Source organism: Triturus cristatus, chromosome 4_1 (genome assembly GCF_964204655.1).
Source record: "Triturus cristatus chromosome 4_1, aTriCri1.1, whole genome shotgun sequence".
NCBI lineage: Eukaryota > Metazoa > Chordata > Amphibia > Caudata > Salamandridae > Triturus > Triturus cristatus.
This window is the reverse complement of record NC_140585.1, coordinates 154,430,910-154,575,088: the sequence shown is the minus strand read 5'-3', so window position 1 is coordinate 154,575,088 and position 144,179 is coordinate 154,430,910. Positions and strand designations below refer to the sequence as shown.

General features: G+C 43.8%; 1 protein-coding gene across 1 annotated transcript; it reads right to left on the bottom strand.

Moving 5' to 3' along the window:
- Positions 1 to 32,177: 32,177 nt before the first annotated feature.
- LOC146853745 (olfactory receptor 5J3-like) lies at positions 32,178 to 136,931 on the bottom strand. The gene is made up of 2 exons (XM_085650860.1): positions 136,656 to 136,931; positions 32,178 to 33,355 (listed from the first exon to the last, which is right to left on the bottom strand). Exon 2 carries the CDS (start codon positions 33,129 to 33,131, stop codon positions 32,178 to 32,180), a length of 954 nt encoding a protein of 317 aa, XP_085506986.1. The 5' UTR covers positions 33,132 to 33,355; positions 136,656 to 136,931.
- Between the last annotated feature and the right edge of the window lie 7,248 nt (positions 136,932 to 144,179).

Sequence of the window (144,179 nt, the reverse complement as noted above, 5' to 3'; positions counted from 1 at the left end):
CCTTACATACTGGCCAAAAAAGCCCAATTTATTTAGCACACACCCAAAAAATGCTATTCCACCCCAAACACACCTTTTGCAATAAAATCCAAAGCCATCCATGGAGTAAAGGAACATCACCAGACAACACCAACTGTACATTTAAATCACGCACCACAGATTGGAGGCTGACTACCTCTGGGCCTACTGGAAGACTACTAGTCCACAAGCTTGGAACCGGATGGCAAAAGCAAGCACACTACTTGGATGGCTCCACAAAATGGCCGCCACACACCCACAACAACCACAAGAAATGGGAGACAGTCAATGTACGCCTATGGCAAAGGCACAATGCATGCCTTCCGAAAATGGCCGCCACACACATGCTCAGCCCACCCACCACAGTAATAAACAAAAAGTGATTGCAAAGGACAGGAACAGGAAGTTGTAGTGTCTGTGGAACTTAATCCCTCTCATAAAAAAGTTTTCCAGACAAATAACAGCTTCTCCCTGCTCCAAACCTACAGCTCAATGACAGCCTGAGGAGTTTTTTGTGCAGAAATGCACAAAAAAGCGTTTTCGAGAAGGGTCTATGTTGCTCGCGAGATATTGTTTGCCAGTTTGCAAAAGCTGCGTGTTCGGGATCGCGAACTGTACAAAAAGGCTTTCTCACGTGCGCGAACACGCATATTGCGAGCGCAAAAATGACGAAAACTGTAAGTCCGCGTTATCGCGCTGTGAAGAGTTACCGAAAGTTCGCGAGCTGAATCCCTTGCCTTACATACTGGCCAAAAAAGCCCAATTTATTTAGCACACACCCAAAAAATGCTATTCCACCCCAAACACACCTTTTGCAATAAAATCCAAAGCCATCCGTGGAGTAAAGGAACATCACCAGACAACACCAACTGTACATTTAAATCACGCACCACAGATTGGAGGCTGACTACCTCTGGGCCTACTGGAAGACTACTAGGCCACAAGCTTGGAACTGGATGGCAAAAGCAAGCACACTGCTTGGATGGCTCCACAAAATGGCCGCCACACACCCACAACAACCACAAGAAATGGGAGACAGTCAATGTACGCCTATGGCAAAGGCACAATGCATGCCTTCCTAAAATGGCCGCCACACACATGCTCAGCACTCCCAACACAATAATAAACAAAAAGAGATTGCAAAGGACAGGAACAGGAAGTTGTAGTGTCTGTGGAACTTAATCCCTCTCATAAAAAAGTTTTCCAGACAAATACCAGCTTTTCCCTGCTCCAAACCTACAGCTCAATGACAGCCTGAGGAGTTTTTTGTGCAGAAATGCACAAAAAAGCGTTTTCGAGAAGGGTCTATGTTGCTCGCGAGATGTTGTTTGCCAGATTTCAAAAGCTGCGTGTTCGGGATCGCAAACTGTACAAAAAGGCTTTCTCGCGTGCGCGAACACGCATATTGCGAGCGCAAAAATGACGAAAACTGTAAGTCCGCGTTATCGCGCTGTGCAGAGTTACCGAAAGTTCGCGAGCTGAATCCCTTGCCTTACATACTGGCCAAAAAAGCCCAATTTATTTAGCACACACCCAAAAAAAGCTATTCCACCCCAAACACACCTTTTGCAATAAAATCCAAAGCCATCCATGGAGTAAAGGAATATCACCAGACTACACCAACTGCACATTTAAATCACACACCACAGATTGGAGGCTGACTACCTCTGGGCCTACTGGAAGACTACTAGGCCACAAGCTTGGAACCGGATGGCAAAAGCAAGCAAACTGCTTGGATGGCTCCACAAAATGGCCGCCACACACCCACAACAACCACAAGAAATGGGAGACAGTCAATGTACGCCTATGGCAAAGGCACAATGCATGCCTTCCTAAAATGGCCGCCACACACATGCTCTGCCCACCCACCACAATAATAAACAAAAAGTGATTGCAAAGGACAGGAACAGGAAGTTGTAGTGTCTGTGGAACTTAATCCCTCTCATAAAAAAGTTTTCCAGACAAATACCAGCTTCTCCCTGCTCCAAACCTACAGCTCAATGACAGCCTGAGGCGTTTTTTGTGCAGAAATGCACAAAAAAGCGTTTTCGAGAAGGGTCTATGTTGCTCGCGAGATATTGTTTGCCAGATTGCAAAAGCTGCGTGTTCGGGATCGCGAAGTGTACAAAAAGGCTTTCTCGCGTGCGTGAACACGCATATTGAGAGCGCAAAAATGACGAAAACTGTAAGTCCGCGTTATCGCGCTGTGCAGAGTTACCGAAAGTTCGCGAGCTGAATCCCTTGCCTTACATACTGGCCAAAAAAGCCCAATTTATTTAGCACACACCCAAAAAATGCTATTCCACCCCAAACACACCTTTTGCAATAAAATCCAAAGCCATCCATGGAGTAAAGGAACATCACCAGACAACACCAACTGTACATTTAAATCACGCACCACAGATTGGAGGCTGACTACCTCTGGGCCTACTGGAAGACTACTAGTCCACAAGCTTGGAACCGGATGGCAAAAGCAAGCACACTACTTGGATGGCTCCACAAAATGGCCGCCACACACCCACAACAACCACAAGAAATGGGAGACAGTCAATGTACGCCTATGGCAAAGGCACAATGCATGCCTTCCGAAAATGGCCGCCACACACATGCTCAGCCCACCCACCACAGTAATAAACAAAAAGTGATTGCAAAGGACAGGAACAGGAAGTTGTAGTGTCTGTGGAACTTAATCCCTCTCATAAAAAAGTTTTCCAGACAAATAACAGCTTCTCCCTGCTCCAAACCTACAGCTCAATGACAGCCTGAGGAGTTTTTTGTGCAGAAATGCACAAAAAAGCGTTTTCGAGAAGGGTCTATGTTGCTCGCGAGATATTGTTTGCCAGTTTGCAAAAGCTGCGTGTTCGGGATCGCGAACTGTACAAAAAGGCTTTCTCACGTGCGCGAACACGCATATTGCGAGCGCAAAAATGACGAAAACTGTAAGTCCGCGTTATCGCGCTGTGAAGAGTTACCGAAAGTTCGCGAGCTGAATCCCTTGCCTTACATACTGGCCAAAAAAGCCCAATTTATTTAGCACACACCCAAAAAATGCTATTCCACCCCAAACACACCTTTTGCAATAAAATCCAAAGCCATCCGTGGAGTAAAGGAACATCACCAGACAACACCAACTGTACATTTAAATCACGCACCACAGATTGGAGGCTGACTACCTCTGGGCCTACTGGAAGACTACTAGGCCACAAGCTTGGAACTGGATGGCAAAAGCAAGCACACTGCTTGGATGGCTCCACAAAATGGCCGCCACACACCCACAACAACCACAAGAAATGGGAGACAGTCAATGTACGCCTATGGCAAAGGCACAATGCATGCCTTCCTAAAATGGCCGCCACACACATGCTCAGCACTCCCAACACAATAATAAACAAAAAGAGATTGCAAAGGACAGGAACAGGAAGTTGTAGTGTCTGTGGAACTTAATCCCTCTCATAAAAAAGTTTTCCAGACAAATACCAGCTTTTCCCTGCTCCAAACCTACAGCTCAATGACAGCCTGAGGAGTTTTTTGTGCAGAAATGCACAAAAAAGCGTTTTCGAGAAGGGTCTATGTTGCTCGCGAGATGTTGTTTGCCAGATTTCAAAAGCTGCGTGTTCGGGATCGCAAACTGTACAAAAAGGCTTTCTCGCGTGCGCGAACACGCATATTGCGAGCGCAAAAATGACGAAAACTGTAAGTCCGCGTTATCGCACTGTGCAGAGTTACCGAAAGTTCGCGAGCTGAATCCCTTGCCTTACATACTGGCCAAAAAAGCCCAATTTATTTAGCACACACCCAAAAAAAGCTATTCCACCCCAAACACACCTTTTGCAATAAAATCCAAAGCCATCCATGGAGTAAAGGAATATCACCAGACTACACCAACTGCACATTTAAATCACACACCACAGATTGGAGGCTGACTACCTCTGGGCCTACTGGAAGACTACTAGGCCACAAGCTTGGAACCGGATGGCAAAAGCAAGCAAACTGCTTGGATGGCTCCACAAAATGGCCGCCACACACCCACAACAACCACAAGAAATGGGAGACAGTCAATGTACGCCTATGGCAAAGGCACAATGCATGCCTTCCTAAAATGGCCGCCACACACATGCTCTGCCCACCCACCACAATAATAAACAAAAAGTGATTGCAAAGGACAGGAACAGGAAGTTGTAGTGTCTGTGGAACTTAATCCCTCTCATAAAAAAGTTTTCCAGACAAATACCAGCTTCTCCCTGCTCCAAACCTACAGCTCAATGACAGCCTGAGGCGTTTTTTGTGCAGAAATGCACAAAAAAGCGTTTTCGAGAAGGGTCTATGTTGCTCGCGAGATATTGTTTGCCAGATTGCAAAAGCTGCGTGTTCGGGATCGCGAACTGTACAAAAAGGCTTTCTCGCGTGCGCGAACACGCATATTGCGAGCGCAAAAATGACGAAAACTGTAAGTCCGCGTTATCGCGCTGTGCAGAGTTACCGAAAGTTCGCGAGCTGAATCCCTTGCCTTACATACTGGCCAAAAAAGCCCAATTTATTTAGCACACACCCAAAAAATGCTATTCCACCCCAAACACACCTTTTGCAATAAAATCCAAAGCCATCCATGGAGTAAAGGAACATCACCAGACAACACCAACTGTACATTTAAATCACGCACCACAGATTGGAGGCTGACTACCTCTGGGCCTACTGGAAGACTACTAGTCCACAAGCTTGGAACCGGATGGCAAAAGCAAGCACACTACTTGGATGGCTCCACAAAATGGCCGCCACACACCCACAACAACCACAAGAAATGGGAGACAGTCAATGTACGCCTATGGCAAAGGCACAATGCATGCCTTCCGAAAATGGCCGCCACACACATGCTCAGCCCACCCACCACAGTAATAAACAAAAAGTGATTGCAAAGGACAGGAACAGGAAGTTGTAGTGTCTGTGGAACTTAATCCCTCTCATAAAAAAGTTTTCCAGACAAATAACAGCTTCTCCCTGCTCCAAACCTACAGCTCAATGACAGCCTGAGGAGTTTTTTGTGCAGAAATGCACAAAAAAGCGTTTTCGAGAAGGGTCTATGTTGCTCGCGAGATATTGTTTGCCAGTTTGCAAAAGCTACGTGTTCGGGATCGCGAACTGTACAAAAAGGCTTTCTCACGTGCGCGAACACGCATATTGCGAGCGCAAAAATGACGAAAACTGTAAGTCCGCGTTATCGCGCTGTGAAGAGTTACCGAAAGTTCGCGAGCTGAATCCCTTGCCTTTTATACTGGCCAAAAAAGCCCAATTTATTTAGCACACACCCAAAAAATGCTATTCCACCCCAAACACACCTTTTGCAATAAAATCCAAAGCCATCCGTGGAGTAAAGGAACATCACCAGACAACACCAACTGTACATTTAAATCACGCACCACAGATTGGAGGCTGACTACCTCTGGGCCTACTGGAAGACTACTAGGCCACAAGCTTGGAACTGGATGGCAAAAGCAAGCACACTGCTTGGATGGCTCCACAAAATGGCCGCCACACACCCACAACAACCACAAGAAATGGGAGACAGTCAATGTACGCCTATGGCAAAGGCACAATGCATGCCTTCCTAAAATGGCCGCCACACACATGCTCAGCACTCCCAACACAATAATAAACAAAAAGAGATTGCAAAGGACAGGAACAGGAAGTTGTAGTGTCTGTGGAACTTAATCCCTCTCATAAAAAAGTTTTCCAGACAAATACCAGCTTTTCCCTGCTCCAAACCTACAGCTCAATGACAGCCTGAGGAGTTTTTTGTGCAGAAATGCACAAAAAAGCGTTTTCGAGAAGGGTCTATGTTGCTCGCGAGATGTTGTTTGCCAGATTTCAAAAGCTGCGTGTTCGGGATCGCAAACTGTACAAAAAGGCTTTCTCGCGTGCGCGAACACGCATATTGCGAGCGCAAAAATGACGAAAACTGTAAGTCCGCGTTATCGCGCTGTGCAGAGTTACCGAAAGTTCGCGAGCTGAATCCCTTGCCTTACATACTGGCCAAAAATTCCCAATTTATTTAGCACACACCCAAAAAAAGCTATTCCACCCCAAACACACCTTTTGCAATAAAATCCAAAGCCATCCATGGAGTAAAGGAATATCACCAGACTACACCAACTGTACATTTAAATCACGCACCACAGATTGGAGGCTGACTACCTCTGGGCCTACTGGAAGACTACTAGGCCACAAGCTTGGAACCGGATGGCAAAAGCAAGCACACTGCTTGGATGGCTCCACAAAATGGCCGCCACACACCCACAACAACCACAAGAAATGGGAGACAGTCAATGTACGCCTATGGCAAAGGCACAATGCATGCCTTCCTAAAATGGCCGCCACACACATGCTCAGCCCACCCACCGCAATAATAAACAAAAAGTGATTGCAAAGGACAGGAACAGGAAGTTGTAGTGTCTGTGGAACTTAATCCCTCTCATAAAAAAGTTTTCCAGACAAATAACAGCTTCTCCCTGCTCCAAACCTACAGCTCAATGACAGCCTGAGGAGTTTTTTGTGCAGAAATGCACAAAAAAGCGTTTTCGAGAAGGGTCTATGTTGCTCGCGAGATATTGTTTGCCAGATTGCAAAAGCTGCGTGTTCGGGATCGCGAACTGTACAAAAAGGCTTTCTCGCGTGCGCGAACACGCATATTGCGAGCGCAAACATGACGAAAACTGTAAGGCCGCGTTGTCGCGCTGTGCAGAGTTACCGAAAGTTCACGAGCTGAATTCCTTGCCTTACATACTGGCCAAAAAAGCCCAATTTATTTAGCACACACCCAAAAAATGCTATTCCACCCCAAACACACCTTTAGCAATAAAATCCAAAGCCATCCATGGAGTAAAGGAACATCACCAGACAACACCAACTGTACATTTAAATCACGCACCACAGATTGGAGGCTGACTACCTCTGGGCCTACTGGAAGACTACTAGGCCACAAGCACACACATCCAACAAAGGTAAATCACACACACACACCAACAGTGAAATACACCACAGCCACGTTTAGCATTTCAATCCTATGCCATCCATGCCCTACATGATGTAGAAATTCTACAGACACCACAAAACATGGACCCATGGGTACCCTACTGGCTGAAATTGCAGAGAAAAACAACTAGGCCCCTATTGAAAGGAGTACAGGCCACCCACCACAACAATAATTTTTAAAAACAATAAAAATCCCAGAAAAATGTAGGTACAAACAAGCCCCAATGAAACAAACACACCAATTCTCCAACTTACTTGTAGTAAATTAAATCTCAAATCAAAAATTCCTCAAATAAATCCAATCCAATGGTATGATGCAGCAGACAGACACAAAAAGTGATCCTTCCAGCTCCAAATCCAAATGAAAGTGAACAACACATGCACAAAGCACGTGGGAGGAGCCTGCTGGACAGGAACAGGAAGTTGTAGACTCAGGGGCACTTCCTTCCTCTTGAAAAAAAAGAGTTAAAAAAATTAAAGGACTCTTTCTTACACAAAAGACTACAGCAAGATCACAATCTGAGGAGTTTTCTGAGCAAAATGATCATTTTAGAGAAGGTTTTATGAAGCTCGTGAGATATTCTTCGCCAGATTGCAGATTTCCATGTTCGGGATCGCGATCTTACCAAAACAGCCGCCGGAAGTCAGCTCGCGCGCACCAATGACGTGTTCGGGGTCGCACACTCTCGCGGGCTTGGGCAGCCATAGTACAAATCTCGTGGCGCTCGCGAACAGACAGAAAAGCAAGTTGGCGATCGCAGAATCAAGGTAAGACGTAGCAATCTGCAACTTCACGCTCTACGCGAATCGCAAAGTTACCTAAACTTCGCAAGCTCCGCGAACGGAGCGTAGTTCATCGCCCAGGCTTAGTTAAGTGCAACAGAACATGAACAGCAGCACTTAGATGCCGCTCGTGCTTTGTTCCTATGCTCTTGTGATAGGCATTATTCCCCAAATTTCTCAGAATTATGTGAGTTGACTATGTTTTGACATGAACTGGATCTTTTGCCTTGGTTGTATCACATCTCGTGGACTAAAGAGCATTTTGGGCTATACAAGAAAATATTCCATGAGCTCGTTTTAGAATCTTTCCGAATCCGACATATGTGGGAATACTTATAACATACGAGTTATCTGCGTTATTCTTGCTAAATGTGTTACGTATTATTTGTTTGGTGCACTGATTACTTGACTATATATGGCGCCGAGTGAATCCAAACATGTAGTGGCAGTTTGTTTTTTATTTTGGCATCGTTTGTATTCAGACAAGTGTGGATTCAGTAACTAGATCGCTATTGATCAATTGAATTAATGAGCCTTGTACTACATCTGTACGTAGCACCTACTTGGTTTAAACATTGTCAGAACATTATTGTGATCCCGTGTAGGGTTTTTTGAGCTCTATTACTGATTCAATCCAATGGACGCCGAGGGGCTGTTGTACCTTTCTTTGAGAAGACGGGCCATTGCAAGACGTAATGGGAGGGGGTAGTAGAGTTGGTCAGTAATGAGTTTCAGTTCTTCGGTTAGCGGTCTACTGTTGCGGAGATGTCTTGTACCTAGCCGCTTTAACTTCCAGTAGCCAGATTTGTCTCAATAAATGAGGAGGTGCGGGAGGAGCAGGTTGACTTGTGCGGCATAAAGAAACTTCAGAGGACACTTGTAAGTACAAATAAGAAGCCTGGATATTGCATTGTTTGGATTAATTGGTTCAAGGAATGGGATTTATATGCAAATTGCGTTGTGGCATTTTTTTCTGTGATTCACACATGGTCTGAAAGTTTTCCGTTGTGTGCGATGTCTATTTGAGGCTAGGTTTTATGTGGGAGTATATTGGGTGGTTGTGTCTACCAGCCACCGTTGCATGGGCTTATCAGGTAGTTGGGGTGGTTTGCAGGTAGTCTGTGAATGGAGGCTGCAGACTGTCTGTTTATTTAAAGCCGAGCACAGAGGGTATATTCGTGGGGTTGCTGCACGCACTACTAGGACTGACATTGGTTGTGTGGAACGTTTAGCCCTATTTGAATGAAAAGATGTGTGGGCTTAGGTTTCTATTTTTACTGCTTGGTACAGGATAATGAACTTCTGAACCATGGCTGCTCTCTCACCTATGTTGACCCGTTCCTTCTGAATACTTGATGTTGTCGTGCAAAACCAAAATACAACCATTTCACTTCTTCTTCTACAGGTACCATAAAATGTGTGTCACTCAAGTCATGCATGTAAACATGAGGTTTTTCAGTGAGGGGCGTGATGTTTGATCATGATAACATCTTGAACATATGGACACATACTCAGGGGCAAAGAAGTTGTTGTTTAATATTTCTACATGGCCTTGGTGTACCCTCATCACTTGGTGAATTGCATGCTCTCCCACATTGGGTTACAGGATAGATTTTTTCTGCATATGAGCACTTTGAAAACTGCCTGGTTTTCCTGCCTCATCACTATGGGCTTGCTTATGAAGCTTGCTCTTTCAAGCATCCAAAAATGTGTAGAATATTTGATTTATTATATATTGCATAGGTTCTTACAGCTCACATTCCTACTATTACTAGTTTTTGAAGGATGACCGATTTGAAAATATAAAGAGGAACTGAGGATTTGTGGGAGGAATCTGGGGTGTTTGAACATGATCAACATTTATTGATACTACTTTATAGTGGTAAGCCTACTTCTATACGGTTGTATGTCACTACTCGGGCTATACAGTGGATAAATGCACATTTAGGTGTTCTTAATCTGGACACCTCTCTAGTTGGTCATTAGCGGACACATCAGGAGTTAGGATTGTTTCTTTTAACTTCTATTCTGCACACCACTGTCAGTTATTTTTTTTTTCCCACCTTGGGCAATTTTTTTATACGTGTACTATTTTTAACAATTATATATGATTCTGGCACAAGATTCTATGAGATTATACTTTGAAATACATTTGTGAAGTACATTTTTTTTTTAAATGATTCTTTGGAGTTGACGATATGTCTGCATAATTTTGATTTTTGTTAGTTATTAGTGTTGTTCACTGTTGGGTATGTCATCACTTTGTTAGTTGAAATTAGTTTTATAAATCGTTTTGCGTTTTTGGAGTTCTGCTTGATTGTTTATATGTGTATATGTCTTTTTAATGTATTTGAGTCCAAATTGGTGTATACATGTGTATTTATATATGTGTTTGCAGCACTGAAGAAGCCCTTGTTGTTGGGCGAAATGTGTTGGCTGCACCTGTATGCCTGATAAAGAAGAAATTTGAATAAATAATTTTCCTGTTCACATTGGGAACTGTGGATTGAAACTGTTGGAACTTGAACACTTCAGTTCTTGTGATCATATTGCCTCTCATATTGTTGTTATATTTATATCTGATTTATGAGCATGTGGCAGCTGGTCATTTGAGGTGGGCAATATAAAATGTATGACTTAGGTGTGACTATACTGGGTGGTGCAGTAATTTGTGCCTCATTGCCATTCTTTGTTCCAAGGTTGGAACAGGGTGAAATAGTAGCAAACATCAATAAATGTGTGCTTGGAAAGTCCTCTATGGAATATTTGGGACATGTAATATCCCAAAAAGGTGTAGAACCACATCAAGATTAAGTAGATGCTATTAAGGATACTCCCACATGGGTCACAAAGAACAGGTTGCTTCGTTTTCAGGTGTGTGTGAATTTTATGGCCACTGTATAAACATTTCTGGTGCAAAACTGAAAATGTAAGAATTTTGTTTAAAAAAAAAAAAGTTTTTGTCTGGGATGAGAGGTGTATAAGACATTTTGATGCACTACAATCAGAAATAATTTTGGGAAAATTGCTGGCTAAATTTAACTCTAAGTTTCAATGTGTTATAATGGTGGATGCAAGCAACAGTGGTTTAGGTGTAATCCATCGCAATATGCTGGAAATGTCGAAAGGACAGTTGGGTTTGCTTTGAGGGCATTATGAGATAGTAAAACATGTTTTGGGTGGGGAAGTTCATAATATTGACAGACAACAAGCCATTGGTTAGTATTCTGAGTGGAAATGTCATAAAAGATCACATGCCTAGAATTGCCAGATTAGGTTCAAAATGGTTGCAGTACAATTTCGAAATTCAAAATATTCTTGGGGAAAGAAATGTTAGACCAGACTATCTTTCCAGGGCAGCACAAACATGGAATATATCTCACATGTTAGGCGAGGAAGAAGAGGGTGAGGATTGCCTTGTAGCAGCTATTGATGCATGCATTGAAAATGGCCTTGATGAGAAGGAGTGGTTCGATTGTGTGAGATTAGGTGAAGACCAAGGACTTGTAAAAAAGTATATCAGGGAGGGGTGACCTAAGGAAAGGGCAGTACATCCCAGGCTGTAACTGTCCATGAAAGTTGCAGATGAGTTGACGTTGAAGAGAGAAGGCATAGTCGTGAGGGCTGATGTTTACTTGGCATCTTTGGTGTGGTTTCCCCTGTCATTTTGACACCTCCTTTATTTTGATGCTGTGCTGGATTTAGTTTTTGCTGGCTTAGATGTGTTGGGCACTTGCCAGTGCTGATCCGTGTCAAAGTGCAAGTTCTCCATGTTTAAATTGTTATTGTAATTGGGTCTCCCTGATTGGCATATTTGATTTACTGGTAAGTCCCCAGTAAAGAGCACTGAGGGTGCCAGGGCTTGTAAATCAAATTCTACTAGTGGGTCTACAGCGCTAATTTTGCCATCCACATGAGTAGCCCTGAAAAGGTATATCAGACCTGCCTCTGCAGTGTCTGTGCACAGTTTGGACCTCCCATGTGGACACACAGTGTTGACCTGGCAAATGCACTCACTTGCCAGGCCATAACCTTCTCTTCTCTTACATGTAAGACACCCCAATGGTAGTCCCAGGGTACCCCCATGGGCAAGGTGCAGTGTATGTGAAAGGTAGGACATGTACTGGTATGTGTGACATGTACTGATAGTGAAATACTGCCAATTTAGTTTTTCACTATTGAAAGGATATCTGCCCCGTAAGATAGAATGGGAAATACTTTGTAACATCTTGCAAGTATAACTTTTCATTTGGACAAGATATAGATATAAAGTTTAGGCTCTCTGAACTCAGAATTTAAGAACACATCTTTTAGTAAAGATGGTTTTAAACTGTGTTTTTAAAAATGCACCTTTTAGAAAGTAGGCATTTTCTTGTTTAACCATTTTCTTGTGCCTATGCCTGTTTGTGGATTGACTGAATGGTTCTAGAGTGACAGGGGCTGAGGATGTGCATTTACTGTAGAAAGCCAATTGGGGGGGGGCTGAGGTGTGCCTGGGCCTTCCTGAATGACTCAGAGCTGAGCTAAATCGTTCTTGGCTGCATTTAGAATGGTGGAAGGAGATGTCCTTGCACCTGACTAGAGCCTGTCTCCCTTGCACATTGCTGTCTTCACCCTCTGTGGTCATACTGCACCAGGAAGGACATAACTGGTTTGGTCTGGGCTCAGAGACCCTTGCACAAAGACACAATGGAGTATAAGTAGTAGACCTTAAACCCCAGAACTTTAGATTATTTCTGGAAACCAAAAGGAACCTTTGCCAAGGAGAAGAGCTGGAGAAACTGGAGGAGTACTGCCCCTTCGCTGTGTGCTGTGTGGAATTGGCCTGCAGTTGCTGTTTCTGCCAAGCAGAGGGAAAAATGAACTTTGCTTTGAACCTGCTTGAATAAGATATCCAATAGGCTGTGTGTGCTGGCCTCCTGTTCTGAAGTTTCAGGGACACAAATACTTCACCCGCAGCTCCCCTGACCTCTGCTGCCGAGAGTTCTGACCAGCCAAGAGGTTGTTCCTGCTGTTAGGAACTGGAAGAAACCTAAAGAACTGAAGAAATCAATGCATTGCCCTTTTTGCAACCACTGTGCAAGAAGAATACCCATGCATCGCCGGACTGCTGCGGAGATGACTCAGCACCTATTGCGGCAGCAAGAACCTACCCATCGTGGGATTGTGGCGGAAAATACCAGAGCAGCTTCACTTGTCCCTGCCGCATCGATCGCCGACGCATCCCAGATTTCCATGTATCACTCCTGTGCTGCAAGTTTTCCAGACACATCTCCCATGGACGAGAACCATCTTAGAGTCGGCACATCACTTCTCCCTACAGTCCGGATTAGTCACATCACTTCTGTGTTTTGGTCTTGTTGAGTTTAGATAAAGATACTTTATTTTTCTAAACTGGTGTGTGGTCCATTTGTGGTGTTATCACTGTATTACTGTGTGTTTTGAGTACAAATAATTTACACATTGCCTTTGGGATAAGCTTGTTAGCTCGTGTTAGAGTGGATCTACGTGTGAGTATATGAATGTCTGCAATTGTGTAAGTGTATCCTTGGGTGTTTATCTGTGTATGTAAAAGGGTGTTTGCATGTAAGAGGGTACATATATGTGAATTCCTGTGCATGTGTTTTTGTGCATTTGTGCATATCTGTAAGAGGGTGTGAGAAATTGTATTTGTGTGTGATTATGTGCATGTTTGTATGCCAGATGTGTGTCTGTGTTTAAGTGGGCACGTTTAAGAAAATGTTTGAGTGTCAAGATGTGCATGTGTGTACATGTATGATAGTGTTTAATGATATGTGTTATTTGCATGTAGCTAAGTGTTAAAGTGTATGCTTATGTGTTTATATGTCTGAAAGTATAGTAGCATGTGAGACTTTTTACATGTAGTAGGGTTTTAAAAACCCCAATAAATGTATTGAAACAACATCTAATATCTGTATATTAGGGCGTACACATGGTCTGAACTCTATGGTCAGACCAATTATCAGTGTGTGTGCTGTAGGATGAAGAGATGGACTATTCTCTCCAGACAAATCACTTCCCAGGGCTTCAGGTATGCACTGTAGAATGTGTAATAAAGGACTGGCCTCTCCAGACAGGTCACTCCCGAGGGGGACAGGTATGCTTTGTAGGTTATTGGGAGGGACTGGCCTACTGGATCATCTCTTTGTGCACCCTTTCCCTCTCGATGGACTGGCCTTCTGGGTCATCTCTTTGTACCCCCTTTCTCGATCCATGCAGGGCATTGTATGCACAGCACAGAAAGTCTGTAAATAGAACAATAGGCAGACCACTGAAACATGCAGGTTATCCCTACCAAACACTCTCTGAAGTGCAGAGGTCTGTTTAAAAAAGTTGCATGACATTAACCATTTCACCAATGAGCCTGAATGTCTGCAAAGAGTAAACGTGGGCTTGCAAATATTGCTAGCATGCTACGAGATAACAGTTTTTCCCCTAACTCTAAATGAATTCATGACTAATATATTTTTCATTTTGCTATTGGGTATCAGTGGTCACCTGGTCTTTATAAAAAAAACATTCATTTGTATGATAAACCCAGTCCCGCCTTTCGCATTTAAAAAAAGTAAAAAGTGGAACTTATAGTAGCTCAAGTTGTTCCAGTAAGAAGTGAGAGGGGCAATCTGGGGTGTGTGAGACTTTTGACCTTGCCAAAGGTATAATAAGTAAATATGTGTTTATATATGAGATGGTTCAGCCTGAGCATCTCACCTGGTCTTTTCCAGAGCCTATGTGACTGAGTGGTCATGTATTAGATAGCACTTTAAAACCACAGCTACCAGTTGTTTTGCAAATCAATATGTTAGCTTCTCTTAACAGGGTCAGCAGGATTTCTGTCCACTGACTGGGTTGTGTATTATTGCATGCTTCCCTGGGTTAGAGCTAGTTGCTTGGATATTACTACTGTTAGAAATTGGGTTTCTGTTTGGCTAGGGGATACACCTAAGCCAGGTAGAACCCACCACTCCTAGTCAGGGTAAGGGAGTTGCACACCCAAGATAACCCCTTCTCACCCCCTTGGTAGCTTGGCAGAGCAGTCAGGTTATCCCAGAGGCAATGTGTAAAGCGTTTGTGAAAGAAACTCACTCACTAGTTACGCACCAGGCAAACCACAAAAGAGGCTGCATGCCATGTCATGTCAAAAATACATTTTCTGTATAGTACATCAAAATACATTAGGATTCATAAATCATATTAATTAATCACATAGATGACCCTGTAGATAAGAGGGGTGTAGTAATCAGTAAACATTTTTAGCAAGAATGCAGGTTTTTAATCAATAGCCTTTAGTAATCACTTAGCAGAAGAACTCAAGCACTGCGATTTGGCACAGAGACACAGGTGTAGTAGTGGTTACCATCAAAACGACTGCTGTTCTCACAAAGATATCAATAACGGCCTGAAATGAGACTACGACATTGGCTGTTGCCTGGTAGGCACATTCAGAGTCACGTAATTTTTAACTGGATTACTAATCGCTTGGCACAAAAATCAGGGTTTTGCAGGGTACACCTGGATTGAACGAGGGGCACCGGGGCGTTGGAAGTGCACCGTCGGTGGTTACTGAAGAATGCCCGAGTGGAGAACGATTTTACGGTAGCACGGACTGCCATACTATCACCCGCTCACAGACAGCTGGGGTGGTGGTGCTGTGCTTTAGGAAGTGAAGTAATTGCAGGTGATGGGGACATGGGCCGCGGCATGATTACCTGCTCACTGGCTGCTGGGGTGGTGGTGCTGTGTTAAAAAAAAAAAAGCAAAGTGTCCGGGGAGACAGTTGAGGCCAAGTGGTCCATTCACACAGTACCTGCTGGAGTTGTGTCCTGTCCCGGGTGCACTCAGACTGCAGGCTCACACTGCAGAATAGCGCTGAGGTGCCATCTCATTTTCCGGGGCACATGGGAGAAAAGCGTCACCGGTGCTGGGTCCTCAAAGTGCAGTGGGACAAGCAGGCTACTCTTACAATCAGAGCATTTCCTCGCTGGCTTATGGCTTCCCGTGGCATCCGTCTTGGCGGGTAAGTTGACCACTGAGGCCGATCTCTTCCTTGTAGGGTTGCTGGCTCCACGAGTTGGAGTAGTGGGGGGGCGGGGGAAGCCCTTGGGCACACCGACTCAGCGCGGCACCGGCAACAGCAGCGGGGAAATGTCGGCAGAGCCAACCGACACTCAGGGCTCTCTGTAGGTCGCAGCTGTGGCCCAAGAAGGCTCACAACACAGCAAAGAGTGGCATGGCAAAGTATGCAGAGTCCACGGGCACACAGGGGTCAGAGCAGTTAGCAGTCTTGGAAAGTTTGATGTCCCAGAGTTTCCTGAAGAGGAGGTCAGCACGCAAAGGTCCTTGGAGATTGGACTTCCCAGGCAGAATACCAAATTAGGGAAAAAAGAGTCAGTCCTTTTCCTCCACCACAGAAGCAGCAACTGCAGGTCAACCCACCCCTCTTTCTCAGACAAGGTGGTTCTCCTCACACAGTCCCTCTGGTCTGCTTCCTGGCAGGATCCTCTGGTTATCTTGAGGCAATCTAAAAGTCCTGGGATTGTAGGACTAATATTTATACCCCAAAATGTATTTGATCTCTTTGTGGCAAGAGTCTCTGGGCCCAGTCCAAACAAGTTCTGTATTAACTGGTGCAGCATTACCAGAGGGGGTGGAGACAGCATTCAGCAAAAGGGGACACAGTCTATTCAGGTGTAAGTAACACTCCTCCAACCATTCCAAAGGCTGACCAGGTCTATTCAGCCAGCCCTGAGTCATACAGGAAGGGACAGTATCACCTCTACCCACCTCGGGGCCTGTCTACAGTGAAGGCACATCCCCATTTCCTGCCCCTCCAGAACCAGACAGTAAATCCACAACCAGGCAGAGGCGCACAGGATGGTTGAACAAGAGAATGCCTACTTTTAAAAAGTTGAGAAAAACAAACGGACAAAACAACTATGGACCTTTATATACATTCAAAAACCAAAGCAATTGGTGGCTGCGTTTTTTGGTGTGTTTTTACTTTTTTACAAGATCATTCAATTTAATAAACATGACCTTAAAATCAATGAATACATATGACCACACCACTTTTAATAAATAAATTAGCATTAGTGATACCAGTGAAATACCAATGAAATACACAGACTTGTAAACATCACAATGCTGTCTCTACCCCTTGTGGTTATACTGCACCAGTGAGGACAGAACTGGTTTGGACTGTACTCAGAGACCCTTGCAAAAAGAGAACAAATACATTTTGGGGTATAGGTATTAGACCTAAAACCCCAGGACTTTAGATCATTTCTGGAATCTAAGAGGAACCTTTGCCAAGGAGAAGAACTGGAGATTCTGGAGGAGGAGTACTGTCCCTTTGCAGTGTGCTGTGTGGGGTTGGCCTGCAGTACCTGTTTCTGCCATGGAAAGGACAAGGACTTTGCTGTGTACTGTGTCCCCTGCTTGAGGAAGATATCCAAGGCCTTGAGTAGAGCTTGCCTCCTGATCGGAAGTCTCAGGACCACAAGCTTCCCGGAACTTCCTTGCTGGGAGATCTGGCATGCCTAGAGGTTCCTGTGACTGTGTAGGGCCTCTGGAGGTTGTTCTTGTTGTTTGGAGCTGGGAAAGCAACGCAACTACAATAAGATAAAAGTATCGCTCTTCTTGCGTCTGTTTTTCCGACGCTGCACCGCTGTGTGAGAAGAATCTCCATGTATCACTAGACCGCTGCCTAAACTGATGCAGTGCTGCTTGATGCCGCCACATTGATTGCCGATTTCCATGCATCGTACCTGTTCGGCAAGTTTTCCCAAACCTTAATCCGCGGATCAGAACCGTCTCGGAATCGACGTATCACTTTCACCTACAGACCGGATTTGACGCACCACTTCTCCTGCGTGCAGCAGAATTGTCGCATAGCCTCCCCATGGTCTCAGGAACTGAAGCATCTGTTTTTTTTCGATGCTTTCCATCGCTGCGGCTGTTTGACTTTGTGAATTTTGACGCATCTACAGGTACTTTGTGAGAAATCAGGCATCCATATTTTTCCCCGAACCAAGTTGTTTGAAACCCTTTTAAAGTCATATTCTCAGTACATGTATGCTGGATTTTTGTTGCTTTGGTCTCGTTGAGTTTAGATAAAGATCCTTGATTTTTCTAAACTGGTGTGGTTTTCATTTGTGGTGTTATCACTGTATTACTGTGTATTTCTTTTAATAACAAATACTTTACACATTACCTTTGGGATAAGTCTGTCTGTTCATACCAAGCTACCCAGGGGTTGAGCAGGGGTTATCTAAAGTGTGTATACCCTTACCCTGACTAGAAGCAAGGGGCCCTATGTGGGCAAAAGTACCTACCTCTGCCAAGTAGAGACCCCCATTTCTAAAAATAAACAATTGCAATATTGCACAATGGGGCTAAGTATCTACAATGAAAACATTTTTAATGGTCAGTTTGTCTCCCCCAGTTCTTATATAATACATATTTTATAAGGTCCCTTCTCATAGTTATGTCCCTCCATCCCTGGGAAACCAATGGGAGACATGGAGAGTGCCCAATATGTAAAAATAAAGTAGATTATCACTTTTAAAGTGTCCATGCCACCAAACTCGGGGTTGAACACAATTTGCTTTTAAAGACAGTCTGTTAAGCTGGGCTGCCTTTAAAATGATAAGTCACTCAGCAGTGCACTTCTGCAAGTGCAGGAAATCTGCTCGGCCTCTAAACTCCCATGCCCTGTTACATACTAGGGACTTATTGGTAGTTTGAACACCCTAGTCCTATTATATACCAAGGATTTATAGGGTCTATCAATATCAATGATGAGAATTAAATTTAAAGATAGGCTGCAAGGCAAGACGACCTTTAAGAAGACAGCAGCACACACATGCAAGAGCAGGGAATCTGCTGGGCCTGTAAACCTTCATGCCCCTTTATATACTAAAGACATATAAGTGGATTGCACCCCCTGGCTCTATTATCTACTTTGGAGTTATAGGGTCTGTCATTGCCAATTGTAGGTGTACCCTATTACATTACCTTTTTTCACATGGAACTTGTCCTGGGCCTGGTTAGGAGAGCCCAGGGTCCAGTCAGAGTCATATTACCATCAGTATCATTCAGAACAGAATGAGGGTGAACATAGCAAAAGGTTGTCTTTCTAACATCCACCCTATTATATCACCCAGGAACAGGCTGCAGCACCAAACTGGTTAGGAAAATGCCAGTTTTCTAAAAGTGGTATTTTCAAAATTAATCATCTTTTAATTACAAAGCACCCAGCCATATAAGCTAGGGCCTACTTGAAGGGTGACTTACATGCAATAGAAAGGAGTTTGAGGCTTGGCACAGGACTTATGTTGCCAAATCGAATTGGCAGGTTAAAACTGAATGCAGGCTGCAGTGGCCGGCCTGTGATGTTTTAAAGTTGTCCTTAAGTGGGTGGCACAAAAAGTGCTGCTGGGCCCGTACTAGCACTTAATTTACTGGTCCTGAGATTATGGTATACCAATTTGTTATGGACTTATAAATACATTTGATCAAGTTTTACAGAGTGAGCACAAGCACATTAGCACTGAGGCTAAGAAAAATGAATTCAGGAGGGGGTAAAAGCAAAGATTTTGGTGTGACCCTGCAGAGCTGTCAAGGCCATGCGCCTTGGTTGAAAGTTGATAGCAAAGTGTCTTCTTTCAATAACTGGAAGCTGCCATTGCTCGGAATTTAGTCTGTGTTTATCAGAACATGACAGGTCTGACTGAGTGAGAACATGGATCTAAGTGCCAATGCACTCCTTTCCAACAGTCTAAGTCTTGAGAGTGATCTCTTGCTCTACAGTCACACTTGGGTAGATAGAACTGTGCACTGTCCTATTTGTTCATGTGTGAGCTTGCATCGATAAGACTGGCCAATCACAATCAGTGCTGGGGAAAGGTGGTGAATCCGTATCTCAGCTGTGGGCTGTAGTTTACTTTGCATCAGGCTCTGTGAGCTGGCAGATATGGGAATAAATTCAAGGCATGGAAAAATATATTTTGAAAGGAACACACCTGGGGGGCTGTGGCTTGGCACCCACGGAACATTGTGGTGGCTCCGTGAGCTCCGGTGAGGCGGCATCAGCTAGCGGCTTTTCTTCGCGGGTCCCTTGACTCGTTCCTCACATGAGGTGCAGTTTTGAGACCATGAATAGCCCGACGTTCTATTGACAGTGCCAACGTTGCACCAACATAAAGGAATAACAGGTATTCAGGCGTTTTTGCTGCCTCCTCAGTTGCGTTTGCCATTTTGCCTGCTGTCACTTCAAGCCTCCATCTTCTTACTGCTCTCGTTTTATGTGACGCGCTGCATATCACATTCCTGTTCTAATGTGCGCGCTTACCAACTCAGCAAAGAATGCTTTATTGACTGCATTTTAAGGCTTCTCGCGGTCTATGCCATACTTTCAATCAATCAATCAATCAGGGAATTGTAAGAACGCTACTCACCCGTGAGAGTCTCAAGGTGCTGAGGGGGGGTCCGCAGATCTGTTTAGCTGCAGAGCCAGGTCTTGAGGGTCTTCCTGAAGGTGTTCAGGGAGGGGGCGCATCTGATGTCTCCTGGTAGCTCGTTCCAGGTCTTGGTTGCAATGTGAGAGAAGGATCTTCCACCTGCTCTGGCTCTGTGGATGCGCGTGGCTTCAGCCAGTGCGAGGATGGAAGATCGGAGGTTTCTTTTGGGTACGTGGAAGTTGATTCTGTTGTTGAGGTATTTGGGTCCGTTGTTGTGTAGGCATTTGTAGGCGTGAGTGAGGATTTTGAAAGTGACTCTTTTCAAAGGGGAGCCAGTGGAGACTTCGTAGGTGTTGACTGATGTGTTCGTGTCGGGGGATGCTGAGGACGAGTCTGGCGGCGGTGTTCTGTATTGTCTGGAGTTTGCGGATTAGGGGCTTGTTGATGCGACATAGAGTGCGTTTCCATAGTTCAGTCTGCTGGTGATGAGTGTGTGGGTGACTGTCTTCCTTGACTCAGGGGGGTTCCAATTGAAGGTCTTGCGGAGGATGCAGAGGGTGTTGAAGCAGCTGGAGGTGACGGTGTTGACCTATCAGTTCATGGTGAGTGATGAGTCGAGTACGATGACGAGGTTCTTGGCATGGTCTGAGGGGGTAGGTGGGCTTTCGAGGGCAGTCGGCCACCAGGTGCTGTCCCATGCATAAGGGGTGGTACCGAGGATGAGGACTTCTGTCTGTTCGGCGTTGAGCTTCAGGCAGCTGTTGGTCATCCAGACTGCGACATCTTGCATTCCTTTCTGAAAGTTGAGTTTGGCAGTGGTGGGATCTTTGGTGAGGGAGAGGATGAGCTGGGTGTCATTGGAGTAGGATACGATGTTGAGGCTGTGTTGTCGGACGATGGCTGCGAGGGAAGCCATGTAGATGTTGAAGAGGGTGGGGCTCAGGGATGAACCCTGTGGGGCTCCGCAGTTGATTTTCGTGGGGTTGGAGAGGAAGGGTGGGAGTCTGATCCTTTGGCTCCTTCCAGTGAGGAATGATCTGATCCAGTCCAGGGCTGTTCCTTGTATGCCTGCGTCATGTAGTCTGGCGACTAGTGTGTGGTGGGAGATGGTGTCGAAGTCCGCTGATAGGTATAGTAGGATGAGGGCTGCAGAGTGGCCTTGGTCAAGGAGGGTGTGGATGGCATCTATGGCGGCAAGTAGGGCGGTCTATGTGCTGTGGTTGCTTCGGAATCCAGATTGGGACGGGTCGAGGACAGCATTCTCTTCAATGAATCGTGTCAGTTTCCTGTTGACTGTTTCCTCAGCAACTTTGGCTGCGAAGGGGAGGAGCGAGATGGGTCGATAGTTCTTGAGGTCGGTGGGGTCAGCTGTGGGCTTCTTGAGCAGAGGTCTGACTTCTGCATGCTTCCAGTCGTCTGGGAAGGTGCCTGTTTTGAAGGTGGTGTTGATAGTGCATTGTAGTTCGGGTGCAATGGCAGCTGCAGCTCTGTGGTAGATGTGAGGGGAAGAGGGGTCGGTGGGGGCTCCTGAGTGGATGCTTTTCATGGTCGAGGTGGTGTCTTTGGATGTGATTGGTGTCCAGTTGGAGATGGTGGGCTGGCTGGTGTTTCTGGGGGTGGGGGACCGTCTGTGGCACCTTGTGTATGGTCGATAAAGTTGTCGTAGAGGTTTTGATCTTGAGGTGGAAATAGGTTCCAAGCTTGTCACAGAGGTCTTGGGATGGGGTGATGTCTGTGAGTTCGCTGCATGTGTTGGTGAATTTTTTCAATGACACTGAAAAGTTCCTTTGGAGTTGGTGGAGTTGGCCAGGATTTTGTTGTGGATAAAGTTCCTCTTGGTGACTCTGATCTGGTTGTGGTAGTCCGTCATGGCGTCCTTGTAGGTGGTGTGGTTTTTGGTTGTCTTGGTGTTTCTCCAGTTCTTCTCCCGGTGTCTGCATGTGTGTCTGGCTTCTTGGAGAGCGGTGGTGAAACAGGCGGCTTTCCTGGGGCATTGTCTGTTGGGGTTGCGTAGCGGGGCGAGCTCGTCTGCGCAGTCGGAGATCCAGGTATGGAGATTTCTGTCTGCGTCGGGTGCCCAAGTGTGGTTGTCTCGGGTGAGGGTGAAGTTAAGTTGCTCGTTGGTAACCTTGCTCCAGTTCCTATGTAGTGGGTGTGGGGGTCTGGTTTGGGTGCCTTGGGTTTGTTGATGGCGAAGTGCACATAGTGGTGGTTGGTCCATGGCGGCTGCGTTGTGTGGCTGAATTGGATGCTGTTTCCTGCCTTGAAGATGGGGTTGAGGGTGTGTCCTGCTCTGTGAGTCAGTGTGTTGACGAGTTGTTTAAGTCCGATGCTGGTGAGGTTGTCACAAAGGATAGTGGAGTTGGGGTCGCTGGGGTTGTCGAGGTGGAAGTTCCGCTCTCAAATGAGTATGTAGTTTGTTGAGGCGATGCCGTGGGGTGCGATGAAGTCGGTGATTGTGGTGACGAAGGGTGTTCGGGGATGGGGGGTCTGTAGATGAGGGTTCCTTGGAGTGTGACTTTGGGGGTGGTCTGAATCTGGAAGTGCAGGTGATCGGCGGAGGGGAAGGTTTCGCTGGAGGTGGTGAGGCGGAGAGTGCTCTTGTGGGCGAAGGTGAGGCCCCCTCCTGTGTAGTTGGGGCTGTCTTTCCCCTGGATCTTGTATCCGTCTGGGATGGCGGTGCTGATGTCTGGGGTGTAAAATAGCTTGGTCCAGGTCTCTGTGAAGAAGGTGATGTCGGGCAAGAGAGAGTTGAGTAGGTTCCAGATTTCCATGGCGTGTTTGTGTACGGAGCGTAAATTTAGGACGATGCATTTTAGGTTGTCGCGGGTGCAGGCGACGGCGGTGTTGGAGGACGGGGTGGCGGTGAGGGTCTGGTGGCTGTGGAGGCAGGAGAGCTGGCCATGGGTCGTGTTAGGCGAGGCCTGTTGGCATTCTCTAAATCTTCTAGGGTTGAGTGCGAGGAGGGTGGTGGTGTCGTAGCGATGGGTTGTGGTAGGTCTAGGGTTCCTGGTGCTGGCCGCAGTCGGGTCATGGACAGACGCAGGCGGGCTTGCCTTTGGTGTGCCTTCAGTGCACCAGCAGCACGAGCCCCTGCACTTGTCCGCTGCACGAACGCGCAGCAGCCGCCATTAAGTAGTGGAGGTGGGAGGGAGGAGAGGCTGGCTGGGAGGCGGGAGCGGGGAGGGGAATTCTGGGGGTAATTCCTGGGGGGAATTCCGAGAGGGAGGGGCAGCAGGGGCACCAGCGGCAAAAGGCGAAAGGAACAGGCAGGCACGAGAAAATAAAAGCAGTAGTGGAATTAGAGCAAGACACAGATGGGCACAATAACAGTGGCACAACAGTTCTGTATTGATATTGTATCTTAATTGTTTTTATTTTCCATTATAGGCATTTCTGCTATTTGTTTATCCTGTTGTCTCGTACCATGTTGTTTTCATTCGCCCCTTTGCCCCTTCTCGTGAGATCCAGATGCACCGCCTTTCCATGTGGTTTCACCCCCTCACCCTCTTCTTTGAATTTTATAGGTATTTGTTTTTCCTTTTGTGTTCTCCCTTCCTCTGTCACTCTTCTTTTGCGCAGTTCTTCCCTCTCCCTCCTTCTAGTTTATTTCTGGTGCCTTTTCTTTTCATATACCTTTTCATTTGATACCTTCTTCTTTTCCTTATGACTTTATTCATGTTACCTTTCTCTTCCTCTGCATGATGCTGTGTTTTTTTCTGAATATATCTCCTATTCTATTTGTGTCTCTTCCTAATATCTGGCTTTGTCTTTCTCTTTTACTTCAGTTGTTTATCTTCAACTTTTCATCCCAGTTATTCTTACTTTTCTCGTTTCCTTCTTCATATATTGTTACGCTTTTCTCTCACTTACTCAATGGTGTGGTTTGTCATTTTTCAACTTTTTCTAATATCTGGTCCAGTTCGAGCTGTTCTCTTAATGGTTATTAGATTTCTTTAAATATTTTTACTTGGAATGTCTGCGGTTTGCATTCACCAATCAAGAGACCATGTGTGCTATCACATCTTTCTAAATTGAAAGCTGATATAGCTATGATTCAAGAATCGCATCTCACAGAGGCCGAATCTTCCAAATTGAAAAGAGATTGGGTTGGTGATTATTTTTTCTCCAGGAGATGGAAAGGGTAATGGTGTTGTTACATTATGCTATAAATCTCTCCATGTGGGTCGCTGGTTACTTAGGAATATACTGATTGGGAAGGTTCCACTTTCTTTGTTTAATATTTATACACCAACTACAGGGGGTTGCCTTTTTTTGGTCCCATCTTGCAGAAAAATTATTGCATATCCCTCATGCCAATCTGATTTTGGCTGGAGACTGTAACCAAATTATAGATCCCTAGATAGACCGTAATTCCTCCTCTTCTTTTTCATCCTCCAAAGCACATAAATTATTCCTACACTCCTTTCAGCACAGACATTTAATGGATACCTGGAGATTTGTAATCCCACTCTGAGAGAATATACCTATTTTTCCTCCGTCCACCAAACACAATCACGCATTGACCATATTTTTATTTCTCATGATATTTCCCAATCCATAAAACCCGCTGATATTGGTTTTATCTTGATCTCAGATAATGCCCCGGTGTCCATCTCTTTAGATATCCTTCATAAACCTTTTGTGCCTAGGCGTTGGCGCTTTAACAATTCATTGTTGCTTGACCCTATTTTTACCTCCTCATTCACTTCTTTTTTGAAAGAATACTTTAATTTCAATGAATTAGACACCCTCACCTTTCATGTCATATGGGACGCTTTTAAAGCAGCTGCCCGTGACTTTAGTATTAACTATGTTTCCAACAAAAGTCATACAGCCCGTAAAATTGCCACTGACCTTTTTGCCAGGATAAAGAGATTGGAGCATTACTATTACACTTCTAAATAAAAGCATTTCTTAGCAGAACTAATAGCTACCAAGCTTCAATTCAATAACGAATCTACTGAACGTGCTTCCTTATATCTGCTCAAATCTAGTGCAAAATTTTATGGCGGTCAAAATAAAGTAGGCAAATTATTGGCAAATTATCTTAAAGTGAAAAAGAATAAATTTAACATTGAATCGATTCTTGATGATCAGCAAATACCCGAGTTCTAAGATCCAAAGATTTTACAATCTTCCTTTCTTTGGAATAAAAGAAAAGTATGTATGTCATTGGCAAAACTGATTCGCCCTAAATCAGAGAGTGGTGTTAATTTTCCTGACTTTCCTACATATCATAATGCCTTTAACTTACGTCAATCATCTCATTGGCTCACTGATCCCTTACCAGACTCACCTCTGTGGGTTATCCTAGAACACTCATATCTAATCCCCTTCTCCTTTCAAGAATATGTATCATTTACTTGAAAACCACAGAAGTTATCAACTTCCATTGTCAAACATACAAATAAATTGCTAGATGCCTACTTACTAGATAATTCCAATGACATGAATTCACTCTTACAATCCTCCATATGGCATAACAACCGGATAATGATTAATGGTAAACCTATTTATTGGAAGTCATGGAGACAGTAGGTGCTTCCCTGGCTCCATCAGCTAATTTAACACGATGTAATTGCACCTTTTTACCAAGCGAGAATTATTTTTGGTTTTCCCGTCTCTTTCTCAAATAAGTATCAGGTGTTGCATGATGCTTTGAATTTGGCTGTTAATCAATCTCTTCCATCTTCATACCCCTGATTACTACCTCTAGCAGTACTTATAACTTTCTGATTTCGGATCCCAAAGCGTCACAAATGTATACATATTTACGTAAATTGATCCCCTCCAGAGATAAAACTAAAGTAGAAGTGGATTGGGAATGAGATTTAAATGTTAATTTGTTCACTCAAATATGGAACAAAATTTGGCTTAAGATCGGGAAACTTCTAGAGAAACTAACACCACTCAGACACTTTCCTTTATTTACTATAGATTGCTTCTCTCCCCCACTTTTCTCCATAAGATAAACACTGAAGTGCCCGATATTTGCTGCTCATGCTCCTCTATGGGTGCAGACTTCATGCACTTACTTTTCACTTGCCCATTTATTCGCAGCTTCTGGGAAAAAATTAGGAACCAAATTACCCTAATCTTTCGTTATGTGGTGCCCTTCACTTTTCCTAATTTTTTTGGGTCTCCCTTTCTGAAGATTGGTCTCAGTGTACTTTAAACATGCATGTTTTAGATTTACTTTTGGGAGTAGCATTTCAGCAAATTACCAAACATTGGAAGAATTTGTCTGATCTCTCCTTTCAGGCCTGGTGGTATGCTGTATGTCACAATCATAGACTAGACACGGTTTATGTATATCCTTTGTCTCTAGCTTTGAAACGCTTAGGTATATGGTCTCCATTTACGACTTTCATCGATTGCCATGCTTAGCTTTCTCATGCACGTAATGTTTTACAACAAGAGGTTTCAAAGCCACCTTGACATTCCCTTTTCTCTCTTGCTTTATTACTTTTTGTATAGCTACAATATAATTTTATTGTTAAGTTTTGGATGAATGACCAGAATTGTTTTACTTTTTCATATATTTTTTCTCTATTGTAAAACAACCACCCATTCATATATTATTATAATAGTTGTTATTATATGTTGTAGTTCAGTGCATACGTATCTTTATTATATTTCCTTTCCACTCATCCCTCTCCTTTTATTTCAATAAACTTTACTCTTTTCAAACTAAAGGAACACAGCTGTCTACTATGGGTCTTCTGGGTTATGTGAGAATTCTATGCTCTTTTGGTCATGCAAATACATTCCCAGAATGTTTTAGTAAAACCTGTGATGCTTGACAGAGCAGCCACAACCCTCAGGAATAGCTTTCTTTTAAAATGTAGACTCTCTGGGCACGATTCACAGAACTAATTTAAGACAAAATCCTAAACTTACTACCATTTTGTCATTCACAAAAGGAACTTACTCACCAAAATGAGTAACTGCCTTCTGTGAATTCCAAAATGACTAAGTGCCTTCTGTGAATACCAAAACAGCAGTAAGTTTAGGATTTTGCCTTAAGATAGTTCTGTGAATCGGGCCCTCGGTTTTCCATGTTCACTGATTTTAACAGATAAATACAGAAACCAATGTGTTTCTTCTTTATATTTGTTTTTTTTAGTAGAAAAATAGAGAACATCGGGATTGTTATGATTGACTCACCATGCTCTCTTTCATGAATTTCAGGCCATCAAGTGACCAGCTAGATGGCATGGGGGGCTAATGAACAAAATGAGATTTCCATAAATACAGGAATATGTTAACATAAATGTGTAGTATAATGCTAATAGCTACTTGTGTGTGTGTAGTGTTTTGTTATATTTGGCTTCTAAATTTGCTGAAACAAGACAAGCATCAAAGTATGAATGCAAGTTTATAAGTTAAAGAAAATTAGAAATGTACCATATTATGACTTCATTTGTTCTAAAATTACATATTAAACATGGATAAACACCAATAGGATGTCCCAAAAATAAATATGGATAAATATAAAGGTACATGGTAAAAAAGTAAATACTATAAAACCAGGAACCCTATTTATACTGCAAAATAGATTTAAAAGCATAGAAGAAATCAACTATTTTAAAATAACAAAATCAAACAAATCTGTTTAAAGGAATAACAATATAGTATCTGGAATCACATTACTCAGCACTACCCAACAAATGCACATCATTCAATTCTCATCCGTGTTGTCCTTTGGGCACTTCAATTGTTAGTACAAATATCACTTACATATGAGACATTACCGCCATCACAATAAGTGAGGCCTAGGAAACATTCAATCTTAGTGGAACAATGTGCAACTGAACTCTAAAGAAAAGAAACATCTGTACATGGGGAAGTGACATTACATTTCATAACTTACAGAGATGCTGATGTATGAATCCTCTTTGTGCAGAGTGACATAGAAATGGAAAGAAGACTTTGTCCTGAAAGATGGCTGAAAGCACATTTTCCATTCTGAGTTTGAGGCCTACATTGACTAAGCTTAGCATAAGCAAAACGTTCGCCACTGGACATCATCATTTTAACTGCATGTCAATTTTATGTTATTGTGTTAATGCTATTATACATTTAATTTAAAAATAACGATTACATGAGATGCATGGCACTTGGCAGTGCTGCAGTCTGGCTTCTGTCCCAAACTTCAGGTTGGAGGGGTAAAATGAGCTCGATCCATTGTTGTGCAGATGAATGCATGAATGAGCATGGGGATAATCGATTCATTCCATTCATGCCAATGGACCCAATCCAGATGGGATAGTCTCGCTTTCTGAAGCAAAAAATGTCTTTGTTTTGTCTGTCTCCTAGTTTAAATTGGCTCTGTTTCTGTAGAAGTCACTGGGGGATATATTTTCTCATGATTATTATTATTTGTTTAATCTCCAACTTTCATCCTCTAAAATGTTGGCATGTTAGTCATTGTTCTTTTCAGTTTGATGGAGTATGTCAAGCAGTGTTCTGTTAACTCCTTCTACTCTCTGACTATAAAGATTCAGCTATAGTGCTACTAAAATGTCAAAGAAAAAAATACTGACTACCAAAACATTATGAAGATATGTGTATAGTAACATTACAATCCCGGTTATTCCAACCATGTACACAATGGCCACTCAAGGCTAGCGTCATTTAGAAAATATTTTCTGTGTTCTTTCGAACTACACAGTATAACTACACATTGTTATTCTTGGTTTGTTTCCATATATTTACATTTGCATCATATTTTGATTTGCATTGAATAAAAACTCTATGCTTCCAGTTTATTACTCACACGAATCACTGTGTTGCCTTAAATGCATAGAAGGAATGGTCTCTCGAATGATGCCATTTTTTGTACAATAGTTCCCCAACCCTGGTACGTGTTAGGGCCAATGGCATCATTTTTTCTTGCGTTTGTCAACTTTGTTAACCCCAAATCTCGGCTCTGATCATGCAGAGCATGCCATGCGTGCTTTCTGAATTTCCATGTTAACACTAGTGTGTTTTGACCTTTTTGGGCTACCTGTGTCTTCGCACACAATGTATCTTGGCTCAGGCTCTCTTTAGGATCTGTGGCTTTGTGTCTTCATATTTAATTTGGTCTGGGGGCCATGCCTGGTTCTAGGCATTCAGCACATCACCTCTTCTGAGGTAAGATATTCAGGATTGTCTCAGTTCGTCTTTTGTTACTTTCAGGAATCGGGTCATTTCTTTGTTCATTATGTGACGATGTGTGTGATTTCTGAAGATGTTTTCTTACCAGTATACAGCTCTTAGATGATTTTAAAGATGAGACAGATTACTGAGGAATTTGGTCATAGGTCTCACTGTTCTTAGACTATTTTGGTCTAAGTTTCTTTGGAGGGGAAAGGTTTGACTCTTCTTCACAAAACATCTGGATTCAAGTTTGTCCTAGCTCGATCTTTGTTTTAGAGTTTTATATAGCGCGAACTAGACCCGAGAAATCGGGTACCGGGGCACTTTACATGAGCGCCAGTTTCTTTACAGATGGACACATTAATTTTTATTTGGCACAGGTCATTCTTGCATTTTTGCTTTTTTCATCATGTAGGTCAATCTGTTTTAGTCAGTTTGTGCCTTAAATTTGGATCTACATTGGCAGCCTTGGAGCTTTTCTGTTATTGTCAGTTTCAGTGTCATACAACCAGGTTTGTGGGTTGGATAGCTCTTTTCAGGGACAGACAATCCTCACTTGTCATTAGCCCCTGATTGTGTTTCCTTTTCTTGGACTTCCCTTGACCTGGTTGACTGGCATCAACATATAATTGTGAAGGTAACTGCAGGTACTCCTTGGTAAGCACTTAGGCATTTGTGAGTTTGTTCTAGAGCAGGTCAAAGACTAAATGCTTTAACTTTCCATCTGATCTCAAGCAGGAAGCAGGTGATGTGTTGGACCATGTCTCTGGCTTCTTGTCAGATTTTAAATCTTTCCCTGTTGGCAGGTGCCCTTTAGCGAGTTCAGAATGTGGCTGTACAGATTGTGGGAAATCCATGAAGAAATCTGTGGCTATGGTCTCTTTTACAAAGGTTCGATAGCAGCGCCTTTTGCTAGTGTGATGTGCTCAACGTGTTTCTACCTGCTCCTGTGGAATGTCACTTTTCTGTTTGTCCAATGAAAGTTTGAGCCCCATGCCTTCAATATTTACAGAACTATCAGAATTCAGTTGTGTACCCTTGTCTGCCGAATACAGCGATGTCATCAATGCACATTAATTATTTTTAGTGTTTTTCATTACTCACTGTAAGATAACTGTGGCACGGAGTATTCTTTTGCAATATTGTTAAATAATTTGAATTGGTCATATGAAAACAGTTTTTCCTTTGTTTTGTTGGTTCATTGGATCTAATACTAACCACTATATCATCAGATGATGTTTAGACAATCTAAGGTATCAGCTGCTCTGGGTGATGTGTACTGGCTGCTCACATTTCTACTCTTTCGATGGTGATAATCTACGTTTTAATGGATAACTGAGAACAACAATCTGGCAGATGTGTACACTTCTTGCTTCTCTGATTATTCTAGCTGACAGTATACCAGATGTGTGCTCTTGTACATCATCAGTGAATGCCAACCTTTAGGATGGCTCTTGGAATGGCAGGCTGCAGGCAGATGCACAGGTGCCCGCATTGGCTTCCATCCCGCTCAGAGATGGATAACACATCAGCTACCTGCAGAAGCGTCTCTCTCAACTTCTCCTTCTCCCATCATAATAAGACGAACTCTCCAATGTGCAGATTATTGGGATCCAGCTTAGCAGAGCCCTGTTAAACACTGACACTTGGGAGTCGATGGAGAGCAAGAAGAATTCAGCAATGTTCTTTCCCTATTCAGAATGATGTCATAGTCGCTGATGATGGTCAATGGAACTTGAATGGTTCATCTTTGTCTTTCTTTGGTCGATAAATAGGTTCATTTTACCCAAGGCTCCTGCCGCCTTTGGGTCTCAATGGTGAACAGTTGTGATTGATCGCATTTGACCAAGAAACCCTCCCCACACCATCTTATAACTTATCACAGGGATCTTCTCAATTTTCAAAATGGAGAGTATGTCACCTTATAACAGTTTCATTTCATTTTACGAAACTAGATTATATGAAAAATGGATTGAACTCTCAGTAATTATGCATCAAACTTGAAATCCTGCTATTCTGCCTCAAGTTCCTTTTTGCTATGCAAGCATCCTGATATTCAGACTCTCACTTTTACCAATGCTCCTATCTCACTACAATATGACTGCATCTCACATCTGCTATCTTATTTTCCTTTTTCAACTAAAGGCCTTTATAATATCTGTCAGATTAATCTTTTTTCCAATTATTGAATTGCCCATACCGACAATAAAGATATTATTTATGAAATGTGAATGCATTGCCCTAATAGGTGCCAAATTAATTGACTGACTCCTATAACATGTTACATTTTATCAGCTGTTTGAAGCATTTTTTCGTACTTTTCTAGTTTGTATTTAATTTCTTTTGGGTGTAAAATAACAATATAAAGCAAGTTTATTTCCTATTCCGCCACCTTACTTTAATTAAAATATATTTTTAAATTTCTAAAAATGTAGCCTACCCATTGCAACCTAAATCTGCTGCAGTGTAAATCTTAGAGAGTTTAGAACACGCTGCTGATCGATCACTGGACTGCCACACAAAACCTGCATAACTTCTGTAGAAAGGCAATATTTATGTATATTTAGCAGTTGTTTGCCAGAAAGTAGCCTAGAAGTGTCTATAGCCAGGCATATCTATGAATGATAATGTGGGAATTACTTTTTGGCAAACAAACACTTCATATTTCTTTTCAAAATGTAATTATAATAAATACAATTAGAAGTATAATACATGGTGAACTCAGTTGTGGGCCATCTTCTTTGTCATGAAGCCTTTATCACTCCTTAGAACTCTTTTCAGAGCTGCCTTTATTTCTTGGTTCCTCAGTGTATAAATCATAGGGTTCACAAGAGGAGTGATGACAGTATAGATCACCGACAATAGGCGGCCTTCGGACATGGAGTAACTGGACGCAGGGTGGAGGTAGGTAAATAACATGGTTCCATAATAGAAAGTGACCACTGTGAGGTGGGATGTGCAGGTGGAAAAGGCCTTGGATCTACCTGTTCTGGAATTGATTCTCAATATTGCAGCAATTATATAGATATAAGAAATAATAGTTATTGTAAAACATCCTAGTCCCACACTTGCACCAGAGATAAAAACAAGCACAACATTTATTAAAGGGTCAGTACAAGACAGTTTGAAAACTTGAGGAACATCACAGAAAAAATGATGCATTATTCTGGGGCCACAAAAGGATAATCGACATGTGGCGATTGTGTGCATCAATGAACCGAGGAAACCTCCTGCCCAGGAACCAGTGACCAGCTGACCCCACCGCCTTCCAGTCATGATGGCTGCATACCTCAAAGGGTGGCAGATGGCAACATGGCGGTCATAAGCCATAACGCTTAGAAGAAGACATTCTGAGCCGGCAAAAAAAATGAAGCAGGAGAATTGAGCAATGCAACCAGAAAAGGATATGGTCTTCACGCTCAATGAGAGGTTCATGAGCATCTTGGGGACAGTGACTGATGAGGTACACATGTCCATCAAGGAGAGATGAATAAGGAAGGAATACATGGGAATATGCAGCTGTGCATCTATCCAGATAAGGGTAATAATGATGAGGTTTCCAAACATGGTGGCAGTGTAGATCAGTAGCAATGCCCAGAAAAGGGGAAACTGAAGTTCAGGCAGGTCTGTAATTCCCAAAAGGATGAACTCATTCCCAGCTGTATTATTCTTCATTAAAGCAAATCTAGTATGGTTCCTATGTATGGAAAACGATATAAAAGGTGCATTCAAAACACAAATTGATACTTTCAAAAGACATTAATTTTATATTGAACTTAGACTCCGATTGTAGTTTCTTGCTGCATCGATAATCCATTGAATTGTAACTGGAGGTAGCGAAGAACTTCCATATCTCAAAATGTTTTACTTCTTTTCCACATTATGTGAGCAATCTCCTCCTGCAAGAGAAAGAGCGAAGTAAAGAAACACAAAATGTATCAACCAGTACTGGTCTTATCTTCTTATGACTATTCACAAAGAAAGAGGTTCATTGTTGTAAAAATGTTGTCAAGTTAAATAGGTTTCAGGACTCACATCCTCCATTACCGTGGCAGATCATTATAGGGTTTGATTCAAATAGTGTAGTTTTTTTCTATCATTGGTTTTCCTGACTTAAAACACAAACATAAAAGCAGCTGAGCCTGCTAATCAACAGGCTATGAAGAGGGAACCATGTGCACATCACTCAAAAAAATATGTTGTAGGAAGTTGTGCACATATCCATATAAAAAACTAAATAGACACAACCACAATAGATACAAATAAAACTATTCACCTACTTTCCCCAGACCATGATATAACACATCTGTACTTTAGGTGAAGACCATAACCCAGCGCATTGGCCATGAACAAATCCAATCAAACAATGGATGGTTTTTCGATAACTAAAGGATAGTGGTCCGATATGACTCATGGAAACTTCTCAATTTGTGTCCCCTGGGCCAAAATGAGGGATTTAAAAACATAATCCAAACAAACATGCTTCCCATGGGTAGCTGAGAAATGTGTATTCTGGACCAGATGCCTTAACCACTTCGCTGCTAGGCCTCCCCCTCCACCCCCTACTGTTTAAGCCATTCTTTTTTCTCATTTGGGGTATTTCACGCTTAGGCCCCTGTAACTTTTTGCCACATAAGGTATCCATGCCAAATTTGCGTCCTTTTCTTCAAACATCTTGAGGATTCTAAAGGTATCCAGGGATTGTGGATTCCCCTGGGTGGAACCTAGAAATTGGCCCAAATACAGCAATTTTTCATTTCTTTAGGACAATATGGCAAAAAAATGCTGCAGAAGAAAGTGTCAGTTTTTTCCCTGCAAAAAGTATCAATAACGGGTTTGTGGTGCTAATATCACCATCTTCCCAGCTTTCAGGAACAGGCAGACTTTTGTCAGAAAACCAAACTTTTCTACACAGTTTTGGCATTTTACTGGGGCACAGCCTATTTTTCATATTTTTTGTGCTTTCAACCTCCTTCCAGTTAGTGGCAGAAATGGGTGTGAAACCAATAATGGATCCAGGAAGAACTATACATTTCAGAAAAGTAGACACAATTCTAAATTCATTTTGGAAAAAAAAGTAATTTCCTCACATTTATGTGATGGAAAGTTCTGGAATCTGATTGGATCCACAAACTTCCACCCAGCCAGCATTCACCAATGTCTGTCAATAAAAATGGTACCTCACTACTTTTGTGGGGGACCTAGTGACCACGACAAGAAACAGCCCAAAACGCAAAGTGGACACATTATATTTTCCAGTGAAAACAGGCCCTTTTTTAGGTCTCGCCTGACCCAGCGCATGCGCTGATCTGGCAAGACTTATTGAGAGGGCTCCAAAATGTGCCACCAGGCCAGCCTAGAGCTACAGTGCATATGCACGGGCACGCGCGTCGCGCTTTACCGCAATTACTTTCACTTTCGCGGCCGCTTTGATGTTCTCCGTGAGCCAATTTAGAGGCCGGGCGCCAAATGAAAATGTGCTTGGAAGGTTATTTTCAGGACCGCACAGAAAATAAACATTTACATTGTAACTATTGGGAGCACAGTTCGAAAACCAGAGCAAGTGGCGACCATATCCGCAAAGTGTATCCTAATTTATACACCGCTTAAACTACTAGTACTACACGAAACGATAGCAAACAGCAACGATCCTCCACTTTACAATTAAAACAACCAGTAAAAGCAAGACCTTATATATCAACTGGAACTAGTGCATAACCATGCCTATGCAGGTTAATGCAGTTCTTATTACCATGGTTGATGGCGCATTCAGAAACTTCAAGTCTCACTCTTTCAAAGTTAGATTCACGCATTTGCAGTTGGGCCGAGCTCTCATTCGCAGCAGGTTAAATATCAAACCTGGAGAGAAGGCCTTGAACCTGGACCTTAAATGCTGCTCAGTTCAGAGCTCTGCACGTATATCTGAGACTTTTCTTGCATTCAAGGGCTTTTGTGTTACAATGCAGCATGTTCACCATAATTACAAATATTGGGGGAGGGGTATTTGGTTTCTGCAATTGTTCATATGCGTGTATGACAAACCACTTTACACTACTTCCTTGCAAATGTCTTTGGATACCAATTAGAGAATAAAGTTGAAGACGCTCACCTAGACTCATAAGATACACTATTCCTTACGTAATCCTTACGAATCAAATACACATCTGAATTCAGGCAGAAATAAGCACTGGCAAAGCCAACAAGTCTGGCATAAGCTGCCAGCCTTTTGACAATGCTTATTTTGTTTTGTCATGGTTTTTGTGAAACTTTATTGTCGGCGGAATGGTCAGGTCCTCACCAATATAAGAAAATTAAAACATGGGCTAAAAGCAAAAATAGTTGTTGGTCTCGTGAAGCACACATTACCATATGTCTCCCTGGCACTGAAGGGAGCTACCTTGTGTGTGGGTGTGCTGGTGGTGAATGAGCAGAATACCGTCACTCAAAGTGAAGTTAGCCAATGGCTGAAGTGGGGGTATCCCGCTGCCCCTTGTTTTATGCTAGAGTGGGCAGAAGAAGAACGTGAAGGACACAACACCAGATCAATGAATGAAGAGGAATGGATCGAATGCCCTATAAGTAAGGATATTATGTGTGTCATTTTAGTAAAATCAAAAGGTCTCAGCTAACCCCAGATCTAAAAATATCTGCTGTTGGTTCCCAAACAGAAACAAAAACGCAGCAAGAGCGTTTACCACTGTTAGGCAACTGCGTGAAACCGACTAAAAACTTATATTAGTGAACTCAACTTTGGCATCCCCTTGAGAAGTCTGAACAATAACTAAGAGCACCCCTTGCTTGATGACCGCAATACTCGAGGGGATTTCCCATCAATTACTAATGAAAACAACACTGAGGAAATAGCATAGTGAAGTATTTCCTGAAAAAAATTACATTACTTTTTTGAAGCATGGTACCTTGTGTCTTCGCTTTCGGTTATGGGTTGTCCTCTTCCCGCATGTTTTTATTTTACATTCACTCTACGTTAGTAAAAGTAAAAATATTGGCCCTTAAATATCTAACCCACATTTAGCTTAATTCTGCCTTTGACCACCTTTTGTTTACCCTTTTACAAATACTATGACTTTGTACGCTCACAGCATCATGAATACGCTGTTATCTAAGGTGACAACGTTCCCAGTAATCTTCTGGAGGTAAAAATACGAGGAGACTTTGGAAGTGTGATACAAGTGTCTTTTGCAAAAAGCAGACTCTACTAGTTTGTGCAATACTCACTTCGCTGTGTCAACTTCAGAACGAGGTTACACTTATTAGAGTGGCTGGGTTAAAATGTGCAATGTACAACACAGGAAAGCAAAATAACAGTTCATTTAAAATATGTGTAAGTGCGCTTCAAGCAGGCATAAAAACAAAATCATAATTATTAATACAAACAGTGTGATAAGTGTGCATATGTTAATACAAACAGTGGGATATATGTAAATTCTACATTCTCAAGTCCCATTTTTGCACCAAGAGGCGAAGCCCTTGCAACAACTCAACAGCATAAAATCAGATTATTTGAGTCTTTGAACACTCCATTGTCACATCCTTCATCAACTTCTAAAATATCCAGTGAATATGCATGGGGGACACCTGTGTGGCTGCAACCACGTTAGATGATACACAAACACAAGTTCATCAGAATGTGTAGTGCTATTACAACAAGAAGGACTGCAAGCATTATTTGAAAATCTCTATTCCACGGTTCCGAATTATCCCCGATAACCAAGGCCGGATGCCACTCATGTTAAAGTTTGGACACTTTGAATCTTTTGTCATTTCTTCACACTGTCCGTAATGTCCTCTATCTGTTCATGAATACTACAGGTTGTATTGGAGAAAACGTTCGCCCAGACCACCCCACTTTGGCTACATAGATATAATGTAAGGCCATTCTATTCTGCAAGAGCAGGGTCTTCTCTGTATCTGACTGATATGATATGAAACTGAAGGAAAATGTAGGTGGCATTGGCTACTTCTTCCAGTATCTGAGCATTGTGTCTAGTCTCTTGGGTGGCCTGACTTACACCATAGTTGGTGAATGGATGGAACATAATCTGCTCTTTTCAGAGACCTCGCGTGTCCTTCGCTTTTGCTGGAAAGGGGTGAACATCAGAGTATGTGATCGTGTGGATAATGGAGCCAGGATCAATGACCCCAGCACATTCTTGAAAAAAGCCATGATGATGATTGCACAGTCTCTTGACATCAATGCTGGTGAAACACTATGCTAGTAGGAAGATGATGTTCAAAAGGGGCTCCTACATAATGAATGGGCTCTACAACAATGCACGCTCCCTTTGGCTCAGAGTCCCTCTTGTTAGATGTTTCTCGTTGTTCACAGAACTGCCTCCTTTCCCATAAACCAAATGAGCCACATCAGGCTCATTGCGACAAGTGGAATTATTGTAATCTTTGATGCTATACAAAGACTCTCAGGTGGTGCTGGCATATTCAAGCGGTTTGTGCCCGTGATAGAGCAGATGAAGACAAGGTTACTTTTTACTAGGCGGTGCTCCAGTCAAAGGCACACAAAAACAAGAAAGAAAGGCTGTGACGCATCAAACTGAGAAAACTAGAAAAGAACAGGACTAGTGAAGAGTATTCTCTAAAATCCCATCTCCTTCTCTGCAGTATAATCCAACCATACTTAACGACAGTGAATAAGAATAGTATTTGTCAATGAAAGAGTAAACCTCATTAACGGAAACAATGCACCTGTAACATTGCAACTGAGGATATACATGTATGTGCTCATGCATGGGTATGTGTACATACATACGTTTATGTGCTCATCTCTCCATTTGCTTCTCTTTCTGTCTGATGGGTTTTGCGCATTCTTCATTCAAATGAGTGAGATCTTACTTGTATGTGTCAGTACATTGGTTCACACGTTTGACTGCCTATCCTTCTTTGTGCATGTGTTTTACTGTGCGTGCATGCCTTTCGTGTTTGCTTACCTTTGTGGCTGAATGCGTTCATGTATGTGTGGCAGTATGTGCATGGCTAAACACTTTTGTGTGTTCACTTGAGGGCAAGTGTATGAGTTTCTTTTGCTGCATGCGTGTGACTGTCTGCGGTTATCTAGCATGTGAATGCAAGTGCCGTGTTCAGGATCTCCAAGGGAGTTTTGATAATTTTCATCTTTCTCTATTTCACTCGCTATGTCTGTGTGCTTTTCTGTGTGATATATGTATCTCTGCATGTTTTATGCACGGTTGTGTGTGTGTTCATGGGCAGCATTGTCCTTGCATGTGTGAGCTTATGTGCATGTGAGAGGGTGTTTTTGTGTGCCTGTCAATTTGCCTGTATTTCATTGAGTGTATTTTTGTCTGCGCTTGAATGCTTGTCTGCATGTGTGTGTGTGTCTTTGTGTGTGCTCCTTTGTGTTCATGTATATGTGTCCACTTTCCTGTGCATGAGTGTGTCTGGTCTATCTATATTTGCAGTGCTTTCAGTGAGTCAGTCAAGACTCTCTCTATACACCTCCCTCTACCCACCTGTCTCTACACACCTCTCTCTCTCTACCTCTAAGTGGCAGCCGGAGCCTGATAGCACTGCTTGTCCTTTAAAAAACATTGGCATAGCCAATAGGTCTCGCCTTTGGGGCCTTATAAGTGTTTAACCATGCAATAGTTAATGTTGTTGCACCAAGGATATTGTGCTGCATAACTAAATACTTATGCCTAGCTGTGGATTTTGGACCCTAGCCTTCCGGCACCTAAGAAAACATATATTTTTTAAAACTATTCATCCAGGGCAATCCACAAATGGGGTGATTTGTGTGGCTGTCACCGGGTATTGATACGAAGAATCCCATGCAAACATCAAACTTTGCAAAAAAAAAAAACATTTTCCTCACATTTCTGTGATGGAAAGTTATGGAATCTGCATAGATCCACAAGCTTGCACGCACCCAGAATTCCTCAAAGTCTCCTAATAAAGATGGCACCTCACTTGTGTGGATCGGCCACGTGCCGGTGACAGGAAACGGTCCAAAACGTACTTTGGAGACTTCAAAATTATCAACTACAAAAAGACCTTGTTTTACGAGGGTGTCATCTGTGATTTTGATCCCGGACTCAGCAGCCAACAAGGGAAACCTACAAATCCCAGACATTTCTGAAAACTAGACACCCAATGGAGTCCAGGAAGGTGTGAGTTGCATGGATCAACAACGTTTTCCTACCCAGAATCCCCTGCAAAACTCAAATTTAGCTAACAAATCTTGTTTTCCTTACATAGACTGGGTTTGGTAGGATTCCCTTGATGGCCGCCGAGCCCGGGACCAAAAATGCATGTGAAACCCTTGCCAAACCGGTTGTGTAGTGACGGATAATTTTGATGTCTCCTCAATACGTTTTAGGCCCTTGCCTGTCGCAGGTTCTTTGCTCACCCACACAAGTGAGAAACCATTTCTAACTGGGACACCTGGGGGAATGCTGGGTACCAGGAAATTTGTGTCAGCCCAGTGATCTCACCACTTTCCAACAAAGAAATGTTGGAAAAATATGAAATTCTTTTAGGACAATTTGAGGTTTGCAGAAGATTCTGGGTAGGAAAACTTTGAGGTATCCATGCAAGTCACACCTGGGACTCTCCCAGGTGTCTAGTTTTCAGAAATGTCTGGGATTCATAGATTTCCCTAGATGGCCGCCGAACTCAAGATCAAAAATGCAGGTGAGTCCCTTGCAAAACAAGGTCTTTTTATAATGGATAATTTTGAAGTTTCCACTGTACATATTAGGCCGTTTTCCTGTCGCGGGTACTAGGCCAACTCACACGTGTTAGCTACCATTTTAACGGGAGACTTGGGGGAATGTTGGGTTAGTGGAAATTTGTTGCTCCGCTTAGATTATAGAACTTTCCATCATAAAAATGTGAGGAAAATGTGTTGGTTTTTTTACAAAAATGCGGTATGCAAGGTATTCTGGGTAACACAACCTGGTGATAGCCACACTAGTAAATACATCATGGATTCACCAGGGTGTCTTTTTTTCAAAAATGTACAGGTTTGCTAGGTTTCCCTATTGCCCGCTAATCTAGAGCCCAAAATCCACTGCTATGCACATTGCAAGAAAAAGGTCAGTTTTCTGTGGAAACGTGTTGTGTCCATGTTGCGATTTTGGCCATTTCCTGTCACGGGCACATTGCAAAAAAAAGGCCAGTGCCTAGTGGGCTTTATGCCACCCTGGGGGGGGAAATGGGGGCTATTGCCCTGATATGCCCCCAAGGAGGGCAGAAAGACTGTGGCTAATATTTTTTGGGGGAAGGGGTATTGGCATGCCCATTCTGAGCAGCCCCCATCCCTACATATGATTTTACAAAAACCTTGGTGCCTAGTGGGCTTTCTGCCCCTCACAGGGGCAGATTAAAGGCTATTTCCCCATCTGCCTCTTGGGGGGTAGTAAGACAGTGGCATTTTTTTGGAGGGGTGCGGGCATTGGCATGCCTATTCTGGGAAGCCCCTAACCCTGAAATTTGGAAAAAAAATCCCTGTAGCCTAGTGGGATTTATGCCTCCCGGAGAGGCAGATAAGGCCATTGCCCCTATCTGACTCCTGGTAGGGCAGAAAGACTGTGGCTATTTTTTGTTGGTGTGGGGGCATTGACATGCCCATTCTGGGCAGTCCCCGCTGCTACTTATAAAAACAAAAACCTAATACTTGTTGCCTAGTGGGATTTCTGCTTCCTGGGGGGGGGGGGGGAGGTCAGGGGCTAGTGCCCCCATCTGCCTCCTGCAGTGTGGGGGCAATCGCATACCTATTTTTTGCAGCCACCCCACCGATTGATAAATAAATATTCGCTGGTGTCTAAGGATGCTTTCTGCCCCCAGGGGAGGGGGTCAGAAAGACTCAATGTGCCCATTTGGAATGGGAGAGCAAGGCCCTTACCCAAGGGGCCTCTCCCCCTCCCTGGTGTCTAGTGGGGGAATACCTGCTTGAGGATTGCATTACTGTGGTGATCCCCAAGCAGGGATCCACTAGAGAGGGGAATCATATCCAATGATACCTCTCCCATCTGTTTCAGGGCTCAGGGGTCTGAGATAGCCCCACAAGCACCAAAACAGTGACACTGAAACTAAGTTTCATTTTCAATGTAACGACCTCAGCACGCCATGCGTGCAATCGTCATTACCTAGAAAAAAATGCCTTGGGAGGTTGGGAAAGCTCTACCCCAACCTCCTGAGGCAAAAAAAGTTAAACTCTTTAATGTTTTCAGGAGAGGGATTTCGTGAGCAAACAAGCACTCATGCTCATGATGGAACCATCACGTCATGAGCACCAAAGGGGTTCTTGTTATGCAAAATATCAACTAGAATGTAGCTGCTCTTAAGGTGATAGAGTGCATGAAGGACTCTTGGCTTCAGCCCTGAATAACCTTTATCTGTAAGTTCTTCAGTCTTCCGGCTATATTTATATTGATATCCCCACACAATATGATTGACGTTGCCCATACAGCCAGCGCAGGGGTCCAATAATCAAATAGTGTAGTGTCAACTAAATTTGATCCATAATCAGAGCAGATTGTAATAGTGCCCCTTTCAAACTGACATTTAGTAATCACTCATCTACCATATTTACTGGAAGGATATTGTTTAAACCTAAAAGTATTTCTACGAACATAAATGGCCAACCCACACATATTTGTCCCTTGTGTCATACATACTCCCAATGTAAACCAGAAAGATTTTTATTTGAGCCCTCTATATGCTTTTCTTGCATAAAGACTGTATCTGCATGGAGTACTTTAAAATCTCCGGCGATAGTTAGTCTCTTAATTTTATTATTCAGACCACAAATATTGACAGAAGCGATACAGAACTTAGCCACGTAAACCATATGCCCTGCCAACAAAGGAAAAATAAATAGGCCCACTCATACAGTTTCATTTCATACTCCACCTATGCCTCACCTGGCAACATTCAATGATAAACTTGTCTTAGATCATTTACAGGAGCTGCTCGTGTCAGGCAAGAGAGGCGGATGGGGGAGGGGGCAGTAGGGTCAATGATGAAGGGCAGGGAGAAATAGAAAAGAACTTACCTTGCGCCATATAGGATTGTGCTCTTCTGCTCCTATCCTCTCCACTACAGGCAGGCAGGCACAGGCTCCCAGACTGCCCTGTGGCCATTCCTGAAGCTGCTCTCATGCATGAGAGCAGCTTCAAGATTGGCCTGAGCACTGATGATTTGCGTTCCAGGGCAGAATGGGAGACTGTGCTGCTCTCTGCAACCAGCAATGCAGCTGGGGTTGAATAGAGCTTCACTGCGCATGTGGGTTTGGCCAGGCTGGGTAGGGCTAGCCAAAACCACATGGGCAGTGAAGGCCGTGCCCAACACTCCCCTTCCAGCCTGTCACCACCCTGGCCCCGCACCCAGGACTTGGCAAAAGAAAATTAAAACCACAATAAGACAGGTTTTGAACGTTTTTTATTATTGTTTTATTTTTCAAGTTTTTTAGATACTGGCCAGGGGGGTGACGCTCCTCTGCCATAGAGGAGGAGCCACCGCTGATCATTTATATTTCTACTCTTGTGTAGTGCTCCCCCACCAACCCAACACCTCCCCTGAGCCCCCCTCTTTAAAACACCCCCCTAAGTAGAGTGTCCCACCCCACACTTTCACTGTCTTATCCTTTGAGACAGCCAGGACCTGAACTGGCCTGATTGATGGGCTCCGTGCTCGGCCCCTACCAGGTTGCAACAACTACAATCATTAGTACCAGTAAGGTGTGAAAATAACAATACAACTTGTTAGCATTGCATATCATCCTATTATATCAAAGGCTTTCAATTAGTTTTAGCAAATTCATCAATGTACTCCTTGGCTTTAACCTCTGAAGTAAAGACTCTTTTAATATTCTTAAAGATGATCTTGGGTCGAGTCTGGTACATCAAATATGCTTCAGCTCCATTTTCGTGACATGGCTTAAGGAACTGCCTCATTCTCCACCTTCTCTCTACAGTTGTGTGACAGAAATCTGACCTGTTGAACGAGGGTCCTTGAAACTATGTTTGGCATCTAGTTGTGCTTTCTCGCAGATGGCCTGCCTAGGTAAAACGTGACCAAAATAAATATTAAAAGTTCTGGATTTGGCCAAACAATTTGCCTGTTGTTTGTTCTGTTTTTTCAGCATGAGAGATAAACAATGGACTCTTTGTGTTTCCTGGTTCCAATTCCAGGATGATAGCTCAAGGAAGGCACCTTTATACAAAGTTAACACAAGTGCCTTTATATCAGTGCCCTCCACCCCTTCTTCTGAACCAAGAATACATAATTTACTTCGCATTTGTCTATTCTCATTATCGGCAAATTTGCATTTAATATCTGTAATTTGGGAGAATTGAACTTCAGCTTGACCTTTGAGTTCCCAAAGGTCTGTCCCCAGGGTCGCAGTACTACTTTGCACAGTCACGATCATCTCTCCAGTTTTAGTGCAGGCTTTGAACACCTTCCCTTATTAAAATGTATAATTTTATTGAAGTTTCTTATAACAAATGCCTTTATACAACAAGATACAGCGTCAATAATCAACAGGCGAGGTTAGTTCAGTTATGCCGGGCATAGGAGCCTGGTCAAAAGTCCAGATAGAAGAGAAAGGAACAAGAACATTCAATATCATGCGAAATTGACCCCTGCTATGCCTGAGGAAGCAAAATGGGGGGCAAGTTTAGCCAGGCAGTTAATGAACCCATATAAAAGAACCAAGCCCAACATAACCTCCTGCTCCACACCACCCTTCCTCCGTGCCCAACATGAATACATAGCGTATAACTGTTATCAGGGGACCACCCACCACCAAGGCATCTCATTCAGTCCTCTACATTTCACTCAGTCTTAGAGAGCAGACCCTTCAATCTAGATAGGTAGTCATCCCATTGTTCAAAGAGCTTACACCTCTGATGCCTGTTTCAGCCCAACTAAGAGCTCTGCCGAGGCCCAACGAACAACATCCGTCTGCCATACTGTAAGTGGAGGTGGGTCAGTCGCTGCCTTCCAAGACATGGCAATACAACATCTCGCAAGGGCAAGTGCCAGATCCCAGAAGCTCATCAAGCGGGGTGTCGAGGGATGGATAGAGTTTGTGATAGCAGAGATACAGGAGTTCACTGATTGCCAATAGTCCAACATTACTGTAAATAACCACACCATGTTGACATGGTCTAACTCAACTTGTTGGCATCAAGGACATTGCATTCCCGTGCCTGAGTACATTTTGCCTATGCTACCTGGAGACAGGTATGTGTGATGCAAGTAGTTGTATTGAGTAAAATGGAACTGGACGTTCAAATAAATTGACTTGCGGACCCCAAAAATCTCTGATAATTTGATTCCCACCACTCATCAAAGGTCAGGGAGCTGGGATCAGAAGGGTCCCGACTCAAAGCTCCATAGATGATGGAAATACCCTGTTTTAAGCTTGCTAAAGTCAGCATCAGTTCAAGCCGACCAGCTTCCCGCAACAGATCCCTCTTGGGGTCCCATATTCTACTGGCCACATCACGGAGGGCTGAGTACAATAGAAATTGTCCTGGACCTAGTTTGCCCACTTCCAACAGAACCTCAAATGTGCATAGCCTTCCTTCTACCACCAAGTACCCCCATTTTGTGTATTCTGCTACCATCCAAGCATCTGAATCGACATCAGAGTCCTATAGGTTGGGGGCACCCATATAATGGCAGACTAGGTACATATGGTAGTCTTCTCTGTCCGTGATGTATATATTTCTGCCATCACCATACTGCCATCTTCACTAAGACATTCAGCATCGTGTGGTAGGAGGGGCATGACGCAAACCACTTCAACAACCAGACATCTCCAAGATCAACGCTCAACAAATCTCTTTCAGGAATCAACGTGTCATGCAGCCAGCATAACAGCCACTGTAGTTGAGCTGCAGTGTATTAAAGCTCCTCATAATCTAGACAACTTCTCTATGTCTCTTAGCACTCCAAATCAGGGAGGCATGCAGGTGACGCAGCTCCAGAAACAATGTTTTCTTCAATGTCACTGGAAGTACTGCAAAGGGGTTAAGAAAGTATTAACATCTTCACTATGAACACCTTACTCATAGGCAACAGTGGCAGCTGCATATAAAAGGGCAGCAATTGGTTGACTGAGGTGAGTGCCTTACCGATGCTATTATCTATTGGGTCTTTCTCCAGGTGGTAAATATAGACCCCTAGGTATTTGATAGTGTCATATTCCCATGATAGGGGCAAGTCTACACCTGGATCATGCATCCGTGCCAGTGACTGCAGCAGAGGGAAAAGGCAAGATTTCCCCCAATCGATCAGGGATCCGGATACATTGCCCAAGTAGTCTAAAACTGACATAACTGCCGGTAGAATCATTCTGGTCTGCCCTCAGATAGATCAGAGTTCTCAGCATACATGGAAACTGTTTTTGAGTGCTCTGCGACCCGATATCTACATCTAATGCTCATTCCCACATCAGGCAGTCTATCAGATCCATGGCCAGGGTTAGCAATATGGGAGACAGGGGGCAGCCTTGTCTATTCTCGCGTTCAATGGGAAAAATGTCTGAAACTGTCTGAAATACTATCATTCATGTGTAGCCTGGCCATGGGAGAATCATAGAGGACCTATATCCACATGGGGAACCTTGATCCAAATCCAAGTTAGTTCCAACCCAAGGTGTCAAATTCCTTCTCGATCTCTAATGAGGGCAGCCGAAACTGGACGCTTTGATGATCAATGTAGGGTTCCACCATGAGGATTAGAAGTAAACTAAAGGATAGAGTATGAGATGCAGAAACAGAACTGGCGACTGCTCATCCCTCTGTGACAGACCAAGACCAACAGATCGAAACACTTCAGAGAGAGGTGGGGCTTATGCGAACCAGAGCTGATGACGTCAAAAGGCGCTCCTCTTGAAACAATATCAGAGTGGTGGGCCTCCCCAAATGTGCGGTAGGTCTAGGAATGAACTTGTTACTAGAGACACGTTTGGCAGACCACTTTCTTGGGGCTAAGATATTATTGTTCTTGTCCACAGAAAGAGCGCACAGGGTGCCAAGGATGCCCTCTGGCCCCCACGAGCCCCACCCGAACGGTGCTAGAAAGATTATTCAACTTCAGAAACAGGCACAATATCCTGCAGCTTGCTAGAACTAAGGCCCCTGGACTAAAGAAAACAACACTGAAACAATCTTTCCAGATCACACAGTTGAGGTACGAAAAACGCGATATACGTTCTGTAAGGTGAAGCACCGCCTGCGGACTCTGGAGATCATATGCACACTATTATTCCCACCAAAACTAAGGGTTGTCTCAGGCAGTGAGTTACTGTTCTTCCTGACACCCAAGGAGACATCGACCTGGCTTAAAACACGAGGTGACTGTGAAGTCCGAAATTCCCAAATAATCCAAGGAGGCAATAGTAGTCCAAAATTAAGGTTTATTCATCCATAGGAAACTACAACCACCCTTTAAGAAACAATTCTCAGCCAACTGTCACTCACCGAATCAATTCAAATATATATTCCACTTAAAATTATCTGCAGCAGCAGAAAAGACTGTGGAAAAAAACTACTCTATGTAAAAATTAATAAGTGCACCACAGAAAGACATATGATAACAAAAGATGCACATTACCACAGTGACCATTATCGCTCCTCTCAAAAGATCAGGAGGCTTTGATGGAAGATTCAGCGAAACAGGAGGCATTCGACTAGGAATATCCAAGGCAAACAGTCAAAAGTACAGGTGGTGTTGAGCAGAATAGAGTAGTTGGATGCAGCGGAATAGGCATTCTTACCCAGCACAGAGGGCAGACACTCTGATTAAGAGACCAGGGCACTGCAGGATGCTTCGCAGGTGATAGAACTACCAGAGGAACTGCGAGGTAGCCCCCTAGCCACTACAGACTTGTTGTAGAGTGCCTGGCTGCCGGATTTATATCCTTTTGCCGATGTTTCTTTTCATACCCAGGGTCCCTTGAAGGGATGGAAGGAGAATGAAAGGTCAGACGTAGAGTTGTAACGTGAGGGGAGAGAAAGGGATATCCTTCTCCTGGATTATCCATGGGGAACTAGGTTGTAATATTAAGTGAAGGCTGTCTTGGACCACCCCTATCATTGAGCAGACTTTGTACTAGTTGCCCAATCACTGATGGCAGTGTCTGGCTGTGACCGATTTAGGGTGGGCCTGGGTTCTGCGTTTGTTTGGACTGATATTTATGTTTCTTTCCCTTTTGTATTGTTTGTTTTTTTTTCGTGCTTTGCCTGACCTGCTTGCAGCTGCACCACCTCCTCACCAAACAGATCAGGGAAGAAACCTCTCACTGAACACTTAGCACATGACCACATGTGAATATAACATAATCACATTGGGCCCAATTCACAGAACTAACTTAAGACAATATCCTAAACTTACTACTTTTTGTATTAACAGAAGTTCGGATTTTGTCTTAAGACAGACTTAAGACAGACTTAAGACAAACTTAAGACAGACTTAAGACAAACTTAAGACAGACTTAAGACAAACTTAAGACAAACTTAAGACAGACTTAAGACTTAAGACAGAATTAAGACAGGCTTAAGTTAGGATTTTGTCTTAACTTTGTCTTAAGTCTGTCTTAAGTCTGTCTTAAGGCTGTCTTAAGTATGTCTTAAGTCTGTCTTAAGTCTGTCTTAAGTTAGTCTTAAGTTTGTCTTAAGTCTGTCTTAAGTCTGTCTTAAGTCTGTCTTAAGTTTGTCTGATGTTTTCTGGTGTTTCTGTCTCATTTTCTTCTAAGTAAGCATGTTGATCCCTCAGTGCGCAAAGGTGCCACAGTATTCTCTCATAGCCAGTCACAAGAGCGGATATTGGGATTTAGGTGGCATGCTTTTACGGGTGTGTGCTCTTTTCAGCCTTCAGAGCATTGAGGCTGATACTGCTTGCTGTGCCAGAGGTCGGACAATCCCCGAAAGACTGCCCACATGATTCCAGCTACACAAGCTGAACACGCTTCAGCTCCACAGCAGCTCCGAGCCATGTCTCCTGACGCCCAGCACAGCTGTAATCATTCCTGATCTTGAGGAGAATCTGTAAGTATATGCCTTAAGCTAACCTGAATTAGTCTGGTGAGGAGAGACACCGAGCATGTAAGCTTACACAGTCACCATCTTGCCTCAATATCTGCCATTCTGGTGTACTTACCAATGAGCCTCTAGCTTTTAGACAGAAACTACAGGGCCTTATTCTGAGTTTGATGGTGCAGGTGTGGGACAGCCTTTCACCACCAAACCTGTGTAGGAAGCGCACACAGATCAAGGGTTTTCTCCTGTCTAGCGGACTTTTCTTGCCTAGGAAATAGACACTGCAATGGGGACGTCAAAATCAGTACCTGCACGGCATGCAATGCTGCTGTCCATGCTGTGCAGGTACTGGGGTGTGCTCACGCTAAATTGCACCCTTTTCTTCTTCCTAGAATTTAGCAACAACGGTCTTTTATGTACCTACTAAAAGTGATGGAGGGGAAGAAACACTTCATAACGGTACGTCAATATATCATACCTGAAAGGAGCACGGACTCCGACTTTGGAGTTGTCAATTTATTATAAAGCCAAGAATAATAAGATGTATACACATCTCAAAATTAACATATATAGATATAGAAAAATCAATACAGAGCCGTTTCTACGATTATAAGTGATTCGGCATAAAAGGAAGATAATAGTAAATTCCAAAATCAGAATACAACTCAAAATGGATGCAGAGTCTGAATCTCTTTTCATTAAAACAAATCTGTACCTGCGCTGTACTCGAAAGAGGTGCTATCTCATACCCTTCCATCAATTCCCACAGGTGTCAGCCCGTGTTGACTTCCTAAGAAGTACTCACGTCAAATGGGTTAAAATGCTTAGGGAGCTAGTTCTAAGATGCTCCCTTCTCACCGAAAGCTAGCAGGCAGCGAAGTCTGGGGTCTCTGTCCCTGTGCATCATACAATATAGAATTCGATTGTTACTGAGTCATCCTAGTAAAACTTTCCATTGCAACTTTTTCTATCTGGCGAATGCATGATCTCTTAATTAATTTTCTTTGTTCACCAAGTCGACCTTGGCTCCCAGGCCAGCCAGACAGGAAAGGCATCCTCCCTTCTCGCTTCCAACCCTCTTCAAAGCATCTCTTGTATCTTTTCCAATCTGAAAATAACGAGTTGGCATTCCGACACCTGCAGTAGGATGAGAACACTGCTATTTCTCAAAAACAACATGCATTTAATTATTTATTTTTTGATAAGCCAAGGAGGTGCAAAAACAACTGCAGTCGTGGGCCTATGAATTCGGGCAACTTAAATCAAACACAGTTACATTATGTGGCTATAAGACTGTCCTGCGCTTTATATATGCAGGCATTACGATACATACATAATCATACTATAACATTTCACTATAATGAATGTTTAAATGGTTCTACTTAATACATGTTAATGATCATAAACACTGTAAACAATAAGAATATAAGTGAGTGCATTTTTACCATGAATATAGTGCACCCATTCAATATAGAGTCTGAAAGCGCTCTATCAGGTGAATGCACACAGGGAGGCACAAGTTGTGCCCCTCTGTGTGAATTCACATGGCATGAGGCACAAGGAGGCACTGTAGGACCCCTTCTGTTTCCTCCCCCCACACTTTTCATGGCGGTCCCAACCCCATGAAAACTGTGGCAGAGAAGAAACTCATAATATGATTGGTGGCAACGCAACAGTCCCTCCCAGCATATTGCAGCGTCAGGACAACAAACGCAACCACCAGGAAACGGCGATTCCCTGGTGGTTGAGGCAGTTGCGATGGTCTCAGGGTAGCCAGAATGCCCTTGTCGTAATAGGGTGGTCGGGAGTCTGCCACAGTGAGTCTGGTGGTCCGTAAACAACCAGACTCCGAATAAAGCCCTATATCAGTATCTATTGACCAAATCATATGTTCCATTCTTCACCATTTCATTAAATCATTACTACTAATATTTTCCCTCCATTTTTAATCTGTAAAGAGTGTTAAATAAATTTTACATTAGTGGATTTAGTTAAAAAAGCTAAGAGACACAAAGCTTATGCAAGTTGTCTTTTACAATCTTATTTAAAAATATAATTTGCATGTGAAACTTGATGCTCTGAACTAGGATCAATGCCTTTAATTTTCTGCTCACTTTCGTCATTCATATATCCTTTCCACTATGCATAATTTTGTTCTGAAAATTAATCAATAAACTATGAGAAGTGAATATGCCAGGGATTACTGAGCAACATATGTTCAGCTTATCTGGCTCTTGGAAATAATAATAAAATGTAAATTGATTAGATGTGTCATCCCTGTTTAAATGAGAAAACATTTTCTTGAAATGTTTGGACTGTTTATTGTTGGGGTCCTGCAATACTCTCACTGTATGGAGTGTATGGAGTTACATTTTTCACTTGACCTGTTGGATTAGTGAACATAATGGTGTCCATAATGATGAAAGCAAAAGATAAGATGGATATCTTCTTTCTTGAGCATATGAAGTCAAATTAGTCACAAATATTCAAACAGCGTTTATGTCCCACAAGCTTGCAAAAAGACCAGGGATGATGATGTCATACAAGGAAATTTAAAAAACTTCATGAATTTGAATAATTTCTGTCAGACCCATAATTTGATAAGGAACCTTTTCCCAAATGATACCTTCAAGCACAAGACAAGCAACATAATTAGTCCTTTTAGCTCTGAGTAAAGAAGACTATGGTTATGGGAATATAGTTTCTAAGTATCAGTAATAAAGTCATAATCAGCATTATGATCCATATGTGGCTGCATTTTATCAGTAGCGACCCAGATGAATGAACATGGTGGGAGTTGTAACTATTGCAAAACCAGCAACAAGGAAGCAGCTATTTGCTGGGGTGATTGTTTGGAGAGATGATTATTTCTCTGATTTCAAATTGTGGATCAGAATCATTTTTATAAAGTACAATTTCTTCAACATTTTCATATAGTACAGTTTCTTGCACAGGCATCATTTCAATTGATGTACATTCTGTTGTTGGGTCAGAGTAAACAACTGTTGCCAATGATGGAATTGTTGAAATGATAGGATGAGGTTCCAGGTGGAAAGGTGGAAATACGGAAGGCTACCCAGACTCAGGAATGAGGATAATGCTTTCAGTGTGGCCGTACTCTATATGGATACTTCCTCCAGAGTAGTAAGGGGATATACTGCTCCAGTCTGGAGGCACCTTGGTGTCAATAGAGGGCTGCTGAACAGAATCAGCCACATTGTGCTTCTTAATGTGAACAATCAAAACCCTCCTGTTTTTCTTTACACCTAGAAGTAGCAGCAAGATAACTGTGCATGTTATTCCAATGTCAAGATTGGGAACAGGTGATTTGTATGATGGCCCAAAGATCTGCTTATCTGGAATCCCTTTCCATGCTAGCTCTTCCACCTTTGGAAGCCAAACAACAGCAGCTTTATCTTCGATAGTGGCAGTGTTTTATATTGGAGAGTTTTTTTTACCACAATCTTGAATGTCATGTAATAAATCAGTCATGAGCAGGGTCATGTGAATTTGTTGTTGACTCTGTCTCTCTTCTAGAGAGACCAAGATCAGGCATGTGCATTTTGTAGTAAATCTGCCTTTTAAGCATCGTAACCCCCATTTATTTCCCTTTTTCTGGAGTTTATTTTTGCTGGACTTAAAACTCTATGCACTTTACCCCTGCTAAACAGGACTAAAGTTATTGTGCCCTACCTTCAAACATGTCAACGTTGGCTTAACCCTAATTGGCATTCTAAACTTCCCTATAGGGCCATAGTATGTGGTGCAGAAATCAATAGCATGGGGAGTTAAACATCACATTTGTGGACCACAGCACTGATTGCGCCATCCATTAGAGTGACAAAGAAAACATGGCTTCAGGCCTACCCTGTGTATCTTGACTGCAGAAGCCTAAAACCTTTACAGGCTTGTTAAAATAGCCCTTTTGACAGTTGTTAAAACCTACTTTTAAATTTCCCACTACCCGTCAGTACAGGAAGTGACATCACTGAATATCCCATCATCCATTTGGACAGGAAGAGATATTACTAGTTTTCCTGCCAAAAACATCTTTAAAAGACAAAGCTCAGCAAGATTTCATTTCCCATCCCCATCAGAACAGGAGCACTGGATCTTCCATCATCCGCCTGTACAGAAAGTGTCATCACTGAATTTGCCATCATCTATCTGGACAGGAAGTGACACTGCTGGTTTTGCTGCTAAACCTGTCTTTAAAAGAAGAAGCCAAGCATGAGTACTTTATTTACCATCACCCATCAGCACAGGCAATGACATCATGGCACCCTGGACTACTCCCCCTCCTAGGATCAACTTAATAATAGCTGCAACATGGATATGCAGCGGGCCTGCTAAAGCAAAGCCCATCTATGAACGTCCTCATATAGACCACACACAGCATCAGGAACCCTTGTCCGAAGGCGGACCAGCGATACTCTGCCTCACTCCTTAGGTTGCTATACCCCAGACAGTATTTTGCTAACTACTGCTGGGCCTCTCATTACACTAGGAGTTTTCACGTGGGCGATTCTCCATCAGCCACCTACCCACACCACACATGCAAATACTAACAGCATCCTCAAAACCCATTACCAACACCCCCACCACACAAGCACCAACAACACTTACACTCCTACCCTGCACTGCATGCCAAAGTAAACCTGCCAGCAACACCCACTAACATTCATGCTCCTCAACACACAATCACTCAGCAAACAGACAACCAAAATATGGGACTTTCTGAGCAGTGACGCATGCAACATTGTCTTCATCATAGAGAACTGGATCAACCCCTCATCAGCTCCCAACATTGCTATCGCTATCGCAATCCCAGCAGGTTACAACTTACAGGACTGCCTTCACAAGCCAGGAAGAGAATTTACTGTCATCTAAAGGGTATCGATCAAATGCACAACATCCTCAGAGAATGCCACCCCATTCATGGAATACCTGCATTTCAAGCAGTAAAGCTCTGAAAATTCACCCCAAAGAAACCCTTGCCTACCGACCACCCAGACCACGAGCTACCTCTATCGACTCCAGTGCCTACATTCTCCATGGCAACCTCAACTTTCACCTGGAAGATCAAAGCGACCCCTGCTCTACCGAACTTATAGAAAGCTTGAGCAACATGGGGCTCAACCAGTTCATCACAGAACCAAGACGCACTGCAGGGCAAGCACTGGACCCCCATTTTTACTGTAAGCGACAGCATCAAATACAGCTCCACCACACAGCTAACATGGACTGACCACTTCCATCATTTACTTTTGAATCAACACACCTCAAGTCAACACCCCTTCCAGGTACAGCTCTCTTAGCCGCAGCTGTGGAAAAATCACAGAAGCTGACTGACTTAACACCCTCCGAACTGATCAGCCTACCTCCACAGACAACCTCCACAAGGACGTCAACAACTTCAGGAACTGAAATATTAAGCTCCAAGCACTCAGCAATACAATAAGTAGTGTAATATTGTTTGTTAATGTCGAATGTCTTTTATTCTTACAGATGTTCATATTCTTCTTGTTCTTTCATCTGTACAAATATCATGGTTGACAGCAATTCAAGCCTGTACAAAAGTCTTAGTAGACAGCAGCTTTAAGCCAAGCCAACACGTGTTTCATCCGCTCAATTACAACTGGGCTTCATCAGGGCTAAAATGAACACAATTATTATGTAAGGAATGAACGAGAGCGAAATGTTGCAATACACCCATCACCAGGTCACCAGGTGTTGCAACAGTGATAATAGGGAGTTCTGTGATTCATCCCTATTGGTTAGTAAGTTGGTGAAATATAACAAAAATGAAAATGAGAATAATAAGTGGGAATTAGGATAGAGTCCAAAATAGAGTAGACAATTCAGTCCATGAAAAGATGTAAAAGTAAGTCCACAGAAAGTTATCGGAGCGAGTATAGTGAATATCGAAGACGATCCCTGTTGAACCACGCATATATCAATCGTGCCCCCATCAGGAAAAGACCACATCGTGCTTGTTTTTTATGTGCTATAAGCAAGTCATATTCTCAGTAGCCTGCTCACCTCACAACCAACAAATAAATGCATCCAATGGTATGTCACCAAGAACAATCTGTATCCAAAGTCTGTGAGTCAAGAAAGCCAAAGCAAGTCAGTCTTCTTATTGAAATTAAATTCAAGTGTAGCAAAAAATCTATCTTAACATTATCAGCACTCACACGTCTAATTGTCTGCATTCAATTTCAGAATTTGAGACCACTCGGAAGGTTTCTCTCTGCAACCTGTGAGATCAAATAAAGACTGTGTCACCTACATATAAACGTGTTACCATGTTCGTAAGTGCCATCTTTATCAGGATGCACTTGGTTGTATACCATCTGTTTTCAGTACGAACTCTGTCATATTCCAAACCAATGGCGCGCTCGAATATCTTAGCAATACCAAATTGACAACATGTACCGATATGAACTCTGTCATATTCTATCCATTCAACACAGCACTATTTAAACCATGTGTGTACCTGAAAATAAACAGGACATGGATACCCATTAACCTGATAACTCTACACGAGAGGCCAACACAATTAAAATAAATGACACGCATAACGACAAAAAATTATCAAACCACTGGCGCGCTCGAGTATCTTAGCAAAATCCAATATGACGACACATACCGATAAGAAGAGTACTCCTCTCGGTTCCAAATATCCCAGCGTTGTGCACCGGTGCCATCTTACCCTTGCAATATAAGTGTAAACGGGACAGGAAGTGAAATTGACGTAGATGGTGGCCATATTGTAGTGTATATGCATTATCCCGGCATTGTGCATTGGCGCCATCTTGGACTTCCAGTTTTAATGTAAACGTGACCGAAATTAAAGAGAACGTGGATGGCGGCCATTTCACCTGGCAGATCAAACCAACCCCTGCTCTACAGAACTTATTGAAAGTTTGATTAACATTGGACTCAACCAGCTCATTATGGAACCAAGACGCACTGCAGGGCAAGCACTGGACCCCCATTTTTACTGCAAGCAACAGCATCAAATAAAGCTCCACCACACAGCTAACATGGACTGACCACTTCCATCATTTACTTTTGAATCAACACACCTCAAGTCAACACCCCTTTCAGGTACAGCACTCTTAGCCACAGCTGTGGAAAAATCACAGAAGCTGACTGACTTAGCACCCTCCAAACTGATCAGCCTACCTCCACAGACAACCTCCACAAGGACGTCAACAACTTCAGGAACTGCATCAAGACCACAACCCATAAAACCCAAAAAGCATAGCAGATAAAACAAACAGACCACGTGGTCCTCAGAAGACCTCTGAGACAACAAACAACAGTGTAAAGAGCTAAAAAGGAAATTAAGAGCCAGCAAAAACATCACCAAAATAACTGCCTACAAGTCAGCACTCAGACACTAGTATCAGCAAATAAGAGGCACCAAGGTAAAAGCACTAGTGGACCGTATTGAAGGAAGCTCCAATAGCTCCAAGTAGATTTTGTTGACAAGCAAGGATTTCACCTAGCCATTGTCAACAACATAACTGTTTCTCAAAAACTCTGCAAAAAATGATTTCTTCCACAGCAAAATCACAAACATTTACAGCAACTTCTCACACCAACTCAACACCAGAGAACTCATTGTTAATCTACCCACCACCAACCAAGACAGCCACCTAACTAAATGGACAACACTCAACAGAATAACTCAGTGGCAATCATGCGAAACATCCACTCAAGGACCCCAGTGGACCCATGCCCCACCCACATCTACAACTTGGGTACACCGGCGATCAGGACCACTCTGTGCTACATCATCAACACCTCCAACACATCCGCCACTTTCCCGGATGAATGGAACCATGCAAAAATCAATGCCTTTTTCAAGAAGACCACAGCCTCCTCCTTATCAACTGAGCATTTTCGGACCCACCTCCCTGTTCCCCTAGCCAGCCAAAGTGATTGAAAAGGCTATTAACAAGCAACTCATAACCCACCTTAAAGTTCACCATCTTCTAGACAACACACAATCAGGATTCATAAACAATCACAGCACAGAAACAGCACTCATCGCAGCCAATGAAAATATTCAAAACATCCTAGACCAAGGATCTTCGTGTAAGACGTTGCTGCATAATTCCCCACCCTCAGCGCCTTGAGAACCTCATTTGTGAGTAGCGCGCTTCACAAATCCCTGACTGAATGATTGATTGATTGAGGAGAACCAGCAGCCATCATCCTGCTCGCCCACTCCACAGCTTTCAACACTGTCTCCCACAGCACCGTCATGAGAAAACTGGCACACAAGGATCCACCCTCAAATGGATCCATTCCTTCCTCACAGACAGACCCCAAAAAGTCAGGCTGCCACCTTCGACATCAAATTACCAGAAACGTATATGCAGTGTTGCACATGGTGCGTCCCTCAGCCCTGCTCTTTTCAACACATACATGATAGCGCTGACCAATATCTGATCGCAAAACATCACCATCCTCTCCTATCCCAATGACATCAAACTCATCCTCTCCCTGATGGACAAGACAAGCACCACAAGAACCAACTCCACCAACTGCATCACTATAGAAGCAGAATGGATGCAAACCAATTACTTGAATATGAAATCCTATGAGATGGAAGTACTGGTTTTCGGCAAGAAGAGCTCCACATGGGATTCCACCTGGGAGGTGTGAGAGATAGGACCCACCAGACCATGCAGGAAATCTAGGAATCATTCTAGATAAGCTCAATATGACATCATGAGTCATTGCGGGGTGCACCTCCTGCTTCCTAACCCTACGCATGCTGCAAAAGATCTTCAAACGATTGCCTCAAAACATCAGACCAACCATCACGCAAGCACTCACCACCAGCAGGCTGGACTACGGCAACACTCTTTAGACCAGAATCTCCAAACAACTCCTACACAGACTCCAGATCATCCAGAAGGCAAACACAAGACTCATACTTGATTTCCCATGCTGCACCCATATCACAACCCATCTTAGAAAGCTTTACTGGCTCTCCATTCACAAGCGAAGGTTATTCAAAATTCTCATGCACACTACAAAGCCCTACACAAAACAGGTATCACAACAAATTAACAAACATTAGACAGCATTGCTAAGTCAAAGATTGATTTAGGTTCACTCATGATGGCCGTAAAGGCACAAGTTCATTACTCTAATCCATTGCCCTGCCTTCTCACAGCTCATTTAAAAGATATCATAACACTGATGGAAATGAGTCAATAAATTCCTCCTAATTCGGTTCTGTCTGTATCAAAATTGACATCAAAGATAAGATTATGCCTAGTGTTATTTCAGTACAGGATCTATCAAGCTTGGACCTAACAAATGAAAAGACTGACATAGTCCTTTTTAATACAGTTCCCTCAAATAGGATGCAATAATTCTGATATCAAACTAACTCTAAATCAGCTGACAATAAGTTTTGACACTATACATAAAAGAAATATGAGTAAAATTAATTAACATCCATCGCCAGAGACGGGTTTAACAATGGTTGATCATATGGACTTCATGATTAGCTGAAATAAGTCTTTTAATTTTTCCTTTATGGTAAAATATGATACAATCACCTCTGACTATGATAAATCCCCTAAAGAACGTTGTCAGGACGATGTTGGACCATGGAGGAATCTGCTCAACACCATGGATGCAATAACAGTTGCACTAAATTTCACTCAGATATATTGAATTTACAGGTGGAGTTGCTCAATACTCTTGCTATTTGGGTTGCAGAGATAGACTCCAAACTAGATGAACTGATTTAGAAGTAAAATTGCAATCAGATACAAATAACCAATTAGTAACATGCCCCTGTGCCCACATATTGGATAATGTTTCAAGTCTCCAAATGATAGTTGGTGCTCTTATGAATGAAGTTAAATATATGGTCACCTTGCAAAGGGCAAATCAAGTAGAAATTCCATCTCTAAGCCCTGGTATGGGACAAAGCATTTGGCAAATCCACCACATCGAGCATTAAAAATCCAGCAGAGAAAAATGAAAACATTACCAATGTTCACTATGTTAATGTGATTCAAATAACCTCAGAGCAGTTGTCCAACATGTGATGAGATGGAAGCACAGAATGTATACAATATATTAAATTGTTTCAACCAGCAAATAACCTTAACATAATGGGGCAGAGAAAGGTATAATAGGTTTGAAATAACACCATGATATTTGCAATAACTACAAGGGTTAAAGAGAAGACCAAAGATTGTGACACTACTTTTAAATCTAATATCCAGAAAAACCATGACACACAGCCAAATTTGTTAGCAACGGAGGTTGATTGTCCAGATTGCCATCCACAGATTGATACTAATAAGCCAAATGGAATTAAATCTCAACCCTGGGCAGCAAATAGCGGGATGTGGAATGCCAAATAAAAATTCCTAGTGCTTTAAACCAAAATATTGGTTTAGAGAATTTACCAAAAGAAACCCTTACCACATCAGCACCTAACAAATGCAATCATCATCAAACACCTAATATTATGGAGGGGACCTTGCTAACTCCGGGGCATATTATCAAGGGCTTAGTCGATTCTTTAGTGGCACATTTTGCTGCTGAAGCGGTGCAAATCCTATCGCCCTATTAACAATGCGGCGCTAACATGCATTAGCCCATGTTAGCAGCCATTTCAGTGACGCTACGCATCTTAGCGATATACATCGCTAATGAGATGCAAAGTAGGCGTTCCGTCTGGAAACATCACGGAAAAGGTCGCTAAACGAACATCACGATATTAACAATGTGGCCCAGCAACCTCTTAACGATGTAAAAAGTCACTCAAAGTGCGCTTTTCGCCGGATTCTAACACCTCCTAAAATCCTGATTTAGCCATCCCCTTAATGGGAGGTGGATCATCAGGCTAAGTCCACCATGGCGTATCTAAAAGGATTTCCCTATCTCTGTAGTTATATCACTGGATTTCCAGCGATTTCCCCCAAAACGTCGCTATCGCTGGATTTTTTTATTGCCCTTGTGATAAGCATTGTTAATAACGCGCTAACCGGACGATAAATTCCAGCGATAGCCGGCAATAAATGAAACCGCGCTAAACGCAGTTAGCGATATTTATCGGCATCTGTAGATAATATGCCCCTCCATGCCTACTTCCCTCCTATAGGGAAACCCAAGCAGATCAATGAATATTGGTCTGCGCCCAGGTATGGATTGTGCAAATCCAGAGGGGATGATGGACGGAGAGTTGAACATTGCAAGCACTAACCCCCAGTCAACCAATCTGGGTTTAATCCATCATCATTCTTTAGCTCACTCCGCCACCCCAGTTCAGACATGGCCATATGCAAATCAGTCTGACCCTGTGGCTCATGGGAACAGTCCAGCCCGAACTGCCAAGCCATGTCTTCCCTGGACCGGAAACAAGCATCCTGGGACCGGTTTCTGGCTAATCAGCCGTCATCAGCCGGGCTAGCTTGAATCCAGTGGCAAAGTGAGCAAGGGACCCACGTCTGGGCATACCCTGCCAACTTAGGGCGAACAAAGCAAAACCAAAGGGGATGATAGACGGAGTATTGAACATTGTAAGCACTCACCCGCAGTCAACTGATCTGGGTTTAATCCATCATCATTCTTTAGCTCACTCCGCCACCCCATTTCAGACATGGCCATATGCAAATCAGTCTGACCTTGTGCCTCATAGGAACAGTCCAGCCTGAACTGCCAAGCGATGTCTTCCCTGGACCGGAAACAAGCATACTGGGACCGGTTTCTGGCTAATCAGCTGTCATCAGCCAGGCTAGCTTGAATCCAGTGGCAAAGTGAGCAAGAGACCTACGTCTGGGCATACCCTGCCACCTTAGGGCGAACAAAGCAAAAGCAAAGGGGATCATTGACGGAGTGTTGAACATTGCAAGCACTCACCCCCAGTCAACTGGTCTGGGTTTAATCCATCATCATTCTTTAGCTCACTCCGCCACCCCAGTTCAGACATGGCCATATGCAAATCAGTCTGACCCTGTGACTCATGGGAACAGTCCAGCCCAAACTGCCAAGCCATGTTTTCCCTGGACCGGAAACAAGCATCCTGGGACCAGTTTCTGGGTAATCAGCCGTCATCAGCCAGGCAAGCTTGAATCCAGTGGCAAAGTGAGAAAGGGACCCACGTCTGGACATACCCTGCCAACTTAGGGCGAACAAAGCAAAACCAAAGGGGGGATGACGGACGGAGTGTTGAACATTGCAAGCACTCACCACAGTGTTCGCTCTAAGTTGGCAGGGTATGCCCAGATGTGGTTCCCTTGCTCACTTTGCCACTGGATTCAAGCTAGCCTGGCTGATGACAGCTAAATAGCCAGAAACCGGTCCCAGGATGCTTGTTTCCTGTCCAGGGAAGACATGGCTTGGCAGTTCGGAATGGACTGCTCCCATGAGGCACAGGGTCAGACTGATTTGCATATGGCCATGTCTTAACTGGGGTGGCGGAGTGAGCTAAAGAATGATCATGGATTAAACCCAGATCAGTTGACTGGGGGTGAGTGCTTGCAATGTTTAACATTCCGTCCATTATCCTCCCTTTGGTTTTGCTTTGTTCGCCCAACGTTGGCAGGGTATGCCCAGACGTGGGTCCGTTGCTCACTTTGCCACTGGATTCATGCTAGCCTGGCTGATGACAGCTGATTAGCCTGAAACCGGTCCCAGGATGCTTGTTTACGGTCCAGGGAAGACATCGCTTGGCAGTTCGGGCTGGACTGCTCCCATGAGTCACAGGGTCAGACTGATTTGCATAAAGAATGATGATGGATTAAACCCAGATCAGTTGACTGGGGGTGAGTGCTTGCAATGTTCAACACTCCGTCCATCATCCCCCTTTTGGTGTTGCTCAGGTATGGATTGTGACAATAGGAAATATGAAGGGGCTCATGAGACCAATGAATCCACTAACCATGCCAAGCTTATCTTCAACACAATGGGCCTCATTATGATTGTGGTGAGACCGCCACCAACAGCCCATCGGTGATTTTCCAAATGCCATCCAAAGAAGCAGTTTGACCGCGAGATTATGATCCAGAGGTCAAAGGCATCGGTCATAGGGACAGGCCACTGCTTTTCTGACTGTCTCAAAGAGCCTGTCGGGACAGCGGTCAGACTTAAATCCCTACAATAGGGGCGGTGGCCACTCAGCATTGAGGGGACACCCTCTCAAGGGGAGTGCTATATTCAGCTAATCTAGCGGTCTCCATGATATTCTTAATAAAAGTACTATCTTAAAATTATTACAATCATTCTCAACTCTATCTAATCTCAAGTCAGCTGACTTTTGGACAGTTCAATTTAAGCAAGTTCCCTCCAATAATTCTCGGTAATCTACCCATGTCATCAGGTCAAACACTGCAATTGAAACAAAGTATTTAGTTGTAGACCGCAGTTTGCTGAATGGGGTATCAAATTCAAGAAATATGTTCTCTTAAATTACTCAACAATTTTGATCCCCTCAGTGCCTTTAAGAAGGGAAGGACAGCTCATAACTGCAGCCAATATATTAAACTGTCTACCGCTCTTTTATGAGGTGCTTTCAGGCCATTCCTTAAACTAACAAAAAATGTCATACTTTAGAATAACAAACACAGTCTTTGGCCCTCACACTAGTGAACAAATTGCTAGGAGGAACGTTTTAATGAAAGACTGAACTTGACTCCTGCCTGTCTTATCTAGATCAAAAGCTAATAGTGATGATTGATACGCAGCTAACTTCCACAAACAAAAATTGCCCACAAAACTCTGTTCTTTGAATGTGCATGGCCTTGCAAGGCTGCTGGGAGATCCAGAATAAAGAGTATTCCTTCAAAACCTTCAAATAATGATGTTACAAGTAACATGGAGAGAGCAAAGTGCTTAAATCATTGGCTACAAATAGTTTATTATAAATGGCACTCGTACATCACATCAAAGTTGAGCTAAAGGAAAGTTAGAAATATGTGTACAATTAGATGTCAAGGTCCAGGCACTTAACTTTCAATTGATATGGATGCAGTGTGTAAAATTGCAATTCTTATCTACGATTCTTCTATCACAAATCTATGTGAGCAAGAGGAGAAATGACAAGATAAATCAGTTGTCCACTTTGTGGGAAATTGTTAAAACACTGGCTTCAACATCCAAACGCAAAGTTACTTATCTGCAGTGACTTTCATATCCATATATTATCAACAAAAACATCTGGTAAGCTGAATTGTTACACTGTCAAATCCTGTTAGGAACAATTGCGATGATTTGGCTTTTTGATGGTCTATGAATGTGTTCCGAAGGCTATAACTACAGTTTTGACATTTAAGAGTTCCTACCATTGCTCCACTGTCGAATATACCATCATGCCAAAGGGCTTGGGTACCCATGTTATTGGCTACACCATAAAACAAAGACTTAAAAATGACCATAAATCACAAGAGCTAACCTTAGACCTGACTGTGGCTGATGTAGAGATCTAAAGTTCCCCATCAAGTGCCACCTTCTTACAATTTGAAATGATTGTTTTATTGATCTACCAAATGTGCTGAGACAATGAAACATGCTGAGCCATTAACTAGATGTGGCTGCTCTGGTGCGGCTACCAAAAGATCTATGGTGGACGAATGGAATTTACTAAGCAATTCCTTTATTACAAAATATGTAGTTAAAAACATAAGAAAGGCTATTCCCCTAATTAACTGTTACAAATTATGGCATATGTCCATGTAGTAGAAACAAGAGAAGGCTCTTAACAGATTATTTACTTTAAAAAAAGCAACACATTCTAAAGTCGTCATACAAGCAAGTAGTATGGAATGCAAAGAGAGCCTGCCACCAGGAGTTATGGAATAAGCTGCTATTTGCAAGCAAGTCAAAAAATAGCAAGGCATTCTGGTCAATAATTAATGGTCTTGGAAATAGTGGCAACAAGGCTACCAGTGCAAACATTACAGAAAATCTATGGGTGGATTATATCTCTAACTTGTAGGGAACACAAGTGGCAACTACTCCTCAGCATAGGTGCTTTTGAAACAGTAAAAATTGGAAGCACCCTCCATGAAAACAGGAAAAATTCCATCAATGTATCCAGCATGGTTCACATACCAACCCTACTTATAATTGAGCCACTAAATAAAGAAGAAACATCAGCACTGCTCAAACTGATTAGATCAAATGGGGTGCTGGGCCCAAATGGCCTCCCAGAAGCTGTCTTAAGCTCAGATCCGCATACTGACTCCGCTTTATAATGAGATCTTTCATATGGAAACTGTATCTGATTCATGGCAGGGAATTTCCCTGCAACCTATCTATGAAAAGAAGACCTCCTGAAATTCCTATAAACTATTGGCTAATAACTTTGACAGATGTTGAGGCAAAGGTTTTTGCCTCAACCAGGACGAATGTTCAGATACACAGTACTTAATTCCAACAAATCAATCTGGATTTTATAATAGGTAGTCAACAATAACTACTTTGACTGCTCTAATGTTGATGGCCCCGTGTTAGACCTGGCATCTTTGGCGTGGTTTCCCCTGACTTTTTGCCTCTACCTCCTGTATTTTTGGACGCTGTGCTGGATTTCGTTTTCGCTGGTTTAGATGCTTTGGGCACTTTGCCACTGCTGATCGGTGTCAAAGTGCAAGTGCTCCCTAGGTGAATTGTTATATTGATTCGTTATCCATGATTGGTATATTTGTTTCACCGGTTAGCCCCTAGTAAATTGCACTGAGTGTGCCAGGGGTGGTGATTCAAATGCTACTAGTGGGCTGCAGCACTGATTGTGCCACCGACAGGAGTAGCCCTAAAATGGTGTCACAGGCCTGCCACCGCAGTGCCTGGGTGCAGTTGCCAACTGCCATGCTGACCTCACCAGTGTCCACACTGGCCAGGCCTAACCCTTCCCTTTCTGTACACATTGGACACCCCTATGGAAGGCCCTAGGTACCCACCTGGGCAGGGTGCAGTGTAGGTGGAAGGTAGAGCATGTACTGGTGTAGGTGACATGCTCTGGTAGTGAATTACAGCCATTTTCGTTTTTCACTATTGAAAGGCTATCTTGCCCATAGGCTATAATGGCGAATGCTGAGTATAATGTTTACCTGCATATCTTCCCATAGGAGCAAGATAGAGAATTAAAGTCTGGTATCCCTGATCTCATAATTTAATAACACATCTTTTAGGACAGATGTTTTTTAAATCCTGTATGTGAAAACAGCACTTTTAGAAAGTGGCTGTTTCCTTTTCTACCCTTTCTGTGTGCCTTGGTCTGTTTGTGAATTGACTGTCTGGTTTGTGAGTGACAGGGACAGGGGTGGCTCCAAGAGGCTGAATGAGTTAGCCCAGGGCTGAATTTGGAAATTCCCCTGTAGATGGGTGGGAGGAGTAGCACCTGGGCCTGAATAGGGCCGTGCCTGCCTTCCACAATGCTGGCTCCCCCCCTTGCTGGGCGGCTGATGACCCTGCCCCTCTCCCTCAAAGGAAATAAGAAACCAAGTAAACAGAGTGCTCCAGGACTGGCCAGAACTGGTTCTGACTAGGCCAAGGCCTCTCTGCCTTCAGAGGACAAAGGATTTGGGTATAAGTATTAGGACCCAGACTACAGAAAATTAGATCATCCTGGAATCAAGAAGGAACCTCTGCCAAGAAGAAAGCTGGAAGACTGAAAAAGAAGGACTGACCTGCTGTAAGGCTGACCTGCAGTTGCTTTGCTGCCAAGGAGATGGGAAGGACTTTGCTGTGTGCTGTGTCCCCTGGCTTGAAGGAATCTCCAAGGGCCTGAGTAGAGCTGGCCTCCTGTTAAGAAGTCACAGGAACAAAAGGACTTCACCCCCAGCTTCCCACTGAACTCTCCTGTGTGAGTCCTGCCCTTCCTAGAGTGCTTGATCCAATGGTGGGGCCTCTGGAAGTTGTGTCTGCTGTTGGGAAGCTGACCAAGAGAAAAGAAGTAAAAGATCTGCAACTTTTTCACGCACCGCCGGCCTAGCGAGAAAATTTCCGTCGCCGCGAAGATCGTCGCAGCGCCTGTCGCCACTGCAACGTCAATGCCGCGTTCATCTTCAGAGCGCATCGCCCCCGGAGAAGGAAGATTCCCGTCACTGCGAGTATCATCGCAGAGCCTGCCGCCGCTGAGTGAGATAGTCGCACCGCTCGTTAGCGGGCCGCATTTCGTCGCAGAGCCATCGAAGATCGTCGCATCGCTCGTTAGCGGGCCGTATTTCGTCGCATCGTGCCTCGGCGAGTACATTTCTACCGGAGAAGCTACGCCTTTGAATCCATACAAGTATCGCCTCACTCCCCATACAGACCGGATTTGTTGTGTATGTTTGATTTTTGTCGTTTTGGTCTTGTGTAGTTGATATAAAAGTACTTTATTTATCTACACTTGTGTGGAGTCCATTTGCGGTGTTTTCACTGTGTTACTGTGAGTGTTGGTACAAATACTTTACACATTGCCTTTGATAAGCCTGTCTGCTCGTGCCAAGCTACAAAGGGGGTGAGCAGGGGTTATCTGAAGAGTGTGTCTCCCTTACCCTGACTAGAGGTAAGGGTTCCTATTTGGACAGTGGTACCTACCCCTGCCAACTAGAGACCCCCAGATCTAACATTGGTGCTCAGCGGTGAGGATTAGAACTTGTATTTGTACTTGACCCACAGTAATTGGTGTACATCACTAGTTTAAGTGCAAACCACTACGTAACCACATACTGTATTTTTGGTTCTATTTTTGGTAACTCTTCAACGCATCATGTCTCAGCATGGGAAGGCAACAAGTGACCCAGCAGAATTGGAGTTTTGCATTGAGGATCTGTATTCATACAAAGTTGAGCAGCTCAAACAATTCTGCAGAGATTGTGGTTGCCCTGTGAAAAGCAGTTCTAGAAAGGAGGAGCTGCAGAAAGCCTTGAATGCCTGGTGGGAAGCCTAAGATGGAAATGATGCAAGTGGAAGGGATGGTTTTGAACCCCAAGATTTGCCAGTGAGCAACCCAGGCTCAAGGCCTGGCAGCACCCATTCCAGTAGGGGTTTCACTCCAGAAGAGTTAGAGGAGAATCAAAGAGTGAGAAACCATGAATTAGAAATCATGAGAATGAAGATGAAGCAATTAGAAGTAGAGAAAGGAAAGGCGGCGGAGGGGAGCAAGAAAGCTCGTGCCCTGGAGGAGAAGAAATTGCTTCTAGCTCATGAGTTGAGCATGAGAGAACTGGATATCAAGGCCAAGCAGGCGGAGTCCGGTTCAAATGGTGGCAGCGCACAGCCAGTGCAGGGGGGTAAAGTATATATCCCCAAGGATTTGGTACAGAATTATAATAGGAGTGAGGATATCTATGCATGGTTTACCTCGTATGAGATTGCTTTGAGAATGAATGGTTTGCCTGAACAGCATTTGGGGCGGGCCTGTGGAAACATTTTGAGGCTTCTGGGAGGAGTGCTCCAGAGCCCTTTGAATTAGCAGGTGCCATGACCGCCCCCAATATGAGTGGAGGCCCTATGTCTCAGGTATGGACTTACTCCAGAACAGTATAGACTGCAGTTTAGGAACTCCAAGAAGAAAGAGTCTGAGACTTGGATGGAGTGTGTGAATCTGTACTCACATGCACTGGAAGGTTGGATGAAGGGCAGCAAAGTAACTGATTATAAGGGGTTGTTGCATTTAATTAGTTGGGAGCACTTGAGTAGCCTATGTGTTCCAGAGCTGCGCCAGCATCATTTAGACAGCAAGCTGACAGACCCCATTGAGCTTGCTAAGGAGGCGGACTGCTGGACCAGTACCAGGGTCCACAGAGAACTTGTGGGTACCACAGCCAAAGGTGGGCATGGTCCCCAGCAGAAGAGTGGGGGGGACAAGGGTAACCAAAAGGAGTTCTCTCAAGTGCCACAAAACAGTTCCCAGGGAAAGGAGTCCCAACCCCCCACACCTAGACCACCTTGGGCCCCTAGGGGCAGGCAGGGCAACAGGGGTCCCCCTAAATGCTATCACTGCAATGAGGTGGGACACATTGCCCCTAGTTGCCCCAAGAAACCTCCAGCCCCCACTGGTGCTCCAAAACCGGGTTTAGTGAGTGTAGCTTGGGTAGAGGATTTAATTTCTAGTGAAGTGGAGGGACCAGCAGTTATGACCCTTGTCTCTTTAGGAGACCAAGAGATGGTCCAGGAAACCTACCTGCTCGATAACACTAAGAAATACAGGCAGTGGGTGACCATCAATGGGAGGAGGGTGGAGGCTCTGAGAGACACGGGAGCCAGCGTGACATCTGTGAGGTGTCAGTGGGTGTCTGAAGAGCAGGGCATTCCCAATGTGCTTTACCCAGTAGTTGAGATGCCAACTTGGTGCGCCTCTGTAAGGTGGCGCAAGTTCCCTTTGAGTGGAGGGGCGTCTCAGGTCTCTTGAAGGTTTTTGTGAGTCCATCCATGCCAGTAGACTGTCTGCTAGGTAATGACCTGGAGAGTTCCCCATGGAAGGAGGTGGAACGCCAGGCTCACATGGAGATGTTGGGTTTACCTGAGTGGATCTGTGTGACCACTCGGTCTATGGCAGCCAGTAGGGGTAATTCAGCAGACCTGGAGCCTGAAACAGTGGCCCAGGAACTTGCCCAGAGGAGAAGGAGCAGAGGGCGTGGGATAACAGCCCCCACCGTTCCCACGGTCCAGAGAGGAGCAGAACCCTAGGGGGATGCCCTGGAACCTACAGGGGAACAGGTGGCCGAACTGGGAGATCTACCTGAGCTGACCAATTGGCATCAAGAGGGTGGCCCCTCCAGGGAGGAGTTCTGCAAGGTGCAGAGGGAATGCCCTTCTCTCATTGGTGTGCGGCAGCAGGCTGCAGACCAGGCAGCAGGTGGAGACTAGAGTCCAAGGATCATCTCATTTACTGGGAAGATGGGTTAGTTTATAGTGAGCCTAAGGTCGCTGAACCCGGTGCAGCCCGTGTGCTGATGGTACCCGAGCACCTCAGGGCCTTCCTAATGGGTCTGGCTCATGACGTGCCTCTCGCAGGACATCTGGGGCAAGACAAGACCTTCCAAAGGCTTGTCACCCACTTCTTCTGGCCCCAGATGAAGAAGCACATTGGTACATTCTGTAGGACTTGCCAGACTTGTCAGGCACGTGGCAAGAGCGGAGGAAAGTGCAAGGCACCCCTCCAACCCTTTCCTCTGGTGAGCACCCCTTTCGAGCGGGTGGGCATCAACATTGTGGGGCCACTGGACCCCAAGCCAGCCTTAGGCAACAGGTTCATCCTGGTCTTGGTGGACCATGCCACCCGGTACCCGGAAGCTGTCCCTCCCAGGACAATCACAGCACCCGTGGTGGGCGGTGCATTGATGGGGATCTTTTCCCGTGTGGGGTTCCCCAGAGAGGTGGTCTCTGACCGGGATACCAACTTCATCTCTAGGTACATGAAGTCTCTGTGGGAGGAGTGTGGGGTAACTTATAAGTTCACCACTCCTTACCACCCTCAAGGAAACGGGTTGGTTGAAAGGTTTAACCGAACTCTGAAAGGTATGATTATGGGCCTTGGGGAGCCCATGAGACGGAAGTGGGACGTCTTTTTACCATGCCCGTTGTTTGCCTACAGGGAGGTGCCTCAGAAGTCCTTACGGTTCAGTCCCTTTGAGCTTCTGTATGGCCACCCTGTTAGAGGACCTCTCACTCTGGTGAAGGAGGGGTGGGAGAGAACTCTGTGAAAACCCCCCAGGATGTGTACAGCTATATGCTGGCCTTCCACAGCCAGACACTGCGCTTCAGGATGCTCGTCCAAGAGAACCTAGAAGCCAGCCAGGAAGAAATGAAAAGATGGTACGACCAGAATACCACTCTAGTCGAATTTCAACCTGGGCAGAAAGTGTGGGTGATGGCGCCAGTGGAGCCTTGTGCGCTCCAAGACAAGTGGACTGGGCCATATGAGGTTGTGGAGCGCAAGAGCAAAGTAACCTACCTGGTTAACTTACAGACCCCCAGGCAGCACCTGAGGGTCTTACATGTGAACCGCCTCAAACCCCACTTCGAGAGGTCTGATGTAATCATGCTCCTGGCTACAGATGCTGGAATCTAAGAGGACAGTGACCCTCTTCCTGACCTCCTGGCAGCCAAGGAGCAAGATGGGTCAGTGGAGGGTGTGGTCCTCTCGCCCACCCTGACCCTAGAACAGCAGAGGGACTGTCGCCAGGTGTTGGGTCAGTTTTCCTCCCTGTTCTCCCTGACCCCAGGTGTCACCAACTTGTGCGTCCATGATGTGGACACTTGAGATAGTCTACCTGTTAAGCAGAAATTCTACAGGGTAGCTGACAAGGTCAGGGCCAGGGCCGGAGAAGCTACACCTTGGAATCCATACAAGTATCGCCTCACTCCCCATAAAGACCGGATTTGTTGCACACGCCCGCTGCGTGCAGCGGGGTTGTCGCATCGCCTCCCCAGGGTCTCAGGACTGACGCTGTTGCTTGTTTTTCGACGCCTGAGCGCCGCTAGGAACTTTTATCGCATCACCAGGTACTGTTGGCTAAAATTGACGCTAATGTGGATTATTTTGGCGCAAAGCTAAGACATCTTTTGAAACCATATTCTTGAACTGTGTATGTTGGATTTTTGTCATTTTGGTCTTGTGTAGTTTATATAAAAGTACTTTATTTATCTACACTGGTGTGGAGTCCATTTGTGGTGTTTTCACTGTTTTACTGTGAGTGTTAGTACAAATACTTTACACATTGCCTGTGATAAGCCTATATGCTCGTGCCAAGCTACCAAGGTGGTGAGCAGGGGTTTTCTAAAGAGTGTATCCCCCTTACCCTGTCTAGAAGCAAGGCTCCCTATTTGGACAGTGGTACCTACCCCTGCCAACTAGAGACCCCCAGATCTAACACCCAGAGTGCAATTTCAATAAAGCAAAATCTGTGTATTTGCTTTGTCGATTTAAAAGAAGCATTTGACACAGTTCCTCGAGCCTTGCCATGGAAAAAGTTAGCTGCAAGGGGAATGCCCCCAAAATTACTTGATCTCATCATGCTCCTTTATAGAAACACTTGGGTTCAGGTCAAGCTGGGTGATGAAACCTGCCTTACATGGTGAATTGAAACTTCTAATGGTTTAAAGCAAAGGTGTGTGCTTACTCCGTGTTTATTTAACCTTTCCATGATGGATCTGAATTAACATCTGGAAACAATAAATTCACACTCCCCCAAATTTGCAAACAGTCCTCTAAAATATTGACTATTTGCTGACAATACTATAGTACTCAGTTATGCACCCATAGGCTTACAGCTATTAATCAATTCCCTTGATAAATATATTTCACTTAATCATCTTGAACTGAACATTAAGAAAACCAAAATCATGCATTTGGGTCATCTATAGCCAAATCTCAATTCTGACATGCAAAGGGAAAGCCAAGTGAACTGGTCGAGAGTTACAATTATCGCTGCATTTATTTGATAATAAAATCTCTTTTAAGGGATATTTTGATCTATTAAGAGCTAAAGCAGCTTCCTCTATTTTTTCCTTTCAATCACTTAGAGCCAAATAAATATGCTCCACTTATGATCATCTAGTGAAATTATTATTATTAATTTATTTATTTTTGAACAAACTTTATTGAGCACTAGAAAGTGAATCTGGTGAAATTATGATTGCCAAACTAATTGCGATGTAAAACTAAGGCTAAGTTATCTCCTGAGGTAATGACGCTAAATTACTGGATCTGCTGCAAACTAAGGGGCAGATTTACAAGCCCCTTGCGAGAGTTTTACGCCACCGTTGAGTCACTTTTGTGACGCAGCGGCAGCGTAAACAATGCGCCACTATGCAACATATTTACAACGTGACGCATCTAGTGAGATGCGTCACACTGTAAAGCCCTGCGCTACATTATACCTGCATCAAGTATAATGTGTGCAGGGTGGCCGTAAAAGTGACGCAGTGAAATTTACAAGATTTCACTGAGTCACTTTTACGTCCCAGCTGCGTCAAATCCTTACGCCTGCTTGAAGCAGGCGTAAGGAGTGACGCAGCATATCAGGTATAGGGCACCCCAGCACTGCGTCACCCTTACGGCGGCAGATGCATCACGCATCTGTCTATCCATGTGCCATGGTGCGCTGCATTGTAAATGCGGCGCATCCATGGTGGCGCAAGGGGTTTTTTGAGTCACGCAAAATAACTGGTGCATCCCTGCTAATATGCAGGGATGCGCCAGTTATTGTAAATCTGCCCCTAAGGCTCTAAAATCCATCTTTATGATTCTTAAGAACATTGGTCAAGCAGAAATTCAGCTAGAGTTCAGTATCCAAGGGCAGACTTTAGTGCACCAGGCCTCCTTTTGAAAATGTTTACATTCACTGTTCTAATATGCATCTGGTTCCTTAGTGAATATGTGCTCGCAGGAAATCAGCAATTCTCCCTATACTGGCACAAGGAGGGCTTACTTATCAGAGTCTTACCAAACATTTGACTTGCAGGTATTTATGCCTTTAGAAATGAAACATTTGATTTAAACGTCATTTGAACCAAGCAAACATCTTTCGTTCAAGGTCGATAAAGGTGCTCTGCTAGCTACAAAGCATGCTTGGACTGTCATAAACTCCTACGAGAAATTGGGTATACAGCCTTATATGAATATCTCCTTTCCATCATGATTGAGGGATGCCTAGCTAAAGCTAAGACTTGGCAGGCACCCAACTAAGGACAGAATTCCAAAATGGGTGTATGAATGGCCAACTTGTAGTTGCAGACTGTGTTAACATCCACAATAAACCCTACTACATTTAGTTTGTGACTGCCCAACCCTGTATAGCTGTGAGGTCTACTGCATTTTCTCCAACAGGCCCCTCCTTCCTATTGTCGCCAGGTCATCCCCCCCAGGTGGACCACGACCACATCCGATCTGCCACCTTGCCCCAGAGCTTCCCCCACCATTGGTCTCATTTCATCCCTGATCACCCCTCCCACATTATTTCTGTGTTTCGAAGCCAGATGGTGCCAAATTCGCACCTGGATGCAGCCTACCGTTGCACCTGCGTTATGTATGAGTGACCCACCATCCAGAATTTCTTCCGCCTCTCAGCCAGACCTAAATGGGTGGGGAGACCAGTACATCATGAAGCAAATGTATCACTTCAAGGCACCGGATGCCCAACGTCCTATTTCCTTGACATGTTCAGCTCCAAACCCTAGCTCTGCTGCAGTGGTGGCCGCCTCAATTCAGAAGGATACGTACCCGTACACCTTTGCCGGGAGCCCTACCTTTTCTAGTGCCTTCCTCATCACTGCTATGAATTGGAACCGGCTCAGGTAAGACCCGTCCCCAAGCGTTAGCAGCGGCCCCTGCTTGCCTTCCCCATGTTGCATGTACTTCCGCACTAAGCACACTGGTCAGCATGACTTATCCCTGATGCAGTTGATCCTGGTCCACTTCCCTGTTCCTGCCTGGTCAGTTTTTGACTGCTGCAGGAGGATGTTTATATATTCTTCCCCCTGTTCTACATCAGTCCAGTGTATACAGGCTTTCCTTGGAATTTCGACTGAGGGGGCCACTATATTGCTGACCCTGTATGTCCCAAAGAATGCCAGCGCGAACGCTGCCCTGAAGAGTCTGGCCTCCCACTCCGTGGTGCATATCTCACCCAGGGCCCCTATTATTTACTGGAGTACTGCAAAATTAATGGGATGCCTACTATCCCTTTTTATTTGTTGCAGTCAACCCCAGCCTTAAAATGCCATTCTACACTGTAAGGACCTTGTCGGATCTCCCCCTCCTGCCATCTTTGAGTAGTATACCGAGGCATTAAGGTGTGCCTTGGCCCAAGATTACATTTTCCCATTTCCATGTATTGCGGCACCTCTCTACATATATATATATTCACTGAAAAAACCATAGGTTTCACACATGTTATAGTTAGCGGAAATTTTACTGATAAAAAACCAATGAAATTCCCCCGTTATAGTTAGTGCAGGCAACTATAACTCACGCGACCGCAATCCTCTGCTGATGCTAATACTGTATTTAGACACTTATTTGTCCATGTCTTCTTCCATACATTTTTAGCTATACATATATTACAAATATTTTTTTTTCATAAAGACACATATGTCATCAGCAGAAGATTGCGGTCGCGTGAGTTATAGTTGCCTGCACTAACTATAACGGGGGAATTTCATTGGTTTTTTATCAGTAAAATTTCCGCTAACTATAACATGTGTGAAACCTATGGTTTTTTCAGTGAATTTGCAAGGTTTTTTAAATGCTAATTCCTAACTATAACGTGTGTGAAACCTATGGTTTTTTCAGTGAATTTGTACGGTTTTTTAAATGCTAAGTTACTTTACGCCATTCGTGGCGTGCGCGCCCACTTAACGCAGTTCGTTCCGTGCGCGCACAGTGAGCACGCGGTGCGCTTCACGCACCGCGCGCCCACTTTACGCAGTTAGTGCCGTGCACGCACGGTGGGCACGCGGTGCGCTTCGCGCACCGTGCGCACATGGAGGACATATGATGCACTTCGTTTTGAAAGGTAATATTTTAATTTTTCGTATATGTTATAAGCCATGCACAAATGGTGCCCTTCGGGCACCATTTGCACACGGGGTGGAGAGAGTGTGGATACATTTTTTTTTAATTATTTTTTTAAAAAATATTTTAGTTTAACTCATCTTTAATAAGCCATGGACAATTGGTGCCCTTCGGGCACCAATTGCACACGGGGTGGGGAGAGTGTGGATAATTTTTTTTTTTTGATAATTTTTTACCGTACGCGTACGGTAAGCGTAATCGGCGAAATTAGCCAAAAAATAAAAATTCAGTTTTTGGCCTTGGGGGATCTTTGGGGACTCCCTCAACATTGCTATGTGTGTGGGAGCTGTCTAAACAGCCCCTTTACATGTTTTTGTGCTTTATATTTTAAACATCACTCTCAGTGCGAGAGAGAAAATGGCGGCCGCCGCTTCCTGGTTTCGGCCGATTCGAATGTTTACTAAGATCTAAGAGCCAATCAGAATCGCGCTCGCGCACGCCACCGTACGCGTACGGTAAGCGTACCGTAAGCGCACCGTAAGCTGGCTCAGATATATATATTGATTTAAAGGCTATTTTCTCAGAATCTACTGAACAGATTTACACCAAACCTACAAAAGGCACTTCCTTGACCTGAGGACTACCTCTCTGCCAAATTTCTAGTAATTCTGTTCAGCCGTTCGGGCTGTAGCCCTGTCTAAAGGTCCTATGGAAAAATGCATGGGAAAAACGTGTTTTGGGACCCCCCTTTTATCTCAGCCCCCGCTTGACGAATCCCCCCGAGACTTTCAGGGTAGGAGCGGAGCGTAGCGCCCCACCTATTTTGAAAAATTCGCGAGGATTCGTCGACCGGCGCCAAAGTTATTCAAAATAGAATGTTGCGAATTTCCTATGGAAACGTGGTCCTAACTATAACTACCTACTGGCGACCGCCAGTAGGTAATATATATGCAAAAAAGAAGCAGAGAACTCTGGGTAGTTCTCAAGTTTAGGTGGAAAGCAGCTCCTGTATGGAGCACTCTCAACACCAGCAACACTCTAGATCTGCTCACCTCAAATGTCTGTTTTTCTATCAAAATCTTTAAGCATAGGATTAGCACAGTGCCATCCACGCCGAGATAGAAAAGGACAAAGTCTTTTGCCATTTATACAGCAAAGTCTTAAAGCATAGGACTAGCACAGTGCTGTTCTTGCCGAGCTGTAAAATGACAAAAGCCAATTACCACTCCAGGCACAGTATTACAGCTTTGAATTGGTAAAATACCAATCAAGCCAACCTGAAATGAGTAAAAGCAACCCCTGACACAGTGTTTTGCTCTAATTAGAGCTCTTCAGAGAGGTATAGCTTTGCCCAGACACAAGGGAGCACCCAGTATAAGTCAAAGAAATACCCTTTCAGGCATAGAGTGACAAATAAATTATGCAAAAAAGAAGCAGAGAACTCAGGGTAGTTCTCAAGTTTAGGTGGAAAGCAGCTCCTGTATGGAGCACTCTCAACACCAGCGACACTCTAGATCTGCTCACCTCAAATGTCTGTTTTTCTATCAAAATCTTTAAGCATAGGATTAGCACAGTGCCATCCACGCCGAGATAGAAAAGGGCAAAGTCTTTTGCCATTTATACAGCAAAGTCTTTAAGCATAGGACTAGCACAGTGCTGTCCTTGCCGAGCTGTAAAATGACAAAAGCCAATTACCACTCCAGGCACAGTATTACAGCTTTGAATTGGTAAAATACCAATCAAGCCAACCTGAAATGAGTAAAAGCAACCCCTGACACAGTGTTTCGCTCTAATAAGAGCTCTTCAGAGAGGTATAGCTTTGTCCAGACACAAGGGAGCACCCAGTATAAGTCAAAGAAATACCCTTTCAGGCATAGAGTGACAAATAAATTATGCAAAAAAGAAGCAGAGAACTCTGGGTAGTTCTCAAGTTTAGGTGGAAAGCAGCTCCTGTATGGAGCACTCTCAACACCAGTGACACTCTAGATCTGCTCACCTCAAATGTCTGTTTTCTATCAAAATCTTTAAGCATAGGATTAGCACAGTGCCATCCACGCCGAGATAGAAAAGGACACAGTCTTTAGTCATTTATACAGCAAAGTCTTTAAGCATAGGACTAGCACAGTGCTGTCCTTGCCGAGCTGTAAAATGACAAAAGCCAATTACCACTCCAGGCACAGTATTACAGCTTTGAATTGGTAAAATACCAATCAAGCCAACCTGAAATGAGTAAAAGCAACCCCTGACACAGTGTTTCGCTCTAATTAGAGCTCTTCAGAGAGGTATAGCTTTGTCCAGACACAAGGGAGCACCCAGTATAAGTCAAAGAAATACCCTTTCAGGCATAGAGTGATGAATAAATTATGCAAAAAAAGAAGCAGAGAACTCTGGGTAGTTCTCAAGTTTAGGTGGAAAGCAGCTCCTGTATGGAGCACTCTCAACACCAGTGACACTCTAGATCTGCTCACCTCAAATGTCTGTTTTTCTATCAAAATCGTTAAGCATAGGATTAGCACAGTGCCATCCACGCCGAGATAGAAAAGGACAAAGTCTTCTGCCATTTATACAGCAAAGTCTTTAAGCATAGGACTAGCACACTGCTGTCCTTGCTGAGCTGTAAAATGACAAAAGCCAATTACCACTCCAGGCACAGTATTACAGCTTTGAATTGGTAACATACCAATCAAGCCAACCTGAAATGAGTAAAATCAACCCCTGACACAGTGTTTCGCTCTGATTAGAGCTCTTCAGAGAGGTATAGCTTTGTCCAGACACAAGGGAGCACCCAGTATAAGTCAAAGAAATACCCTTTCAGGCATAGAGTGACGAATAAATTATGTAAAAAAGAAGCAGAGAACTCTGGGTAGTTCTCAAGTTTAGGTGGAAAGCAGCTCCTGTATGGAGCACTCTCAACACCAGCGACACTCTAGATCTGCTCAGCTCAAATGTCTGTTTTTCTATCAAAATCTTTAAGCATAGGATTAGCACAGTGCCATCCACGCCGAGATAGAAAAGGACAAAGTCTTTTGCCATTTATACAGCAAAGTCTTTAAGCATAGGACTAGCACAGTGCTGTCCTTGCCGAGCTGTAAAATGACAAAAGCCAATTACCACTCCAGACACAGAATTGCAGCTTTGAATTGGTAAAATACCAATCAAGCCAACCTGAAATGAGTAAAAGCAACCCCTGACACAGTGTTTCACTCTAATTAGAGCTCTTCAGAGAGGTATAGCTTTTTCCAGACACAAGGGAGCACCCAGTATAAGTCAAAGAAATCCCCTTTCAGGCATAGAGTGACAAATGAATTATGCAAAAAAGAAGCAGAGAACTCTGGGTAGTTCTCAAGTTTAGGTTATATAAGTATATATAAGTATATATTTCAGTGAATATATATATTCACTGAAAAAACCATAGGTTTCACACACGTTATAGTTAGGAATTAGCATTTAAAAAACCTTGCAAATTCACTGAAAAAACCATAGGTTTCACACATGTTATAGTTAGCTGGACATTTCTCTCATAAAAAACCATTGAAATACCGCCGTTATAGTTAGTTCAGCTAACTATAACTCGCGCGCCCGCAATCCACTGCTGATGACGTCACATATTACATCACTCATGACATGGTCAGTGACATCACTCATGACATCACTGATGACATCTCAAATGACATCACTGATAAAACTTTTAACTTTTTCTCTTCTGTGCTTTTAGGTATAGCACATGTTGCATATTCTTCAATGAAACTTAAAACTGCATCATCAGAATCTGTTCCAAATTTTGGGGCATCCTTGATCCACAACAGCATATGAATATGAGGAGCACCTCTTTCTTGGTACTCTTTTCTCCAATTGAAATCCACAACTTCTCCAAGAGGTGGATTTTTTTTATTGCAGATGAAGGACATCATAGCCTCAAATCTATGATTGAAATATCTGCAAACATTAACCGGATCCAATGAGCACAATTCTCCTGCTGTCTTGTATTGGATGTTTTTAATGTTTGAATTTGCCTCTCGCAGAAAATCCAGTAAATCATCCCAAGCGTACTCAGCACAGCTTAGGGTAAGGAACCATGTAGGAGTTCCTAAATTCCGTAACATACATTTCAATTCACCATGGCGTCGGTACCAATATTCATTAGTCCCACGCTGACAAGCCATCAGATTGATCAATTGTGATTCCAAATGATCATCTCGCTGTTGCTCTTTGTTTATAAAATCCTTTGCAGACACATTATGTAGATGTACTCCACTTTTTAAAATGTGATTTACTGCATAAGATAGTGCAGACAAGTCACTTTCAAATACCAGATGGAACAAATAAGGAATACTTTGACGAAATCTTGGATCTTCTGCATATAATCTTGTAGTCCGATACTCAGAAGCAGGAATCTGTACTGGATTTTCATCATATCGTCCACCTTCTCCTGTAGGAAACAGCTGGGGAAAACAACGAGCTTCCAAGCTCTCCTCCCATACACTCACAGGAGTTCCTTTTGCTTTTTTCATCTGAAACAGATCAATAGTGTTTGCCATAACTTCTTTTGAATGAAGAGGATGTATGCTGAAATGTTCATAAATTTCTTCTTCTTTTGACTTGTCCACTTTTTCAATTTGCCCAGTTGGGGTTTCTGTGTCTCCTAGTAAAACTTCTTCATCTTCATCTATATAAATTGATTCATACCATTTATTGTTCCTTTTCAAATATAAATTTTCTCTTTGTACTTTTCGTACATCTACTAGCTCCTGCCAAATTTTCTTATTCTTTGTAGGTACACCATTAACCAGAATAACTAATGGTTCAGATTCCAAACTATCTGCATCAATCGTTTCAATATTTTTTTTCAAATCTCACGGCAAATAGACAACTCTTCCTTTTAAACCTCTCTGTAAATCTAAAGGAGGTAATTTACCGGTTTTGGGTTCCACACGTACTATAGTCTGGAACGGGTGAACACATTGATTTAGTATAGACTCATACGTATTTAAATCAGAAAGTTCTGCAGGAATATCAACCAATTCTAAATTATTATGTACAGCTCTAGCTGGCATTTTATTTTCTTCTAACTTGTTATAACAGTATTTACAAATACGCTGATCTTCACCCAAATCAAAACAATTTTCCAGAAATATATATGTTGCAAAATCCTTCCACTTATAATTATCTGCTTCTTCACTTTTTTTATAGAGATCAACATTCCTTGTTTGAATTTTATAATGGCTTCTCCGGCAACAAATACAAGTAATATTTGGTCTTTCATTAGAGATGATAGTAAATTTTGTCATTTGATCTTCAAATTTCTTACTTACGGAGGGTTCTACATTCTCTTCCACATTTTCTTCAATAACTGTGTCATTACCTGCACTTTCTTGTTCCGGACCAAAGTAACAAAACTGAATTTCATCAGTAACCTTCTCTACATCTGATACAGATCCACGGAACAGAGCCCTATTCAACTCATTTAATTTTAGTGAAGGACTTTTAGCAGAATAAAATCTTCTCACAAATTTTCTTATTTCAGTATGATGTACTGCCAGCATCCTAAAATGGTGAAAAACACTTTGACAAACTTTCCTAGAAAGACAAGCCAGAGAATGTCCTTGCAAACCAGTATTCTCTCTCACTCTGCATGGATCTAGTCTTTGAAGCACCTTAATCTTCTGTTTAACACTTTTTTTACTATATTCTCTTAGAAACTCACGTAATTTATCAATAGATTCTTGTCATACAGTATAAATACTACTACAATTCCAAGTGTACACTGGGGCTTTAGGACATCTCCCCATAACCTCATCAGCTATCACTTCTTCCTCATTTCTTGGAACCATTTTCTCCTTTTCCATTGCACAACCATCTTTCCCTTGATAAGCACGACCTCTGGTGTAAACTGCATGCAGCAAACTATTACTTTGAAGATAACTCTCTTCATTAAAAAAAAAAAAATTCAGTACTTGAACTATGCATCCATTCTCCTAAAAACACTTTACAAAAGTTATTTCTTTTCACTACTCTTTTCGTTTTGCTTTGTGACTTCATTACATTGACCATTTTATCTAATGTACGGATCCTGTTCAAAATTAAAATGAATAGTTTTCTTTTTAATTCTAAAGCCTTAGCTACAATTACTTCAATATCTTTTTTTCTCTTATAAAATTTCGCTTTTTTCTTATATTTTTTCACGTCCTTTAGCAAATTGGACATCACTCTTCTCTGAAACATTTTTCTACGAATGTCTTTAAATGTTGTTTTTCTTTTTAAGTCAATCTTTATTGCTTTTGATTGTATATTAGCATTTAGTAATTTCTCACTTTTGTCCTGTTGTTTTCTACTTGAAACACTATTTCCAGTGGGAACATTTTTTTAATTTTTCCTTTTTTTGAAGATATTTTTAAAATCCCTAGTCTGCTTACCAGAAGACTTTTTCTTTTTTCCAACATGAGCAGCTTCAACTAATTTGGGTCCTCCAGTTGTCTTCAAATATAGATGTTTTTTCTGTTCTTTTCTCTTTCTTGATTTTATAGGCATCTTAAATTTATTTCACTGTTCTGCAGCAATACCTGAAAGAAACTAAAAAAAATACCTTTATGTAATTTAAATATATTACTATATTTTGTATGAGCTTTTCAAATCTTATAATACTATCTACCCCTTTCCTACGAGTGAAAAACACAATAAAACCAACACAAATTAAATCACTAAGAACAATTCCTGTGTGCACACAGACTCTTAGTGTGATTCTAGCCAGAAAACGAAATTTGATTTGCAATTTGAAAGCACACTTACTACTGTTTTTTTGCAAGTGATAATTACTGTAACAGTCTGAAACATTTTCCTTATAGTTTTCAGAAGCAGAAAAAAGCACATGTCCTAACAGCTAGTTGAGACTATGACCATGTGTAACCTGGGTGAGTGACTATACTCCAGCAAAGGAAATGAGCCTTGGTGATGTTGAATGTATTAGCGTTACTCACTCCAAACTGAAACACCACACAGTACTGATTAGTAAGCATGACTGTGCAGGAGAAGCTGCTGGCTGTGTGCTAAGAGTGTACTTCTGGAGACTGTTTATTGTCAGGTGCAAGAGACATCTGCATTGACGCTTGCACAACTGCCTGATCACTGGATAGATATATGTAAGAGTACATGTGTGGTAAGGGTTAATTGGAGTTTTGAACATGTGGGAACTACATGACCCATTGCACGAGTGGAAGGAAAATCTACCATGTTGATTTTAAATGTGTTAGCATTGCCCTCTCATTTGTGACATATTAATTTGGGCTCAATGCTAACCACCAAAGTTCATAAAAACAAGCTTCCCCTTTCCTACAAATGCAATTCTAAAAGAACCAGAGTGACACTAATTAAATCTCTGACAACAATTCCTGTGTGCACACAGACTCATGGTGTGATTCTAGGCAGAAAACTAAATTTGATTGGCAAATTGAAAGCACACTTACTACTGTGGTAGTGCAAGTGATAATTACTCTGACAGTCTGACACATTTTCATTATAGTTTTCAGATGCAGAAAAGAGCACATGTCCAAACAGCTTTTTGAGACCATGAACATGTGTAACCTGGGTGGCTGACTACACTCCAGCAAAGGAAATGAGCCTTGGTGATGTTGAATGTATTAGCGTTACTCACTCCTATCTGAAACACAACACAGTGCTGATTAGTAAGCATGACTGTACAGGAGAAACAGCTTGCTCTCTGCTAAGAGTGTGGTTCTGGAGACTGTCTACTGTCAGGTGCAAGAGAGATCTGCATGGACGCTTGCATAACTACATAAACACTGGAGACATGTATGTAAGACGACATGTGTGATAAGGGTTAATAGGAGTTTTGAACATGTAGGAACTACATGACCCATTGCACGAGTGGAAGGAAAATCTACCATGTTGATTTCAAATATGTTAGCATTTGCCTCTCATTTGTGAGATACTGATTTGGGCTGAATGCTAACCATCACAGTTCAAGAAAACAAGCTTCCCCTTTCCTACGAATGCAATTCTAAAAGAACCAGAGTAACACAAATTAAATCTCTGACAACAATTCCTGTGTGCACACAGACTCATGGTGTGATTCTAGGCATTAAACTAAATTTGATTGGCAATTTGAAAGCACACTTACTACTGTGGTAGAGCAAGTGATAAGTACTCTAACAGTCTGACACATTTTCATTATAGTTTTCAGAAACAGAAAAGAGCACATGTCCAAACAGCTTTTTGAGACCATGAACATGTGTAACCTGGGTGACTGACTACACTCCAGCAAAGGAAATGAGCCTTGGTGATGTTGAATGTATTAGGGTTACTCACTGCTATCTGAAACACAACACAGTGCTGAATAGTAAGCATGACTGTACAGGAGAAACAGCTTGCTCTCTGCTAAGAGTGTACTTCTGGAGACTGTCTACTGTCAGGTGCAAGAGAGATCTGCATGGATGCTTGCATAACTGCATAAACACTGGAGATATGTATGAAAGACTACATGTGTGGTAAGGGTTAATAGGAGTTTTGAACATGTAGGAACTACATGACCCATTGCACGAGTGGAAGGAAAATCTACCATGTTGATTTCAAATATGTTAGCATTTGCCTCTCATTTGTGAGATAGTAATTTCTGCTGAATGCTAACCATCACAGTTCAAGAAAACAAGCTTCCCCTTTCCTACGAATGCAATTCTAAAAAAACCAGAGTAACACGAATTAAATCTCTGACAACAATTCCTGTGTGCACACAGACTCATGGTGTGATTCTAGGCAGAAAACGAAATTTGATCGGCTGTTTGAAAGCACACTTACTACTGTGGTAGAGCAAGTGATAAGTACTCTAACAGTCTGACACATTTTCATTATAGTTTGCAGAAACAGAAAAGAGCACATGTCCAAACAGCTTTTTGAGACCATGAACATATGTAACCTGGGTGACTGACTACACTCCAGCAAAGGAAATGAGCCTTGATGATATTGAATGTATTACCGTTACTCACTCCCATCTGAAACACCACACAGTGCTGATTAGTAAGCATGACTGTACCGGAGAAACAGCTTGCTCTCTGCTAAGAGTGTGGTTCTGGAGACTGTCTACTGTCAGGTGCAAGAGAGATCTGCATGGACGCTTGCATAACTGCATAAACACTGGAGACATGTATGTAAGACTACATGTGTGATAAGGGTTAATAGGAATTTTGAACATGTAGGAACTACATTACCCATTGCACGAGTGGAAGGAAAATCTACCATGTTGATTTCAAATATGTTAGCATTGGCCTCTCATTTGTGAGATACTGATTTGGGCTGAATGCTAACCATCACAGTTCAAGAAAACAAGCTTCCCCTTTCCTACGAATGCAATTCTAAAAGAACCAGAGTAACACGTATTAAATCTCTGACAACAATTCCTGTGTGCACACACTCATGGTGTGATTCTAGGCAGAAAACGAAATTTGATTGGCAATTTGAAAGCACACTTACTACTGTGGTAGAGCAAGTGATAAGTACTCTAACAGTCTGATACATTTTCCTTATAGTTTTCAGAAACAGAAAAGAGCACATGTCCAAACAGCTTTTTGAGACCATGAACATGTGTAACCTGGGTGACTGACTACACTCCAGGAAAGGAAATGAGCCTTGGTGATGTTGAATGTTTTAGGGTTACTCACTGCTGTCTGAAACACCACACAGTGCTGAATAGTAAGCATGACTGAGCAGGAGAAACAGCTTGCTCTCTGCTAAGAGTGTGCTTCTGGAGACTATCTACTGTCAGGTGCAAGAGAGATCTGCATGGACGCTTGCAAAATGCATAAACACTGGAGACATATATGTAAGACTACATGTGTGGTAAGGGTTAATAGGAGTTTTGAACATGTAGGAACTACATGACCCATTGCACGAGTGGAAGGGAAATCTACCATGTTGATTTCAAATATGTTAGCGTTTGCCTCTCATTTGTGAGATAGTGATTTCTGCTGAATACTAACCATCACAGTTCAAGAAAACAAGCTTCCACTTTCCTACGAATGCAATTCTAAAAGAACCAGAGTAACACGAATTAAATCTCTGACAACAATTCCTGTGTGCACACAGACTCATGGTGTGATTCTAGGCAGAAAACGAAATTTGATTGGCAATTTGAAAGCACACTTACTACTGTGGTAGAGCAAGTGATAAGTACTCTAACAGTCTGATACATTTTCCTTATAGTTTTCAGAAACAGAAAAGAGCACATGTCCAAACAGCTTTTTGAGACCATGAACATGTGTAACCTGGGTGACTGACTACACTCCAGGAAAGGAAATGAGCCTTGGTGATGTTGAATGTTTTAGGGTTACTCACTGCTGTCTGAAACACCACACAGTGCTGAATAGTAAGCATGACTGAGCAGGAGAAACAGCTTGCTCTCTGCTAAGAGTGTGCTTCTGGAGACTATCTACTGTCAGGTGCAAGAGAGATCTGCATGGACGCTTGCAAAATGCATAAACACTGGAGACATATATGTAAGACTACATGTGTGGTAAGGGTTAATAGGAGTTTTGAACATGTAGGAACTACATGACCCATTGCACGAGTGGAAGGGAAATCTACCATGTTGATTTCAAATATGTTAGCGTTTGCCTCTCATTTGTGAGATAGTGATTTCTGCTGAATACTAACCATCACAGTTCAAGAAAACAAGCTTCCACTTTCCTACGAATGCAATTCTAAAAGAACCAGAGTAACACGAATTAAATCTCTGACAACAATTCCTGTGTGCACACAGACTCATGGTGTGATACTAGGCAGAAAACGAAATTTGATTGGCAATTTGAAAGCACACTTACTACTGTGGTAGAGCAAGTGATAAGTACTCTAACAGTCTGACACATTTTCATTACAGTTTTCAGAAACAGAAAAGAGCACATGTCCAAACAGCTTTTTGAGACCATGAACATGTGTAACCTGGGTGACTGACTACACTCCAGCAAAGGAAATGAGCCTTGGTGATGTTGAATGTATTAGCGTTACTCACTGCTACCTGAAACACCACACAGTTGTGAATACTAAGCATGATAGTACAGGATAAGCAGCTGGGTGTGTGCTAAGAGTCTGCTTCTTCAGACTGTGTATTTTCAGTTACAAGAGACATATGCATGGATGCATCCACAACAGCATAAACATTGGAGTGATGTATGTAAAAGTACATGTGTGGCAAGGGTTAATTGGAGTTTTGTATATGTAGGACCAACCTCACCCATTGCATGATTGGAAGTAAAATCTACTATATCAATTTCAAATGTGTTAGCATTTGCCTCCCATTTGTGAGATACTGATTTATGCTGAATGCAAACCATCACAGTTCCAAAAAACAAGCTGCCCCTTTCCTACGAATGCCATTCTTACAGAACCAGACCAACACAAATAAAATCTCTGACAACAATTCCTGTGTGCACACAGACTCATGGTTTGATTCTAGGCACAAAACAGTATTCCTCAGTGATACCAGTACACCTTAACTTATGGTGAAGACATACTCCATAATATTTTACAAGTTCAAGACAGTTAAATATCTCCCAAAACACAAAATGTAAAACACAACTTTAAAAGAAGAATCACAATTCTATTCTTTATATCAAAATTCAACACATACATCCCCTCTCAAACTCATAACTCACCTTTAAAAAAAGTTAGTTGAGAAAGAAATGTGGCACTCAAACAGCAGATTATCAGAGCTAGAATCTCTGAGCTGTACGCCTCTCTCCTCTCACCAGAACCAGTTAATGGCAATGTTTCCCTCTCTTTTTTCACACATATACATGTTAACTTCAAATCACAGTGCTTCCCACATTTTTTCAAATGGAATCACACATTTCTATTAGTTGCAAATTTCAACCCTTTTCCAAATGATCCCTTCCCCCAACATGACTTCTACCTGCTAGCATAGCAACAGGTTATGGAACACTGGTGTGAGCAGAGAGGTCAGAAGTTCAGCGCACAATGTTTATAATCCAAAGAGCAAGAGTGCTTGACCTTTCAAACGTAACAGCAAATCCAAATTAATCTTCTGTGGGAACACATTTTTCTGAACCAATAAAAAACATGCTTGTAAAAATGTAAACATACAGCCTAGTTTTAACTGTAAAATGGTTTGAATCAGCCAATGAGTTCTTTTTATTAAAAAAAAAGTATGTATGCCTCCATTTTACAACTGTCTTTCTTTTCATATTGCCATTCTACTGAACGACACCTCCTGAGTGCATCCAGATCTCCTTGGAAGATGTTCACAGTGTGGATTGTAGGTCATAGCTATGTCTTCTGGAGTGAAAAGTATGCAGAAAAAATAGGTATTGTGAGAGACCTTGCTTTGCCAAATGTAGACATTAAATGGATTGGTCAGAGAGGGTTAAAGTGGCACCAATTAATGCCTTTGGTGAAATCCTTTCTACATCTCCAACAGCCTAACCTTATTATTGTGCACTGTGGTGGAAATGACCTAGGCACTTTAACTGAGGTAGGTCTGGAAATGCTTGTTAAGGACACCTTTGTGCAATTGATGTCGCTTTTTCCACAAACTACCTTTGTATATTCTAATGTATGCCAAAGGCAAAAGTGGAACTGGTCCAACCAATTTTGGCCACAGATTGACAAAGCAAGAAAGCACGTTAATAAATCTATTTCTGCTTTCCTCAGAGACTATGGTATGGGTTCTATATACCACAACAACTTGCGTTACAACATGCAAGGCATTTATAGAGGAGGCGGTGTACATTTCACAGATGAAGGCAACAGAGTCTTCCTCTTGAACTTTAGACTCTACATCGGTACTTACTTGTAGGTACCAAAAAAAAACCACTTCATAAACACAACGGCTCTTTTTAGAGCCCCTTAATATCTAAAAACTTAAATGTGATTTTTAATTCTATTTTTTTAAATAATTTTTTACCGCCGTGCGCGTACGGTATGCTTACCGTACGCGCACGGAGCGATTTAAAAAAAAAAAAAGTATTTTTCACACTTTTGGGTCCTTCTTGGACCCCCTGACAAACGCTAGGGGGTCTGCAACTCTCTTCCTTGCCCCCTTTTCACGTTCTCCACCTTTGTTTATCAGTGTGAGACACACAAAATGGCGGCCGACACTTCCTGATTTCGACTGATTCGAATGTTTACAGTCATGTAACCACCAATCAGAATTACTCTCGCGCACGGCAGCGTGCGCGTACGGTATGTTTTACCGTACGCGCACGGAGCGCGGCTATAGATATGTATATGCTTTTAACTGCAATTTTCTCAGGAAATACTGAACAGATTGACTCCAGACATGCAAAAGGCACATCCCTGACCTGAGGACTACCTCTCTGTCAAATTGCAAGTAATTCTGTTCAGCCGTTCGGGCTGTAGCTTGGAATAAAGGTCCCTATGGAAAAATGCATGGGGAAAACGTGTTTTGGGACCCCCCCTTTTTCTCAGCCCCCACTTGACGAATCCCCCTGAGACTTTCAGGGAATGAGCGGAGCGGAGCGCCCCACTTATTTTGAAAATTTTGCGAGGATTCATCAATCGGCGCCAAAGTTATTCCAAATAAAATGTTGCGGATTTCCTATGGAAACACGGTCCTAACTATAACTATCTACTGGCGACCGCCAGTAGATAATATATATATATATATACATATATATATATATATATATATCTCCGTAAATTAATCCTTTGCTTGTGAAAGATTACGCCGAGCCCCAATTTTGATGATAACAGCGTGATTTATTCGATCAGGTTTGTGGCAAACAACACCCGACGCGTTTCGAAACCCTCCGGTTTCTTGGTCACGGGTCGATATGAAGTTGACACTCGTCACATGATATAGTACACAATGTGAAAAAATAAACAAAGGACTACATTGCTGCCAGGTTCACATAGCTAGCATGAGCGCCATCTTGGAATAGTAAAATGTTACAGGATTTCAATGAATAATTCACAGCAAAACACAATTCAACACGTTTAGTTGGACAGTCCATTGATGTGTAAATTAAATAAAATTACCAGTGTAAATTTATCGAATTGTCCAATGGTTACCAAACAAAATTGATACATAATTACCTCATCGTAATTGTACTTGTCATATCAATGAACCCAAGTGGGTATGTTATGATCTATAGTTGATTTGACAGCCCAAGTGGGCAAGCATTAATCAAATTGTCCAATGGTTACAAAACATAGATAATGAACGACTTCCTCATCTAATTTGGACTGGTCGTGTTAATGAACCCCGTGAGTATGCTGTGATCTGTGATGAAATTAACAGCCCTAGTGGGCCAACAATTGTCAATCAATCCTTTAGTTCATATTTCAACAGATTGCTAACGCTGCATATTTCTCAACCTCTGGCAAACGCTCCGTCTCCTATAAAGAATAATAAATGTGTATCAATAAAATAGTAAATACCAAAAATTTCGTTTTTTTTAAAAGACATTTAAAACATCATATCTCAGGAGGCAACGTGACTTCATCATAATTCTATTTACACTTTCTTTACATAACAGTTCGTAAACTTCAGAAAAAGCCAGAAAGAATTTTGTCAACCAAGATGGACTGACAGTTCCTCATCTTTGTTAATGCCCACCGGATGTACCGTGTCATATTTTATAATCAATCTAGATTCAAGCCTGCGCAAATCTTGTATTCTATTCCCTCCCCGTTCGGATAAAGGAATTCTATCTAGGGCACAATACCTCAATAGGCTGGTATCTTTATTGTGGCATTCCTTAAAATGCCGTGCGATTGGATACTGTTTATCTTCATTTGTTATTGCCCGCATATGTTCTAAAATGCGCAATTTCACCTGATTGATGGTACTCCCAATATAAACCAGTTCGCAAGGGCATATTAGGGCATAGACACAGAAATCTGACTTTCAGCTTAAATGTTTAGAAATGACAAATGGTTTCAATGATTTTGACAAAACTATCTGTTTACAATTCACACTGGTCTTACAGGCTTTGCAAGAAGCACATTTATAGAATCCCTGGATTTTAAAATAGGGATCCTTCTCATCAGTTAACATACTTTTGCATAAGAGATCTTTCAGTGCTGGACATCGTCGGAATGTAATACTAGGATAGCTTTTAAAACTCTTTTCAAAGGTACTATCAACCTTTAATACATTCCAATACTTTTTCAGACATCTTCTAACGTCATTCGCTTGATTGCTAAAGGTGGTAATAAATCTTATCGGTTCCATGTCAGAGTCTATTTCTTCTTTTCTGACTAGCAGATCCTCTCTATTTATTTTTCTGACTTTTTCACATGCCTTTTTAATGATCTTTTGTGAGTAGCCCCTCTCTTCAAATCTACTCTTCATGACATCCATTTCTTTCACAAAGGCCATTTCAGAACTGCAATTTCGTCTGGCCCTTAATAGTTCCCCATAAGGGATACTGTTAATCAGATTAGGGGGATGACAACTTGAGGCATGTAAAATGCTATTCCCAGCCGTACTTTTGCGGAATAGTTTGCTGTCCAAATGGTTCCCATTCACTTCAACTGATACATCTAAAAATTCTATAGATTTTTTGTCTATTGTGTGAGTAAATTTTAGATTCAGACAGTTGTCGTTGAGTGAATTAACAAACTCAATTGCCTCTGTTTGGTTCCCTCTCCAGATACAGAAGATGTCATCAATGTATCTAGCCCAGAGGGCGACATGGTCATTAAAGGCACTGATGGTTTCCGCCACCTGCTCCTCCCACCAGCCTAGGTACAAACCCGCGTAGCTGGGGGCAAAGCAGGTCCCCATTGCCGTCCCCTGGGCTTGACAGTATATCACATGATCAAATGTGAAAAAGTTGTTTTTAAGACATGCTGACATCATATCAAGCAACATTTCGGTATGCCTCAAATAACACACAGATCTATCCTTTAAGTAATGCCTGCAGGCCTCAAGGCCCAACTCATGTGGTATGCAGGTATACAAGCTGTTAACATCCAGTGTGAGTAACATCATATCCTGTTCCCAACAGACATCTTCAATTAGTTTCAAAAAGTGTCCACTGTCTTTAACATAAGATGGTAATGCTTGTACATACGGTCTCAGAAAATGATCGATGTATTTAGAAGTGTTTTCGAACATGCTACACATTGAAGAAACAATAGGGCGACCCGGTGGGACTTCCTTATTTTTATGTATCTTAGGTAAAAGATACATGCCTGCTTTTTTGTTAAATTAAAAAGCAGGAAAGCGCATTGAAAGAATTACAGGAAAATAAATCTCTTGTAATTAAAAAATCAGACAAAGGGGGTAACGTGGTTGTTTGGCCTCGCAACATGTACGTTGAAGAAGGCATGAGACAATTGAATGATGTTGAAAGTTACACTAGGAGCAATAGACAAATCTATGAGAAAAGTAATGAATTGTATAAAGAAAAATTGGATGGGTGGAGGAATGAAAATTTAATCACTGAGGATGAATATAAATATTTGTATTGTAAATATCCTAAATTGGCAGCCATGTATCTTTTACCTAAGATACATAAAAATAAGGAAGTCCCACCGGGTCGCCCTATTGTTTCTTCAATGTGTAGCATGTTCGAAAACACTTCTAAATACATCGATCATTTTCTGAGACCGTATGTACAAGCATTACCATCTTATGTTAAAGACAGTGGACACTTTTTGAAACTAATTGAAGATGTCTGTTGGGAACAGGATATGATGTTACTCACACTGGATGTTAACAGCTTGTATACCTGCATACCACATGAGTTGGGCCTTGAGGCCTGCAGGCATTACTTAAAGGATAGATCTGTGTGTTATTTGAGGCATACCGAAATGTTGCTTGATATGATGTCAGCATGTCTTAAAAACAACTTTTTCACATTTGATCATGTGATATACTGTCAAGCCCAGGGGACGGCAATGGGGACCTGCTTTGTCCCCAGCTACGCGGGTTTGTACCTAGGCTTGTGGGAGGAGCAGGTGGCGGAAACCATCAGTGCCTTTAATGACCATGTCGCCCTCTGGGCTAGATACATTGATGACATCTTCTGTATCTGGAGAGGGAACCAAACAGAGGCAATTGAGTTTGTTAATTCACTCAACGACAACTGTCTGAATCTAAAATTTACTCACACAATAGACAAAAAAACTATAGAATTTTTAGATGTATCAGTTGAAGTGAATGGGAACCATTTGGACAGCAAACTATTCCGCAAAAGTACGGCTGGGAATAGCATTTTACATGCCTCAAGTTGTCATCCCCCTAATCTGATTAACAGTATCCCTTATGGGGAACTATTAAGGGCCAGACGAAATTGCAGTTCTGAAATGGCCTTTGTGAAAGAAATGGATGTCATGAAGAGTAGATTTGAAGAGAGGGGCTACTCACAAAAGATCATTAAAAAGGCATGTGAAAAAGTCAGAAAAATAAATAGAGAGGATCTGCTAGTCAGAAAAGAAGAAATAGACTCTGACATGGAACCGATAAGATTTATTACCACCTTTAGCAATCAAGCGAATGACGTTAGAAGATGTCTGAAAAAGTATTGGAATGTATTAAAGGTTGATAGTACCTTTGAAAAGAGTTTTAAAAGCTATCCTAGTATTACATTCCGACGATGTCCAGCACTGAAAGATCTCTTATGCAAAAGTATGTTAACTGATGAGAAGGATCCCTATTTTAAAATCCAGGGATTCTATAAATGTGCTTCTTGCAAAGCCTGTAAGACCAGTGTGAATTGTAAACAGATAGTTTTGTCAAAATCATTGAAACCATTTGTCATTTCTAAACATTTAAGCTGCAAGTCAGATTTCTGTGTCTATGCCTTAATATGCCCTTGCGAACTGGTTTATATTGGGAGTACCATCAATCAGGTGAAATTGCGCATTTTAGAACATATGCGGGCAATAACAAATGAAGATAAACAGTATCCAATCGCACGGCATTTTAAGGAATGCCACAATAAAGATACCAGCCTATTGAGGTATTGTGCCCTAGATAGAATTCCTTTATCCGAACGGGGAGGGAATAGAATACAAGATTTGCGCAGGCTTGAATCTAGATTGATTATAAAATATGACACGGTACATCCGGTGGGCATTAACAAAGATGAGGAACTGTCAGTCCATCTTGGTTGACAAAATTCTTTCTGGCTTTTTCTGAAGTTTACGAACTGTTATGTAAAGAAAGTGTAAATAGAATTATGATGAAGTCACGTTGCCTCCTGAGATATGATGTTTTAAATGTCTTTTAAAAAAAACAAAATTTTTGGTATTTACTATTTTATTGATACACATTTATTATTCTTTATAGGAGATGGAGCGTTTGCCAGAGGTTGAGAAATATGCAGCGTTAGCAATCTGTTGAAATATGAACTAAAGGATTGATTGACAATTGTTGGCCCACTAGGGCTGTTAATTTCATCACAGATCACAGCATACTCACGGGGTTCATTAACACGACCAGTCCAAATTAGATGAGGAAGTCGTTCATTATCTATGTTTTGTAACCATTGGACAATTTGATTAATGCTTGCCCACTTGGGCTGTCAAATCAACTATAGATCATAACATACCCACTTGGGTTCATTGATATGACAAGTACAATTACGATGAGGTAATTATGTATCAATTTTGTTTGGTAACCATTGGACAATTCGATAAATTTACACTGGTAATTTTATTTAATTTACACATCAATGGACTGTCCAACTAAACGTGTTGAATTGTGTTTTGCTGTGAATTATTCATTGAAATCCTGTAACATTTTACTATTCCAAGATGGCGCTCATGCTAGCTATGTGAACCTGGCAGCAATGTAGTCCTTTGTTTATTTTTTCACATTGTGTACTATATCATGTGACGAGTGTCAACATCATATCGACCCGTGACCAAGAAACCGGAGGGTTTCGAAACGCGTCGGGTGTTGTTTGCCACAAACCTGATCGAATAAATCACGCTGTTATCATCAAAATTGGGGCTCGGCGTAATCTTTCACAAGCAAAGGATTAATTTACAGAGAAACAAGGGTCGCGTCCTTGCCGGCAGCCCGCCACCATCCTGAGGCAGAGGATATCGCGAAACATGGTTTGAAAATATATATATATATATATATATATATATATATATATATAATATATATATATATATTATCTACTGGCGGTCGCCAGTAGATAGTTATAGTTAGGAACAAGTTCCCATAGGAAATCTGAAAATTCTATTTTGAATAACTTTGGCGCCGGTTGACTTATCTTTGTGAAATTGTCAAAACTAATGGGGCACTCCGCTCAGCTCCTACCCTGAAAGTCTCGGGTGATTCATCAAGCGGGGGCTGAGAAAAAAGGGGGGTCCCAAAACGTGTTTTCCCCATGCATTTTCCCATTAGTCGAAGGTACAGCCCGAACGGCTCAACAGAATTACTTGAAATTTGGCAAAGAGGTAGTCCTCAGGTCAGGCAGGTCAGGCATGTGCCTTTTGCATAAATGGTGTCAATCTGTTCAGTAGTTCCTGAGAAAATTGCAGTGAAAAGTACATAAATATCTATAGGCGCGCACGGTGCGCGCACGGTGCGCGCACTAAATGTCCGCAAGCGTAATTCTGATTGGTGGTTAGATGTCAGTCAACATTCCAATCGGTCAAAATCAGGATGTGTCGGACGCCATTTTGTGTGTGACAGTGAAAAAGAAAGGTGGAGAACGTGAAAAGGGGGCAGGGTAGAGAGTGTCTGACCCCCTAGCCTTTGTCAGGGGGTCCCTGAAGGATCCCGAAGGGTGAAAAAAACATTTTATTTTTTTTCAAAAAATCGCGGGGTGCAAGCACCGTGCGTGCACCCTCCAGCCGCCATTTTGCGTTTTAGAGGCAGAAGAGAGCTAAAAACACAAGTGGAGTACGTGAAAAGGGGGCAGGGTAGAGAGTCCCTGACCCCCTAGGCCTTCTCAGGGGGACCATGAAAGAACCCTAAGGTCCCCAAAAAAAAAAAAAAATTATAAATATTGCGCCGTGCGTGCAAATTCGTAAAAAAAATAGGATTAAAAATCAAGTTCAAGTGTTTAGATGTTGGTTGGCACTAAAAAGAGCCGTTGTGTTCATTGAGTGTTTTTTGGTACCTACAAGTAAGTACCGATGCACAGTCTAAAGTTCAAGATGAAGACTCTGTTCCCTTCATCTGTGAAATGTACACCGTCTCCTCTATAAATGCCTTGCATGTTGTAACGCAAGTTGTTGTGGTATATAGAACCCATACCATAGTCTCTGAGGAAAGCAGACAACTATAACTCACGCGACCGTAATCCTCTGCTGATGCTAATACTGTATTTAGACACTTATTTGCCCATGTCTTCTTCCATTAAATTTTAGCTATACATATATTACAAATATTTTTTTTTCATAAAGACACATATGTCATCAGCAGAGGATTACGGTCGCGTGAGTTATAGTTGCCTACAGTAACTATAACGGGGGAATTTCATTGGTTTTTTATCAGTAAAATGTCCAGCTAACTATAACATGTGTGAAACCTATGGTTTTTTCAGTGAATTTGCAAGGTTTTTTAAATGCTAATTCCTAACTATAACGTGTGTGAAACCTATGGTTTTTTCAGTGAATTTGTACGGTTTTTTAAATGCTAAGTTACTTTACGCCATTTGTGGCGTGCGCGCCCACTTAACGCAGTTCGTTCCGTGCGCGCACGGTGCGCTTTACGCACCGTGCGCGCACAGTGAGCACGCGGTGCGCTTCGCGCACCGCGTGCCCACGTTACGCTAGATGGGCCATGAACGCACGATGCGCTTTGCGCACCGTGCGCACATGGAGGACATATGATGAGCATCGTTATGACAGGTAAAATATATGTTTTGTTTTGCTGTAATAAGCCATGCACAAATGGTGCCCTTCGGGCACTATTAGCACACGGGGTGGGGAGAATGTGGATATATATATTTTTTTTTTATTATTTATTACCGTACGCGTACGGTAAGCGTAATCGGCGAAATTTTCGAAAAAATTAAAATTGCCTTTTTTCACTTGGGGGATCGTTGGGGACTCCCTCGACATGGCTAGGTGCTTGGGAGCTGTCTAAACAGCCCCTTTACATGTTTTTGCACTTTGTTTTTCAACCCCCTGTCAGAGTGCGAGAGAGAAAATGGCGGCCGCCGCTTCCTGGTTTCGACCGATTCGAATGTTTACTAAGATCTAACAGCCAATCAGAATCGCGCTCGCGCACATCACCGTACGCGTACGGTAAGCGCACCGTAAGCGCACCGTAAGCTGGCTCAGATATATATATTGATTTAAAGGCTATTTTCTCAGAATCTACTGAACAGATTTACACCAAACCTACAAAAGGCACTTCCTTGACCTGAGGACTACGTCTCTTCCAAATTTCATTAAATTCTGTTCAGCCGTTCGGGCTGTAGCTCTGTCTAAAGGTCCTATGGAAAAATGCATGGGAAAAATGCGTTTTGGGACCCCCCTTTTATCTCAGCCCCCACTTGACGAATCCCCCCGAGACTTTCAGGGTAGGAGCGGAGCTCAACGCCCCACCTATTTTGAAAATTTTGCGAGGATTCGTCGACCGGCATCAAAGTTATTCAAAATAGAATGTTGCGGATTTCCTATGGTAAGAGGGTCCTAACTATAACTATCTACTGGCGACCGCCAGTAGATAATATATATATATATATATATATATATATATATATATATATATATATATATATATTTTTTTTTTTTTTTTAATTTCCTTTTCATTAAACAATTGTGATGGTACAGTAACAAAAATTCACAGGCCCACACGGTGACAACGAAGCCTGAACAGGGCAGTTGTACATATTTACCCATTACATCACAGCACATTTCCACTTCCACTTGCTTGGTTGAAACGTATGCGGGGACCCAGGTGAGGCTTCAGGACTTACTTCAACCGGGTTCACCACGCCTTTCCCTGCAGTACACCAGCCACATGGGTTCCAAATTAGTTTCCCCACGCAACACCTGCCCGAAAACAATGCATCTTGGGAGTTGCAGTTTCTACAGCGCTGCACTTGGTGGGCGATCACATGACTGGGGATGGAGGGTGGACCCACCAATGGGAGTCTGCAGTACCATTTAAAAGAGAAGGCGTGGCCATGTACTTGGTGAGCAGCGGCGTCTGAGGAAGGCCACACGGCCGAAATGCATCACGCTCTTTCTGCTGTCCAATAAAGCCCTTACCAGGATTCCTTGTGCGGCCTCTTCCTTTCAGCATGCTGGAGGGGCTCTGGGATATTTGTCGCGCCAGCCAGAGGCGCGTTAAGAGGCCCCGTTTCGCAAGCTGGCAGGTGTCTTTACTGGCTTCTGCATCTGCAGGTTTCGTCGTTTTCCAAGGGATTGGATTGACACCAGCACACCTCGCAGTGTTTGTTCAGGATGGTTTGCTGCCAGTTGGCAGCTCGTGACTTCACGTAGTTATTTGACTTATTACAGTCAACTTACAGCCGGACTGACTTCCACTTGCTTGGTTGAAACGTATGCGGGGACCCAGGTGAGGCTTCAGGACTTACTTCAACCGGGTTCACCACGCCTTGCCCTGCAGTACACCAGCCACATGGGTTCCAACTTAGTTTCCCCACGCAACACCTGCCCGAAAACAATGCATCTTGGGAGTTGCAGTTTCTACAGCGCTGCACTTGGTGGGCGATCACATGACTGGGGATGGAGGGTGCTCCCACCAATGGGAGTCTGCAGTACCATTTAAAAGAGAAGGCGTGGCCATGTACTTGGTGAGCAGCGGCGTCTGAGGAAGGCCACACGGCCGAAATGCATCACGCTCTTTCTGCTGTCCAATAAAGCCCTTACCTGGATTCCTTGTGCGGCCTCTTCCTTTCAGCATGCTGGAGGGGCTCTGGGATCTTTGTCGCGCCAGCCAGAGTCGCGTTAAGAGGCCCCGTTTCGCAAGCTGGCAGGTGTCTTTACTGGCTTCTGCATCTGCAGGTTTCGTCGTTTTCCAAGGGATTGGATTGACACCAGCACACCTCGCAGTGTTTGTTCAGGATGGTTTGCTGCCAGTTGGCAGCTCGTGACTTCACGTAGTTATTTGACTTATTACAGTCAACTTACAGCCGGACTGACTTCCACTTGCTTGGTTGAAACGTATGCGGGGACCCAGGTGAGGCTTCAGGACTTACTTCAACCGGGTTCACCACGCCTTGCCCTGCAGTACACCAGCCACATGGGTTCCGACTTAGTTTCCCCACTCAACACCTGCCCGAAAACAATGCATCTTGGGAGTTGCAGTTTCTACAGCGCTGCACTTGGTGGGCGATCACATGACTGGGGATGGAGGGTGCTCCCACCAATGGGAGTCTGCAGTACCATTTAAAAGAGAAGGCGTGGCCATGTACTTGGTGAGCAGCGGCGTCTGAGGAAGGCCACACGGCCGAAATGCATCACGCTCTTTCTGCTGTCCAATAAAGCCCTTACCTGGATTCCTTGTGCGGCCTCTTCGTTTCAGCATGCTGGAGGGGCTCTGGGATATATATATATATATGTATATATATATATATATATCAAAAACCGCAATAATAGCGAAACCGCTACTGTTAGCCTTCCCCCTACTCACTTATGATGGTGGTCCGCGGCGAGGTGGCAAACCTCTACGTATTCCACATGGGCTTTAGTGGTCAATGATTAAGAAAATTACGATTGAATTGTAATTTTGTGTAAAGGTATATATTCAGCCTTTATGATCAAAAAGGACGAAAATTGTCATTCATTCTGTGTATAATGCATTGCATTTTCAGATTACATTAATCGGTTTACTCAGTTTAGCACAATGCATTTTGTTGAAATGTAAATTTTGTTAAAGTTGCATTTAAGAAAAAAGTGGCCTCGTGAAGTAACGAGTAGCCTGGAAGTCTGTTTTCTTTGTTTACCAAAAAGAAATCACATGACTATTTATTGCACTTCCTGGTTCACTTTGCCTTTACTCGTGATCAAGGGAGTGTTATCCCGAAACGCGTAGAGTAATTGTTTTGCCTATTTGCTCTCATTAAATGACCGTTTTGAAGCTCATTGGTGTCCGTGGTTGCTGGGGATTCGAGGAAGGAGGAATTACAGCGTTGTTGGAATATATATATATATATATATATATATATATATATATATATATATATATATATATATATATATATATATATATATATATATTCAGTGAAAAAACCATAGGTTTCACACACGTTATAGTTAGCTGGACATTTCACTCGTAAAAAACCAATGAAATTTCCCCGTTATAGTTAGTTAAGCTAACTATAACTCGCGCGCCCGCAATGCACTGCTGATGACGTCACATATTACATCACTCATGACATGGTCAGTGACATCACTCATGACATCACTGATGACATCTCAAATGACATCACTGATGACATCATCCAGTGAATGTGTGTTTTTCTGAAAATTAAATATGTTTTATATATCTCAAGGTCGATGGAAGAATAAATGAGTATATAAGTGTCTAAATGGATGATTTGTTTTTGAAAAATTGATTGTATTACTGACTGGTTAAGTGTATCTTATTGAATACATGGCTAAGTGAGTAATGTTTAAATGTGTAAATACCTGTATCAGTCTTTCACTTTGTGTATAAGTGGCTGCATGGGTTGGTGAGCAGCAACATGAGTGTCTATATAGGTTATTAGTTGGTTTTTTGAGTATCAGTATGAGTGTCTGAGTGTCTGTATGGTTCAGTGGGTGGTATTACGTAGTGCATAAGTGCATGAATGAGTGACTCACTGTTTGTATGTGTTGAAGACAGCATATGTGCAGGACTGTATGGGTGGAAGAGTGTGTGTATGGGTGCGTTAGTGAGTGAATGGCTGTCTCAATAGTGTCTTTATGAGTAACTACATATGTTTTAAACTAGTATATGTGACTATTGGTGTATATAAGTGAGTGTATGTGAGAGTGAGAGATTGAAAGAGTTCCTGTATGAATAAGTATGTGTTTCTATAAGTGATTGTTTAAAAGACTAAGTATGTGTAAGTTTCCGTAGAAGTAAGTGTGGTGGTGTGTGTATAACTGTATATGCGAATAAATGTATGTTTGATTCTTTATTAGCATGAGTAACTATGTGTGTGAGTAACTCTATGGATGAGAGGCATTGTGTTACAGGATGTATAGGTGTATGAGTACATATGATGTGTGAGTACACGAATGAGTGACTGTACAGGACTGTTGGTGAATAAGTGGATGTTTATGTGGATCTTAGAATTATTGAAGAGGTAGTTGTAATTGGTATTGGTATGTCCATTTTTTTGAACATTTCAGTCTCTATTTTTGAATGTGTGTATCAAAGGTTATATTAGGGTGAGAGGAGGTCTGCCACTCTATCACATGGATGATGTCATCAGTGATGTCATTTGAGATGTCATCAGTGATGTCATGAGTGATGTCACTGACCATGTCATGAGTGATGTAATATGTGACGTCATCAGCAGTGCATTGCGGGCGCGCGAGTTATAGTTAGCTTAACTAACTATAACGGGGAAATTTCATTGGTTTTTTACGAGTGAAATGTCCAGCTAACTATAACGTGTGTGAAACCTATGGTTTTTTCACTGAATTTGCAAGGTTTTTTAAATGCTAATTCCTAACTATAACGTGTGTGAAACCTATGGTTTTTTCACTGAAATTGCAAGGTTTTTTAAATGCTAATTCCTAACTATAACATGTGTGAAACCTATGGTTTTTTGAGTGAATTTGCAAGGTTTTTTAAATGCTAATTTCTAACTATAACGTGTGTGTAACCCATGGTTTTTTCAGTGAATTTGTATGGTTTTTTAAATGCTAATTCTTAGCTATAACATATGTGATTCCCATATTTTTTTTTATTGATTTTTTATGATTTTTTTATTATAAATTCTTATATTAAATGTGTTTTTTTTTTTTAAAAAAACAAGTTTTTTTAAAACTTTTTATTCTCTTAAAACACTATGGTTTTTTTCTAAAAAATCTGCAATATTTCAAGTTTTCTCTTTTGTTTTTTACCAAACAGGTAAGATATATTAGTATAACTTTGAAAATATATATTTTTTTTCTTTTTTTTTTTTTTTGTAGTGCGCGTACGGTAAGCGTACGGTAAGCGTACGGTTTACGCAATGTCCGTAATTTATCTACTCTGTTTGCGTATAGTTACGCAATTTGCGTAGCCGCGCGTACTGCGCGTGGGGCGCGTAGGCGTGTACGCTACACGCGCACGTTACACGGAAGTGTTGGGGAGTGACTATTATGCGCATGCGCGCGAGCGCGTGTCTTTTTTACGCGCATGCGTACTTTTGCCGTAAGCGCACCGTAAGCGTAACATACGCGCACGGTGGGTCATGTGATCATGAAACACAACTTTTGATTGGTTGAAACTACTTTCAGTTCTAGAACTCTCCTACACCACACCCATTCCCCTCATTTCTGCTTGTGATCCCTTAGGAGAAGGAGCTGGGTTGTCTTTGTGATACGATGGCAGAACAGCACTCTTCTGCTGAGAGTGAGGCTAGCAGCACTACCTTGAGGCAGAGAAGGAGGAAACAAAAGACCTCTTTCATATGGGAGTATTTTACTTTTCCAGAGAACAAGAAAAAGGTAAATGCACCCTTAGTGACTTATAAGCTGTGTGGCCGTGTACTTTCAAGAGGGAATCCCAACAAGAAGTATTCCTTCGGGAATCACACCATGTTGAGACACCTTAAAGATGTACACAGAAGGACACATGCTCGACATACTGAAGGTAACCCTTCAGTAAAAGTCAACCAAGCACATCCACAGCAGCTCAGCCTGGTCCATCATCTGCAGGGCCGAGTCCATCTTCGGCAGGTCAGGTGAGCCCTTCATCTGTGGTGGGAGCATCTCCTTTTTCTTCTCCTCTGGAAACAAACCATCAGTTTGTGAGGGTTGAAATACGGTGCGCCACTTGTCATGATCTAATTTGTCATAGGGAGACCAGTGTTTCCCTAGTGAACAATAAAATAGATCAGCACATTTGTCGTACCGACTAATATTCCCATTCTTTCTTTCCTCTGTCCCTGCATGAACACAACGGCTCTTGTAAGAGCCAACCTTACCTTTCAACTATTTTTTATATATGTTTTTAAAACTTTTTTTTGATTACGGTACGCGTAATTTTTTTTTTTTTTTTTTTTAAAAACACTAAAAATCAATTATCACATTACAAGGTCCTTGAGAGACTACAATGAAAAACTGAAAATGTGATTGTGGAGAAGTGGAAAAAAGGGACCATGAAATTTTTGACTTACCATACCCACTCAAAAAAATATTTATTTATTAATTTAAATTTAATTTTAATTGCCAATTTGAAAGCACACTTACTAGTCTTTTTTTTGGCAAGTGATAAGTACTTTTACAGACTGACACATTTTGAATCCACTTTTCAGATTCTTAAAAAAGCACATGTCCAAACTGCTTTTTCAGACCAGCACCATATGTAACCTGGGTGACTGACTACACTCCAGCAAGGGCAACCAGCCTTAGTGATGCTGAATGTATTTGCATTACTGACTGAAACCTCAAACCCCACTCGGTTGTGAATACTGTGCATGATTCCACAGGATAAGCAGCTGGGTGTGTGGTATGAGTCTGCTTCTGCACAAAAAAATGGCTCCCCATTTCCATCTAATGCAACTGTGAAATCACCAGAGCAATACGCAATAAATCTCTGCCTGTAATTCCTCTTTGCACACAGAGTCATGTTTTCACATTAGTCACAAAACGAAATTTCTTTGCCAATTTGAAAGCACACTTACTAGTCTTTTTTTTGGCAAGAGATAAGTACTTTTACAGACTGGCACATTTTGAATCCACTTTTCAGATTCTTAAAAAAGCACATGTCCAAACTGCTTTTTCAGACCAGCACCATATGTAACCTGGGTGACTCACTACACTCCAGCAAGGGCAACCAGCCTTAGTGATGCTGAATGTATTTGCATTACTGACTGAAACCTCAAACCCCACACCCCACTCGGTTGTGAATACTGTGCATGATTCCACAGGATAAGCAGCTGGGTGTGTGCTAAGAGTCTGCTTCTGCACAAAAAAATGGCTCCCCCTTTCCATCTAATGCAAATGTGAAATCTCCAGAGCAATACGCAATAAATCTATGCCTGTAATTCCTCTTTGCACACAGAGTCATGTTTTCATATTAGTCACAAAACGAAATTTCTTTGCCAATTTGAAAGCACACTTACTACTCTTTTTTTTGGCAAGTGATAAACACTTTTACAGACTGACACATTTTGAATCCACTTTTTAGATTCTTAAAAAAGCACATGTCCAAACTGCTTTTTCAGACCAGCACCATGTGTAACCTGGGTGACTGACTACACTCCAGCAAGGGCAACCAGCCTTAGTGATGCTAAATGTATTTGCATTACTGACTGAAACCTCAAACCCCACTCGGTTGTGAATACTGTGCATGATACCAGAGCATAAGCAGCTGGGTGTGTGCTAAGAGTCTGCTTCTACACAAAAAAAATGGCTCACCCTTTCCATCTAATGCAACTGTGAAATCACCAGAGCAATACGCAATAAATCTCTGCCTGTAATTCCTCTTTGCACACAGAGTCATGTTTTCATATTAGTCACAAAACGAAATTTCTTTGCCAATTTGAAAGCACACTTACTACTCTTTTTTTTGGCAAGTGATAAACACTTTTACAGACTGACACATTTTGAATCCACTTTTTAGATTCTTAAAAAAGCACATGTCCAAACTGCTTTTTCAGACCAGCACCATATGTAACCTGGGTGACTGACTACACTCCAGCAAGGGCAACCAGCCTTAGTGATGCTGAATGTATTTGCATTACTGACTGAAACCTCAAACCCCACTCGGTTGTGAATACTGTGCATGATACCAGAGGATAAGCAGCTGGGTGTGTGCTAAGAGTCTGCTTCTACACAAAAAAAATGGCTCCCCCTTTCCATCTAATGCAACTGTGAAATCACCAGAGCAATACGCAATAAATCTCTGCCTGTAATTCCTCTTTGCACACAGAGTCATGTTTTCACATTAGTCACAAAACGACATTTCTTTGCCAATTTGAAAGCACACTTACTTTTCTTTTTTTTGGCAAGTGATAAGTACTTTTACAGACTGACACATTTTGAATTCACTTTTCAGATTCTGAAAACAGCACATGTCCAAACTGCTTTTTCAAACCAGCACCATTTGTAACCTGGGTGACTGCCTACACTCCAGCAAGGACAACCAGCCTTACTGATGCTGTATGTATTTGCATTACTGAGTGCAACCTCAAACCCTTAAAGTATTCCTTATTTTTACCAGTACACCTTAATTTATCGTGAAAACATAGTCCATATTATTTTACATGTTCCTCACATTTAAATTTCTCCCAAAACAGAAAATGATAAACACAACTTCAACAAAAGGAATTCCATTTCTATTATTCATTTCTTAATTTACCATATACATCCCCTCTCAAACTCTAAACTCACCTTTAAAATTAGTTAGTTGTGAAAGAAATGTGGCACTCAAACAGCAGATTATCAGAGCCAGGATCTCTGTTCTTTACACCTCTCTCCTCTCAGCAGAACCAGATAATGGCAAACTTTCCCTCTCTTTTTCCACACATATACATGTTAATTTCAAATCTCAGTGCTTCCCCCTTTTTTTCAAATGTAATCACACATTTCTATTGGTTGAAAACCAACCCTTTTCCAAAAGTACCCTTCCCCCAACTTGACTTCTGCCTAGTACCCTTCCCCCAACTTGACTTCTGCCTGCTACCATAGCAACAGCTCATGGAACACTGCTGTGTGGAGTTAGGTCAGAAGTTCACCAAACAATGTTTCAATTCCACAGAGCAAGAGTGCTTGACTTTTCAAACCTAACAGCAAATCCATAATACTGTTCTTTGGTAACACATTTTTCTGTACCAATACAAAACATGCTTCTATTAATTTACACATACAGCCTAGTTTTTATTCTATGTATGCCTCCATTTCCAAACTGTCTTTCATTTCTTTTTACCATTCTACTGAATTTCACCTCCTGAGTGCATCCATTTCTCCTTTGAAGATGTTCACAGTGTGGATTGTAGGGCACAGCTATGTCTTCTGGAGTGAAAAGTATGCAGAGAAAACAGATATGGTGAGAGACCTTGCTTTGCCAAATGTAGACATTAAATGGATTGGTCAGAGAGGGTTAAAGTGGCACCAATTGATGCCATTGGTGAAATCCTTCATGCAAATCCAACACCCTGACCTCATAATAGTGCACTGTGGTGGCAATGACCTAGGCACTTTGACTGGGGTAGGTCTGGAAATGCTTATGAAGGACACCTTTGCACAACTGTTTTCACTTTTCCCTAAAACTGCCTTTGTCTTTTCTAACATATGCCAAAGGCAAACATGGAACTGGTCCAATCATTTTTGTCCGCAGATTGACAAAGCAAGAAAGCACGTCAACAAATCTGTTTCTGCTTTCCTCAGAGACTATGGTATGGGTTCCATTTACCACAACAACTTGCGTTACGACATGCAAGACATTTATAGAGGAGATGGTGTGCACTTCAATGATGAAGGGAACAGAGTCTTCCTCTTGAACCTTAGACGGTACTTACTTGCAGGTACCACTAAAAAATCAAATCACTTCATAAACACAACGGCTCTTTTTAGAGCCCCCTAATATCTAAACTCTTAAATCTGAATTTCATTTCTTTTTTTTAATTTTTTTTTCTACCGTACGCGTACGTTGAGCTTACCGTACGCGTACCCCGCGATTTTTTTTAAAATCAATAAATGTTTTCTTTGTACTTTTCTGTCCTTCTTTGACCCCTTTACAAATGTTAGGGGGTCTGTAACTCTCTCCCTTGCCCCCTTTTCAAGATATCACCCTTTTTTTTCTGAGTGAAACACACGAAATGGCGGCCGCCGCTTCCTGGTTTCGACCGATTCGAATGTTTACTAAGATCTAACAGCCAATCAGAAACGCGCTTGCGCTCGCGCACGCCACCGTACACGTACGGTAAGCGCACCGTAAGCGCACCGTAAGCTGGCTCAGATATATATATTGATTTAAAGGCTATTTTCTCAGAATCTACTGAACAGATTTACACCAAACATACAAAAGGCACTTCCTTGACCTGAGGACTACCTCTCTGCCAAATTTCAAGTAATTCTGTTCAGCCGTTCGGGCTGTAGCTGTGTCTAAAGGTCCTATGGAAAAATGCATGGGAAAAACGCGTTTTGCACCCCCCTTTTATCTCAGCCCCCGCTTGACGAATCCCCCCGAGACTTTCAGGGTAGGAGCGTAGCGTAGCGCCCCACCTATTTTGAAAAATTCGCGAGGGTTCGTCGACCGGCGCCAAAGTTATTCAAAATAGAATGTTGCGGATTTCCTATGGAAACGTGGTCCTAACTATAACTACCTACTGGCGACCGCCAGTAGGTAATATATATATATATATATATATATATATATATATATATATATATATATATATATATATATATATATATATATATTAATTTCCTTTTCATTAAATAATTGTGATGGTACAGTAACAAAAATTCACAGGCCCACACGGTGACAACGAAGCCTGAACAGGGCAGTTGTACATATTTACCCATTACATCACAGCACATTATAATATTAGACAGGAAGACCATCGATGTCCTTAACATTTTCGCTTAATTCTACTGAGGGAGAAATACAGATTTTCCACTTTGCCCATTTACTATCCCACTTCGCCGGGCACCCTCAATGCATGAACACATCTTTTTCTGCAAGCATGGCCCTGCCCATATCCCTGGCCCATTTTGAGTGATTCGGTAGGATACCAGTTCCCTACCCCTAAGCAATATTTATTTTCGCCAAAGCAAACCCTAGTGATGCCCATGTACATTTGGTATGAGTCAGGTCCGTAGCTTACCATACATCCAATAAACAAAGCTGTGGGGACATTGTGATAGCTTTCCCACTCACCCTTACCAACTCAGAGACTATTTCCCCCAGTAAGGTTGTAACTGTGGGCTCACCCAAATTGTATGAAAGAAGGTACCCTCCGAAGCACACCCCCTATCAACATATATTTAAAGACTGGGAATGCCTCCTGCAGTACCCGATACCTCCCGGTTTGCCTGCCTCTCTCCTGTGCCGGCTCCTAGTTTACCGCGCTATATTGGTTTGCGAATTCTGAATTGCAATTAACAACAGAAGAAAGGGATAAACGCTCAACTAAATCTTTAACCATTGTGTGTCCTGCATGATCCCCCCACCTCCTCGTACCGAGCACCCTAATCGCCTGTTACAGAATATGAGGCAGCGCTGGCACCAGTCGATATTCTAGTCTCTCACCGGTAGGCAGTTTCTACCTGGCATTACCTGTACTCTTTCTTGGTGCCTGGGAGTGCCGGTCATTGAATTCTCTTGTGATTCACTTTCCTATGATATACCCCCTCAGCGCTATTTTAGACCACATTCTGGAAAAGCAGCACATAGGTCACTGCACATCAACCACCCGCTGCGTACGACTGTCTTAAACAATTGTGATGGTACAGTAACAAGTCACAGGCCCACACGGGTGCAACAATGCCTGAACAGGGCAGTTGTACACATTTACCCATTACATCACAGCACATTATAATACTATACAGGAAGAGCATCAATGTCCTTAATATTTTTGCGTAATTCTGCTGAGGTAGGGACTCTCAGGACTCTGCCAATACGATGCTGGGACCGGCTAGGTCCTGCCATAAAATTAATAACACTTCCTAGCTGCTTTAGAGCATGACTGGCCCCCCATCTGCCAGTAAGTAAGTTTGACCCTTGTCATGGCTGGTTGTGTGGGTGCTTACCAACTGTGTGACTGCCTGTACTAGTGCCAGCTGAGCAGCAACATTTGTACTCCTAGGAAAGAAAGCTCCTTTGCCAGGATGACCCCTCGGGGGCTAAGTGAATGCTCCCGGCCCTAGTGCTGAGGATATGTATGACCACGGCATCCGCCGGGTTCTACCTGTGCCAGTCCTACCCGGTGTCAGTCCCCCGTCAGTCAGTATATAGTTGAGCATCCCATGCTTGATAGGTGGCTAGTACATAGTCACTAACAGCGATCCTTCAGACACAAGTTACATAACCATTGCGGCTCACGCTGGTACTTTAGTTCAAAGCCTTCTCAGGAAGTCCGCACCGCAGCTTCTGAGCAATGGTGACCTACTATTGCACTGGTACCCTTGACGATGCGGCTAATGGGCATTTGTTGTGCCGTTTATATAACCTCTATTGACCGGCAATTCCTGGAGTCCTCTCCCTGCAATGATGGCCTTCTGCCACTTGCCAACAGTGGTGAGACTGGGACCCTTTCTTAGGATGTGCCCGTGACGCCCGCGGCACGGTACCCTGCCTCTAAGCTCCCGTCCTTGGGGGTAGTTATGAACTGGGGGGCATGTGTTTGACCTAGAATCCCGGATGGATTATGCACTGATCATTGGGCGGTGTAACAGGACTATAAAATGACTATGTCTGCATCGGGCCCATCGTGCACGCGCCGTCCAGGCTTACTGGAAATAAAAGGTATAATTTGTCGGGACGGGAACACTTCCTTCTGGTAGCAGCTGCCCTCTCCAGGCAAAATCCAACTACCGTATATACCCAGCGCCAATTTCCAAGAATATGATATCTCACCCCGACTGAAACTGCTCTTGCCATTTATATCACATGGTATCATTTACAAATTAGCACTGTGTGAGCGTCAGAAAAACGAATTTAGCAGCCAAACTCAACCCGGCTAGCTATCAAGGTCATCACCTTCACTGAAGAATGTGCACAGCCATACATGAAACCAGGACATATCAATGATTTTTTATTTATTTTTTGCCTGGGGAAATTACGCGACTTGCCCAGAATCACAAGATGTTGGGAGTATGGTGTGGACTCGAACCTGGTTCCCCATCCCACATTCAGCAGCGCTAGTTGTCCTGCCATATCCCCTGAAAGAAAACCAGGAACTATCCATGGTTTTTATATGCCCGGGAAATTAAGTGATTTTCCCAGAAGCTGAGACAATGCGGGGGCTCGAACATGGTTCCCCATTCCACAACTGGCCACTCTAATTGTTAAGGCCCATCACAGAAGGAACAAAAGGACATCTTCCTGTTTTAATATGCGTGGGAATTTAAGTAACTTGCCCAGAATCACCGGATGCTGAGCCTATTGCAGGGACACGAACCTGATTCTTCCTCCCACAATTTGCAGCTCTAGTTGTTGCCACATTCTTCTGTTAATGCAGGTAGGTACTGTGCCACATGTGGGCGTGTTGCCAAAACCTGCCCCCCACCATTGCTAGCAACTGGCTTTAACTGCCAACGTGTACCGCCTCCCCTGGAAGGGTGAAAGGCTTAGTTGTACTGCTTGGCCACAATAATAAAGGACTACCTTATCCAGCAATGTAGAGGCCTTATTGGATGAAAGGCTGAGCTGCATTGCCAACATCCGTGGCTATCCATAGTAGGCCTGGGCTAAAATTTCGTTCCGGTCGCGGAAATTGCGATAATTTGACATTTTTGCGTTCCGTGGAAAGCGCGAAAATGTAAAAATTTCCGCATTCCGCAGCTTGGGATAATTTGTTTCTTGCTCGCGCTGTAAAATAATACATTCTCGCGCGCGCGCGATCGCCTTACCTGAATCCCTGCGTTCACCGACAAGTTTTCCCGATCCGGTCGCGTTCTCCATGAGATGTTGTATTGTTGGTAGCCATTTGCGCTGTCTCGCGACAGTTCGCGCCCGCAGTGACGTCATGCGTCGCGCGATCACGTCTTTCTTCTCGCGATCATGCACCACGAGACAACTGAAAACAAGATGGCCGCGCCCGTGAGCAACCACATGGGTAAGTTGGCGAGCCGCGACCATGCAGAAAATACCGCGAACAGGCGGGAAAAAAACTTCCGCATCTTCGCGATATTTCCGCGTGTTTGCGGAGATTTTTAACATTTTCGCGATAATTTGCGAAATTGGATTTTGCAAATTCCGTAGTTATCCTGAGTGGCCGACTCAACCTGGAAGAAAAAACAGCTGTGAACAACAACCCTGACCAGTGAGAACAGGCACTCCCAAGATATTCCTGTTGTCCCTTCTGCGACGCTCAAACCTGCACCTGTATTTGCGATACTGAATGTGGGCTGATGTGCTAGGATGGATGACGGTCGATGGGTGCTTCAGCGAATTCTGTGGCGGAGATGAAGCAGGTTAGGTTAGCTTACCTCCTACATCATGGTCTTGCACCCCGTCCCATCATGCGCCCAAGTTCCTCATATTGTCCCTTATGCACGCTCAACCCCTTGTCTGTACTTACTCTCCTGAATGTGGGCTATCGTGCTTAATGGAAGCAGCTCGGTGGGTACCTCGACAAAATCTGTGGCGGAGATGAAGCAGAGGTTAAGTTAGGGTTTTTTTTTTTTTTTTTTTTATTAACTGCCTTTTAGTCTTACTTTGCACTTTTGCGTAATAGCCAGTGCAAAGCTGCAGCATACCTTAAGGTACCTGACTGGAATACAAACCACTGCATGTTCATCGTTAGCATGTATCCACTATGTGCTAGCTCTGCCTTTAATTTGGGCGGCTGGGTCACTGGATCAATGCATGCCTTCAGGACTAGATAAGGATATTCATTATTTCAAATATATATTGAGTTATATATAGCACGAACTAAGACCCGAGACGTCGGGTAACATAGCACTTTACATGAGCACCAGTTCCGTTACCTGAGGGCCTATACGTTTTGTAAGGCACGGGGAGGTTGAGTGATTAGCCCAGATTTCCAGGATGTTGAGCAATGTTGCCGAGACTGCAAATTGTGTTCTAGATTTTAGTCCCAAACAATGTAAGTATTCTATCCTGTCATCCTTGGAGCATCACCTTGACCTTCGATGACACAGCCCCTCCCGGGAACTTCCCAAGGCCCCTGTCAGCCAGCTGCAGTTGGATGTGCCACTATATGCCTGCACCCACCTCAGGCGGCCACCTCCGTTTGCCGCACACCTTGTTCCAGCTGTGCTGCCAAGCAAAACTGGATCCCTGCTGTACCCTGAGCAAGTACAAGTGGACATCAGACTATACCAGGCCCCTGACGCTGGGCCCGTGGCTCGGGCACAGGAATGGGAATTCACTGCATAATAAGTTGATGGATTCCTGAACAGTTGGAACGTGAGGCGAATAACGACCAGGACGTGGAAGCATAAAGCCCCCGGCTCCAGAAACGTCCTGCGCCAGCTGTGAGCGGAGCCTGCACCCGCACTGTGTAACGGCCGCGAACCCGCCGATAAGGTGGAGCACACATCACTCGCTGAACCCCCCATGGCTGCGCGTGCAAAACGCAGCAGGACAGCACCAGGGAGGGTCCAGAAGAGCTAATGTGCGCCTAGGAAGTCCCGGTTTGCTGTGCCTGCCGGGCAAGCAAAGCCGCGCCCCCGCAAGCCACCCCCTGCACGCCCAGAGTCCTCTGCGCTGTGCGAGGCACGTTGATAGGGATGCACAGGTCCTACAGGTCGTCCTGCCTACCCGGTTCCGCCGAACGTGCCAAAATGTATGTTAATTGTTAATTGTTTTTAGCATAAATATTTGTTTATTCACTGATTTAATAATGTGGCGCCAAACAACCCTAAGTTATGTGGCGCATGACAGAGGACCTTTGACTTAGGATATACAGGCATGGGAGCATAATTGATTTTCCCAGAATCAGTGGAGTGAACGCAACCCCGAGGCTCTAACCCTGCTTTCCAGTACCAGGTCTGAATAACAAGTGTGGCGGAATCGACCCGAAGGTGATGAAGCGCCTAGCGGGGGCACCGTCAACAATACATTCATGTACGGGAGAGTAAGTGATTTGCCCAGAAGTAAATCCGTGCACAAAAACCCCGAGGCTCGAACCCTGGTTTCCCGCACCACAGGAGGCAGGCGGGCAACTATAGCCAAATTTCGGGGGGGGGGCTGAAAAAGATTTCGGGGGGTGCTAAGTCTTCCAGCCATAGGCAGAGTGGCTGTAAGAAGGGGTGAAACCACAACAAAAGCCTCATTAATGAGTAAATGGTCTTTTAAAGACCAGTGAAGTACTCAGGTCCGGCTGCAATTAGGCGGTGCCTGCCCGCGAGGCTATGTCAGCCGGGCTGACACACATGATGGGGGGGCTGAAGCCCGGTGAGCCCAATGGGTATTGCGCGCCTGACCGGAGGATTGGAAGTGGCGCTGAAAAAGACCCGAAGGTAGAGGGGTGCTTTACCAACAACTGATGTTGGCGCGATACCGAGGCATGATCCCTGTTGTCCAGGAGCAGAGTGGGGAGTAACCTAATTGCACGCATGCAAACCCGAGGATGTTGGAGCCCCAAGGCAGAGCTCAGATACATAACACCTTCTCCTATTAAGACGTTAATGCATCTGCCCTAAGCGATCAGCCCCGATTTACTGGATGCAAAAAGAAAAGAAAAAAAAAAGCTGACTCTCGCACCCTGGTCCCCCGCTCCAAGGTCGGCAGCACTGTGCACAAAGCGGAGATACCGGGGAATCGAACCCGGGGCATCAGGCCTACACCGCATGTGCTCTACCATTGAGCTACAGCCCTGCAGTTGATGACGCTGCATCCTTTCCTTACGTGCTCGGCGATTTGTCGCTGAAAAGTGCCGTAGAGATTTGTTGCCAATATGTGATTATAGCGTGAACTCGACACGGCAATTTATTTTATTTTATTTTGTTTAATGCGTTTATATAGCACGGAATTTACCCGAAGGTGTCAGAGCGTTTCACAATAGGAACAGTAATGATATATAAGGTGAAAACATTACAAGTGAGCATGTTATAGAAGCAAACGTTATGTGACATGGGGTTAATTGAAGGCGATACCTCGCACCATATTTACAATGCGTGGGAATGGAGACAAATGGTCACCATTAAGGAAGGGTATGCGACCTCAGACTCTGACCGTAATCGGCGGCGGCAGATGCCGCATCTCGCAGCACTCAGTCCTACAGAGAATTCACCGTGCCTCTCCGTGCAGGGGTCAAGCGCTACCCCTGCGCAACACGAGGGGTCCAACTCCCGGACAAGGATTGCAGGAGGGACCCGGAAGTGCTCCGCCAACTACCCTGGCCCGTGGGTGACTTTGCCACGGAGGGGTGGTGCGCAGAAGGGCCACACTGCAACACCTCCCCCACCCAGGTGAGGCTAAGAGAAGCTCTGCCCGCCCGCCATCAGACACCTAGCCACGCGGGGTGGGGCAATCGGGGCGGCACTGCTAACGCCAGCCCCAAACTCGTCTCCCGGGTGCGCGAGGCCCACCCATACCTCTCTAGACCCTGTGGCCTAGGCCACTAGTGCCGCCCATGCCACGCCAGTTAAGGGAGGCACCATGGCGATGCTCCCCCCTCCCAGCCCCGGAACGCAACTAACTCTTCCTCGGGACGAGGCGATACCCTACGAGGGTGCGCCCGCCCGCTAATGAGGTCACCGCGACTACCGCTTCGACACCACTCCCGGCCCCCGTACTCCTTACTGGCCCCAGCCCTCCAGCCGAGACTGCTAACTCCACGGAGACCAGGGGAACAGCGCAATACTAGCATGGTGGGAATAGTCACCACCGCAGCTCGATTGTCCTGGGGGGGGTTGCGACTAACCTCGGTATCCTCAGCAACTATGTCCGAGCGGGAGTCCACGACCGAAAGGTGAGATGGGCAGCGGAAAAGAGACTGCCCAGTGGGCGGGGACAGTATATGTACCCCGGTCCCCCCTCCCACTACCGGAAGTGGCCAGCCGGAAGTCCCCCTGGTCCCACGCCCAGGGAGCCTAGGAGGCCGACTCCGGTGCCTTCCTGTGGCACTAAGGCGGCCGCCCTGATGAGGGGCCACTGCGTGGCCCCCCGGGCAGCCTTGACATTGTAAAGGTAGAACTCAGCATGAAATATCTTTTAAAGTATGGCCATATTTGCATAGGTTTCATTGCGTCCCCACCCCCTGTCCGTCTATGTTAATGGCAACCTTAGGGATTCTGACCCATGCTCACCGCAATTACTTGCTTATCCACCATCTCAGGGGCACCGCAGCCCACACCAACCAACCCACCATAGGGTGCAAGACCTGACCGGCTGGCCCTCGTAACTGAAGGCCGGAGCTCTTGCATCACCCAAGACACCGCCGTACTGGCTGCAGTAGCCAGTAATTCCGGACATCTGTGGTCTTCAAACTTTCTTGATCGCCGCCCGCAACCTCTGGAGCTTCCTTCGGTAGGGTGTCACGTGTAACCATGGCTCGCTGCGCAGCACACCGACCCTTCTGCCCATTTAACTTCAGGGCGATTGGTGTTATTTTAGAGCCTTGGAAAGAGGTTGGAGGAAAACCAAGCAAGATACAGCCAGGAATCTCTATAAAGCCTCCCTCAACTTATATAAAAGGCTCATTGTCCTAGCCAAAACGGAACACTATGAGTCTCGCCTAAGTAAGGCAGCCAATATCCAGAAAGAGACGTTCAAAATCCTGTCAGAGTTAAGTAAGAAACCTGAAAATTCCAAGTCCCTTATAGACTGTAATTCCTTTCAGGCGTACTTTTTAGAAAAAGTGAAGGTCATTATCACGGAAATAAAGAGTGGATTGCTAAATGGAACCGCCACAACTCTGGCCTCGTATAATCTAGCTGATTGTACTTTTACAGCATTTCCAGAGCTGGATGAGTTGAGTCTGGAGAAACTGATGGGAAAAATTAAATCTGGCTCTCCAGCAGATCCGTGCCCACCCAGCGTCTTTCGTGCAGCCCGTCCTTTATTGGAGAAATGTATCATTTCCCTCCTTAATAGATCTCTAGAAACAGGGTATCTACCGGTGGAATTCAAGGAGGCACGTGTAAGGCCACTACTGAAGAAACTTGGTGCAGATCCTGCAGTGCTAAAGAACTACAGGCCTATCTCCCAACTGCCTTTCCTCTCTAAAATACTGGAACAACATGTATTAAAATCCCTGTCCCTGTATCTGGAGTCTCACCATCTACTCCATGAGCGGCAGGCAGGATTCCGAGCCCATCACAGCACCGAGTTGGTGATGCTCTCGGTACTGGATGAATTAAGAGGCATGGCTGATTATAAGAAACCGAGCGCCCTGATTTTGTTAGATCTATCAGCGGCGTTCGATACGGTCAGTCATGCCTTACTCTTGGAAAGATTGAGAGACTTTGGGATTAAGGGTCTGGCTTTTAAGTGGCTGCAATCCTTCCTTTTGGGGAGAACACAAAGGATACAACTGGGGAATCAAACATCTGAGGTGGGGAACTTGGAATATGGGGTGCCACAGGGCTCTGCCCTGTCCCCACTGTTATTTAATCTCTATCTACAACCTCTGATTGCATCACTGGCCAGCAGGGGCTGTAGAGTCTTTAACTATGCGGATGATACACAGCTGCTGCTGAGTGTTGATAATTCAAGGACCGCACAACTCAATGCTCAGAACATCTTGAGGTACACTGTACAATGGATGACTGAAAACCTATTAAAGATCAATCCAGACAAGACCGAGGTATTGGTGATTCCATCCACTGCCTCACCTTGGAGTGACCTCTACTAGCCAGCCGAGTTGGGCCCTGCTCCAAAACCAAGTATGAATGTAAAGAGCTTGGGGATCAAACTGGATTGCGACTTGTCAATGTCCAGTCAAATTTCATCTGTGGTGGGTAGCTGCACAAATATCATCCGGCAGTTACGGAAGCTGACCCCTGTCCTCTCCCAATCAATGATGCGCTCAATCGTAGCAGCAACTGTCATCTCAAGGATAGACTACGGAAACGCTCTCTATCTTGGACTACCTAAAACTCTTACTAATAGATTGCAGGTCGTGATGAATGATGCGGCACGATTCATTTTTAGACTCCCAAGGAGAACTAAGGCATCTCCATTGCTACACAGCCTGCATTGGCTCCCTATTAAAGAGCGGGTGGAATTTAAGAATCTATGTACAGCTCACAAGGCATTCTACGGTCAGGCACCAGCCTATATCACTGATCGTTTGGAGATTTATAGCCCAGTGAGAACACTTAGATCCTCAGATTCTCAGCTTCTGGTTTGCCCCCGTTACAAACTTGTAACTAAGGGAGGAAGAGCCTTCTCTGTATTAGTCCCTCAGCTATGGAACACGCTGCCTGAGGGGATGTGCAGGGAAGGGAACCTCCTGCGGTTTAGAAGGATGCTAAAAACATTGCTGTTTAAAAGAACCCTAGATGTAAATTAGACCAAGAAGTGCCTTCATTCTGTGTCTGCCTAGCTTATTGTTTGTTACCACTGATTTCCGCGCGCCTAGAGACCTGTAGGTGATTGGGCGTGATACAAATCCAAAATAACAATAACAATAACAATAACAATTTTCTTCTTTGCTGGCCTCCACAGCAGGGGCGACATCAACTTCTCCTGGCAGAAAGGGGGGGGGAGTTGTGTGGTCACTCAGGACCCTGTGCCCTATTTAACCCCCCCCTGCCGTGGGGCATTCCAAGGACACTGTGTGAGCCTTCCATCTACCTCTTGTAAAAAATAAATTCTCTTTTGTCTACCTTTCCTGGGTTTCTTCTGCCCCCCTCCACTTTGCGGCTACGACGCCCATGTCCTTTTGGTGTGGGTGGGATTAAAACTTCTCCTGGCAGAAAGGGGGTGGTTGTGTGCTCACTCGGGCCCTGCACCCTATTAACCCCCCCCAGCCTCTCGTCCACTTGCCCCCTGATTGGAGAGGTGGCAGACTAGCTTTGGACAACCAATCCTAGTCACCCCCTTTTCACGGGCTTCCGCCACAGGGGGAAGGGCTTCTCGCCTCCGAGCGGTGCTCGCCCCGTGCCCCCATCGGGTTCGACTGCGGCTTCCCCGGCCCAGGCTTCATTTAGTTTGTGTCTGTCCAACCCTGTTATGTGATCGCCAAAGTCTTTTAAAATCTCTCATTTTAAAGGCTGGAGTAAGAACATGTCGCTAAGCACTTATGTTATGCTTATCCGGCAAGTCAATTAATTGAACATGTTGTTGCCTCCACAATACGTGTTGGGCCCTTCTCTGTCCCAGGCACTTGGCCCACCCACTCAAGTGAGGTCACATTTTTATCGGGAGACCTAGGGCAATGCTGGGTGATAGGAAATTTGTGATGGCCCTGTGATTCCACAGTTTTCCCACACAAAAAATGTGAGGTAAATGTAATTTTATTTAGCACAATTTGAGGTTTGCAGGGGTTCTGGGTCAAAAAACATTGGGGGATCCACCCAAGCCACACCTCCCTAGACTTCCCTGGATATCTAGTATTCAGAACTGTCTGGTTTTGCTAGGTATCCTTAGATGGCGGCCGAGTCCGGCACCAAAAACGCAGGTGATTTTCTTGCAAAACCAGGTCATTTTGTGATTGATAATTTTGAAATGTCCACAGTAGGTTTTAGGCCATTTCCTGTTGCTGGCACTAGGCCCACCCACACAAGTGAAGTAGCATTTTTATAATGAGAACTGAGGGAATGCTGGGTGGAAAGAAATTTGTGATGGCTCTGTAACCCCACAGCTTTCCCATATAGAAATATGAGGAAATGTGATTTGTTTAGCTAAATTTGAGGTTTGCAGGTGATTCTGGGTAAGATATATGACAGCCACACCCCCCTAAACTTCCCCCAGAGTCTAGTTCTCATAACTGTCTGTGTTTGGCAGGATCCCTAGATGGCCACTGAGTCTGGAACAAAAGACACAGGTGACTAGCTTGCAAACCAAGTCGTTTTGTGATTGATCATTTTAAAGTCTCATCAGTAAGTTTTGGGCAGTTTCCTGTCGCGGGCACTAGGCTTACCCACACAAGTGAGATACCATTTTTAACAGGAAATTTAGGAAAATGGTAGGTGGGTGGAAGTTTGTGGCTCCCTGCAGACTCCAGAACTCTTCATCGCTGAAATGTGAAGAAAATATGTTTGCAAGGGATTCTGGGTAACAGAACCTGGTGAGAGCCACACGACTGGTGAGAGCAACATCCTGGATATCCCTGGGTGCCTATCTTTTAAAAATGTGCAAGTTTGATAGGTTTTTCTAAGTGCCGGATGAGCTAAGGTCCTAAATCCACAGCTAGGCACATTGCAAAAAAGGGTCCGTAGTCACTGGAAAAATGTGATGCTTCCACGTTGCGTTGTGGGCTTTTTCCTGTCACAGGCACTAGGCCTACCCACACAAAGGAGCTACCATTCTTATTGGGAGGCATGGGGGAGTGCTGAGTGAGTAGAAGTTTGTGGCTTCCCACAAATTCCAGAACTTTTCGTCAAAGAAACATTAGGAACATTTGTTTTTTTACAAAGTTTAAGTTTTGCAAGGTATTCTGGGTAACAGCACATTCCGAGAGCCATACAAGTCACCCAATCCTGTATTTCCCTGGGTTTCCAGTTTTTAAAAATGTAGAGGTTTGCTAAGTTTCCCAAGGTGCTGGCTGAGCTAAGGCCCAAAATCCACAGGTAGGCACATTGCAAAAAAAGGGTCAGTTTTCAGTGGAAAAATGTGATGTGTCCATGTTGTTTTTGCACTAGGCCTATCCACACAAATGAGGTACCATTTTTTCGGTCCACTTAGGGAGATGCTGAGTGGGTGGGAGTTTTTGACCCCTCACAGATTCCAGAACTTTCCATCACAGAAATATGGAAAAAAAAATATTTCTTTTTACAAAGTTTGAGATTAGTAAAGGATTCTGGATAACAGCACCCTGTGAAAGCCACACAAGTGACAACATCCTGGAATTCCCAGCATGACTAGTTTTTAAAAACATACAGGTTTGCTAGGTGTCCCAAGTGCAGACTAAGCTAGGGTTCTGAAATCCACTGCTAGGTACATTGCAAAAAGAGGGTCTGTTTTCAATGGGAAAAAGTGATCTGTCAATTTTGCTTTTTGGGCCATTTTCTGTCGAGGGCACTAGTCCTACCCACACATGTGAGGCACCATTTTTAGGTCGAGCTTTGATTGACCTGTTATATCTGTTCTGTGGGGTTTGGCAAACCCACCAACTGCCAATTCATGCTAACTGTGGCATTCAGAAATGCTGGCTTGTTATTGGTGCATATGTGTGAATGCCCTTCCTTTACGGGCTTCATTTCATCCCTTGCGATTTCACTCCGATAACCTTTTGTTTGGCCATCACACTACAGGGTGTGGTGGCCCCTCCAACTTTTTTTTTTCAATTACCTTGTCAAATACGGCTTTCTTTATATGCATTTCGCCGTATTTACATTTTTGGGGGGGACGACGACGTGCAAAGCTGTAAATGAGACAGAGCAGGTAGAGCAGTGAAGCAGTGATGTATCCACAAAAGGGCAGCAGGAAGGATTGAACTAGAAATTTGGGCCAGGAAGTCATCGCTTGTAAAACAAGCATTTGCAATGCATTCGGTCTCGCCTTTGGGACCTCATATGTATTTAGATATGTAGCACATTAGCCTGGGTGCTTAAACAGCTACCTTTCTTTAACATGGAGGGAAAGTAAGCACCAAACTGCGTGACACGCCAGGTATGGGAACACATGTATATACAAGAGGTCTCGAATGCTCGACCTAAAAAGGGGTACTGAAAAAAGATCTCTTTGCAAAGACTTTTGCATTAAGTTCAGTCCATGCAAGTATAGTGTCCGTGACAGCATTGCATCCAAGGGAAGGTCCCCCTGAGCTACTCGTCTAGTTTTTCATTACTTATTTTGATTTTTAGGTCTCGCTGAGCCCAGTGCATGCGCTGGCTCAGAGAGACATTTTGTATGTGGCTTTTTTAAGTGCTGCTGGCTGGCCTAGCGCTTGCGTGCACGTAAGCATGCACGCGCGCTGCTGCCATGCGCTAGGCCAGCCAGCAGCACTCAGGAACGCCATTAGCGCGTCATCGCGATCACTTTCGCTTTCACAGCGATCTAGATCGCGATCACTTTCGTAGCATTGGCCGCGCGCGCACACAACTCCCGCTTCACCACCTCCCCACCCGTCTGCGCGCGGCCAATGATTGTTTGTTTTGATGCTGTGATTGCCCCCTCTTATTTCATTTTACTTTTTCAACTTTTCCGTTTTTATCTGTAACGGGTACGTTTGTAAAACTCCTCATGCAACGCTCTTGATTCTATTGTAAAGCACTCTGACACCTTTGGGTAAAGTCGGCGCTGTATAAAATTGCATAAATAAATAAAAATAACTAGCGCTGTAGTGCAGGGTTGAGCGGCATTAGCCGAGCTGTATACATACTTCTTTGTGTAATTTAACTGGTGCTGATGCAAAGCGCCCCAACACCATCTGCTCGAGTTCGCGCTGTATAAAAAGAGCTTAAAAAAATCGTCCCTTCTAGGATGTGGTTGAAGGGCATTGGTAGGACTGTATGCGGGGCTTTTCCAAGTGCAGGGAGGTGCCATGCGGCTGACCTTCGTTTATAGAGCTGTGTGCCTTGAAAACACCTGGCGCCGTAATGAATACAATACATCAGCGAGTCGCTTTGGAATACAGGACAGATGCGCATTGGCAGAACTAAATGTGTGTTTACGTCGAATATTTGGGGTGCTGGAAAGGCGGACTGGTGTGGCTTGGAAGTGCTGCCTGTATATTACGTGCAGTAACAGTAGAAAGTGTGACACGGTGATTGGACTGCACAGCTTACCTGCTGGTATATCGAGGGTTGCTACAGTACACGGCAAACGTACCTCGGTGAAGTTATGTGCTGGGTTCAAGACTAGCGTGACCTGCTACAGGGAAGAGCTGAGGGTCACGCTGGCCTCACGTACGGAATAGCAGGGATTGCACAAAACGAGACTGAGGTACCCTGGTGGAGGGTTACGGTGGGCTCACTTCTGGTTGCTACAGAGGACAGCTGATGTATCCTGGCGGAGGTTTATTCCGGATTAATGAGGGCTGATTGAGGGCACGGCTGAGGTACCTCGGCTGAGAATTATTCTGGGGTCACTTCTAGATTAATGAGGGCTGACAGAGGGCATGACTGAGGCACCTCGCTGCAGGTATGTCCTGGGCTCACTCATGAAGTAATGACAGGGATTTAAACGGACAGGTAAGGGAGTACCCAACAAATTAAAATATCCCCCACTTGAAGCACACCTTAATCACATGACCACAGGAAGAGAGCAAACCCAACCTTCATTAGAAGCACTCGCTTCTGCCTTTCATCCTCCTTCCATCTATCCATACATCCATCCTCTCAGCCTTACATCTAGTCATACACCCATCTGTCCATGCCTTCACCTTCCCAACATCAACCTATCCTTTCACCTAACCATCCTTTCACACCCCCTTCCTCCATCCTTTCACCCATCTGCCCATTCTTCCACCCTCCCATTTATTAATCCTTCCACCCCCTGATTCCTTCAGTCTTACATTCATCCTTTCACCCTTCAATCTATTCTCCCTCTCGCCATGCCATCCTTCAGTGCACACTTCCTTTCACGCTTCAAACCTTTCACCTTGTCATTCTTTCCTATCACCCATCCTTTCTCCTTCTGTTATTTCTTTCCACTTTCTATCTACCCCTCTTTTTCTGAATGTTCACTTTTTCTATTTGATATTCTCTGTTTTCTCCTATTTTCTTCATTGCTCTTTTTAAAATTTCCTTAAAAATGCATGTCAGCCCTCTGTAGTGGTATTCCCTAACATTGTTATTCATGAACGTTCTGTGCACACCTGCATACCGAAACAAGCATTGGCATAGCGAAATTACGAAAGGGGTGCCACAGGGCTCTTGTCTGAGCCCTACACTTTTTAACATCTATGTGGTACCCCTGGCAAGAGTGATGCTCAAATTTGGTTTTATTCCCGTGTCCTATGCTGATGACACGCAGCTCCTCTTCCCCTTCAAAACCCTTACTTCGGAAACTAAGAACTCTTTTTCGGCAGGCATGAAGGCTGTAGGACAATGGATGTCCTCCAACTACCTACAATGCAATGTCAGCAAAACAGAGATTATGTTGTTTGGAGAAGCCAAGGTACTGTGGTCCCCCGATTGGTGGCCCTCTGATCTGGGTATGGTTCCTGAACCTAAGCAAGTCGTCAAAAATCTTGGGATACGTCTTGATCAGGATTTAGTGTTAAAGCAGCATACCCACTACATCACAGGTGTATGTTTCTACACTATTGGCCTGCTGCATAAGGTTTTCCCTTTGTTGCCGGACTCCTCCAGAAGGACCTTGGTGCAGGCTCTTGTCTTGAGTCGGCTGGATTATTGTAATGGCCTGCTCCTCTCAGCAAATGAGGGAGTGTTGGCGAAACTACAGGTTATCCAAAATACTGCAGCTCGACTGGTCCTTAATGCCCCTCCAAGAACAGCGTCAAAACCTCTTTTGGAAAAGTTGCATTGGCTGTCAATCCGTCAACGGATTAAGTTTAAAATATGCTGCCTGATTCACAAAAGCATAAATGGGCAAGGTCCCCTATATCTGGAAAATAAATGTATTCCTTATACCCCTACCAGGACCCTTAGATCCAGCAATGGTCATTTGTTGGTAGTGCCTCGTGCCAAGAAGGCTAGACATGGTGGCAAAGCATTATCAGTGGTGGGACCTACATTGTGGAACAGTCTCCCGCTAACTTTAAGACTATGTCCCGAACATTTGAAATTCAGGAAACAACTTAAAACCTTTCTGTTTAAAAATGAACTTTAGGCCAGCCCTCCCCTGTTTGCTACTGACCAGCTGAAAACCGGACCCAAAGCGCAGAGATACTCCATTGGAGTCGATTCTAGCGCTATATAAACCTGCAAATAAATAAATAAATAGGTCTCGCTTTTGGGACCTTATAAGTATTTAGTTGTGCAGCACAATATCCTTGGTGCAACAACATCAACTGTTGCATGGCTAAACACTTATAAGGTCCCAAATGCTAGACCTATTGGCTATGCCAATGCTTGTTCAAAATGCCTACGTGACATACCCAATAGGATTATAGTCCTAGATTTCAACTCCCTGCTGATCTGTTCTATCACAACATAAGAAAGCACATTCATTTGTGTTCTGTTTATCTACATTCCCAATTGCACGAAGAGTCATTCCATGCATTTGTTTAAAAATAAAAACATTGAAAGAAACAAGAGACGGAAATAAGACTGCAAAGAAAACACGGGCAGTAGGCGCTTCCGTAACCCGTAGCATGTGTTTATCATAATTTAATACATGCAGGTCTACGAATATATCAGATTTATTAAAGGAAGATGTAGCAGTCTAGCAGCTTTTTCTATGACCTTCTGAAGTATTCGTTTATTTACGTAGTCCAAGTATATATATGAGATAAGGTACCCCCTTGTGTACATTATATGGATGTTGCATGTCACTGAGGAGTTCCATGAGACATGTAGGCTTACTGACTCAGAACTCCACAGGCTTCCCTGCATCAACTTCCTTTATGATGTATCAAGTCACTTGTGACAACTTATTACAACATTTACAAACAACTTGATGCATCATTTTCTTATTTTCCTATTACAGGCGTTTCTGACTTCAGAACGTGACTACAATATAAGAAAAGATGCTAGAATGTAAGGAGATTATTTATAATCTATCACACATAAATTAATCAGGCGTAAAGATACATTACAGCTTTCTCTCATCCATCACTAATTCAGTTCAGTTCTGCAACAAGACGTTACTAACGACCACATTCTTGTAGTATACTGCTCAAAGCAACTTGTTGCGGGCCCAGCACCTATCAAAATCATGAAAGCCCAGTTTCCCTTTCTGATCCAGATTCCAGGATGTCCCCAAATAATATTTTAGTGCATGATTTGTAATTAGGGTTTTGTGAAATGTGCGTAATTTGCTTTTGCATAATTGGATGTATGATGTTACAACGCATGCTTTTACAACCCATGCTGTTACAACGAAATTTTTACAACGCAAATGCATTGACAACGCAGGTCTTTACAACGCAAGTCTTTACATCGACTTGCACTAGATGGCGTGCTAACATTAAAAAAGTGTAATTTACTATTCTAACTACAGCCCACGTAACAGTAGGGAAGGTGTTTGGATAGTAAACTACACTATTTTTAATGTTAGCACGCCATCTAGTGCAAGTCGATGAAAAGACTTGCGTTGTAATGTCCTGCGTTGTCAATGCATTTGCGTTGTAACAGTTTCGTTGTAATGGTAGTGCATTGTAAAAGTTGCGTTGTAAAGGTTGTTCCCCGCATAATTATGCAAAGTTTCAGTAAAATTATTCAATATTACACATAATTATTGCGAATTTCAAATCTGCCATTCAACACTATATTTTAGCACAAAATGTGACCTCACTAAAAATTTAACTCAACTGCCAATGGCACACCCCTGCTAAATTTTTATCATGTTAGGAACATGACTATGCAAAGTGGCATAATGACATAGGGACATATCAAGAACTGTGATAAAATTATCGCCACTTTATCGGCAGGAAACTGCCGCTAAAGCGGCGATAATGGGCTTGATAATATACCCTGAGAATTCCAATATAAGCCCATGTTCTGGTGTGAACCTGGGCTTCTATTGGAATTCTAAAGAGGCGATAATTTTAACGCTGTGCTTGATAATATGGCCCATAGTTTGGAAATTTGGCGTAACTATGCCAAATTCACATAAATATACAAATTACATCTGCAAAATTATCTTTTTGCCTGGACATATTTGTAATGATGAATCTGTTGGTTTGGACACCATCCTTTTGCGTATCCAAGTCTAGAGGTTGTCTTCGAGAATTACTTCAAGTTCTCTCTTCACTTTCCCTTCAGCGGGTTGTCAGCTCTTTATTTTTAGTCGTGTTATTAAGGAGAAACATATGTGGTGCTCCTGAATTTTAGCATGGCCTATGACAGCTTTCCAAATACATCATCCAAGGGAAAATTAAGTCGCTGTTGTGTTTGTTCTAGGCAGGGAAGCCTTAGGGCAAAATAACATTTGATGAATGTGGAGGGGACAAGGAAGAGCGTTGCCGAGGTAAGGACCAGAAACTGTGTTTAGGGTGAAAAAAAGTCTTAGCACAGTTGTGACCCTGATATAGTGACTAACAATACTGGGATGACTAGAGTTGACTATGTGGAGAGGGACATCACCAGCGGGATCCCACAGGAAATACTCTTTCTAGTGTAAATTTGCCCATTTTAAGAAAAAATCTTACATCTGAAATAGAATGTCCTATTACTTATCGGTAATCTTCTGTACTCCGGGTCCCGTAGTCCTCAACACCTTCATCCCAAGTGAGATTTACGATCTCACCGACAGAAAAAAAAGAGCGAAGGAATGCTGTACCTACCCTTCCCCTCCCACTGGGAGTACATAAGGCGTACTGGTCCCAGCATTCCTCCTGAAATACCAAGCCACAATGAAGGCCGGCAGACAGGGAGGGAGGGAGGGAAGTAATGAAGGTGTCGAGGACTACGGGACCCGGAGTAATGAAGATTACCGGTAAGTAATAGGACATTACCCCCAGGTCCCTACGTCCTCAACACCTTCATCACAAGTGAGAAATACCAAATCAGACACCGGCATTCATTCCAGAAAACACAACAAACCCCCAGGACAGCAAAACAAACCCAGAGATTTATTGGAGACAAAAAAGAAAAAAACATCAGGAGCGAACAGAGCTCAACACCCCCAACGCAAAACTCCCATCATCTCCCAACAGATTGAGGAGCCGATATTGCCTGATGAAAGTATTAGAAGAGGCCCATGTGGCAGCTCTACAAATCTCAGAGAGAGGAACACACCGAACCTCCGCCCAAGAGGCAGCCACCCCCCTCGTAGAACGACCCTGAACCCCCAAAGGAGGAGGAGACCCAGACTGAGAGTAGGCCAAGGAAATGACTTGCTTCAGCCAACGCCCTATCGACACAGAAGAAGCCTTACCCCCACGTGAAGCAGCCCCAAAGGAGACAAAAAGGGAGTCCGACTTGCGAAACACCGCCGTGCAATCAAGATAAATGCGCAAAGCCCGGCACACATCCATCTCTTTTTCGGCAGGCATGAAGGCTGTAGGACAATGGATGTCCTCCAACTACCTACAATGCAATGTCAGCAAAACAGAGATTATGTTGTTTGGAGAAGCCAAGGTACTGTGGTCCCCCGATTGGTGGCCCTCTGATCTGGGTATGGTTCCTGAACCTAAGCAAGTCGTCAAAAATCTTGGGATACGTCTTGATCAGGATTTAGTGTTAAAGCAGCATACCCACTACATCACAGGTGTATGTTTCTACACTATTGGCCTGCTGCATAAGGTTTTCCCTTTGTTGCCGGACTCCTCCAGAAGGACCTTGGTGCAGGCTCTTGTCTTGAGTCGGCTGGATTATTGTAATGGCCTGCTCCTCTCAGCAAATGAGGGAGTGTTGGCGAAACTACAGGTTATCCAAAATACTGCGGCTCGACTGGTCCTTAATGCCCCTCCAAGAACAGCGTCAAAACCTCTTTTGGAAAAGTTGCATTGGCTGTCAATCCGTCAACGGATTAAGTTTAAAATATGCTGCCTGATTCACAAAAGCATAAATGGGCAAGGTCCCCTATATCTGGAAAATAAATGTATTCCTTATACCCCTACCAGGACCCTTAGATCCAGCAATGGTCATTTGTTGGTAGTGCCTCGTGCCAAGAAGGCTAGACATGGTGGCAAAGCATTATCAGTGGTGGGACCTACATTGTGGAACAGTCTCCCGCTAACTTTAAGACTATGTCCCGAACATTTGAAATTCAGGAAACAACTTAAAACCTTTCTGTTTAAAAATGAACTTTAGGCCAGCCCTCCCCTGTTTGCTACTGACCAGCTGAAAACCGGACCCAAAGCGCAGAGATACTCCATTGGAGTCGATTCTAGCGCTATATAAACCCGCAAATAAATAAATAAATAGGTCTCGCTTTTGGGACCTTATAAGTATTTAGTTGTGCAGCACAATATCCTTGGTGCAACAACATCAACTGTTGCATGGCTAAACACTTATAAGGTCCCAAATGCTAGACCTATTGGCTATGCCAATGCTTGTTCAAAATGCCTACGTGACATACCCAATAGGATTATAGTCCTAGATATCAACTCCCTGCTGATCTGTTCTATCACAACATAAGAAAGCACATTCATTTGTGTTCTGTTTATCTACATTCCCAATTGCACGAAGAGTCATTCCATGCATTTGTTTAAAAATAAAAACATTGAAAGAAACAAGAGACGGAAATAAGACTGCAAAGAAAACACGGGCAGTAGGCGCTTCCGTAACCCGTAGCATGTGTTTATCATAATTTAATACATGCAGGTCTACGAATATATCAGATTTATTAAAGGAAGATGTAGCAGTCTAGCAGCTTTTTCTATGACCTTCTGAAGTATTCGTTTATTTACGTAGTCCAAGTATATATATGAGATAAGGTACCCCCTTGTGTACATTATATGGATGTTGCATGTCACTGAGGAGTTCCATGAGACATGTAGGCTTACTGACTCAGAACTCCACAGGCTTCCCTGCATCAACTTCCTTTATGATGTATCAAGTCACTTGTGACAACTTATTACAAAATTTACAAACAACTTGATGCATCATTTTCTTATTTTCCTATTACAGGCGTTTCTGACTTCAGAACGTGACTACAATATAAGAAAAGATGCTAGAATGTAAGGAGATTATTTATAATCTATCACACATAAATTAATCAGGCGTAAAGATACATTACAGATTTCTCTCATCCATCACTAATTCAGTTCAGTTCTGCAACAAGACGTTACTAACGACCACATTCTTGTAGTATACTGCTCAAAGCAACTTGTTGCGGGCCCAGCACCTATCAAAATCATGAAAGCCCAGTTTCCCTTTCTGATCCAGATTCCAGGATGTCCCCAAATAATATTTTAGTGCATGATTTGTAATTAGGGTTTTGTGAAATGTGCGTAATTTGCTTTTGCATAATTGGATGTATGATGTTACAACGCATGCTTTTACAACCCATGCTGTTACAACGAAATTTTTACAACGCAAATGCATTGACAACGCAGGTCTTTACAACGCAAGTCTTTACATCGACTTGCACTGGATGGCGTGCTAACATTAAAAAAGTGTAATTTACTATTCTAACTCCAGCCCACGTAACAGTAGGGAAGGTGTTTGGATAGTAAACTACACTATTTTTAATGTTAGCACGCCATCTAGTGCAAGTCGATGAAAAGACTTGCGTTGTAATGTCCTGCGTTGTCAATGCATTTGCGTTGTAACAGTTTCGTTGTAATGGTAGTGCGTTGTAAAAGTTGCGTTGTAAAGGTTGTTCCCCGCATAATTATGCAAAGTTTCAGTAAAATTATTCAATATTACACATAATTATTGCGAATTTCAAATCTGCCATTCAACACTATATTTTAGCACAAAATGTGACCTCACTAAAAATTTAACTCAACTGCCCATGGCACACCCCTGCTAAATTTTTATCATGTTAGGAACATGACTATGCAAAGTGGCATAATGACATAGGGACATATCAAGAACTGTGATAAAATTATCGCCACTTTATCGGCAGGAAACTGCCGCTAAAGCGGCGATAATGGGCTTGATAATATACCCTGAGAATTCCAATATAAGCCCATGTTCTGGTGTGAACCTGGGCTTCTATTGGAATTCTAAAGAGGCGATAATTTTAACGCTGTGCTTGATAATATGGCCCATAGTTTGGAAATTTGGCGTAACTATGCCAAATTCACATAAATATACAAATTACATCTGCAAAATTATCTTTTTGCCTGGACATATTTGTAATGATGAATCTGTTGGTTTGGACACCATCCTTTTGCGTATCCAAGTCTAGAGGTTGTCTTCGAGAATTACTTCAAGTTCTCTCTTCACTTTCCCTTCAGCGGGTTGTCAGCTCTTTATTTTTAGTCGTGTTATTAAGGAGAAACATATGTGGTGCTCCTGAATTTTAGCATGGCCTATGACAGCTTTCCAAATACATCATCCAAGGGAAAATTAAGTCGCTGTTGTGTTTGTTCTAGGCAGGGAAGCCTTAGGGCAAAATAACATTTGATGAATGTGGAGGGGACAAGGAAGAGCGTTGCCGAGGTAAGGACCAGAAACTGTGTTTAGGGTGAAAAAAAGTCTTAGCACAGTTGTGACCCTGATATAGTGACTAACAATACTGGGATGACTAGAGTTGACTATGTGGAGAGGGACATCACCAGCGGGATCCCACAGGAAATACTCTTTCTAGTGTAAATGTGCCCATTTTAAGAAAAAATCTTACATCTGAAATAGAATGTCCTATTACTTATCGGTAATCTTCTGTACTCCGGGTCCCGTAGTCCTCAACACCTTCATCCCAAGTGAGATTTACGATCTCACCGACAGAAAAAAAAGAGCGAAGGAATGCTGTACCTACCCTTCCCCTCCCACTGGGAGTACATAAGGCGTACTGGTCCCAGCATTCCTCCTGAAATACCAAGCCACAATGAAGGCCGGCAGACAGGGAGGGAGGGAGGGAAGTAATGAAGGTGTCGAGGACTACGGGACCCGGAGTAATGAAGATTACCGGTAAGTAATAGGACATTACCCCCAGGTCCCTACGTCCTCAACACCTTCATCACAAGTGAGAAATACCAAATCAGACACCGGCATTCATTCCAGAAAACACAACAAACCCCCAGGACAGCAAAACAAACCCAGAGATTTATTGGAGACAAAAAAGAAAAAAACATCAGGAGCGAACAGAGCTCAACACCCCCAACGCAAAACTCCCATCATCTCCCAACAGATTGAGGAGCCGATATTGCCTGATGAAAGTATTAGAAGAGGCCCATGTGGCAGCTCTACAAATCTCAGAGAGAGGAACACACCGAACCTCCGCCCAAGAGGCAGCCACCCCCCTCGTAGAACGACCCTGAACCCCCAAAGGAGGAGGAGACCCAGACTGAGAGTAGGCCAAGGAAATGACTTGCTTCAGCCAACGCCCTATCGACACAGAAGAAGCCTTACCCCCACGTGAAGCAGCCCCAAAGGAGACAAAAAGGGAGTCCGACTTGCGAAACACCGCCGTGCAATCAAGATAAATGCGCAAAGCCCGGCACACATCCAACAAGGACCAACGGGGACCACCAGGAGAATCCAAAACAGAGCCCAAGGCAGGCAAGACCAACTCCTGGCACCTGTGAAATTGCAAAGAAACCTTCGGCACAAAAGAAGAATCAAGGCGAAGCACCACCCCACCCTCCGTGAAGGATAGGAAAGGTTCACGCACCATCAAGGCCCCCAACTCCCCAAGACGATGAGCAGAGGTGACGGCCACCAGAAAAACCACTTGAGAGTATGAAACTTCAAATCCACCTCAACCAAAGGCTCAAAAGGTGGACCAATCAAAACCTGAAGAACTAACGGCAAATCCCACAGGGGAAAGGAAGGGCGAGGCACAGGACGAGAAATAGAAAACTGCGGAGCAGACGAGAAACCAAGTCCTCAAGATCCGAAAGATTCCCCCACGGGAAAGAAATGCCCTAACCGCGGTCCACTGGGCACACAGAGTAGACATAGCCAAACCCTTCTCGAAACCCTCCCACAAAAACTGAAGCACAACCTGCAAGGAACAGTACAAAGGGGACAGGCACAACGACGAACACCAACGACCGAAATTACCCCAATGCCGATCATAAGCTTTGAGGGTAGAAGGCCGCCAGGAATGCTGAAGGGCCACCGCTAAATGTTCTGGGAAACCGCGCCGCCTCCAACCCTGCCTCTCAACCTCCACACCGACAGCCTCAACCGGAGAAGAGACAGGGACGGGGAAGACCTCAGAGGAGACGGGGACAGGGGAAGAAACCAGGGACCCCTCATCGCCAAAAGATGAACCGTCGGAAACCAGGACCTCTGAGGCCAAAACGGCACGAGCGCCACCACCTCCCGATCCTCCTGACACAAACGGGCCAGAAATCGGGGAACCAGAGCCAGAGGAGGAAAGGCATAGAGGAGACAGGATGGCCAAGGAATCGACAGGGGGTCCACACCCCAGCAGCCCTCTTGCAGAAACCGGGAGCAGAAGTGAGGAAGCTGTGCATTGTGCCGGGAGGGAAGCCCAAACCTCCCGCACACAAGCCGAAACGCAACCGGGGTGAGAGACAACTCCAGAGAATCCGGAAAGCAACGACTCAGGACAACCGTCACACAGTTGTCCACTCCCCGGAGATGAACCACTGACAGAGACAGCAGATGGCCCTCTGCCCAACAAAACAGGGGAACAACCACCGCATTCAAAGAGGCCGAACGAACCTGCCCTTGATGATTGAGATAAGCCACCGTCACCATATTGTCGGTACGAACCAACACGTTCCGACCGAGCAACAGACCCCAAAAACCCATCACAGCCCGGGACACAGCCGTTAGCTCTCGCCAGTTGGACGACCGGAGGCTCTCCAGGAGGGACCAACAACCCTGAAGGGATCGAGACCCCAAGGTCGCACCCCACCCCAAGGAGCTGGCATCCGTTGTCAAGACTAGAGAAGGGGAAGACTGCAGAGGCAGACCTAGCGACAGATGGCCCCTCACCGACCACCACAGAAGAACCGGGAGGACCACAGGAAACACTGGAATAAGAACTTCCAAATCGCGGGACAGGGGATTCAAGAGAGACAGGAGGTACACCCAAAGGGGACACAGATGAAAACGTGCCCAGGCCACCGTAAAAACAGTCGCTGCCATCAGACCCATAAGACGCAACCAAAGGCGCACTGGAAAGGCACCCCCACCCTGAAACGCCGAGCAAGGGACACCAACGTCACAACCCGCGGTTCGGGGAGGAACACTCGGTTCAGATCCAAACGGAAGTGGGCCCCAATGAAAACCATGTCCTGAGACGGCGTCAGCTGACACTTGGGGAAGTTGATCAGGAAACCATGGGCCTGTAATGCCGAACACACCACCTCCCAGGCCTCCAACAACAGGACCCGAGAGGGAGCATGGACCAACCAGTCGTCCAAGTACGGGTACACAATCACCCCTTGGAGATGAAGCCACTCGACCAAAGGAGCCACCACCTTCGTAAAGACTCTCGGCGCCGACCGAAGACCGAAGGGCAACACCATGAACTGATAATGACGCCCCAGAACACAAAATCGCAGAAACCTGCGGGACTGCGGATGGATCGGAACATGGTAATAAGCATCCTGAATATCCAGGGTACATGAAGTGACCCGGAAGCACCAAAGGAATAACCATTTGCAAAGTCTCCATGCGAAAAGGAACCCTGGTCACCCACTTGTTCATCACCCTCAGGTCCAAAACCAAGCGGAAACCCCCCGTATTTTTGGGAACCAGAAAGATCAGGGAACAAAATCCCTCCCCCATCTCCAAAGTAGGAACCTCCTGAACGCACCCTTCCGAAGAAGATTCACAATCCCCTGAGAGAGATGAGCCCGTTTCAAACGGCATGAAGGCCAGGGAGTAGGCCGAACCCCGGAATCTGGAGGAGGAACCAAAAACTCCAGAGTTTAACCCAGGCGAATGAGCTCCAACACCCATACGTCGGAACAAGACTGATCCCAGGCAGCCAGGAAGAAGCACAGCTGCTCTCCAACCAACAAACCGGGAACCACCGCCAAAGAGTCAGGAACGCGGCTTGGCAAGCGGAGGGGACTTAGCCTTACGATCCCGACCCCGGCCACAAGCAAACCTTCCCTGGCCTCTCACAAACTGTCTACGAGAGGCAGGACGAAAGAAAGACTTGGATTTAGAAGGGACAGGAGCAGAAGTGGAGACCTTAAACGAAGAAGAATGCTTCTTCTCCTTAAACAGTTTATGCAATTTGGCCTTCAATTCCCCGCCAAATAACATAGTACCCTGGAAAGGCAACCACAAAGCGCACACCTTCTGCGCAGAGTCAGTCTTCCAGTCTTTAAGGACAAGACTGCGACGAGCCACCACACAAGCCCCGCCGGACAGTGCAGAAGCACGCACCACATCAAAGGAGACATCGGACAGGAGCTCCACCTGATGCTCGATCAGCTCAAGTATACCGTAACAGTCTGTGGCATTGTCCATCGATTGATAGAGCGACTTTAGGTCAGACAGCAGAGACTGAGAAACATATGTCCCATAGATGCCAGCCCACAAGGCCAGGTGGGAACCACAATAAACCTTCCTGAGCGCCACATCCGCCTTCTTATCTACAGGATCCTTCAGCACGGCGTCCTCAGCTAGGGAAGTGCGCCCCACCAAACAAGCCACAAAGGAGTCAATAGGGATAGAATCCGGAAGGCCGACGCCATATCTTGCAGAGGATAAAGCCGAGCCATGAAGCGCGGAATCAAAATGCGATCAAGATCAGCTCACTCATGCTTCAGAACATCTTTAATGAAGGGATGGACAGGAACATCAACCGTGGCAGCACTCTGAAACTGACGCAACAAAGGCCCCCTAGAGGTACTCGGAGAGTCCTCATCAGGGAACCCCATGTTCTCTTTAACATGCTTCAGAATATTCGGCAACGCGTCCTTGTCCACATATTTGCCCTTCAATTCACTGTCCCCCAACCAAGCAGACTCATCGCCAGAAGAGTCCGAATAAACTGGAGCAGGGCACCTGCGACGGGACCCAACATCACCCATCTCGGTCAGAGTCTCACAGATCAAGCGCTTAAGACGCGCATCTCCACCACCATCAAGGCATCGAGACCTGGCAGGGGAAGGAGACCTGGAAGCAGCAGACGAAGAAGAAGAGGTAGACCTCTCCCAATGATGCCTCTTCCTTGAACGTTTCCCCATGGCAGTAGAACACAATAATCACAGCCAAAAACAAAGAAACTCCACAGCATAAAACCGCTATGCGGTACTCACCCCACCGGCCCGTTTTTAACGAGCAGCCCACAGCTGGGAACATCGAGGCGCCTGACTTCCGTCCCGCCGTCAAAACCGGAAGTCAGGCAGGCCGAAAACTGGAAGGGGAAGGAAGCTGCAGCCAATCCGGGAGCAGCACACCGGCCGCGCCCCCTAGCAAGCCCGGCAGGCCAGGAGGGGCGGCCATCGGGCCAGAAAAAAAGCCAACGCGATATCACCACCGCCGCGTGGCAGAATAACGAAGTAGAAGCCCGTGCCACTCCCCCCAAGCCCGGCAGGGAGGGAGAGGCCTCAGACGAAGGACCGACCAGCAGTCTCTGCGTAAGTAAACAGCAAAAGGCAGGAGCGCCCCCACTCCTGCCACGTCCACACCACTGACAGCAAGACAGAAAAAAAGAACAGGAGGAATGCTGGGACCAGTACGCCTTATGTACTCCCAGTGGGAGGGGGAGGGTAGGTCCAGCATTCCTGCGTTCTTTTTTTCTGTCGGTGAGATAGTAAATCTCACTTGTGATGAAGGTGTCGAGGACGTAGGGACCTGGGGGTAATGTATTTTGAAATGCTCCTAATATTTGTGGTGAAGAGAAAAACACAAATGGACATTAGCGACTGACCCAGAATCATCCAGTTTGTCAAAGTGCAGAAGCCTCACTGTGAACTTAAGACCTCCGCCTCCCCGGGGCACAAATAAGCGAACAAAGGATATATCCAGGTAGAGGCTGACCAGGTGAGAAGCATGGATTTGTACTGCAGAATCATGAAGAGATTTGCTTGGCAAGAAGGCAATACCACAAGTGGGTGAACAACTATGGTTCCCAGGGAGGGGTTTGTGTGGCAGAATCAAATGAGGATACATCACCTGGGGCCCTATGAACTAACAGCCAGGTCACAGAAAGGGGCTGCACATTGCTTATTTGACCTGCTCCCTAGCACTGCATCCACCTTCAAAGAGGCTTTCCCAGGTGAAAAGAAGTACAACTATATCTGGTGAGACCTTCATTTAATACGTCCCGTCATGGCAAACCCCAGGCAGCCACTGCCGCAACAGTACATTCTATGTTTCATGCAGGGAAGCAGGCAACAAGAACATTCTGATTCAGATCCCCAACACCTGGACTGCATTATTTTCCCTTCATGTAATCTGGCATTGATCAATAGAGGGAGGGGTGTGGCGCAGCGGCCAGAGTGGCTGACACCAGCACGAGGGGCTCACAGTTCGATTGACAGCTCAGCTCAGCATCATGTGACTCTGGGCAATAGCTCACTTTTATCTCCCTAACGGCCCAGTGCCTAGATACCATTAGGGGTGATATGTTTACACCTTACATGCGTGGAATTATTATTATTATAAAAGTAATCGCGTGTTCACCAGCCGCGCGCCTAAGAGCTTTTCTCACTTAGACATCTTTACTTCAAAGCAAAGTGTAGCAGGAACACCTGATCTACTTGTGAGATGCTGATCTGAAATGAAGGTCTTCTTTTGTTCTATACAGCATAATATAAATGGGTGCTATTTCCCCCCCCTTGGTTTTAGTCTAGAACAAGTGCACAGAGGGCGCTATAGATTTACGATTGCTGTCTAATCGGCCGTGTACCATGAATATATATATATATCTTCGAGATACGATCAGATGGAGTTAGGTATAGAAAATGTAAACATACCTGCTGATATCTTGTACCTCAATATTCTGGTCATGATACTGTGACCACTCAATACTCCCTCCACGATAATCTGCCCCTCTGGGTACCAAACATCACCATGTCATATATTCCTCTAGAATAGATTGCGTTCGGTAACAAATACATACTGTTTCAACATTCTCTCTCTTCTGACATTCTCACAACAAACCTTCAACAGTACTCACATTACAGCCTTTTACAACAAGTACATTTTAAGTCAAATTTGGAAAACTACTTTCTATATACTTCACGACGGGTTAGTACAGTTATCACTAAAGGCATGGTATAGAGTTTGGCCGCAGGGTACTCTTTCTTAGACACAACGGAGGACGCAGTTCACCAAACCCCAGGTGCACTCCCATCACTCGGAGATGGGTGGACTCTAAGTTTTCGGTTGATGGAGGGCTGGTTGTCTTCATCAAGAGAAAGCTTCCTTGGATGGCTGACAAAGGCCGCTGGAGGAGCGCCCATTCACAGCTGGCCCTAATTAGTTCAACAATATAATATTTGTTTAGGCCTGACCCCTCCAGGGGGCAAGATATAGAAATAATGACCTCTTTACCCTGGGAGAAAACTCCCCGGGGGAGGGTAATTAGGTTTAATTTTTCAGAAACAAACTGCAGCTTTAGGAAAAGCTAAAATATTTAAACATTTGATGAACACCCGCCCATCAAACATTGTATACATTGAAAGGAACTGCTATCATGGTGGGCGACAAGCCGTGAGTCATCTCCAAATCTGATGGATGGTGGTCCATCAGGGTTGCAAAGAAAGGTCATCCTATAACCTGATGGACAGAGCACCATTGATCGAGATCACAATCAGGCCCTGGGTCCATATAGAAAAAGAAAACAAAGAACGATGCAGTAAAAGACATATTACACTTAAAATATAAGTGCAGGAACTTGTTACATAGAAGATAAGTCACGGAAAAAACATACAATGACAAAAGTCAGCACTCGCACCAGAGAATAAACTACACACAAACATATTGCTATGAAATGAATAACACTCTACGCAAACCACAGCACAAAGAGATCAACCCTCATATCAAGTACAGCAAAGCAAACCAGCGTCCTACCACAAAAGAACATTAGAAATAGAAATACACCAGATAGATCAGACACGCACCATAAATGCAGAGCATCCACACAACAAAAGACCTACCACAAAAGCAGTCATGTCACAGCGGTAATGTCACGCGAAGAAGCACAGACACAAGCCGACATCCAAAGAGCTTCAGACACAAATAACTTACGATCAAAAAATGACTCCCTCTAAAAAATCGTCCAAATAAGGTCTGTAAAACGGTGCACAATTTTAGAATCTCAAATGACACAAATCTGCAGTTAAAATTGAGATATAAGTACAGTACCTCGAAAGACACCTTGAGAAATATAAACCCGGTTTTACTTAAGTGACCGGTGTTCTGTAAATGGCAGCAAAAGAAAGAAAGACCTCAAAGAATCTTAAGTGCAAGGAAACGTAAACACAGCCTGAAATGCAGCTGTGCACAAAAACAAAAGAAGGAGAAACGTTGTAAAATACTACAGGGACAACGTCAGTACCAACACCTCCTTGAGTCCTTACAATTCAGGCCTCTTTTGTAGAGTTTTGTGTAAACATGTCCAACACATCATAAAGTAAAAATCTAAACACTGTTGTGGTATCTTTTCCCGCACTCCACAATGGAGTTTGTGCTTTTCTCCCAGAGACGCGAGTGGGCCTTTAAGATAATGCGGGCCTTGCTGTGTGCGCCTTCATTTGCCAGAGTGAGACACTTCTCTTTTTTTGTGCGTACTCATTGGTGTGCATCGATGTCCGATGCTGTGGTCAGCTGCGTGCGCGTGCTACTGTCTTTGCACGTTGCCCCTGACATGGTATATGGCAGACAATCCTGCACTGGTTTCCATCACATTAAACTTTGTTATTTGTGTTCAGACTAGTTTTACCGTGTAAAATACGTGCCAGAGATGCTCCTGTGAAGTGAAATGTTCTTAAACACTACCACAGACAAAATAGTTGTGCATCTGAAATGACCGACATTGTGTGATTGTATTTTGAGTTTTTGTAAAAATGCTCCATAAAGAAAGACGACTTCTAAATGAGTGATAGATCCGTAAAGGAAGGGAGAAAGGGGTGAAGCAGTGAAAAAGGGGTGAAGTGAGAAAAGGGTGAAGAAGTGAGAAAGGGGTGAAGAAGTGAGGCTGACATAGCTCACCGTGGAATCTGCCGCCTCGAGGCGCTAATTCTGCTCTTCATAAGTGAACGGACGGCGCGGGTCCCTCTGCTGCCTGTCGCTTCCAGCCGTGTCCTGCTTGCCTTCTCTCGATTTGCAGCCACTTGGCTTCAGGGCTATATAAGGAACGCGCTCCCCTAACCAGTGAAAGACAACCAGTCTGGAAGTCCCAGCAGAGGGGGTGGCGTGAGGTTCCATCACCCCCTGAGCCTCACTCCCTCCCTCTTCCCCTCGCGGGATTCTGTGTGATGTTTAGACTTTTCTTTCCCTGGTGCATTCTTTGTGTGCACACGATGTGGGCTTGTTTGTTCTGTAAAAAGTCCTGTCCCTGTGTTAGCATTGATGCCCTTGAATGACCGAAATATGCCTTTGGCAACGAAAAGCACAGTAGGAGCTTAAAACACGAGTTAGGACAATGAAGAGCAGAATCGAAAAGATGTATACACCACAGAGAGACAAGGACAGAATGTGTGTGTGTGTGTGTGGGGTAGTTTATAGGGCTGTTCTCTGTATGATACCAGAATATCGCGCCCTATAACTGCAGTGAGCTGCAGACTGAGCAGTCTACCCTCTTCAAATGTAAATAAAAAAATATATGGTTTACAGATCAAAAACGCAATTAATTGTAACTTTCTTAAAATGCCACAAACTCTCAGACCAATGCCTAAGAAATAGTTTCTTGCCATTCACGCGGGGACGTTGCAGCTGTACAAGGAGTGTCAGAGAGGCACACACTAGAAACGTGTGGGTGTGAGTACCCCCCAGCAGCTTCATGGGGCTCGAGAACCCACAAACTAGCAGCCTCTGCTCTTCTCGACACTGATGGCGCTCACAGAAGATACCATCTAGCAGGCAGGAAACTCCTTGTTTGTCCCACAATGCACCTCGAGCTTCTGCTGCTGACCCTGCTTGACCAGTGCCCCTTGATGTTGCCGCTCAGTGCAATGTCCCCAAACTGAGCTCCGCCTCTCTCTAAGTGAAGGACAGTTACGAGTCCAAAGACACCATTCATGAAGCAGCTGCTTAACCAAAAGTAGCATCTAACTAAACAAGCATTTGCAATGCAATAGGTCTCGCATTAGCAAGAGTTTAAGCTATTGGCATTGTAAATGACAATGCCTTTTATTTATCTGTTTTTATAATTAACACATAAATAAAAGGCATTGTCATTTACAAGGCCAATAGCTCAAGCTCTTGTAAATGCGAGATCTATTTCACTTCAAAGAAGCGGCCGTCATTGTCACAGGCTGCTTGGAAAGTAAAAGCGCGCATGGCGCTTAATGTTGCAGGAAAGCATGTTGTGCCTGCAGTAGGAGAAACTCATTAAAGATAATAGTGCTTACAGACTAAATAAGATATATTGTGTAACAGCAGAAGTAAAAGTGCCAGTCCTCATGGGAGGTTATAAATAAAGACAAGGCGGTACTAAGGAGGGACAAACAAGCCTATTAACGAATCAACAGCCAGCATTTACAAAGGACAATGACACAAGCCAAAGAGAAATATGGGCTTCAATTGGAATTCCATAGAGCATATTATCAAGCCCATTATCGCCTGGCTTGTTAATATGCCCCATAATTATTTAATACTGACAAAATGGTTCTGCATTACATATATTTAGAGGTATGAGAAATTTGCGTAATGTGCTTTCATGTTATCATGCAAAATTCAGGCAATATTGCATACAATTATGTATAATAAAGCAAAATTCGCAATTATGCACATTTTTTTGTTTAGCACAGAATGCATCCTCACATCATTTTTTGCAGCAAGGACGCATTCATCAAAAGCCCTGCAAAAAATATCAACTCGCATTCTGGTGTTCACGTGGATTTGCGGTCATTTTTTACAGTGAATGCCGCTTAATTATACAGAGGGGAATAATGGCATAATTTCAGGAATTTGACGCAGAAGAGAAGCAGAAACCCACCTCCCCAAAAATTTGGGAATTTAGCATAACAAATGTAATGCGAAAATCTCAAATTACGCAACATACACATGCATAATTTCAAATTGGCCCAGGACAACATATATTATGCAATGACATTGTGCACAAAAAATTCAGGAAAAGGTAGAATTGCCCATAAATGTTCTGACTATTTTTTACCAGCGTGGCTTGTTTAGAGTGAAAAATATCTCGCAATGCACTGAACATCATCTCACAATAAAGCATAAATTTCCTTCTGGATAAGCTACAAGGGAAACCTTCAGAGCCTTTGGGATGGTTGAAAATGATGAACATCGCACAACTTTGCTGATGGGCACACAAGCGTCACAGACCCATCCTGTGTTCCCTATCAACCTATCACACATCTACAACACAAAAGCAACTTCTTACAGAGGGAAAGGTCTCTTGCAGGGAAGTGAAGCAGAAGATTGAAAGACTAGGCCACAAGTAACAAATGGAAGTTGGACACCAAAGGAAAGGCTGAGGTTTTGTACCAGGTCTTGGGGTAGACTCAAAGGTACTAATGGTGTTTTATGGATGAGAAAGGTAGACTGACAACTCACAAGTCCAGAGTGGAACACACAACTCCGCACGCGCATCAAGAAGCGCACCAATCTTTGGGATAGTTAGGCAAAACAACTGTGACAAAGCAGTTTATGCGAAAGTTAACAGAGTTATTCCAGCAGGTGCTAAACGGTGGCGTGCAGAAGCAAGCAATAGCAAAACCATTAGCTCTGGGTTTAAAGTGCTAAGGTATTTAAAGATAGGCATGCACAAGTATTCATTTGTGCATGCGTTAGCAGCGAGCAAATGATGGAGGCAGAGAGATGTAAAATACTTCTTGATAAATTGCAAAGCATACAGTCCGCTGGAGGCGGAAGCATACATTCAAACTGCCAATATCATCAGAGGGGAGAGAATACTTCTCTGGTGCGGCGGAGCGAAAAAATACATAGTTTGAAAGGGGTGGAGCCAAAGCCCACTCTAAGCGTATTAGAAACAAAAGGTCTATTTAGAGCGGTGCACTGTCAAATCCAGGCCTAAAAATAGCCTTTCAAGGAAAAAAAACATAGGGAAATTGTGGTAGGAGATGATGTAGGTTGCCAAACCGATACCAAATATAACTCTTGAAACTGACTAATCATGCACATCGATACTACCCAAAAGAGTTTAATTAACCTGGATATTAGGAGACCTACATCCCAAAATGGAAACTGTGTCGACAAAGGTTGGTGTGAAGTCATCTTTCGCATTGCGCTGGAATGGAACGACTGCTTGAAAATCAGAGAGAACTTAGGATAATAGGAAACGTGCAAACCAGGAGTAGGTGCAACTTCACCCAAAGCTGCACTGTGGAACGGTGCAAAGCGAATCACGCAATAAGAAGTTGGTGAATCAGGATTTGAAGGTCTAAAGTCCATACTGGGGCGTCCATTTTTAGGTCTTGCCTACGACGGCGCTCGCAGCCCAGACCAGCCGGATGGCCGGGCACAATTGGACAGACAAGGTAGCAAGTTTGAGCCTAACAGCAGTGGGGAAGGTACTTCCCTCGTGGTTAGAGGAAAACCCAACACAGAGAACTCTATTTACCTCCCAAATTGACATGTATGATTTATGGTTTATCAAGGACGTATGACAAGCTGATTTATGACGGGCTCCGTCAGAATGATTTCTGACCCCCTCATGTCAAGGGGGAGGAAGTGCTATGCATACATGCTAAATAGAATTGAGGCCTATAATTCCAACAGAACACATCGCTCATGTTTTTATGATGTAAGAAGGGGGTTAAAGTGGGCCAAGTGCAAGAATGAATACAAACTCTCCAATCCACGGGATTTTTGGCACACAGACCCTCTCTGCAGCATAAAGTGCAAGGACGCTATGCTGCTGTGAGGGTCCAGAATTGACAGAACACATCGGGACTGCGAGGACCGGGGAGCATTGCGCTCCGCTAACCTGCCTCACCTGCTCCTCTTCCCGTTGACCACGTCGCCCACGCCACGCCTCGCGGCCCCCGCTGCGCGGGAGCCGCTCGAAGGCTCTTTCAACCTTTAAAAACTTGGCTTGCGCAACGAAGGCTGGGTTTCCTTTCTTTTCTGTTCCCAGTGCAAGGACGCTATGCTGCTGTGAGGGTCCAGAATTGACAGAACACATCGGGACTGCGAGGACCGGGGAGCATTGCGCTCCGCTAACCTGCCTCACCTGCTCCTCTTCCTAACGCCCCGCCCCTCTTTTCATTATTTAATCTTGTCCTCGCAAATCCGCAGCGCGGATCGCAGCGCGGGCGAAGACCGGGCTAAGAGCGGGCCCTCTGAGGCCCTCAGAGACACGAGGAGACTGGACTGGGGTAACTCCCTATTCGCAACATCTACTAACCGTGAGTTTACAGCTTCACACTGTTAGTATTAATATGGCTGCTATTTTAGTTACTAACTCTCCTGCTAAACATGGCGTTCCAACCAAAGGTACATTGGTAGACTATTTTAAAAAGATACCTACGGACAAGGAGATTACCCTCGCTGAACGAAGGGCTGAGCGACGCCGCTCCATAGAGTGCATGAAAAATAGAACATTGATGGACAGTACATCTCCTCTGCCTTTGCCCTCTATTGTGCTAAGCCCTTCTACCCTGACGCAGGAGGCGCTAGCCATGGACAACGTCCCAGAGCTGTTAAGAACAATTGATCCCACACCCAGTAATTTTAACTCGTCATTAGCTTTAACTAATGTGTCTTCCACCAATACTTCTATTATTTCTGGAAAGGAAATTGATATTGTTATTACTCCTATTGAACCGAGGGCTAAGACCACTATCAAAAAGCCAGGGAGGATACAGGTGTCCAAAGTTATAAGGCCCCCCCCGCCCAAGAGAAGAAAGAGGTTAGGTAACTTCCCAATTCGTAATATTAATCACACTGATTTTGGCAAGGGCCCCATACAAATTGAGAGCACTGTATCATTGACAAAGGCTCGATTATCACACTTAACTACACGCGACTTGGCTGCAACACCCTCCCCTTCCCTGGTTGTTCCTCCTCCTGACTTGTCTCGCTCTCCGTTGCTCCTCCCTGAACTATGCACAGTGACATCACACCTTGAGAGCATTGAGAAGCTGATTAGATCGTTCACTCTACCTATTATAGAAAGATTAAAAAATATAGAGTCACGACTGGGGAATCTAGAATCTTTATTCACAAAACATCCAGGTACATCGAAAGATTCCACTCACTACCCGTCTCCCCCTACGGACTTAGATCCACCTCTCACGCACACTAGGATTAATGAGATAGGTAGCTCCAATTCTCAGTGCAGGGATAAGCCCACCCTTACCGCAATTAATCTAAGCCATGGCCAACACGTAGATGGTGAACTAAGGAAGGAATTAGCAATCCCTAACAGAGTAACATCCCCAAACGAGAAGGGGGAGAATCACCTCTCAGTTAGAGTAAGCGATTCACGTAGCCATCAAGTTAATTTGCCCCCAGAGGCGGTACCATATGTGGTGGTGTTAACAGAAGTTCCACCTCTGGATAAGGGCAGAAATGAGGGTTATTATAACCTAAAAAATAAAATCGTGCACTGGCGTAGGACAAATAGACCCCTTCCTCCTAACATCAATGGAGAGATACTGCATGTTCGGAGACTTCCTTGGTTGGGCCGTAGAATCAAAGATTTAGAAGGGGATGTAATCATTATTAACTTTAGAGACCCCAATGCAGTCAAATACATCTTAGACTACCCCTTGGGCTCCACACGGGGATTTATAAATCCCCGTGTATTATCATATTTTTACCCAAGATCAATAGTCTCTAATAATGTACATCCCAGGGCTCCAAGAAAAACAGTGGCCCCTTTTCATCCATTCGTAGCACCATCTGCTTCCCCTGTTCCACATTATAACACGCATGCACTTAGCCATGTGGCATATGAAAATGCAGCAGAATGGACTATGGTTCCATTTAGGAATCATAGAATGGGACCTCGGAGGGTGAATTACACGCTACCATTTACTCCCCTCGAAGTTGCCAATAGATTTGGGGCCTTATCAGGAGTTGATGACTGTGATTGACTCAGTATCTCTTCTGGTTATGGACATAGCACACAAGGGGATCAGGATGAGGGTATGGATTTGATTTTCAAACGGTCGACCTGCTCTTTACACCACTCTATCTCTGACAGGCAATCTATGTCCTCACTGGCGGGTCGCTTAGGGCCCCTGGAACATGCTCTGGTGGCCATAGATGAAATAGCTACCGAATCTTACCGTTCCGCAAACATGGGGAATGGGGTGGAGGTGGGGGGTGGCAGCTTCCCACGAAAGCCCAAAGTTCTACAGGGGTCCTCATGCAACGTACAAAGCGCACGGGAGGTCTGTGCTCCCCTAAGGTTAGAAGAAACTACCCCGCATGAGGCTTCTATGCCTGTAACTAGAACTATGAGGGCTTTAGAGATTATGTCATGGAATGTGGCTGGGCTTCCCAACAAGTTAGGTAATACTGATTGGGAAACCTTTATTAAAGAACATGATATATGCATGTTCCAAGAGACGTGGTCTAGAGAAAATCTTAGCCACCCCGGTTTTGCTATTTTTGATATTCCAGCTAGATGGGGCGGGAAGGGACGCCCGTCTGGTGGCCTATCAATATGGATTGCTTCTCATTTAGGTTGCACCGCCGAGGTGGTAGAAACTAACTCTCTGGATATCCTATGTGTCGTCATGCGTTGGCCCAATGGGGCGGGTCTGAGACTGGTAAATATATACTCTAGACCGGTTGGAGTTGCAGCCACCTCAAGGACACTGGAGGATCTAGGGCTTTTTCTTGACTCCCTCACTGGCCCAGACATACTCTTGGTCGGAGGGGACTTCAATATTAAGGTTGAACCACTCCCGACGTATTTAGATGGGATCACCAGTGAGGAGGATGATTTCTGGGGAATCGAAAGAATTACAGGTCCGCCAGTCAGGGTAGCCTCACCTCTCTTATTGCAAGTTCTAACATTAACATTGGCAAACTCACTCAGAGCATGCAATGGTAGGTTCAAGGGGGATAACCCGCCCCAGCCAACTTTTAACAGACCAAGGCAGGAGTCGCGGATCGATTACATACTGATCAAACTCCAAGATTGGAAATTGGCATTAGACTTTAAAATTGCCCAAAGGGCTGATAGTGATCACAACCCTCTAATCCTTTCATTAGCTGCGGATGGTCTCCTTAGGCCAGATTCTCGGGGAAACGGTTCACCTGCCCTTAACCTTACTCTGTCTAGCAACAGACGAAGACTAAGGTGGGATAGACTATTAGAGAAACCGAACCGTATAAGGGCTATATATGAGCAAGTGGCTGAAACTTTGGAAAGAATGGAGAGCCTTCTCCCTCAATTGCCCTCGTCGGATGGCTGTTCTTCCCTTGAGGATATCCATCAGACCCTTTGTGTCAATCTAGCTGAGGTATTGAATCCTGTGGTCCGGGGCAGGAAACCGAGGAGCGAAAGAGCCTCTTGGTTCAATGCCAGCTGCAGGGTAGCAAAGAAAGATCTCCTCCAAGCACTTAAAAATA

Excerpts from the sequence above, each read along its gene's own strand:
- LOC146853745 (XM_085650860.1), bottom strand. The coding sequence starts at position 33,131 with ATGAAGAATAATACAGCTGGGAATGAGTTCATCCTTTTGGGAATTACA.